Source organism: Neolamprologus brichardi, chromosome 7 (assembly GCF_056152115.1).
Source record: "Neolamprologus brichardi isolate AB-2024 chromosome 7, ASM5615211v1, whole genome shotgun sequence".
NCBI lineage: Eukaryota > Metazoa > Chordata > Actinopteri > Cichliformes > Cichlidae > Neolamprologus > Neolamprologus brichardi.
The window spans coordinates 16,471,252-16,615,430 of record NC_142110.1 but is presented as its reverse complement, the minus strand read 5'-3'; the positions used below and the strand labels follow the sequence as shown (position 1 = coordinate 16,615,430).

General features: G+C 40.3%; 2 protein-coding genes across 13 annotated transcripts; both read right to left on the bottom strand.

The window, feature by feature from the left end:
• Positions 1-30,172: 30,172 nt before the first annotated feature.
• Positions 30,173-53,130, bottom strand: LOC102791186 (zinc finger protein aebp2-like). Of its 2 annotated transcripts, XM_006782597.2 has the most exons (9): positions 52,490-53,130; positions 51,708-51,918; positions 50,363-50,470; positions 50,050-50,236; positions 48,566-48,690; positions 41,620-41,687; positions 34,057-34,170; positions 32,702-32,731; positions 30,173-31,656 (listed from the first exon to the last, which is right to left on the bottom strand). In XM_006782597.2, exons 1-9 carry the CDS (start codon positions 53,044-53,046, stop codon positions 31,650-31,652), a joined length of 1,407 nt encoding a protein of 468 aa, XP_006782660.1. In that variant the 5' UTR covers positions 53,047-53,130; the 3' UTR covers positions 30,173-31,649. The 2 variants fall into 2 exon arrangements, with proteins under 2 accessions (XP_006782660.1, XP_035770609.1); XM_035914716.2 differs by lacking the exon at positions 32,702-32,731.
• A 1,211-nt stretch (positions 53,131-54,341) lies between these two features.
• On the bottom strand, positions 54,342-141,475 carry plekha5 (pleckstrin homology domain containing A5). Of its 11 annotated transcripts, none has more exons than XM_006782598.3 (29): positions 141,351-141,475; positions 141,153-141,229; positions 138,682-138,739; positions 91,187-91,270; positions 82,217-82,337; positions 81,970-82,074; positions 80,064-80,136; positions 78,156-78,256; positions 76,769-76,884; positions 74,405-74,899; positions 72,702-73,182; positions 71,570-71,653; positions 70,763-70,882; positions 69,717-69,770; positions 68,796-68,876; positions 66,405-66,467; positions 66,237-66,317; positions 65,486-65,635; positions 65,258-65,359; positions 63,111-63,269; positions 61,850-62,005; positions 60,921-61,041; positions 60,156-60,271; positions 57,629-57,844; positions 57,352-57,513; positions 56,654-56,787; positions 56,130-56,272; positions 55,729-55,831; positions 54,342-55,488 (listed from the first exon to the last, which is right to left on the bottom strand). In XM_006782598.3, exons 1-28 carry the CDS (start codon positions 141,440-141,442, stop codon positions 55,737-55,739), a joined length of 3,840 nt encoding a protein of 1,279 aa, XP_006782661.1. In that variant the 5' UTR covers positions 141,443-141,475; the 3' UTR covers positions 54,342-55,488; positions 55,729-55,736. The 11 variants fall into 11 exon arrangements, with proteins under 11 accessions (XP_006782661.1, XP_087699348.1, XP_006782662.1 ...); XM_087843222.1 differs by having other exon boundaries at positions 55,747-55,831; XM_006782599.3 differs by lacking the exon at positions 55,729-55,831.
• Positions 141,476-144,179: the final 2,704 nt, after the last annotated feature.

Below are 144,179 nucleotides of genomic sequence, written 5' to 3'. Positions count from 1 at the left end.
GAGGTTCAGATACACTTCGGATTATCTATCTGTCATCATGAAGTGAACTGGGAAACAACTTTTACTGAATGGATATGTTTTAGCAATCAGCGAGAGATAAAATTGCAGCGTGAATTATGCGAATGTTCATAAGTTTAATACACCGAGTCAGGAAGGAGATCAGCTTTCACTGAAGTGAGACTGATGAAACCTGCTGGGCCTTTGGGGCTATTTTTTTCTATAGTTCATTGACCTGTTTGATTGCTCTGGTGCTGGCTCCAAAGGATCTTTCCAAAGCAAACCAAGGACATCATTATCTGCCTTGCATTTTAAGCTCCTCACTAATCTCTTTCCTGTCCCCTTTAGAGTTGTTAATGTTGCACACAGTGCATTCTTTTGATGTGGAGCAAATGAAGAGATTGTTTCCCGGTTCTGGCACTTGCCTATGCCTGCCTTTGCCAGGTTAACAGATTTCAGATTTCAAATTTATGATGACCATAAAGGAAAACAACAGAAAAAACTCACCCAGAACAAACAAACAACAAAAAAAAAGAAAGCTGGCACATTTGAGCACAGGGACTGTGGTCACTGCTTCTGACCTTGCTCTCTCCTTAGTTTGACTTACAGTCAGATGAACTGTGAATCACACTATCATGCCTGCAAGAGTGAAATCCCCAAAAGAGAGGAATGCCATCTTCGCACACTGCCAACTGTTTATGTGTATGCCAAGAACTGATTGTGCTGCCTGATGATGTGAGGATTCGGGAAAAGTAAGCCTAGAAAAGTTCAGTTCAGTTCAGTTCAGTTCATTTTTATTTCAAACATTTCAAACATGAGCCTTCACAATCATTACAATATATTATTCCATTATTTGTTTGAAAAGGAGTAGGTAGAAGTATTTACTTATTTGTCCCTACCCCCTCAAGTTTTACCTCTCATTCATAAATTTTCTTAAATTAAAACAAACAACATATGAAACAAAAGTAAAGCAAAACAAAACAAAACATACATAAATCAAAAACAAGAAATTAGCAATCCCCACCAGGGTATAGTTTCTTTCATATGAAAAAAAACAGAAGGTTTATATTTGCAGATGCACAAATTATGGAAAAACAAACAACCAAAACAAAACAAAACAAAAAAAAAACCCAAAAAAGAACCACAACACCATTACCAGCAACATTACCGTCCTGGGTTAACCCCGTTTTCTTCATTGTTATACTTATTTAAAATCAGGTTTTTATATTTTACTTTAAACTGTTTTATGTTTTTACTTTCTTTTATTTCTTCTGTTAGACTGTTCCATAATTTAACTCCTGCAATTGAGATAGACATCGTTCTTAAAGTTGTTCTAGCACTTTGTATTTTTAAATTCCATTTCCCTCTTAAGTTATACCCACCTTCTCTTTCTATGAACAATTTACAGATTTCTTTTGGAAGCAATTTATTTCTTACTTTATACATTATTTGCGCTGTTTTAAGCTTCACCAAGTCTTGGAATTTAATAGCTTGCATTTTGACAAAGAGTGCATTTGTATGGTCCCTGTACCCCACATTATTTATTAATCTAATGGCCCTTTTCTGTATTACAGTTATTGTTTGTGTGTTACTTTTGTATGTATTTCCCCAGACCTCTACACAGTAGCTCATATATGGCAGTAGTAAAGCACAGTATAAAATGTGCAGTGCTTTCTGATCCAGCATATGCTTTGCTTTCCCCAGGACGGCAATGCCCCGTGCCAGTTTCCCCCGAACATAAGTAATATGTGGCTTCCAACAGAGCTTGTGGTCAATGATCACCCCAAGAAATTTTATTTCATTTACTCTTTCTAAATATACATTGTCAACACATATTTCTACTTTGATGTTTCTCTTTTGGTTTCCAAACAACATAAATTTGGTTTTATCTAGATTCAATGATAATTTATTTATATCAAACCACTTCTTTAATATAGTTAATTCCTGTGTGATCATCTCCAAAACCTGTGGCAATTCCACACCTGAACACAGTATATTGGTGTCATCTGCAAATATTACAAACTTTAAAATCTCCGATACTCTGCAGATATCATTTAAGTACATAATAAACATTTTTGGACCCAGTACTGAACCTTGAGGTACTCCACAAGCTATATCCATCAAATTAGATTTATATTCATTTATTTGTACATATTGTTGCCTATTCCCAACATAGCTTTTTAACCATTCCAAAACCACTCCCCTAAACCCGTACTTTTCCAGTTTTTTTAATAGAATTTCATGATTAACCGTATCAAATGCCTTCTTTAGGTCTAAGAAAATGCCGAGCGCATACCTCTTATTATCCATACATTCCGTTATCTTTTCCATTAAATCTATTAATGCCAAAGCTGTTGATCTGTTGCTTCTGAACCCATACTGACTCTCTGTCATTAATTCATATTTTTCCACAAAACTGTCAAATCTTTTTATGAAAAGTTTTTCCAGTATCTTAGAGAACTGGGAGAGTATTGACACTGGTCTATAGTTTGTAAAATGATGCCTTTCACCGGTTTTGTAAATGGGAATAACTTTAGCAACTTTCATTTTTTGTGGAAAAACCCCTTTTTGAAACGACAAGTTGAATATATATTTTAATGGTTTTACAATACCATCAATAACTGTCTTTACTGTTACCATATCAATATCATTCCAGTCTGCACTGGTTTTGTTCTTAAGTCCTCTAACTATGTCATAAATCTCTTTCTCTTCCACTGCTCTTAAAAACATTGAGCTACTATTCCTTTCAATATTTTCACCAGTGTCCCTTTCTATTCCATCAACCTTTATTTCTTCTGCCAGTTTTGGCCCTATGTTTACAAAGAATTCATTAAAGCCATTTACTATCTAAAAGATAGTAAAAAGAACACTTGTGTGTCCTGGAAGCTAGTTCTAGCACTACACACAGTGGTGTGAAAAAGTCTCTGCCCCCTTCCTGGTTTTCTAGTTTTTGCATATCAGGTACACTCAAACCAATTTAAACAATTTTATTATTAGACAAACATAACCCAAGAAATACAAAATTCAGTTTTTAAATTATGATTTCATTGATCAAGGGAAAAATGTTATCCAAATCTACCTGGTCTTTTGTAAAAAAGCAATTGCCCCTCTTGTTAAATCATGAATTAACTGTGATTTTTTTTTTTTTTTTGAAAAGTTCAGTTTCACTAAACACACTCAGACTTGATTACTGATAGACATGAATCAAGAAATCAATTAAGTAGAAGCTGTCTGACAAAGTGAAGTAAGCTAAAAGATCTCAAAAAGCAACACCTCAGGCCACGACCTAAAGAAACAGCTGAGAAACAAAGTCATGGCATCTATAAGTCTGGAAAGGTTTACAAAGGCATTTCTCAACCACAGTGAGAGCCGTTATACACAAATGGAAAAATCTTGGAACACCGGTGAAGCTTCCCAGGAGTGGAACAGGACCGGCTGACCAAAATTACTCAAAGAGCACATCGACAACTCATCCAGGAGGTCACAAAAGAACCCAGAACAACATTAAAGAACTGCAGGCTTCATGTGTTTCAGTTAAGGTCAGAGTTCTTGATTCGACAATATAAAGAGACTATGGTAGCATCGATTTGCGAGTTCAAAGAGAAAAAAACAGCTGGCCAAAACGAGAGCAAAGCCTCATCTCACATTTTCCAAAAATATTTTTTGCAGACTGACGAGACAAAAGCTCAAAAGCTCAAGCTGATGCATTGGGGTTCTGCAGCAGGACAATGATCCAGAACACACCAGCAAATCCACGTCAGAATGGCTTAAAAAAACACAATGGAGACTTTGGAGTGGCCTAGTCAAAGACTTGTTGCCAGTTATCGTAAATGCTTGATTGCAGTTATTGCTGCTAAAGGTGGTTCAACCAATTATTAGGTTTGGTGGGGCAATCACCTTTTAACACAGGGTTTGAATAAAAAAAATATACAGTCAAAAAATAGTACAGCCAGACAATTATGCATACTGCATATTTGATGAGAACTGGACCACAGGTGTAAAGAGCTGTTTTACTCATCCAAGAAATTTGCTTCAGATGAGCTGACCTGACTGCAGCAGTGGACCATTGGTTTGGATGTGTTAGTCAGATACACCACATGGATAGCTGTGCAGATCATTTTAAAATAGCAATTAAGCCTTTAAGATAAGTTTTAAGTTTTCAGTATTATTATTCATATTACATAATACATTTTACACTATTAATAAAATGAGATGACACTTTCAACATCTGTTTGTTGGTCAGAAGACTGAATATATTAAACTAAGGTTAAACAATGCACTAGAACCTATCAGTCAATAGGGTGGGTGAACTTGAAGTGCTGTCTGGTTTTTATTTGGCTGATGTTCCCTTCAAAGTCGCTCCTTGTGCACTTCAGTTTGGCTATGATTTTTAGATTACTCATGGAAATCGCAGTCTGACCACTTGCATGTGTACACTCTCATGCCCACTGGATCGCCTCTATTGTGTCAAACCAGAAACTTGGTTTGCATGTCATTTTAGGAGGGAGGAGAAAATTGTAGGAAGCAAGTTCTCTTGCTCATGGTGAGCTACAGTTGTGTTGGTGTGCCCAAAAATACCCCCACATTTCTAATGTGCTGCAAGACAAAAAAAGGACATTAGTGCAGAACTATGCAATGAAAACATGGTGGACAAATTCATGGGGTACAATATTTGAGAACATCAAAAAAAAAAAAAAACATCCTCATGCTTATATTCCCTACCTACTGCGCCATTATTGAGCTGGGTCATAGGGCTGGGCCATATCATACCGTTCACGGTAATACCGGTATAATGTTGGGCAACGATAAGAAAATGAAATATCGCGATAGAATATGGGTAAAACGCACATGAGCAGTGCCTTTGTTTTCATACACACATGACGGAAAAAGCATGGCGGCGATGGAGAATGAGAAGGGCGAAAGCGGATCGTTGAATAAAGCAGATGAACCAGAATTGGTTTGTAAAAATGCTGCAACTTCAGTGGTGTGGAACTGGTTTGGCTTCCGTCTGTCAGATACACAACAAAGCACTATTTTTGGTAGAGCATGCTAGCGGGCCGTTGTTATTACCGTGTTTTTTGGAAAATACGTCACACTTAAAATCAATCCTTTGATTTTTCTGAAAATCGACAGTGCCCCTTATAATCCCGTGTGCCTTATGTATGAATTCTGGTTGTGTTTACTGACCTCAAAACGATTTTATGTACACGGCGCTGGAAAATCTGTCAAATGTTTTAGTACGACTTTGCTAAGCTACAAACCCGCACCGCTTGATGGATTGTCGGAGCATTACGGCTATCGTAGGCAGGAGCCTCGTGGAGTGATACATACTGTGCTTCAACATAATATTACGGTATTGTGTGTGTATAACCTCTTTTAAGTTTTTTGGATATTATACATGGTTATGCTGAGGATATGTCAGCCAGTTTCCACTGGAAATGCCTTTTGGTTAAACTGTCAGCAAGGAATTTGCACTGTTAAATTTTTATATAACTTTAATGCACATAAAAAAACAGCTGCTTGTTTAAGTGAAAATACATTGATGGGGTTTTTTTTGCACTAATAAAGTTGTGGAGTTGTAAAGTATTTTGTCTAGTGTCAATTATATTGTCAGTTATATAGTTATCGCAAATTTTCAAATGTATATCGTGATAAATATTTTTGGTCATATCGCCCTGCTCTACCGGGTCATTGCAGATTCTTCAACTGAACTCTTGATTCAGTATCTGCGTCATAGCCAGAAACCCAGCTCCTGATAACTGCACCGAGATAAATGTAATAAGTTGATACATGTTCTTTGTATCATTTCAAGTTCATTGTGACATGGTGCAGAGCCAGGAGTGGATATGGTCAAATTGCACTGAGAGACATTCAGGGGTGCACAAAGAGATGATATTGAAGGGGACATAAATATCACCTCTAAATTTGAATCGGGAGTGTTTTGTTTTTGTTTTGTTTTTTATGTGTCAGTGACGGGAAAGTTGCATCTCTTATATGTTGTTAATTTCACCTTGTCCAACTGTTGATGATGTGGGTGTTAGCTCGTGCAAACTGCAAATGCGCTGCAGTTGTCACATTTGTATTTTAATCTAATATTTATAACTTCACAAACATGACTGTGACGCCTCACAGCTTAAATAGGATGTAAGTGAACAGAAGCAGACTTTGAGACCACTGTGATCACACTTTGCACCCTTACGTTGAAAGAATCCAAACAAATTCTCCTGACATGCTGTAAATGTCAGATCACTGTCACATAGAGTTCATGTTCAAAGTGGTATTCTGCAGCAGTACAGTGTCTACTGTGACCCTCTTCTCCTCAGCCACGTTGCATCACGGCTGGCTGATGTAAGCCGGTGAACACAAAGCAAAGCACAGTGGCGGCATCCATCCCAGTCCTCTCCTCTTGTACCCAGCATCATTAGCTAGGAGAAGTGTGTCCTGCTGCTTTTGTTGTCCTCTAACATTTTTCATGGACACAACCAGACACCACTCCAAACATCTGCCTGCATCTGGCTGCCCCATTTCTGGTAAGATCGGGGCTCCATGCAGCCAAGTGGCGGACAGGATGTTGATGACAGCCTAGAGAGAAACTCAATGCAATATGAGAAAAGTATTAAAACTTTCGTTCATTACTCTAAAAAGAAAACAATAACAAATGTGGTGAAAAAGAAGAATCCATACATGATTGTAAAGAACAAGATCAAAATTTGGGTGGTTGAGTCTCCCAGTTCTACCGGAGGTCGACGCTATTCAACACAGCTGCCTCTGCATAAAGTTGCGACTGCCAAATTCTGCGACACATCTAAGAGTTGGCATCACGTCCTCATCTGAGTTCAATGTAGTGGAAAAAAGTGGGCCGTCCAATTTTATTCATATGAATCCCACCCAAACCCACTGAACTTCACCATTGCCTGATTTTCTACTTCAAAGGAATATTGAAAGACTGGCCCTTTTTTGTGCTTGGCCGTAAAGGTTCCAATCAGTTTGGGGCTTGGACAAGGTTTACTCTAAGACTGACTGTGAATGTGAAATCAGGCATTGAAAATTTCTATTAGAAAAAATGCTCTCTGTTCCAGTGCAGCTCTCTGTGGATGTGGTGTACTCTTGACAGTACCTCAGGGATAAATGCTGTCATAAAAACCAAAAACCAGAAAAAGCTCAACTTTGTATTAGAAGTAATGCATATTAGGAAAGTTTCAAACTGACCTGTTGACTTATTTGACCTATTTTAAAAGCCTCTACAACTAGTATAATTATACATAATATTTCAAAATCAAAAAAAGAACCAGCAAACAAGACGCAAAAACAAAAAAGCAACAGAAAACGTTTCAGCTAGCTTTGAGGGAGGGATCTATCTATCTATCTATCTGCTTTGCAAATGTCGTCACAAAAACTACATTGGTGTATATTGTGTGTAGAGCACTCTTATCTTCATGTAAACAGGATTTTATTTTACCTGTGATAGACTGACAACCTGTCAAATGTGTGTGTTCCCCTATGCTGGCTGGGATAATCACCCCCATCCCGCGATCTTGAACTGGATAAGGCGACAGAAAATGGAGAGAGTGATGGGTGGATGTTTTTCGTTAAATACTGGTCACTTAAATTACCATTAGGAGGTGGTATGACTATAAATGCAGTTCTGATGGACGAGTAACTCTCATGCATTTGATTTTGGTCCTAAAAGTGATAAAAGCATTCTGAGCTTGTAGGCTCACTAATATGCAGTATAAATATAACCACCATCACAAGTTATAAGAGTCTTGATCAAACAGCTGTCCGGGGGTTGGTACCTCCATATTCATCCATCATCCACACTCTGGGTCTACTGCCCACCTGTGAAAACATGCCACAGCCAAGCTCGCCTCTCCCTTCATTACTGGAGGAGGTGGTGCAGCAATGGAGCTCACTGGTTCCAAATTAACCTCACTAATGGTTTGACAGCAGGGATATTTTCCCATTATCAGTACTTAAATTTTTTTTTTTAACTAATGGCACAACTGCATCACAGACTGGTGAGTTTCAGTTTCATTTATTGCTCTCATTTGATTTTATTCTTATTCTGCATGCAAAAGTAGAACTTTCTAATTTTACTTACAAAATTGTTACATTTATTTTAATTCTAATTAGCACATTTGAAAAAAAGTTGTGAAATTGTTTGCATGACAATGTGAATTGAAATGGCTGCAATAAAAGTAGGAACAATTTAAAACCGGACAAAAATACCAAACATATGCTGGTACTCATGAATAAAATGTTGTGTAATTTCCTCCCACTAATTATTAAATATTGTTATTTTTGGATTTTTGGAAATTAGTTGCACTGAACAAGACAGGTGACCGCGTCAAACGGGGTTCTGGATAACCGATGGGCATTTGGCACAATTTTCAAAACTACTATGAGTTACTGATTGAAATGACTGTAATATATATAAAATATTAAAGGCTGGAAAGAAAAGCAGCAATGTGTCGCAATGTGTATCCTCAGCTCATGTTGCACATCCCTACTCAAATATTCTGCTTTAAGATCTCATTAATTGATATTTTGTAGTATAAAGTAGGACACACTCATTTGTGCACATGCAGCAAGTCTGATCCGAGCGTAGGAGAAGAGAAGAGTAGATGTATTAATGAGTGGTTGCTTTTTACAAGTAAAAAGAAAAGGGAGCACGTAAATAACCGATGTAGTGTAGCGTTTAGTGCGGCACTAAGGCATGTGCCCTGATAACTGATGTGCAGTTTTTGGAGGTGTGAAACATGAGAGCATTGCAGAGGCGCTGTAATCTCGACAGCTGTGCTTCTGCAACAGCTAAACACTACACATGCAAGTTCATGTCTGTGTATTTGAAGCCGGTCTGAGTACCGCATGAGAACAGCTTGGAATAACCTGGTGACGTCACAGGAACAGCCAGGTCTGCTATCTCGCCCCAGCAGCAGCACCGTGCGTCATTCTTTACACGTCCAGCCAGCGAGGGAGAGCTGGAAGGAGAGAGGCAGGATGGGGAGGAGTCGAAACCCCCACGAGGATGCCTTGGATCATTTGGTAGAGCAAAGTGGGACCTGGGCCAGAGCAACACTAAAGTGGAAGAGTTTTTAATAAGAAAAAGGAGGGACAGAGGGAGGAGAGGGGATGGAGGGGGATTATGGAAAGGACTCTGATACAGTAAGTGGTAATCAGCAAGAGTGAGTGAGCGGGAGGACACAGAAAGAGCAGGGTAAACCTCTTTAGCAGAATAGAAATGCATTAAAAGAAGAGAAATAAAAGAAAATAATGAGAGATGGGTGCAGGAAGAGGTACTTACACAGCTCCTCGTAACGAGTATTGTTGCAACACATAGGAGTATGATTTGAAGAGTCTGGAGTAAGTTGTCTTTGTGCTAAAGTGCACCAACGTGTAGTCTTCTAATTAAAGGCACTGTTGTGCAATAATTAGCTTAGATTTGTGCTTATGTTTATGTTTGCAGAGGAAAATCTCTCCCTATAGGTTGCTTTCATCACATTGCTGCTTCTCATTTATGCTTTTGGAGATTATAGGGTTACATAAAATGAGATGATGAAAGAAAGTGGTGTGAAATGGGAATTAGAATGAAAGAGTGCAAGGTTGATATAGAGTTTCAGGCAGTTACTTGGGTGCATTTAATAGTTGCTTGTATGATCATTTCTGGGCTTTTAACCATTAATGCATATCTACCTCCATTAGATGCAAAACGGCAGACTGTGGGGTTCATTTGGTCAACGTTACAGAAATGTGTGTGCTGGGGAAGCAGCTCCTGCCCTCAGTTCCCTCTCCATATCAATGAGCTTGCAGTGGGTTGTGCGTCATCAAAATAGATCACGCTGTTTACAGTCAACTTCACTGTCTGTCAGTGCAAGCTCATGTGAAACCTGCATCTAGCTGTTGCAACAATCCATCCGTGGCTGTTAAGAAAATGATATCAACAGTAAACACTATGGGCTTAAAAATTGTAATTGACTCTAGCTGACTAATTTTTTTTTAAGCTAATTATATCCAGAATGTGTGCAAACAGAGCAATATGACAAATAAGCTCCCTAAGTTTCTACCTTACCTCTCTGAAAAGAATACAAAGGTTTTCAAAGAGCACTCCCACATTCAGTAAAATTACTATTTCCCCATATGAATAAAGATACCTGATACCAAAACTGAACCTTTGGAGTCATTATCCACCATTATGGCATTTTAAACCTCACTATTTAACTAGTAATATCAAAGGAGCATTTAACTAGCAATCTGCTCAGCATTATTAGCTTTTGCCAGTTGTTAGCATTAGGTGTTACTAGCATAACACTCCTCTGCAGCACTTACCTGGTGCAAGTGATGCCTGGGCATGTTACATGCTAGGCCATGTCATGCCCTCCTAGCTGCTATTTTTAGAATAGGTTACATAGCAATTTGAAATAAACTCTTAAAAACTCTGATTTCTCCATTTTATGCTGTCAGGCTGTAACACTGCTTAACTAATACGTCACTGCTAAGCTAGGTTTGAATAGTTAACATGTCTGAGCCCTTTGTCATTCACTGTGCAAATAAGACTACTAGCATTACTGGTTCAGTGCAGACAGAAGTAGTGGACACATCTGGGTGTGATGTGGGTTACTATGGCACTTACAACTCAGTTACACCATTGGGTAATGTCATGTGGACCAGATATTGCCCACATCTGACACAGGGCATGTAACATTGAAGGCCTTATGTAGCCCCATAAAAACTGCAGATGTGTGCCACATTTGATGCTATCTGATGCCGTTTCTGACATCACTAATAAGGTCAGAGAAATGAGAAGAGAAAGACTGCTCAGCAGAAATTTACGAAAGAGTTCTGCACCGACCAAAGATGGCGGTAATCTCACGATTACCCCCAAAGGGGGTTCATGACAGGTTCAGCTGCAGCGAAATGTGCATTATTGTCATAAATATATAGGTAATATTTATACGTAGAATACTATGACCAAGTGCACGACATGGTATTTGTTCAGTGCGCTGGTGAGGTTAGATAAAAGAATGTATAAAAAACAAACAGAAGATTAGTTTGCACTCTTTTTGTGGTGAACTAAGTTGAACTGTTGTGTGACAGTATAATAAGCTTTGCGTTTTACAAAAAGCTTAACAAATTTCACTGGTGATTATTTACATAAATTTTTTATACACAGTGACAAGTTGCAGCTTTTGCTAATTTTTTACATAAGGTTTTTATAATAACTGCCTAGAGGCAAAGCTAAAAAAGGGCTGTGATTGTCAAGAGTTTGCAGAAGTCCAAGTAGTTACTGAAAAAGTGCAATCCGATGTCTAAATGTGCTGATGAAGACCAAACTAGTGGTGGAAACTTTTGATATCAACAATATGGATAAAATGTTTTTCTTACACTGTTTTTTTTTTTTTTTTAGATTCCTTGTGAAAAACCATGAATCTTTGCTAGGCCTGGAGTGCATTACAATCACAGAGTTTTCACATGTGCAATGCATTTGATGGTGAAGGCGGTTGGATCTGTGGTCAAACACAGCAAAAACATGAGAAGGTCAGGTACATTGTTGGAGAAACAGTACGCCGTTGCCCTCAATCAGACCAGACGATGAGTGATGAAAGATGAGAGGGAGGGGAAGAAGCAAACGAAGGAAAAGCAGGGGTGGGGAAAAGAAGAGACAGAATAAGAGAACAAGTGTGGAGAAGGAGCGTTTATTTGGCGAAGGGCGATTACGATCAGACAAGGTGAAGCAAGCACTTTTGTCAAGGGTGCGACTCCTGAAGACAGGAAAACACTGAAAGGAAGAAGCCAGGAGAATACGTGAGAGGAGGGATAGGGAGACAGGGGGTATGAAGAGAACAAATACAGAGAGAGTGTCTGCTTTAAAAACATCTGGGAACCATCAGCGAGTGGAGAGAAAAACGCTGGACTCAGCTGAAACACTTCGCTCCCCTTGCTACGCTGCTTGCCGGCTCGTCTGCTTCATATCCAACTAACACCTTCCCCCAAAAGACACAAAGTAGAGGGAGGGTGAGTGCAGTCTGTCAGGGAGCCGAGAGAGTTCAGAGCTCTGCAAGCTCTCACTCCCGTCAGATTACAGGGACTGCTGTAAAAGTAGATCATGTATTGTTAACAAATGGGATTCATCTGAACAAAACACATTGCAAAATGTTAGCGGTAAATGACATTCAGACACGTAACTTGCCATGTCTGCGAATAAACTAAGCCTGTAGCGAGAAGCACTGAAAACCTTCCACATGTGCAGCCATGTGATGTCCCAGCGTACAATGTGCTTGCCTCCGTGTTGACCCCTGCACTCATTGATCATTTGAATAATTCAGCATTTGAGATTTAAGGACTCAGCGTAGTTCCATAGAAGGCTTCAGAAACTTTACTTCCAAAGGCTCTCGTTTGAAAACAGAGCGAGACATGGAGTTTCCTGTGTGGTCAGGGTGGTGTGGGCACAGGGTGGCATCTGTCCATGTCTTCATTGAAATGGCATGGCTCATATGATGACATTACCAGAAATGTCAGTCACCTAGTCTCAGAGGTTGTGTAAAGGGCAGACGTTCTTTCGCCATGCCACTAATGATGCCTTTCACTGAACCATCAGATTCCCTAACCTTTCCTCTATTTCATATTTAAAGGATGAACCGGATATCAATGATTTATGCATCTACATGATTATTGAGCAAAAGTAAATAAATAAATAAGAATATTGCCGAGCCTTCGACTGTCTGTGGCGTCAGTAGATTCAAGAGAAAGAAAATGTAAACACAATAGTTTCTTAAAGAAGTGATACAGCAATCAGGAGGGGTACCCTGGCAAGGCATTTTAGAAAAAAATCTCACCCAGGAACAACCGCGAGTATCTATAATTTAAAAAAAACTAGACAACCATTTCAGCAGATTGAAAAGTTTGCCCAGCCACCTGTTCTCCAGAGGTTAGAGAGAAAATTTTCAGAAGAATTTTTCTGCTTCTCCCAATCTTGAACTAACTCTATTACTTTGTCCACTCTAGCCTTCTTATTCACTTGATTGGAGAGATATTTAGGGGATTTTCTTGTGATAAATTATTACATAATTCAAAATTATAGCAGCCACTCGGCCACTATATTAAGTCTAAAAACGTCATACCAGTGACTGACCTGAAAATCAGAATTGAATCTGTCACGGCCCGTGGCTCGGCATCCAGGGAGCCGTGGGAGGCTGCGGTGGCCACACCCTCGGGCTAGGCCGCCTCCAAACCACCTGCGTCTCATCTGAGGCAATCACCGGAGGACTACTTCAGCCAGCTCTGACGGCTTCTCCTCGCCAATCTGTAAGTCTCCTCCCAGTGTGACCAGCATTTGGCGTGGAAGCCTGTCCTCCTGCCTGACTGCCTCCCTCCCTAGGATTCCCTTCACGGGCACCTCTCCCCTCCAAGCTCCACAGTCCTGCTCTACCTGTAAGCCTCGGCAACTTATGAAGTCTAGCTGTTCATTTCTTGACAATCTGCGTGCTGTTAACTGTGTCTCCCCTTTCTGTTGCAGTTTCCCCACGGTCCCGATTACGGTGCTCCTGGGCTCCACGCGCCTCGTTTCCCCCCGTGGCATGAGCCTTAGTTTTTCGTTTCCTTAACGTTGTTAAAAGATTCTTCAGTTCAATAAAAACTTGTACATAGTTCTGAGCTGTGGTGTGCTGAGTCTGCTTTGGGGTCCTGTTACCTGAACACTCCGTGTTCTGTGACAGAATCGGTAATAACGGCTTTTACATTCACTGGTTACCCTGGAGTCCATTGTTAAGGAGTGAGAGAATTAGTCTTTTAGTGAGCGTGAGTGTTTTTAATGTTGCTCTTAATGATCTCACTTGTTTGTATGGAATATTGTATTTGTTTTTTACTTCCTGTGTTTTTATATGTGTAGTATGGCCAGGCCCCTCTCTTGGAAATGTCAATCTCAATGAGACTCATTATTTATCTTTATAAATAAAAGAGAAAAGTCAGATTAATGTGCAGTTCTTGAGTTGTCTTGATAGACTATAATCCATGTCTGCTTACAGACCATCATTATTATTATTTCAACTTTGAGAACGACTGACTGCAGAGACGGCTGGCTGTAAAATGTTAACATAATCAGTTTAAAAATGTAAAACTTTTTTCAAAGAAATATGACGACTTTTGTTCCGAAAGAAAAAAAAAAGCAAACCATCCAAATACCGATGAGTGTAGTTTTAGAGCCGATGCCAGATGGTGTTTTTACCCCACAACTGACACATGCCATGTTACAAGGCTGAATTGCAGATTATGTTTTAATTTACAAACAAATTGTAGTCATCATGTAAGCTTTATTATCTGTACATTTAGAGCAATTTTCCCTTCTCTCACAATGCTCCATCTGGCGCTGAAAAGAGGCTTTAATGTGTAGATGTGTATTTCATTTAACGATTAAACAAGTATATACACATAAGCTCACAAGCACACATCCTCATTTTCCAACATTACCTTCATTCATTAACTGCGGCGGGGGATTAACATTCACCTCTCAAAGCTCGGTCAATCCTTGACAGTTTTGTCCTAGAAAGTTTAAACATGACCAAGTTATCTCCCGGCACTATTATGGTAGCTTAACATCAGCATTCAGGAAGCTTTCCTTTATAAGCCATTTGTAGAACGCTTTTTTCCCCCCATCAAATCTGTAACAAGTCCAATTTCTGCTGGTAATCCCTCTCAGAAGGATCACATTGATATGTAAATTGTTGTCTCAGAATGGCAGAGTAGTTATTAAAAAGAGGAGACAGACTGAAAATGACTCAGGGGCAAACTCAGTAATTCATTCATACACTGCTGTCCTAACGTTCCTGATGTTACACATGCAATCGCAGGCCCTTTGATCGCAATCGTGACAATATTCTGCTTGATACAGTTTCACTAGAGCGGCGTTATAACTGTTTAAATGTGTCAGGGCCCTCGGTTAAACATCCTTCGATCACAGACTCTGCGGCAGCGCCTGAGACTGAAAATAGATACTCAGTAAACTGTGAAAGGTGTTTCCTGCTCAGTTTTCTAATCGCAGCTCCTCCATCTCGTCACCTCACACTGCGTCCTATGTGACCTGGGCATATATTGACTTTTTTTTTCTCCTCCCGCCTCTAACCTGTGAGCATTCACATCAATCTCAGTCACTAGACGGGATCAGCAGGAGGAGCAGTAAAGGTCGTAACCCCAGTGGTGTACTGGGACAACAATGACAGATACGTGAAGTGAGAATCTTCCCATGTAATAACTATCCAATCAAACTGTGGGCTTCAAAGGCTTATGTTAAACCAAATCCTGGTGACTCTGGCTGACCTTACCATGATGGAAGAATTCCTGAGGGAAGATGTACCTTTAAACATCCCGTATGGCCAAGGTGCTTTTATTTCCTGAGAGTGAAATGTGAGAAGAATAAGGATGGCAAGATTATCCATGAGAATCTTTTCTGCCTGCTGAGTATATAAGCTACGATTGCCAAAGATTTAGTCGACCAGAATGCACATGTAATTTCCAGCTTCTTATATGTATGATTTAAAACTTTCCTTCTGCAATGATCGATTTGTTCTCAAACCAAATCCCGGTCTCATTTGCATTTCATCATTTCTTTTGAACAAATTTCTCCACTTCCAAGCTGTTTCTCTCTTACTTCATCTCCCCCCCCCCCCCCCCCCCCCCCCCCCGCATGCCATCCAGAAAAGGTAGTAGTGAGCATGACGATAATGGTGATGCACAGTCCAAACACAGACCACGAAGGAGTCATGGAAGAAGCAGGAGCATCATCATCACCATCATTGTCATCATCAGCCAGATGAGGAGAGCCAAACTTGAGCTCTGTCTGTCCCCATCAGGGTGGCTGACAGTCACAAACTCATCCCTTATTCACTCCACTCATCAATTATACACAGGCCAAAGGAGCCCTGTGAGGCAGGAGGCTGTAAAGGCCCCTCTTCACGTGTCTTCATCCCGAGAACTGCAGTGCAAATACATCGTTCAGCTCTCATCGTCAATGACCTTCTTTGTTCTCTCTGAAAGCAGGAGACAGCTTGTCATCATGCCTTCAATAACTGCTGCTACATGTGGATGTTATGTATCTCATTGTGAGGTTCGTTTTAAATCACGTGACTAAGGCTGGCGTGATGATGGCACAGTATGATTTTTTTGATTAATATTTCCTTTTGTTTTCAAGCTGAGATTTGCTGATGCACCCAGTCATCATTCAAAATTTTTTTCTTTTTAAAGTACGATATTTATGTCAGCTTACGTTCTTATAATTTGGAATCAGAGGCTCCAGGATATGTGTCAGTGATTAGAACCTTTTTAAGAGACAGGTGGAACCTGATTTATTTAAATCTGACATCTGGTGTTCACTTTGCCACTGAAATGTGTGGTCTCATCATTCCAAGATCTAAAGAGCTCCTTCAGATCTTCAGGGGGGAAAAACCCCAAAACATTTATGCCTAAGAGTCTGGCAAAAGATTTAAAAAGATCTCCAAATGATAGCAAATAAATCACTCCACTGCAGGGAACATCATCTGGCGTTAATTTCAAATGGCTGAAAGTTAAAGACTGACATCCCCAGCAAATTCACCATTAAGATCAGTTTATGTGATAAAAAATTAAAAAAAAAAAAAAAAGCTCATCTTAAAAAAAAAACAAATTTCATTACAGCATGCAGGTAAGTTTTTGCAATTTTCGATGTCATAGTGCATCTACAGCCAGAAAGAGACTGGATAGATCTGTGTTACACTGGAGAAGTGCCAGGAAAAAGTTACTGCTGTCCAAAAAAGAACTGTCTTCCTTGTAAAAGTTTACTTTTCCTCTAAAGGCCAGCACTTTAGTCGAGATAGTCAGATGAAAGATAGGCAGAAACAGTAGACATGTTTCTCACAGGCCAAAAGCAGCTTTTGAGGAGAAAAACCTCGTAATAACTGCAAACCACAGTGGTGGAAATGTTATTGTTTGGGGTTGCCTCGCTCCCTCGGGGACTTGGAAGTTAGCAGTAATTGAATCAGCCATGAATTCTGCATCATATCAAGGAGCACTTGAAGGTATTGTGAAGGTGTCTGTTCAAAGATTTACACTGAACCAGAAACAGATCTTTTAGCAGCAAAATGAACCAAAGCACACATGCAAATCCACCAGGACACAGATCAAAAATAACAAATGAAGTGTTATTTAATGGGCAGGTAAACGAATGCCACTGAAATGCTTTCGACTGAAGATCTGAAGCAGGTAGTACATGTAAATGCATGCACAGGGGATCAAAACCCCTCAAACACCTTGAAACGACATTAATTTTTAAATGGAAGGGTTCAGTAGGCTTATATGGTAGACTGACGACAGTTATCCATAAGTTATTTCTCCTAAATCGGACAGACTACTCTCCCTATGAGGCCAAAGGTGAACTTACCCTTAAGAGGTTGATGCCTGTTTATATTCTTGTTGATCGAGTTTAAGTGTTTAATGTTTGATTGTTCCAGCATACCAGAAAAGGAAACAATTTCCACACGTGATGTCTCTCAAATATAATCAGCAATCTGCTGTAATGTGCAAAAGTCTTGAGCCGACCCTCATTTCTTTATATTTCACTTGGAAAATGGGAAACGTGTAAACAGACATGGAAATACAGTCGAGAAGGCAAAAACTAAGAAGAAAAAACGTTTGTACAATTTTAATAAGCTTAAAATGAATGTGAATATTTTGTCAAGGCCGCCTTTATTAATCAAAACAACACAAACTCTCTTAAACAAGCTTTCCTATGCCTGCCTTTTGTTCCGTTCTCACACTGCTTCCATAATGTGGAGGTCCGGGCTCTGGGGAGGCCAATCCATGACTCACAGTGTTCAGTTGTTTCGTTTTCTCTCCAAGTTTACATTTACTTTCACACAGGCTTCACTTCTTGTAGATATTTTTCAGGCTTTTAACTTGTTTCTTTTGTCCTCTACTTGTTCAGCTTCCTCAAATAATTTAATTGCGCACCATTCTGTGTCACATTTTCACCTAAAAGGATTTAAGGAATCACGTTGTTGGTGCAAAAATATAATTTTATGCCTGTCACCTTTGGCATTTTTCATACATTTAACCAACCAAATATTAAGACATTCTATGTTTTTGTGACTGGTTGCTAGTAACAGTGCTAAGTGCTCAAAGATACAATTTAAAATTTGTTCCTTGCTAAGTTGCCTGTTATGTGTAGACCTGACACTGGTTCATCTCTTGAGTTTGGGGCCTTTTGTATGGTTGAATGATTCTTGGGTCGGTGTTAAGTGGTTTAATAAACAAACAAACAGACAGACTTTCCTCTCAAATGGACTGGACTTGAAATGAGTGAAAAAGCAGCCAAAGTCCAAAGAAAACCTTTGAAAGACCTTCAGAAAACCTAGAGAACTTTTGCTTAAGACCACAATAAAGTCTGGCTTCTTGGAAGGAAAATATAAAGAAATGAGGGGTGACTCAGGACTTTTACACAGTACTGTAATTGTTCTTTGGATTTAAATCGACTGACAAAACAAAACAGCTGGAATAGCCAAAATTAACCCTGCTCAGGAATTTGTATGAGGCTTATTTTCTCTGTCCACATGCTAAAATATTATTTCCTCAGCTTTGATTTACCACACTAGTGGGGCCAATAACAACTAGAACACATGAAATATCGTCCTGGAAAATAGGTTTCGAAAAGAAAAGGAACTTTTAATATTTGAGGCAGTCCATCAGAATCTGTATGTTGAGGTTATATGAGCAACGCCTTGTCTTAAAGGGGGTTCAGATAGTTTTTCTTCATGGTGTTCAAGGGAAGAGCTTAAATATAAGAATAGCTAAGCCGCCTGATGTCATCTGGGCTTTCAGTTGGTCACTCCTAGCAGTAAAGATCAGAGGCTAATGGTCAGGCTAGCAATTACCTGTGAGCAAACACTGCTAATTCAGACACAAACCTACTACTTGGCAACATATCAGCTCTCACATTGTCTAGGGCTTGATGATCTTATTTCTAAAAATAGTTTAACAATAGTTTGTTGGTGTAAAAAAACGTGTGAGCTCATACGCACAAACGCTTGTGTTACAGTCACAAGTTATTTCCATATCAGGCAATGCAGCTGGCCTCAGGGAGTTTATTCAAAGAAGTGGGCTGGCGCTTAGACGAAAGGGTAGCATCCATGCCAGAGTTTGCGTGACATGCCCATTTCTTCTGTGTGTGTGTGTGTCTGTGTGTCTGGGAGAGAGATTGGTCACCACTCTATTAAGTAGTGTGTCCTGATCAGACAGCTAAACGTTAACCTTGTACGTCAGTCACATCTAACCAGCAAAGTGGGATTGACAGAACTTTTTGTCCGCCTTGACTTCTTTTTGCTGTTTTTGACTTGTGATTTAGTGGATTGAGTGTTTTTCACACTATTTTGTTAGAGAGGCTTTTACTATTCTCTAATGGTCAAACAATACCAGAGAATACTTAAACCTGTTTACTTTAGCACATTCATTTTCAGTTATGCGGTTGGTAACCACCTCATTAGTAAATGCATTTGTATTTTACATTTATTTGGCAACTTTATTAGGTACATCTTTCTAGTACCTTCAGAACTGCCTTAGTCTTCATGGTATAGACTGAACATGGAGTAATTCATCAGAGGTTTTCACCCATGAATGACAGCACACTGTAGTTCCTGTAGTTCTGTCATCTATGCTGCTCCACCATGTCCCAAAGGTGAATCGAGATCTGGTGACTGTGGAGGTCATTTGAGTACAATGAACTCATTGTCATGTTCAAAAAGGTGGTTTAAGCTTCGTGATGCAACGTATCGCCCTGCTGGAAGCAGCCATCAAAAAGTGGTCATGGTCATTTTATGCAGTAATGGACATGGTCAGCAACAGTACTCAGGGAGGCTGTGGTGTTCAATCTATGCTCAAGTGCTACTTAGAGACACAAAACGCCAAGAAAATATCCCCTGCAACGTTTTACCAGCCTGAACTGCTGATACGATGCAGGATGGATCCATGCTTTGAGACTCATCACATCAGGCCATGTTGTCTGATTTTGGTGAGCCCGTCCAAAAGTTTCCTGCTCTTAGTTGACAGGCACCACACCTGATGTGACGTGTTGTTTCTTTGTTGTTTGCTTTTTTGTTCTGCATACCTTGGCTCTAACCAGTGTTGGGGTCATTACTCAGAAAAAGTAACGTATTACACATTATTTGATCATTTTATTAAAAATAATTCAATGCATTACTTGCTGGAGAAAGTGTTGTTGTTACCCCACCAGGCAGGTGGGTGACGTGGACACCCAAGTTCTTGAATGTGATAACCGACGAACAAGAAGACGTATGATTTTCAAATTGATACCACTGGTGCATCAACTAAAAATCTCAGAAAAAGTGTCACCTTTGCACAAAAATGTAGACAAGGCCCAATTTTATCACATGTAATGTTGTATTATAGATCAGAGTTCACAGATATTCTGACCTAAGCTGTGTTACTTATGCACAATCAGCAATCCATTCATCAACTACCAAATCTTAAATATACACAAGCATATTTTAGGGGGGGTTCAATGCATATCCATCCATCCATCCATTCGCATCTGCTTATCCTTTTCAGGGTCGTGGGGGGCGCTGCAGCCTATCCCAGCTGTCATAGGGCAAGAGGCGGGGTACACCCTGGACAGGTCGCCAGTCTGTCGCAGGGCCAACACACAGAGACAGATAACCATTTGCACTCACATTCACACCTATGGGCAATTTGGATTAACCAATTAACCTATCCCCACTAAGTGCATGTCTTTGGACAGTGGGAGGAAGCCGGAGGACCCGGAGAGAACCCACGCAAACACGGGGAGAACATACAAACTCCACACAGAAAGACCCCGGCCTGATGGTGGAATTGAACTCAGGACCTTTTTGCTGTGCGACAACAGTGCTAACCATGCATAAAATGGCAAAAACATGCTGTACAGCAAAAGATTAAGTCACACACTTAAATCATACTCCATTTACTGTTGGCAGATCTGCTAAAGCCATATGGGACTGATGGGCTTTCATCTTATTCTAAGATATTGCTTAATGTTAGGAGGAAATAGAGTTGTAGTTGTCAGAGCGTAATACTTGATATCACGAGGAGATAATGAAGGGAGGAGAGAGGAGAAAGACATGAAAAAAAAAGACCACATAGAAAACTGGGCACAGACTCTGACAAATCACTGAAGCCTGGAAAATGGGAGGCCGCAAGAGAAGAGGTAGCAGGCCAATCATAGTTCAATGACAAATGTATTAAATCATCAGAGAAAAAAGGGAGGCGAATGGGGGGGATCCAGCTGGGAAAAAAGGGAAAGTTCAACACAACCATAAAGCCTCATATGCTTAACTGATGGTAATCATGAAGATGGGAGAGATGTAAATGTCGTGATGATTATTGTATAACTTGATGTCCTGTGAGTAATTTCTTTTGACATTATCTTGCGTTATCATTGTCAGTGTTTTTTGTTCTGTCCTGGCTAAGGATGATCTAAAGCAATCTGACGAGGGGGAACTGGTTGAGAACTGATATGGCAACCTCAGTCATTCACACTCCCGTTCCAGGAGAGACCTACCGCACGTATGGGAAATATGGCACAGCACCCTAAGGACTGTAAAAGACTTATTTCACATGCGGTCTAAGAAAAGCTGATGCTCGGCATGGTTAATGTACCTGTACTAATTGGTTTCCCCCTAGGCCTCAGTTCAGAATACAGAAAACATCCCAAAAGCTCTGCTTCTGCCTCTGTCTCCACTATATCATCCAGTCTGTTGACCTTGACCATCACGGATCAGCTCGTCAACCTGTCTGATGTGCTGATGCCAGTTAGTCACACTGGGTCCCAAATAATTTCACGCTCTAATTTCTTCCTGTGTTTTTGCTGTAAATGTCTCATTTGCTGGCAAAATTCACAAATACATATCAGAAATATAAATCACAAGCCGGGGTCAGAAGCATAATTCAATGCCAGTCTAAAAGCAGCAAATTATTGCTCAGAGTTTATATTGGTGATTATTTGTCACATGATGATGACCAGCTGGAGGTCATTCAGTTTTATGTCTGTGCAATCTAGTCCCAGCAGATCCTGCCAAATTCCCACAAGAAGCAGAAAATAAACATGAAAGGAGAAACTGTATGATAAATGAACACATTCTTACAAACGAATCCAAAGACAGAGCATAACTCTGGGCTGAAAACAGGAACATCCTCAATCATATACGCTGCGACTCTTCCACTCCCCGTTGTTGCTGCTTTTTTCCTCCCAGTGCCTATGACATGCCGTGGAACTGATGAAATGTTATCAACTATAAATAAAAGCCGTTACTATTGTCTCGCTACGCAGTCTGCTGGGAAAGTGGAGCGTGAGGGCGGGTAAATGGCCAAAGGGCTACTGCGGTCGAGGATGAATGTTGAAAGAGCAGTGACTGAGTCTCGGGCAAGCACAAAGGCAGGGCTTGATATTAACTCATTAATGCAGGCCTTCCCAGCGCTTCCAGGTCATCTGTAATGATGACTTATGTAATCTCTACATTCTGACTTTCCCCACTTTGGAGGGCTGTGATTGGACGTTTCCAAGTCAGCAGAGTCGAGCGGGTTGGTTTAAGGAACAGTCATGTAGCTCTTTGGGAAACTTCACATTGGTCACATTTGCTCTATAATTAAGGCAGAAAGATCAAAACCTCTCAAATACGAGCCACTTTATTAGGTACACTTTGCAAGTACCGCGTTAGACTCCATTTATCTTCTGAATTAACTCTTCATGGCATCGATTCAACAAGGTGCTGGAAACATTCCTCAGATATTTTGGTTTATGTTGATGTGACAAATCTCCCGTCCCACCACATCGCAAGGGTGCTCTGTTGGATTGCGATCTGATGACTGTGGAGGCCATCTGAGTACAATGAACACAAACCAGTGTGAGGTGATTTGAGCTTTGTGACTAAAGATGGGTGCACCATGGGCATGAAGGGATGGACATGGTTAGCAACAATACCAATGTAGGCTGCGTATTTTAACAAATTTTCATTGAGAGGTCCAAAGTGTGCCATGAAAATACCCCCCACACCAATACACCAGCAGCAGCCTGAACCAGTGTTACACGGCAGGATGGATCCAATTCTGATACCAAATCCAGACCCTACCATCCAAATGGCACAGCAGAAATGGAGACGCATTAGACCAGGCAATGTTTTTTGCTGTGTGGTCTTTTCATGCTGTAGCCCATCTGCCTCATGGTTCAACATGTTGTGGATTCAGAGATGCTCTTTTGCATACTTTGGTTGTAATGAGTGGTTACTTGAATTACTCTTGCTTTGCTATCAGCCCAAAGCAGTCTGCCCATTCTCCTCTGACTTGTGGGAGCATTTTGGCCCAGAGAACTGCCACTCACTGGATTTTTTTGTCTTTTTCAGACCATTCTACGTAAACCCCAAGAGATGCCTGTGTTTGGAAAATCCCCAGTGATCAGCAATTTCTGAAATACTCGGCTCATCTGGCACAAACAACCATGCAGTGTTCGAAGTCATTTAAATCACCTTTCTTCCCTGCTAGGTTGCTCAGTTTGAACTTCAGTAGCTCATCTTGACCATGTCTACCTGCCTAAATGCACTGGTGTTACTGCCATGTGATTGGTAGATTAGATAAAAGTGGAAAGTGGCTTCTGAGTGTTAGCATTTGGGTATTAAACTGCAGTCAGGATATGATCGGTTCTGGTTAGTACAGGTAGAAATCAATAATCTGCCTACAACACAGGTCAAGCTCACAGATTACCATTGTTCATGCCAGACAAAATGCAATATGAAAAACAGCAACAACAATTTTGGTTTTCATAAGTAGCTAATTTCAGAAAAACAACTACATAGCATTATAAGGACACGGAAAAGCCTTAAAGACATACAGGTATTCACCTTCTTTGGAAATGTGATTCTTTTTCTTTGCAATAGTGATAAAAGTTTGTAGAGTTTGCAAGAAAAAAAAGTTTCTTCTTCTGTTTTTAGAAGAAGCAGAGCTATGAAAACCTGAAGAAAGGGAAATTAGTAAGATGGAAAACTCCAACACAAGAAGCACAATTTATACCCACAATACAATAAATGTGGAGGCTGTATTTGAGTAAAGATGGATGTTACATGATTGGAAACCATTTCTACATCACTGTTATGAAATATTTCAACATTACATTATTATTATTGTTTCAAATGTTCAGAGTGATGGTAAAAGCTATAAGACGCTCACCCTGCCAGCTAATTGGTAGAACTTAAAGTGGATATTGATCTCTTTTTATGTTTGACAGAAAAATAGCCAAACAAAATCATGTTAAAGGTGCTTGTTGTAGTTCTTATGCAAAATGTAACTAAACCCTTCAACAGGTTGAAAGTGTTGTTCCCTTAAAACTCTGGGTTTTCTTATCCACATAGAAAGCTAATTTAAACCATGAGTTAGTTACCTCGGTAACAGACTTTTGAGTAAGACAGAGTCCTGTCAGTGGGGGGTCAGAATTCAGGGTCATCACGTGGATCATGTAGCCTTAGTGCTTAGCAGACAGCTGGAATGTGTGTTGATCACAGACAGACTTGCTTTTTAACTTCTTACCTTTTAAAATGCATCTCAAACATCTGTGCTGCTATATCTCTATGGCATAGCTAGCGTATGTTGCTAACTTTTGGAACTATTGCAAGGCACCATGATCCAAAAAATGGTCCACTGGAGTGAACCGCGATGGCACGACTCACAGAGCACAGAAATATTTACGAACATTATGATTCCATTTACATTTTTTAAATTTAACATGAGTGTCAGGCAGTATAAAACTCGAACTTGACACAGTAATTACTTTTTTAAATAGCCTAATCTGTATGGAGCTTTATGCAGATAAAACAATAATCAGTGAATAATCATTTATCATGCTATAAATGCCCCACAGTTTTTTAATCCAGGCTTCTGAGACATTTTTTTCAACCACAGATGACCAAAATCAGTCGTGCTGACCAAAAGTCTACATATCTACAGTCTTATTTGCAGTAGCTACCATCTGTATTGTGTCCCTGTCAAATTACAGCTGATGAGACTTTAAGAAATTTAACGTATTCGGCGTGATTCCAGCTCGACCCATTGAGTAAAAGTAACACAAACATGAGGGTCCAGATTGAAAGACATTCATATTCCTCCATTCATCGGATTAAAAAAGAGATTCTGCTCTTTAGTTACCTGTTGCCATGGTGAATCATCGGCATCAGAGCTCTTCTGATGAGTGCTTTCTTTCACTAGTCAACAACCTGTTTAACTCAGAGTTGACACTGAGGAGCTGGGATCAACTAAAAACTCTGAGTTTCCATGTCTGCATTAATCAATTCGAAGTTTATTTGTAGACTCAGAGTTTGTTCAACCAGCTTCCTGAAACGGGGCCCAGATGTGCGCCGATGTTTACGATGACATCTACAAGAGGTTTTGCTTTTTTCCATTGTCAATAAGACTGTGATCTTACCGACTTGCCTGGTCATTTAGTGCTTCCGCTCACTACACCATCTTGTGGTACAAACTGGTACTGCACAAGAGTACTGCCGGGCCTTAGTTCAACTTAAACTGATATTACAACACGCAGATGTGTTAGACGTGAAGTCACTGCAGCAGTTACTTCACAGATGTTGCATTTAACTCACTGTAGATATATTATCAGTGTTAATACACAACATCTGAAACTGATGGGAGGGATACCCTGCACTATAACACTGAGTATTCACTTGTTTCCCTAGCTGGAGGATGCTAAGACAGGATCAGGTCGTTGTGTTAACAGGAGGGGTCAACAGTCAGGGCCACTTGAGGACAGCCTATTGAGTGCTTCTCTGGTACGCTTTCTGCGCTAATGGAAAGGTCGAGAGCTGTCAAAATATATTTGTGCACAAAGCCTAAACAAATGCACAATCCCTCAGAATGAATAATACAAGGACAGGAAGCTTTGGACAGACAGCCGTGTCACAACACTGACTTGCAACATCTCCGACAGAGTCAAACAAAAAAAGACAGATGAGGAGCTCGCTCAATAAAAAGACCATTAGGGCTTCTTGACGCGGCGTAAGAATGACAAACATGATTGAAAACCGCTGAAAACGATATCCACAAAACAAAGAGTTATCAAAACATTTTCCCCAACGGTCGCTCACGCTTTAGAGGCCGTATGTGAAAATGTCATGTTTGTGTAAAGGTTTTCTGGATTCTGTCGTTTACAATCGCTGTCTTCAAAGCTGAGATGTTGTTTATGAGGCTCCGGGGCTTGTGAAAAAGAACGCGCTGGCCAACGAGCTTATATGACTAACATATTTTGCCACAAATTGAAATGCTGTTTTATGAAGTGACCAATATCCAAAAGAGCTGTTCACAAGACTGTGATAATTGCTCACAGTTTTAGGTTGAACGTAATGAAACTGTTCATTCATATATTTTCTGCAAAGGCCTTTTTTAATTTAATGTTTTTGATTACAGTTCACAGCTCATAAAATCAAGTCTGTTAATCTATTACAGTATTTCTATTATTTTCTTTACATACACTTGTGTTTTCTTGTGAAAGGTTTGTTCATGTATGCACCCAAATCTTACCTGGGGCTCCTTTTCCATGGAGGCAATCATACCTGCAGCATTGCCAAGGTATTACTGTAGCCCAGGTTGCTTTTGATAACGACCTTCAGCTCATCTTTATTTTTGGGTCAGGTGTTTCTTACCCTCCACAGATTCTCTGTGGGGTTCAAGTGAGTTTGCTAATCAATCAAGAAGCAATAACATGGGCAGCAATTGATTTGATAGTCGTCTTTTGGCTCTGTGGACTAGTGCTAAGTCCTGCTGGAAAAAGAAATCAGCATCTCCATAAAGCTTGTCAGCAGGTGGAAGCATGAACTACTCTGTAGTCTCCTGGTAGATGGCTGCACTGACTTTGGATGTGATTAAACACAGCTGAGCAACTGCCACCAACAGACAGCAGAAACTTCACACTGGACTTCAAACACCCGGGATTCTGCGCCTCTCCATTTTTCCTCCAGACTTGAGGATGAAGTGCAGAATTCAAACTCACCAACCACTTGATTACACTGCACAGCAATTACACATGCAGACGTGGTCACAGACCTGCTGAAGTTCAAACGGAAGATCAGAGTGAGGAAGAAAGGGAACTGTCATGACTTTTATCTGAAAAGAGGACCACAGAGCAGCGCTCCTGTTCTTCTCCTTAGAGATGTTTCTGACATCGTCTCTGGTTCAGGAGTGGCTTGATAATAGAAATACGAGAGCTGCAGCTCCTTTCTGAAGATGGCTGTGCATGGTGGCTCAATACTGTAACACCAGCCTCAGCTCAGTCCACTCCTTTTGAAGCTCTCCCAAGTTCTTGAGTCAACTTTATTTGACAGTCCTCTTAGGCTTTGGTTGTCCCTGTTTCCCTTCCAGTCAAATTTTATATCAATGCAGCCCTCTTATCACAGCCCACCTTTTCGTCAATGCCATTCTGTGGTTTATTCCCCTTGTGGAGGGTGTCGATGATCATCATCTGGTCAACTGTCAAGTCAGCAGACTTCCCTATGAGCCTGAAAAAGTGTTTACAGTGTTTATACTGTATTAATTTTAATTACAAATTAAATATTCTAATAATTTGAGATTCTTGAATTTCTGATTTTGCTGAGCTGTAAGCCACAACTTAAAAAACAACTTTAAATAATTAAAGCCTTGAAATTTTTCACGAATAGAGAATTTAAGAAAGAAGAATTTTTTTCACAACATTCTCTTTTTTTTCTTTTTCCTCTTTTTAAATATAGAAACTTTCTTAGTGTTACTTGTGAACTAGTCAGACTTTGTTCCTACTATTTCTCTCTTTGAAAAACATTAAAGACTGAGGAAAAACAATTCCAGGCTGGGATTTAGAGAAGGGCCTCACTGTTTTTGTTTTTGATGAAATGCCTCCATTCCTCACTGAGACAACAGCGCATGTAGCCAATGCAAAGGGAAGATTTTGTGCACAAAGAGAAACTCAGATGGCTGATTCAGGACCAAAGCAGACACACAGACGATGGAAAGTGTCCAGATTTGAAGAAATACAGACCTAATAGGCAACACTTACAGATACAATGTGACACAAGACTAAAACTCGTAGACTGATATTAGAGAATGAAAAACATAACTGTTAACTAACTGCTTATCTGGGCTTATCCAGTGGAGACGGAGTCAAAGGGATTGGCATCACACAGGGTATTTAGAGGAAGAGAAGGAAGGAGGGAGAATCGTCTTGTGGGTTGAGTGGGCAGACGTCACATCAGGGAAAAAAGCCAGCGTTTCCTTCACAGGCAGGCTGAGGCGGGATTAGGATCTGCAGGCGGAGCTCCTGTCCGTTTTCTAAACACGCCTGCTGGTCGTGTCGGTCTGTTTGTCACTTCTGGAGTCGTGATTTGAACAAACCTTAATAATGTTTGGGTGCTTCATTCAAAACACACTGCAAATAATCAGTGCTGGAAATATAATGCGTCAGAGAAATGGAGACATTAAGAAAACATGGTACCCACTCCAGGGAAAGAATTATTAGGCCAAGAAGCATTCCCAAAGTTATATGTTGTTGGTTTGAATGTTATTAAGTAATTTATATTAATATTAAATTTGAGGATTCCGGGTCAGCTATATCGCATGTTTATAAAAGCGATTAATCTACGAAATAGTTCAATAATGATCTGCATTTTCAAGCGGAAAACTCATCACAGGGTGATAAATGGACTCTGCAGTAATGACCAACAGTGAATTGAAAAGAATGTCACTGACTTCCACAAAAAACAACTTACTGAGAGTTACTGTAAATGATGCACTGACCGAACTCACATTACACGATTTCTTAATGACAAATTCCTGCTTATTAATAGATTTAAATTTGCTGCAGTTTTGTTCATGATTTTTTTTTGGACAAAGACAGTTTCTGTGGTTTTGCTTCTGTACACCAACACAATGGATTTTAAACCAAGCAATCAAGATGCGATTGGAGTGCAGATTTTCAGCTTTAATTCGAGGGTTTTTACACAAGTATCCCATTAACTGTTTAGGTTACATCCTTTTTTTATTTACAGTCCCTCATTTTCACAGACTCAAAATTCATTGGAGACCCTGACATGATTTTAACTATAAGGATTCTTTTTTGTACTTGCATGAAAAACCTTTGTAGTCACTGACTGCCTGAAGTCTAGAACACAGGGACATCATCAAATGCTGATATGCTCTTCTAGGCCTAGACTGCCTTCACATTCAGTTACTGCTTGTATACGTGTTTCTACATTCAGTTTTGTGTTTAGTAACTCAAAAGCATGCTCTGTTGGTTTTAAATCAGGTGACTGATCTGGCCATTGAAGAACATATCATTTCTTTACCTTGAGGTTGCTTCTGTCTGATCAGTTTAACAGCATTCGGCTGAATATGATCAGAGAGTATCATCATCAGTTAACTCCAATGATCTGGTTCCACCATCAGCCATACACAACCATGCCATAACACTGCCTCCACCACGTTTGACAGATGGTGTGGTGTCTCTCTCCTTCTCCATACTTTTTCCTTCTCCCATCATCCTGGTACAAGTGTACCTTTGTTTCATCTGTCCAAAGATTTTATTTTCAGAACTGTGCAGACTCTTTTAGATGGTTTCTGGCAAAGTCTAATCTGGCCTCATTGTTCTTAACATAATTTGTAGTTTTCGCCTGGTTGTAATCCCGTCATTGACATTGAGTGTTTTCTTGACTTGGTTAGATGTTGTGATGCTATTATTCCCAACCATCAAAATAATTCTGTCCTTATGGTTTTTGACGCGTTTTTGTAAGCTGAGTTGGACACTGGATTCATTCAGGAACCAGATTATTGATTTTTCTCTGATAGGTTTTATTTGGAAAAGAGACTTCACCTGGACATGAAGCTGCCCATTAGGTAAACTGTCCAGTTACATTCAAATCTCTGAAAAAGGGGGACTGTGTATATATATATAAAAAAAATCATACAAATTAAAGGCAAAAGAAATAACTTGACATATTGTTTGATCTGCACAGAGGCAAAACCACAAAAATACTGACTCTAAGAACACACAGAAAAACTGTTTTTTTAAACACTCAAATAGCTAAAAATGACCAGAATATTTGAGTGAACAAAATTAAAAATTTGATCCAAGGACCCACAAAGAAAGAAAACAGAAACATTTATTTATTTCCGTATCAAAAGGTTCACATATTAGTACCAAAAATGTAAACTGGTCCAGCAGTGGGACTATGAAGATTTCGTGCTGACACCGAGTTGCCTACATTATTAGAACATTACATTATTATCAATTTGCCATAAACATTTCTATAAGCTTCAACAGACCATTGCAGATATTAGAAATGCTCACAAAAGCAAACCTTCAGCCACACTGTTTCAGGCACTGGAGTCCAAGAAGAATTTTGTATGTGTGACCAGTGCATGAAATATTGACGAGCAGGACAGCCACACTGTAGCAGACCTCTCCCTGAACTCTGTTTTCTCTGCAGGCATGTTCACCAACATTTGAGGCTGGCAGTGGCCCTGCTCTGCCAGCCCAGTCATTAGCTTCTCCACAGCATGCTCCCAAAGCTGTTCTGCTAATGGATGCCAAGTAAAGCCAATGCCTCCAGCACACCCTTAAAGAACTTACACTCCACTACAGCCACGCAACAGTGGATTGCGCCATTGCCAATGTGGCCGTTTGGATCATTACAGATACAAGTTGAATTCATTAACATCATTTCCCCAATTTTATTACAAACACAATAGTTAATTTCAAACATTACGTAGAAAACACTTACCAATATTTCTTGAGTGCTTAAATAGCGGTAATGTTAATCAATGAACATTTAACAACTATGATACATACAGTTTGTGTTACTTGTGGAAGAGGAGGCCGCGTTAGTTGCTGCAATTTAAACATTTTACATGCCTGCCTTTTATTTTATGGCACGCTGTCTACAGATTGGGTGAGATTAAGAGCTACACTGTAGTGTCCTTATTGCTCCAGACACCATTTGAACTGTCTGACGACCGGCACAGCCTCACTCTTCACCGTCGCACACATAGTTAACAGTACTGCATTCAGTAACTATAAATAGGATAATTTGTTAAGACTTACGTCACGTACAACGTAATTACAACTAGAAAATCTCCAAGTATCCCTACAGGTGACAGCTTACATATATTATCACAGTAAATACGGTTCTATTCAAAACCTTCACAGAAATCCACAGTACACCAGTATTTTCAAGGTATAAAAATAAGTTACAAATCTGGATAAATATTTTACACAAAACAGCTATAAAATGATGCTGTGTTATCTGACAAGCTTACACAAAAACAGGTTTTTTGTTGCCGTTTTTTTACACTACTGGGAGTTAATATGTTTGGTGCTTGTTTAAAAAAAACAACATTCATTTCATTTTCTGTTAAACACAAAGGTTTTAAAAATTTTCAGTCCCATTTGACATCACACTTGGCTACAACAATCATTTTATATACAAAGCTGGAGAGGGAAAAGGAGAACTGCAGAAAAGCCTGTTTCCTTTTATCGCCATGTCATTCCCCCCATTCAGCAGAGACGGATGAAGAGCGTCCCATACAGGAACTTCAACTTAAGTATCAAGTCCAAAGATGACTCCTTACAGGCTGAGCACAAAGACAGGAGAGAAACAGAGATGGAGACTCGAGTTTTTAATCTGCCAGCAAAGAGATTTCAGTAAGAAAAAACTGGATCTATCAGTGTTCAGACACTGAGCTGACTTCTTTACATGAAGAGCTTTTAGGGCATTTTTTTCTTTTTTGGATGTACTTCACTACTGCGGTCAATTAATGGAATAATAAACAAAGTCCAAATAAGAGCTAATGTTTGAATGAGGCTAATAATTGCCAAAGGCTGTGGCTTCAAAATGGCCTGTTTCTCAGTTAACTGGCTTCATGCTACACAGGAACTGCCGAGCTGTGGGCGATAAGTAATCCTCTGTAATGATATTTCACTACAGGGAAGTCACAGCCATGGGTAGCAACACTGCAGATGCACGAACATTATTGTCAGTGCATCATTTGATCTACGTCACAGCGGGAAGAAAAAAGACATTTCAACTGCATATGTGTATTTAACAGCCGAGGTGGCGAGCAAGAATGAGGCAGCAGTTCTGTCTTATCTGCATACACGCACCAACACCACGGTGAACTTCAAAAACCATGCACTCATCTTCACACAAGAGTCTGATGTGACTTTAATGATTCGCGCATCTATGTTTTAAGCGTGTCTTGAGACTTTTTGCACGTCACTGAAAACATTGTTGCTGCTGCAAACGTCCACAAACTCCCACTTTAAATACTTCACTAAAATAATTTGCATACACACAGTGTGTGTGTGTGTGTGTGTGTGTGTGTGTGTGTGTGTGTGTGTGTATTAATGATGCTGTAGTAAGATGTAGTAAACTACATAAAATGTATTGTTATCCAGTTGCTACTTTAAGTCCTGTACCGTTCGTTTGTAGCTCAGGTTCACATTAATAGCCTATTCAAATTACTTGTGTACCTGCTGTAATTGATTAACATGACTACTAGTTTGCTTTGAACCAACATACATGCCTTTGTATATAGTAGAGAGTGTCTAGAATCCATTTTTTAAAATGATTTTATTTATACTTCACAAATACCTCGATGTTGAACATGTTCAGCTTACCTGCGCTTCAGACGCTTTTGAGGAAGTGCTCTGAAAAGAAAGAAACATTTTTTAGGACATCCCACAGAGTTGAGTGTGTTCATCTGCACGTAGCGTTTTTAGTGGGAGAAACGTTGTAGATAGAAAACACTACGTCCAGATGAACACACTCAACTTTTTGGGGTATCCTTACCTGGACGATTTAGCATGCATCAAGACACTTTTTCAAGAGAATTTTTTTTTTTTTTTTGCTATTCGTGTGCTTGAGCTGATTTCAGGCGGATACATTTCATCACGGAAGCACTGCCACTATGACAGTCTTTTATTCCATCTCATGTACATGAACAGGAGTCCAAACACATAATATCTGCTGCCATAAGCAGCAGCTACCACATTTGTTTTGGGATTTCATGCACGAGGACAACCTTGACATAAATTGGCTAGGTGCTGACGGTTATATTCAACTATGAAACCAGAGTCCAGCAGCAGCCTCTGCAGTTACTGAGCCTTCACCTCTAATTAAAATCAGCCAGCCTGTGTGCTGATTAGCACACTTGTGTGCCATATATCTCTGGTAAGATGACCACTTTGTTATTTTAGGCACATTGTTCCTCTTTCAGGATTCATTTTCAGACTTTTATGGGGTGCCATAAAGTTACCCTTGTTTTCTCATGTCAGTGACGAGTGCAAGTCTAGAAGAGCTGTGCAGGATTCAAATAATATCATAGCTAATGTTTAGTGGTGTGTGGTGCACTTGAAGACAGAAAATCTGGTCCACTGAGTTGCATTTGCACAACAGCAGGAAATTACTTTTTCCTGTATTAAAACTGTATTGTGACAAGTTCCATTTAAAAATAAATAAATAAATACATTTTAAAAAATGGGGTCACGTGGAGAGCAACACTAACAACTTATTATTCATTTTATGAATTTATCAGTTGCTCAGTAAAATGCAATCTACATATATGGAAGTAACAGAAAAATGCATCTGTACTTTAACCAAAAGCTGACCTCTCTGACCAGCCTGCACAACAGATAATGTTTTTCGCCTTACAAGGAACACAAAACGTGTTTTCTCTGTATCAGGTTGTTGAATCCAATCTGCTAAAATCATGAGTTGGTGCCACCTGCTGGAAGAATGGTAAAGCACATGGACACAAACAACCTGACAGACCTACTTGCAGAAATTCTCACATACACATAGCTGTGCAGGCAAAAACCTTAAACACACAAGTGTCATTTTAATTAGGTAATATTTACCCATGGGTAACATGTATTTGACTGCAGTAAAACACCGATCTGCAGCACTGTGCCATTGTGCATTCAGACATGCATGCATGCAAACAAAAAGGCCACTGGCATTGTCACACACTCACCGATAGATGTTGGGATCTAATAGCATGGCTGTGTCCTGTGGCAACTGGGATAAGTGCACCACTTTAGTCTTCAGCTGAGATCGCTCGGTTTCATTCACCCACACGTCGGGCAGTCTGCGAGACAGCACACACATGCAGAAAGAGGACATGTGGTCAGGTTTCAAGGTTACAAGACAAAGATGAGGATACCGAGGACGGAGTGGGAGTAGGGTCGAACGGAGTAGGGTGGGAAAGATGTAGCCTCAGTGAGTCAAATGAACACGTTAACACCTATCTCTGAAGACTAGGTATGTGTCTATAAGTAACCAAACCACAGAAACAGACATACGTGCACAAGTGACCAGACTAGCACACACGATGGGTGGAAAAAGTGTACCTTCCTCTCATTTGCATGATCAGATCGTATATGTGTCAGTGATTTCTTTTGCAAATTCTACTACAAAATGGAAAAACTGGCTTAGAAGTACAACGAGAACAGACTGATTATATTCCCCCTTAAAATTCAATTAGAGAGTGTGTTATATTAAATGCTGAACTGAGCAGTAGCACCTTACTGCACCCACAGTATGGGAGTGTGCCGAGTAATGGCGTGGCAAGTTGAGGTGCAAAAGAAAGAAACAAAGAGCTTAGCAAGTCTGCTGCGCTTCCCCTCCTTCCTACAGCCCCCACCTCCCCGTCTCCAACCCCAGCGTTCCCCCGTCACTATGTGCGTCATCACAGGAGCCCCCAGAGACACGCGCGCACACACACACGAACACACACACGCGAACACACACACACACACACACACACACACACACACACACACACACACACACACACACACACACACACACACACACACACACACACACACACACACACACACAGCAGGCGGCTGCTAGGCAAGCATGCAGTCACCAAGCCAAATCAGTCATTCACATGCCTAGTCAGCCCATTCAGCATTATGGTGTGCAGGTATCGCTTCAGATGTTGCAGAGTTGAAGGTAGAGGTGAAGAACTAAAGAGAGAAAATATAATGCAAAACTGACAAATGAAGGACAGGAAACTATGGAAGGAGGGAAAGCAAAGTGAAGTGGCAGTGGAGGCGGGGATGGCACACATTAAAGTAAAATTATTCACTTCAGTGGTTGCAAAAATCCTTTTATGGTATGTTTAAGTGCCTGGAAGGTGCTGCTAGCTGCATAATGTATATATATGCTTTTGCTCAAGTGTGTGGTTGCAAAGGACTACAAAATACCCCAAATCATGCAAAAACATAGCTTGCTCATGCAAATGTTGTTCCAATAATTGTAAGATAAGGACATATGCTGACTGTTTGGTTGTTGTTGTTTTTTAAAGTTTGAAAAAAATAAAGAAGTGTGATGCTAAGTTGTTTTCCTTTTTGATTCTGCAGTGCACAAAGTCCCTCTATCCCCTTTAATGGTGGGGAGAGAAGAAAGAGGAAGCTGAGAAGAGGCAGAGACACGACAAGAAACAGCCCCCTTCAAAGCAGCTTTACAGTTTGGATTACTCTTGAGTTAGTGTCGTTCTCCAAAGCAAACCTCAAATGACAGAGGTGGACCTGCGGAGTGTTAAAAATGCAGTAAACACCCGTGTGTGTGTGCTCATACTTACACATGTAAACATCTCACAGTAAGTGTGCTGTGGTACTGATGACTTATTATATCCTTGTGTCTGGGAAATGCATAAGAAGGCTGCACTGGGGGGAGTGGGGGCAGCATGTTGCACGTGTCAAAAATACACACAGACAAACACTCCCAAAGTGCTCATATCATTCACAAACACACATGCACATTTTCAAAGCCCTAAAAGGTCAAAAAACCCCATTCAGTCACATAAACCAAATAAAGACGAATGGATTTGTTTTATTTTCCGGAGGAGAATTGGGAAGGTTATTTGCCTCGCTTCTTTATGAGCCAGAAATGTATATTGTGCGGGAGGCCCTCTGTTGAGAAAGCTACTGGGGAACGCCTGCCAGAGTGAAGCTCGTCTTCAACCCTGAATTGATGGCTGGCTCCAGGCCTTGAAGCTCCCAGTGGTGACAGAAGCAAAAGGTTTATCATAAACCACTAAAGAGTATAATCAGATTGGTAAAATATTAAATGGCTTTATATGAAGTGTCCTGATAAACTACAAAGGACAGGAGGCTCAGAAAGCCGGTTCATTGACTATAAAACTCACTGCAGCCTAAAGAGAGGCTACACCTCATCGGCACCCCAACTTCCTATTACGATTTTACACCACAATACTTTAGGAATGGTTCTAACATATTTAAAATACAATATACTTTTATATTTTCTTAAAAACAAATTTAAACTTCTGAAATTCTTGCTTAGTCAGGTTTACACCACAGATTCAAACCCAAGACCTAGTTGGTAAAAATAACAACAGTGCTAACCAAAATCAGGCTACGTCCACACGTACACGGGTATTTTTGAAAGTGGAGATTTTCCGTTTTCGTTTTAAAAAATAATCCCGTCCACACGTAAAGGCAGAAATGAAGGAAAACGCTGCTAGGAACATGCCAAAGCAACAGGTGGCGATATATTCCTAACCGTGCAGAAATGTTGGCCAATCAGAAGTCTAGAAGCCTCGGTGGGAAAAAGTAAACAAAGCTGGGGCATAGAAGCAGAACCGAGTCGTATGTGTGGAGGGACAGTAACTGTGTGTGTATATGTAAGCATTTAAACACTGCAGAGAGTACAATTAATAGTAACAGTATTGTAGAAATTCATTTCACCGAAACAATAACGTGGCGCACAGTGTGACGTCAAAAAAGGCGCACACCTTTGACGCTGCATTTTCTGCGTTTTTCTCGTCCACATGTAAATGCAAAAACGGAGTTTTCAAAAATATCCACCCTGGCCGGAGTTTTTAAAAATCTCCGTTTTCAGTGACCAAAAACGCTGTTTGCGTGTGGACGAAAGGTGCAAACGCATAGAAAATCTGCGTTTTCAAAAATACCTGGGTACGTGTGGACGTAGTCTCCGTTTAACAATTTTAAAAAAAAGTAATCAACATGATAAATGCTCAAAGAAAAACCTCCTCCTTCACTCTATTATGCTTACTGCCAAAGAGTCAAGTCACACCTACTCTACTCTCAGCCAGGAAAAACCCATTCATAGTAAATAGAACATAGGTTACATCAAATGGACATTCACACAAATTTTTCCTAAAATAAAAATAATTTTCTTCTCTTTTTTTTGAGAGGAGAGGAGAGGGCTTACATACATGTTTACTACAGACAGAACGCGTGGAAGGAAGTGGATGTTCTTGACACGGTCTTTTTCTTCCTATCAGATCAAATTAGCAAGCAAACTTAGAAATAGCAGTGATGCAGGTTTATGCATTTATTCTTTTGCCTCGTGTCAAAATTTATGGTGCAGAAGTAACTGGTCAGAGACCCACCAGACAATCCCCCCGGTGTGCTTTTGAAATGTAGTCAAACATCATAGATCAAAGCTACATTGATCTTTAGTACATTTAGAGACAATTCTGCATGCTTACTCTTGCAAACTTGTGACAAAGTTCCCCAGGGCAGACTGAAAACAGAGCAGGGAAAAAAAAGGAAAATCTAATTTTACACTTTTTTTCTTTTCTACACAGTGAATACCTTGAATACCCCCCCCCCCCCCCCCTTTTATTTTCTTTTTATAAAACTGTTTCTGCTTAAGTGACTAGAATAAATATTAAAGGTGCTTCTTTTGGAAACTGTTGCTTTTTTGTTAGATCTCCACTAGCTTGTATGGCAGCTGCCTAAAAGTAAGCAAAGCAATAAAAAAATTATAATTTGGGGAAAAAACATAACAAACATTTAAGAGATAAATCCATGTTGGGAAATATAAGCTCCGTCTAGTTTTTTCATAACTATGTGCAGGACAGATTCGGTGGCTGGAGGTGTTCATTGTCAGTGACTGTGTATTCTAGTGTTAGTTATTCAAAAGCAATCAACAGCGTGCAGGGGAATCCACTCACCCATCCATCAAAGATTAGACTCCAATTATGGTTCTCTCGCTCTCTCTCCCAGCCCTCCCATCCCCCTTTTCCTCCTCAGTGAACTGCTGGTAAATCTCAGTTCATAATGGCTCATGTTAATCAGTTACTCATTAATCCAAATGGAGTTAATGAGTGTCAGTCACACAGTGAATGGTTAGCTCGAGCATTAATAAACATGACTTCCCACATTCACACAGCTAATCATTGACTCAGTGGCTGAGAAACATATGTGCACACATGCACATTGCAGCCTATATGCTTACATTCTTCCTTATCCTTAGGGTATTATACCAAATTACACATTTAGAGCCGCCTCAGATGTGTGTAGGACAAATGATGATGTAGTGACTTTCAACACTTTGTCTGCTTTATCATCATTTACAGTTCCCCACAAACTAGGCAGTGTGTGCTGTGACTTTTTTAAAACATATTCTACATATGATTTTCATCCTATAAGTGATGTCATCACTTACAGTCTAATTCCTTGCACTATCCCACAGATGTGATAACATGTTTTTCACTCATTGTTGAGTGTTTCTCATTTCGGGCTGATCTGCTGCACTTTTCTCTCTACCAGGTTTCTTTTTCTTTTGGTCTATTAGTCTGTATTTCATATTACCTTGGTGTCAAAACTCCCCCCGAGACCCACAATGAGCCTGTCAGTGGAAAAGATATCAGGCACCTCCGTCACTTCACTTTGTTTTAACCTCACTGTCACTCCCATGGAAACACTTTGCGCCTTTTCTGACTTCCAACTTGTCTTCTCTCCTAGTTTTTAGCTGGGAGAAAGCATACTTCGTTCTTACAACATCCTCACCACTTTCTCCACTTCTCCTCAAGGTAAATATGCTTTCTTAAAAAGATAAATAAGGCCAGACTCCAAGCAATGAGCACAACCCTGCTGATTTAAAATTATTCTGAACTCACAAACATACGTGTGGCGGTAAGACTACAGTGGTCAGTGTGCAAGTCTAATAAATCCAATGGTAGTTTTTCATGAGCATTCATTTCTTGTGCAGGGTAAGAACATTTCTATGCATGTATTAGTGAACGAGGCCGAATGAGATCAAGTGTTCTTTTCTTACTTCTCTTGCTAGTTAACGAGACCTGGCACAGGTTCTTGACTATGGATGAAAAGCTTCTTGTCTGAAATCATAGATTTATTGTTTTACAAACCGGTAAATGTGCCGCGAAAATCAATGTAAACTAAAAAATGTGCCCCTGTAAGAAGAAAGCCTGACAGACTAAAGAACTTTATCCAACAAGAGGTGGAACTTGGCAAAATAGTCACCTCTAAACTTAATAGAAAAGACAGCCTAGCAAATGTCGTACAAGCAAACTTAGTTCAGTCCCCTGGTCAACTTTTATCTGTTTAGAGGTACTCAAGCCACCCTCACAACCACACGGCTTAAGACATTACTGTAACCCCCCTCCGTAATGGGATAATTATCCATATTAATGACCCAAGCACTCCTCTGGCCCAAGGCAAATGTATGACTCAGTACTACCACTGCCTGCTCCTGCATGAACCAAGGCGTCTCATTCTTACCTTCCATCTTTCTGTTAAATCCCCTCCCTATCATTCATTCCCTCTGATTTCATTCTGCCTCTTCCTCACATTTCTCACTCCCACAGCCATTTTGCTCCCACTCCTATTTCTCACTTTCCTCCTATCTCTGTCCCTCCTATTCTTTTCCTCATCTATTCTGCCTGCATCTGTCTTTGGGGTCTCAGCATCAATCTCAATCTTTGTCTCTCTGTTTGGAATTAATTTGAGAAATGTTTCCTAATCACCAAACTTCATCTCTCTCTTCCTTTCCCCACTCCCTTATTATTTCTCCCCACATTAGATTAAACTCCCACATGCATGGAAAGCAGAAGGCTGTAGAGGTGGATCGGAGATGGGAAAAGGAAAGAAGAGGAGGATGGACTGCAGAAACCTCAGAGAATAAAGATTTTTCTACAGTCTGTTCACTGGAAGCTTTTAGCAGACAGCTGAATTTGCAAACTCGTGCCAGTACTCCCGTCTTTGCCAGGTCCCTTTGTTTTCAAACTATTTCTTTGCCACCACTGACCTTGTTCTCGCTCCCCTTCCTTCTCTGTTTCTAGTTCTTTCCCGCGTATCTCTCGTCATCCTTGTTCTCTTTCTCAGTCGGCTCTCTGATCATTTTCAGATGCCTTTCAGTCAGAACCTTTAATGGGAGTGTGGGAGAGTTGGGAGTTTGGTTGGATCTACCCATGAGCAAAAGCCCTACTGATAATCACAGAGTTCTGTGAAACTCTCTCTCTTTTTGCTTCCAATGTTCACCTCCAGTGGACTGAGCCCAGGAAGGCTAAGCTGGCAAAAGGCATTTAAACGGGTGATGACTGTGCAGAACGGTCCAAGTCTCAGTGGGCTTAGTACAAGTTTATCCATTCATTCAGCCAAGTAAGGAAGATTTATAACAAGCCCCGACATGAAGGAAGCCCAGATCGCTGCATGACACATACTCGTACGAACTGCTACAGCTCAAAGAGGTAAATTTTGTACAAGTGGTTCAGTCTTTGGGTTGTTACAGATGTGGAGGTTTGTACAAGAGGTGTTGAGCTGCCTTGTTGTACACTGGTTACATTTACATATTATGGCTTACAAATATTAGTATAAATTTATATTATTGTGTGGCCATGGCTGAGGTGGTAAAGTATGCTGCAAACCTGCCCTTGGACAAGACACCAAATCAGATGGTAGGTGAACACCTTGCATGGCTGCTCTGCCACTATTAGTGTGCAAGTGTGCGAATGAGAAACAAGGATAAATGGGACTATATCAGTGCAAACCATTACCCCGAAGCACCTTGTAACTTGAGTTTTGCAAGGTCCTATAGAAATAAAGTATATTACTTTTTAACATTCCACATTAATTATTAACAAATGTCAGAGTGCACATCTTCTCCTTCTCAGTGGAGTTAAACTAGTGAGTTCATCTCGTAGTCAGACCCAGAAGTATTTGCACGACAAGGTTACTACAACAACTTAAAGACTCTTCCAGTTTACAAGGCAGACATGTAAGTGTCAGGTTCAGTTTCAGTTCAAAACCCAATATGGTTCATACAGACGCCCCTGAAGCATGAATAGTCTCACAATTTAGAAGTCAGAGGAGGCCTGCAAAACATCTTTAAAACATGCTGGCACTTATTTTTTGGCTTATACACAGTCTATCAAAAACAAGCATCCCATTTCAAAAGGATATATTTTTGAAAGTAATGGACATAGAAGCCTGCAGTAAATTTTAAAATACATATCTAAATATAAAGCTTACAAAATGTGTCTCCCTCCGCACTCGTGGCATATATCCATACGATAGTCAAACCCATCCCTGGAGACACTGCAGTCGTTATACTACATACTGGCAACCACATGAAATCCACAAATCCCTCCTTTCTAACAGTATGTGTTTCGATCATTGCCAGTGAACAGCTAAGGAACTAAAGCACTATGAAATCGAAAGCTTACACCCTATATATTATTTAATATAAGGCAAATGCTCATGCAGATCTAATAAAATGTAGGAAAAGTTTTACTCACATGTCCTCAGGTGTCCAATGCAGAAGAACCTTGACCTTGCCAGACCCCTCTTTCCTTTTGGCTAGCACCTACACAGACAATCATGGGAGGAAAAAAACAAAACAAAACATTAAGCTGGCTTCAGCAAGGAAGATTCAGAACAAAGTATTTACACAGGCATATAACTTAACCCAAATGGCTGTTAACCTTTACATTTCAAGCCCCTTTTGTTGCTTTACATGTGCACAGACGTATCAGGTTTAGTCTGTATTGCAGCATTCTCTCGCATCTGTGGAGAAAAGGCTTCAAAGACATGCCTTATTTCTGGCCTCACCTCTCTAATGAATAATACGGTTACATGCTTCAAACATCCTACCAAGTGATTCAGTGCTCATTTTGCTTGTTAGTGTAATCATCAGCCAGTCTTAATAATGCATGTGAGAGCTCAGTGAGATTTCTATTTTCAGGGTGATCTATGCCCCGCAACACACTGCAAGACCAAGAAACTAATTCAGACAGAAGATAAAGCACATGAGACATTACCATCGTCACAAAGTCACTGCTCCTGTTGCGGTTTATGTCACAACCGAAAGCTTCAACACATTAGGCAGGAATGCGTTTAGCGGAGACCAACTCCTACAGAGGAATGTTTGCGTCACAAACCTGTGTTCATTTTTGCTTTGGTTTCTGGTTTCAATACAAACCTTTTGCACAGCCACTGCAGCTACAAACTTCAAGGCTTTTCTTCTTTGAAAATACAGTTGAGACTATACAAGACTTCCTGCCTATCTAGCCCTTTTCATGCATAGCATTTCATCTTTCATGCTGTGTTGGTTTATAGTAAAACTGGTGTGGAATTCACAAATATTGTCAGTAGGGAAAAGAAAAGCAAGAAAAATAACCAGGAGAGGCAAAAATAGCCACAGATATAACCTCTTGCGTCAATTGCCCTTTTTTTTTTTTTGAGGGGGTCTGTTTTTAGGATCGTGAATGAGCTCACATGTGAAGAACTTCTCTTACGCACATGAATTTTTGAGATTATTTTTGTGACTCCAGGGACTAGCTCTGGCATTGATGGAAACTGGTTTGAGGACAGGAAGGAGCAGGCTCCACTGAGACAAGACACAGAGACAGAGGCAAGACTCGCTCTCCTCCTCTTACAACGGCTCCTGCATTTCACAAAACGCATAATGATTTTTGTGTTTTAAGTAGCTTCAATCTGTTTTATTTATCTGAGATCCCACTAACCTCAATGATAAACAGATACAGCTAATTGATGGATAATCTGACAAATTATGTATTTTCATCTTCCTCCACCTTTGTGGTGTTTGGCAAACGTTTTGAGGAAAGCAAGGAGGAAACAAACATCACCTGTAATAAACTGATTAACTTTAAAATAAGCAAAACAAAAAAATGAAACAGAAAAACAAAACAAGGACTATTTAGGCTAGGTTAGGTGAGATTAATTTTGTTGTTTCTGGACTTGTGCCTTAACATTTGTCTGCTAGACGCTTTGCAAACAGCAGCCAAGTTGGCAGATCAACCATGTTCCCTTTGTCTGCAATACAGTGTGCAGACACACAAGTCTTGACAAACACAAGGAGGCATATCAAAGCACCTAAAACAGGATGATTGATTAATAGCTTGGGGAATTAAAAGAGTTACTTACCATCTGATCGTATCTCGATACACTGCCCGTGATAACAGGCAGTTCTAAATGGTATCACAGTGATACAGTGTGATACACTGAAATGTGACATACAGTGATATAAATCAGGAAGTCTGCAAATGTCACAGCTGCAAACAGCCGTGAGATAACTGCCAGTTTAAGTCACTTTCAAATATTCATTATTATTCACAAAGCACTGGTTTTGGAGTTCGCTAATCTTCCCTGTACCAGCGGGGGTCCCTCCTCCCAAAAACTTGCATGAAAGGTTAAGTCCCGATCTAAAATTAACCGCAGGTGTGGCTGTGAGAGCATGTGGTTATCTGTCGCTCTGCATTTTGTCTCTGTTGGACTGCTGACCGGTTCAGAATGTGACAGCTGGGATAGGCTCCAGCCACCCCAATGACCCCACGTAGTTAGCAGTTTCTGACAATTCAAATTAGAGGAAAAAATCTGGAGCACCGGTTTATATATTATAGGAGAAAGTGATACAGTACATTTCCCTACCGATATTATATCTCACTCAAGCAAAACCAAACAATCAAAACAGACTTGCACCTCTTTGCTAACTGGATTCTACTTAAAATGCTCTCAGATGTGCCTCTTCCAACTTTCTAACTTAGTCCTCAGAAGATGTAAAAACTCCTTTCCAACTTTTCAGACTATTAGTCACATCTCATAAATAAGCACTGTATCTCATTTGTTCTTGCTTATCTCCCTCTTCCTTTATCTGCTAGCTCTCCGGCTTCATAAGTTCACATGGAGAATAACAGTTTCTCAGAGACAACAGCAGGGCATGTATACGAGAGTCAAACTCCTGTGCTAGCTGGAGTGAGCCCTACTTGAGTGTCTTAAGCCCCGCGGGTAAGACTCAGTGCACTAACCAGCTGCTTTACTGCTTTTTTTATTTAAAAATGCATAGCTGCTAACCTATGTCCTCAGGCACCTTGTAGCACCAGGTTAATAATCACAAGCCAAGCCTACACTTGAAAGGGCCATGAACATGTATGTAAAGAAGTGGGCTTGTGTTTAAGCAGCATGAAGGGATTTGTGAGCTGAGTGGTCTGATGATGATGGTCTGTGCTTTAAGGGACAGATCCTAATCCTCTATAAACCCAGGGGAGGACCGTAAGAGAGGGGGGAAGTAAAAGAATGGGAGGGAGAGAGAGCAGGAGGACTTAGGGAGTGAACAGCAGATATTAATGTGGCTCCAAAACAAAGCAGTGAAAACTGCAGGAATCCAGCTGGGGGAGGACAGGCCTGCTAAAACTGGGTGCCTGTCTAGTGTCATGGGGTCAAGCTGTGGATGACGCAGATTGGTGCAATAACAAAAATATCCCATCATAAACATGACTGAGTTGCTCCAACAGGTCAGCAGACCCACTGGCCAAGCTCCACAGAACCCCCCACGGCTTTGCTCCATCTCCCCAGGCCTGGGAGGGTCCACTGGGGCCAGGGGTCTAACTCAGCATCGCAGCCCGTCACCACAATCCTTCAGAGATTACAGAGAAAGAAAATCTATGCCCAACTGGCAAGATCTCCTTCTGATTCCATGACCCTAACCTTCACTTAACCCCTGTTCCCTGTCCTCACTCTCCAAGTCTGTTTCTCTCCATTTGTTACTCTCCCTCCCTTGACTGGTTCTTCCTCCTTCTGACTCTGTGTCCAAATAGTTACCTCTCTTAACCTCTTCCCAAGCTTTATCTTCAATTTTTCCCTCCCTGTCTTTAAATTCTTGGCTACTGCAGCAGACCGGTTGAGGTTTATAGAGGCAATGCAAAGGCGAAAAGAGCTGAACAGGAGTCCTGTAAAAATACTCCTCAGCTGCACCCACTTTATGCATCAATTATTTACTTAACTTATTTTACTTAAAAACAGAAAAACAGAAAAACAAACAAACAGAAAAATCTAACAAATAATGAAGGGCTGGGTGTTGCTATAGCTGACATCCAAGCATTAAAGAGGTACAGTGAATACAAAAAGTGTAAACACCCCTGTCAGTAATCAAAATGTACATCAAGAAAGTATTAGTTTAGGGGTGTACACACTAATGTGCACCCAACTGGCCAGATTTGTTTGTTTTTCCTTTGAATTGTACCGCTTACATATTTGTGATTTATTGTGCGCTCATTTACTAACATCACAAAAATTTGCATTACACTGGATGAATCATTGTTGTCATCACTGAGACAACTGCAAATGTGTTGTACAAAATACCCTTTTTAATACCGAAACAAACATTTTTACAAAACCGGGCTCTGTTTTTAAACGACCCTTTTACTCCTGTGTGTTCTTCATGGTGGTTAAAACCCTTTTTATAAAGGCTGGTTGTATTTTGAGGCTAAAGGGGAGACGTTTTGTTTCCCGTTTCTGATCAGCCAGTGGTGATGCTCTACAACAACGCTTTATGAATTGTTATATCTTTTTGGGAAAATGTCAAAGGGAAATATTTCATAGCTAGAGTGGTACAGTCAGGTAAAATAGAATAGATTTCTGCCTGGAGATAACAAGTGTAAACAGAATTACTGACACTGGCAGGAAAACTGCTTTACAAATGTAAAGAGAGACTGCGCCGAGAAAGGACTGGGACTGTGTGCGTTTCATGTACACCATATGAACAAAAGAGGATTAGGCAGCAGATGATCTTTACTCCCCCCCAAATCTTTTTGAAGTACACCACATCACTCAGTCTGAACTGGAGTCAGAGTGCTCCCTTGTGGAAATGCATTAGAATAGCAGCTACAGTTAAGTTTTCTTAACAGAAAATCCATTTATCTAAGGAATTTTTGTCAGAAAAAAAATATTTTTCTTCCTATGAGAGCTCACATGTGGCTCCAGTTTAAGGTGAAAAAGGCACTTCACCACACATTAATAATGTATTCTGCACAAGGCTCAAAATGGGGAAAGCTGCACACATAAAACACACCAATTGTCTTTCCTGTGAAGCTCGATTTAGAGAAAAACAACATCAGGCTTTGGGCTGTTGCTACAGGTTCAATTCAAGTGCAAAGAGGAAAAAATCTGCAATCCTTGGAGGATTTCAATTGATGACTCTTTCATGTCCCGTCTTATTTATATAGATTTTTTTAATTATATATATAAAAATGTGGGATGTACAAAAAGTAACATTACAGTGACATAAATTTACAAACGAGCAGCTTTATTGGTGTCCCTGAAGGGAAGACGAAAGATTTAGATGACGCTGAAGACAAAGTCAGCTTCAAATTTTATTGCTCATTATGATGATGAAGGTCTAAACCATCTTTGAAAATGTCATTAATTTCTTATGTGTTCTTTCGGATAAATGACTTTGGGAAAGTTCAGCTGTGTTTCCTGAAAATATTCTTTATCTTATTTGATCTTGGTGCTCTGACACAAGCTTTCCAACCTTGTTTTCTTATTTACTGAATTATAGAGTAAAAGATTTTTTGGTTTAACAAATTATTAGAAATGGCAGCAAAAAGCTCAAATTTCTATAAAATTATGTAACCAACTCAATGCCTTAACTGTACATTGATCAGCTGTAGATTTGCACTCATTCACAAAGGGCCTATTTTGAGCCACAAGAAATCAAGTCCTGTTCCAATTATATAAGAAATAGACTTTTAACATACACAATTAGCGAGAACCCGGAGACCAACTGGTAAGGGTGTATAACTTGTAACGCGTTACTGTAATCCCATTACTTTTTTCAAGTAACGAGTAAAGTAAAGGAAAACTTCTTTTTACAGCGAAAAAACCCCTAAACTTCCAAGCAAGCACCGAGTGCGCTACCACGTAATGGGAAATTCACAGAGAAGCTCACGGATTCTTCAACTGACCGCTGCGGCACACCTGCACCAGGGCAAACCTCCGCCTACGCCACTCCTGCTTTATATGTGAAAATAGAGCAACAGGACTGCTAGTCTTTGATGTTATTTATTTTCTGCTGTGTTTTACTTGCATCTATTTAAAAGACTGAGTGTAAACACAAAAAAAAATATTTTATGTGCTGGAATGTGCAGAAAATAGGTTTAAATGTTAAACAAATTTCTTCCAGTCAGAGAAGGGTGCATATAACTAAATTTTTGCTTGATGCATAAAGTTAAAAGATTAAAACTAATAAAACAAGATTTTAAAAAAACCTTTCCATTTGATTACATTTTGTATGATGGATTATACAGAAAAAGTAGAATTGGGCTGGAAGATCTATCGCTTTATCACCTATTCAGGTTGTAAATCGTGTTTTTAAAAAGTAACTAAGTAATTAAGTAGTATATACTTTTGAAAATAAGTAATCAGTAAAGTAACGGGATTACTTTTTTGGGGGAAGTAAACAGTAATTAGTTACTGATTACTTTTTTTCCAAGTAACTTGACCAACACTGATCTAAAGTAGCAACTTCCAAGACACAAAAAATGAACTCTGAAAGGCCAAAAACTGCAGTACCTCTAACGGCTAAATGCAAGTCAATCCCCAAAGCAAAACTATGTGCAAACACACAGCTAAAAAACGTGAAAAAGCACATTTACTGTTTGTTCTCCATGTTTCGTTTCTCCCTTCACAACAACTGAGTGACTTTTATTTTATTTTTAATGTATCATCTGAGAGTTATACTGATAGGACTGAAAATGAAGTCCGTCTCTGCTTTGACTGCCAGGCGTATGGACAAAGGCCTTAATTCTGCCAATTCAAGGCTGTGAACTGGACCTCTAAACCATCTTTTTTATTCTCATACAAATAGCTGATGAGCAAATGTCAGACATACAAAATTGCATCTGAAATCAAAAAAGCTATTCTTATTGCCTTTGTTTGCCATTACCATTTTTGTGCTGTTAGTGATTTTTAAACCATTTTTAATGGCTTTATTTTCCAAATAATGCGGCCTGCAGTGTGCCCAAAAAGTGTGTTTCAATCTGGTGAATGAATTCCTAGTGGTTAATAGTCTTAGCACTAACATTTTTAAGACATCAGGATATTTTGAGGAAATCAGTTTAACTGTAAATTATTTTTTATTTTACATAAGTAAACAGTGTTTTAGATATGCCCAAAGGGAGCCAAAATTGTTTCTGGTCTAACTTTAAAACAAACTTAATATTTTACATGTATTTCCCTTTCTGCGTGTTTGATTTAATCTCTCTACTCTTCCAGTCTTTAACAAACACAGCAAGAGGCCAATTAAAGCTGGACATGAAGAAGAGGAAAGCATAAAAAGGAGAAAGCCTGCTCTCTCTGAACCGCCCCCCTCCCCCGTTGTGTGTAAACCCATTAAAATGGAAAAAGACACTAGAAAAACTACAAGACATTCAGTAAAGCACATACCGTACTGTGAAAGACAACACTGTGGCCATTGCCCACACTTTCAATGTGGGTGGCGAGGTTGAGGCAGATGGCTCTGTGCCGAATGGCATCCATGGTCTGGGCATCAAAGAAGTCATGGGGTCTCGCTGGAGGGTGGGGGGTGGGGGTGGGGAGGCAGAAAACAGGAGTAAAGTCAAAGTCCCATACATGTACACACACGTTTATATAAAACCATTTGTCCAATTTTGGGCCCCCCAATCATCTCACAGCTGAAAAATACTAATCTTTTGTAACAACAGCTCCCATACAAGTTAAACAAATGACAGCTCTCAATTGAAAGCTGTATGAAACTGGAAGAATTTGCATTTCCTGCGAAAATGCAGTGCGAACACTTTACAGCACTCACACAATAAATGACTGTTTTAGTTTCTCTGAATAACTGTGACACAATTCAGTAGAAAGAAAACTCTGACCTCTTAACATCTGAAGTTGTCATCATCGTGTTTTCTAAAATACTTACACAGCGCTCTGCAGTCTTTGAAAGGAAAAACATTATTATGAAAAAAATCACCAGAAGTATACATTTAGGAGAAAGGAAATTTTCATACCTTTACTTGATTTGAAGACCAAACAAGGAAAATATGGCAATTATTAACTATTACACAACTTTGGATTTTTTTTCCCCTCAGCTAAACCATGAATGCTTAGAAACCACTGCCACGTACGACTCACGACCAGCGAACGTATGCGTAGGTGACTATCAGCAGAAAGTGTGAACGGCAGAATATTACCTTCGATTGCATTAGAATACAGGTCAAATGTCTCAGTTCAGATTTGGATTTTCTTAATTCGTATTATTGCAATCTAGTTGCCATGTAAGAAAAGTATGTTTTATATATTAATAGTTGGTAATAATGGCAAGTATACACAATTTACAAATTGACTGGAATATGCAAAACTCCTGACAAAAGACTCTTAAATCACCTAAAGACTCAATATTTCTTGGTGGATGGGTGGTTTACTACTGCACAAATCCCATCTGTATCCAAGGTTACAAAACTGAAAATGTTGTACATGTGTTGTTAAACTACCTCTTGTTTAGAGAATTAAGACAAACAGAGTTGTAGAAATTAAAAATAATACCTGCATAATGCATAAACAGGCCATTTAAGGCAAAACCTGCAACGAGGTAGTGATCTGCACCTGTCCAAGCATTGAGAAACTACACTTTTACATGAAACACTTCCTACAGAAATGCAGCACTTTGCCATGTGGAAAGTGTGTCTGTCTAGCTGGCAGCAGTTCCTGTTTGTGTTGGTGTTTGTGTGTGTGGTCCAGCTCTCACTTTTCCAACAAAGACATGTGGGAGTTTAGAAGCAAAACAAGCACAGCGCGACCTCAAAAATGTGCTCAGGTTGTAATCCTCTTCAACACAGAAAGGAGAGAAAAGCACAATGAGAAGCATTTTGGAATAAGATCGGTGCGTGCGCCTGTAAGGTACGTACGTAAGGAGCACCTGCGTTTGTTCCTGAGCTTCTTCCTTTTGTTGAGTCCAGCCTTAGAAGGGGAGTCCTCCTTGAGTTTGGCCTGACCAGACATTCTCGAGGAGTTCTGCTGACTGAAGTGACTGGGTACGTGACGAGCCAGTCCACCTTGAGAAGCAAAACTGGCATTGCAGCCACCAACTACACACTGCAGCAGAGAAGCAGAAACAAGAAAAACACATGGTCCTGTCAGGATATTACCCATACTATGAAGGATAATGAAACGATGAACAGAAGAGCGGGACATTAAGTCTTAGTTTATTTATGGTTTTACCTTGAAGGGCTTATCCCCACTGTGGGTCAGCATGTGTCTCTGAAGCCAGCTCTGACTGGTGGATGGCGTGTTATACACCTTGCAACCCTTCCACAGACACACAAACACCTGAGGAACACAGACAGGCAAGCATCACAAAATAGAAAGAGATTACAGAGAGAAAAAATAGTTCATAACAGAATATTGAACAGAGGATAAAGACTCCTGAAGAAAGGCCTTTTTAAGATCATGTGTGAATTGATCTAAACCTAACTTTCCCTGTTATCTAAAGACCAACAATATTTTAGTTAACTAAAACTAAACGAAAATTAGATGTAAGAAACATTTTAGTTCAACGAGAGAAAAAATAACATCAGCCTTTTAAGGCTGGGGTTTAAAACTACACTTTCAAATTAAAACAAACACACGACTGGGAACTTGGAAAATGACCTAAAAGTAATATGAAAACATAGAGAAAATATCATTAGTATTTGTTAGTTTGATAAAAAAGGTTATTACAACTTGCCTGACGAGGGACTGATGGACCTGTTTATTGAGACTCTGGATATCTGCAGTGTGAGTCAACTGCTTTAAAATAAGTTAGATTTTTCTATTGCAACACCTTTGTTGATTTTCCTAAATCTTGCCTCTGACATATGCCCTCCATACATATAAAACAATTACAAAGACTAAAACTAACATCGAAACTAATAAAAACTAAAGATTTTCAAACAGTAAAAGCTAAACTGAAACAAGAAAATCCACTCTGGAAAGTAACTGACACTAAGCTAAACTAAAGTCAAAATGAAATAAAAGTAAAAACTAATTACAAAATATAAAACTTTCAGTAACCTTTTCTCAAATGCCGCCAACAGATGGAAGATGTCAGCATGACTTGTGAAACTGCTTGAATTGAAACTGCATGAACGTTACATTAATTGATTTATGGGATATAGAAAAAAAGTAATTTTGTTACAAAAGTGGCAACAAAAAATTAATTTACTTTGCTTACAAAAAAAGGATCCAGTGTTTGGTGAAAAAGCAGTTTAACATTCACTTTAATCAGATTATAGGCACATAAGGTGCTTTATGAGTGTGCAGTGCCATACTGGATGTCACTAGAAATTAGTAAGAAAATGAATTATGCAGTTCACTTTAACAAAAGAAGGATTCAGATGACCTTTATTTTAGATTTGCTAGGGTGTTGAAGCGATGAAGTAAAAATGGCTAACTATAAATTTAAATTAAAGTTGTCCAATTACAGAAAATTGCTCTACTGTGATTTGGCTCTCTTCACAGTCAGTGTTGAGCTAGAGCAAAAAGGGGCACTAGTGTACTAGGCTACAAAACTTTTAAGTCTACTGACCCCTCCTCTCTGCCCATCCACATGAATCCCCCTGATGTGCTCTGCCAGATCAGGACTAGAGTTGAAGCACTCTGGACAGAGGTCCCAGCAACACTGGTAAGCCATCGACTTGTTTCCAGAGCGGCTGGCACTACCCTGTCCATTCATCATGGCAGGGGTGGAGCGCCCGCTGGATACTAGGCTCTCCATCTCCATCAAGGTACTGCTGATACTGAGCAAGAGGAGAGGGCAAGGAGGAATTCAGTGTCACAGTTATAAAACAAAGATGGCTTTGCACAGCCATAAAGAACAGGTGCTGATATTACATACTTGCTATGCTTGAAAGCCTTTGGGCTGAAAGAGATTTTCCATGCATGCCACAAACACTCATGCCAAATCAACTTTATGAGTGCGGTACACACAGCTTCTTAGCATAGTATTGCAAATTTGCTGTGCTTCCATCAAAGGGCTCACAGTCAGCAGTGTTATCGCAAAACAAATAAGGTTTAAAATTTCAAGTGGCTACAATTTGATTAGTTCAGCATTAACAACCTTTTATTAGATACATCCCCACACTTCACACTGATCTGAAAAGCCACTGAAAAGCTGTTTTTCCCATCCAGCTGCTGGAGGTTAAAGGCCCTCTGTGCTTACCTTTAAATGTGAGATTTAAACTTTAACACTAAAACAGACAACTTTAAAAAAAACAAAGACTGGATTGCCATCCTGCACTCGTTCAGTCACTACTTGGGTGGGTGGGTACTACAACAGCACCTACTACAAGAGTTATTCCGCAGACCAACCTGTCCTCTGAGTCCATACGGCTCAAGGGTTCACCATCCGAGGATGATATCTCCACACTCGCCCGCCTCTTGTCACCCATCTCCCCACCACCAGCGCTGGCTTTATCTCCATCTTCGCTGACAGTTTTGCTTTTCTCGCTGTCTGTCCCCGAACTCCGGCTATCCTCTCCCGTCTCCTCCTTAGCATCTTTTATCGTGCTATCGCCGGTAGGTTCGCTGTGACCGTCTCCCGGGCTCTGCTGTGACTCCGTTACTGGCTCTGGCTCTCCGGGAGCGTTTGTCACCTCCTTGTCGCCCAAAGAAACACCGTCGTCTGACACCACCTGGCTCGCGGCCTTGTCTGAATCTGCAGCGGGCTTCTCCTCACCGACCTCCGCCTCCACCGCTTCCATTTTCGGCTCTACGCTACCGTCTGGCTGTTCCGTTTCCGGTTCGGTAGGGCCATTTTCCTTCTCCTCGCCATTACCGTTGTTTGTGGCCGCCGTCGGTACGTCTTTCTCGTCGCTTAGCGCGGGTGCTTCTTCTGAAGCCGCAGAAGCCATTTCGGCGGCGGACATAGCCGGGAATACTTTCGGTATTAAAATTTACTCATGCCACCGTCAAAAGCTTCTCTGCAGAAGGAGGGCTGGCTAAATTCAGTCCGCTCCCTGATTGGACGGAGACGGCACGAGGTGGCGAAAATATGACGTAGTATTTAAAGTTTCCTCGTGTTTCCGAAAGCACATGGTTTTCCTTTTTAATAAAAACTGGAGTATTAGTATTACAGCTTATAAGTAGCTTTGAAATATTAAGTTTAATGACTGAATAAATAAATAAATGAATAAATGTACTCATAGTTGGATAGTTAGTTATCGCGCTACAAATGATTTTATAACCGATTCATGAAAATAACTTTGGGGTTTCCAGGTCTTCCTCAAATATATCGATTTAGCAGTTTGTCAGCATAACGTTACATCTTTTTAGACATGGTGTAGATAATAGTTTTTAGACCAGGGATGTCAAACTCATTTTACATCATCGGGCACATACAGCACATGCACTTTGATCTTTAGTGGGCTGCACCAGTGAGACTCCCGCTTCTATCAGTGTGAAGACGTTTAACTACACATTAAATCCTTGAGATAGCCTAATATAATATATATTAAATATATATATATTTGCATATATTGGCCTCAAATTGTGTGTACATTGTTTACTGAGTTCTTATTAGCCAGGCATTCACATGTAAACGGCTTTGATTTACAACATTTCCATCATGCACCAAAGAGCTTTCATTTTTTTGCTAGAATGCCAAACAGGAAGGTAAGCACGGGTATTTCTACAACATGGCCACCCAAAAGTGGCCTATTAATAATTTATGAATGCTATGATTAATGTTGGAAACCTGTTGTGAATGCAAAAATATGGTCCATGTTGCTACAGCTAGATGACCACCAGAGGGAGCCACAGCCCCTCATTTAAACTGTCATTCATGCTTGCTAAATCAAATGAAATCACATCTTATATTTGATTGTTTATGATTACTATTTGAACCAGAGGCATGCAATTTTGCATGAGGGACTCAACAATTCAAAAAATCCCGAAGTGAACTCATAGTGAAAGTGTAACCGTCATGGGGGAAACGCTTTTTAAATCTATATTTTGGAGTCAATTTAAGACTTTACATGCATGCGATTTTTATGTTTTGCGGTCTATTTAAGCTGGAGTTCATTTAAATATGTAAAATTCTTTCAGTCAACAGTTGATGAGAATGTAATCTTTGATTATGTTGCAGGCTTGAGTCAAACTCCCTTTTGGTCAGCATCTCTACTGCATGTAGCTACAGGGGAGATAAAGAGCATAACACAACCACTCATTAGGAACAGAAACATTTATTTAACATGATATAAAACAGATGGGATATGAACATTTGCAAATTAAATCTAGTATGTAACTTTATGTTGAACATATCCTCCCATCCAGATATACCATGTACATTATATACACAGTAAATCTCTGATAATTACACTTTGTACACACAAAAAATTATCTCAGATTCAGAAAGGGGTTATTTCTATTGCTTTTTACACATCTGTATCCTGTTTTCTTTTAGTTCCAGGGCTCCAAACCAACATGTCATAAATGTTCTCGATTTTTTGTCATAAAATATAATCAAGATCTCTTTTTCCATCTCTCAGTTTAAATATATCTCTCAGTAATTAAAAAAAAGGACAGTATAGATTGACTCAAGTCAGAACATTCACATATGCATTGGCAACAAAGTGCCAGGGACTTCAGATCCCATCTTTAAATAATTAGAATTCAGAAGTATGAGAAATTACAAATACTCTTAGTCTGCAGCAATAAAATGGTTCCTCCTTATATAATAATGGAGGGATCTATATCTTTTATCTACTCATCTTTAGCATAGACACGTTCTTTACAATAAATGGATAAATATGCCTGGTTAGTTGATGCCGAATGTGTGGGGGGGAAAATTAAGTGAATTATTAAAGGCTTAATTAAATGCAGAGAAAATGTGAAACTTGCTTCTGAAACTTTTTCGAACAGGTGATGAAACATGAATGAAAATGTATAACAGACCAACATACTCTGCCACAGGCTATCAGGCTCAGAACAGAGTTCAGTCTATTAGCCTCCTGTATATACAGATAGACTTTGGCCCAGATTCGAACACAAAACCTAATAAAACCATATAAATAATAAAAATGATTATAAAAGCCTTGTAAAAACTGAAACTGCAGCAGTAAAACGGTATGAATCCATGTGCTGTCTTGCCAGGTTAAGGAGAGTGTTGCCCCCCGAAGAGGGAGGAGCTTAAGACGTCACAGTGAGCAATACAGAAGTCAGAGGTTGAGACCCATGAGTATGAAGTAGGCAGTTTCACTCTGTAGCCAAAGGCCTTGTGCTGAACTCTTTAGGAAAGTCCTCAGGAGCCGCTTCAGGCCTCCCCAGCTGTTTCCTTCATGTGTAGGTTTTCACTGAGGCCAGAGCCTGGGCTGAAGCAGAACAAAAGGACAGAAGTGAAATTATAGGGAGATTCCCTCATAGTTCTGCTATACAACAGTGTATTAGTGCTACCGCAACACATACAGAACAAACTCCCCGCATTGTTACGTGAAATGAACCCAACTAATTATCCTGAAATGCTTTTTTAAAACCCCAGAAATCAAATTTAACAATAAAAACACTTCAGCATTATGAGTATGAGTGAAAAAAGGGTGGATGAAGGCCCTTACTGGTGCTACTACACACACATGAAGTGAGAACCGTCAGTGAGCTGGGGGGGTGCGGTGGTGGGAGACTGCGGATGGGGTGGGGAAGAGGACGACAGGCTTTTCACTGCAACGAAACGACAACATGGTGAGCACAGGCGCACGCATGAAATGACAAAACAACAAATTAGATCAGTTGATAATGAGTGAATGGCTAAATAAAACAGAAATAATCACTAAAGTGAGTGAAATTACTGAAAAAGCTACTGAGTAAACAACCACAAGTAAATTACCTAACACATACACAATGAAAGCAGCCACAGTTTGTTTCTAAGAACAGGCTCCCACCAGCTTTTGTTTTATTGCATGCGTTTTCTTTGATCCAACCACCCCACCTCCACCCTCTCGCCTCTCTAGAGACGTACCTGCTACCAGCTTGCTGCGTTTGGAGGCCTCGGCTGCCAGCTCATAGGAGATATTAATCATCTTCTCCTTTTCCTGTACAGTAACCTCCTCTTCAGTCTCCTCCTCAGGGCTTAGAGCCAGACTAGGCAGCACATTCTGCATGCTAGGAGCAAACACAAAACAGCAAGGTTTTCTCTACAGCATGCGACAGACAACTTCTAATTACCAACAAACAGGCCAGTTTTTAAAAATCAATATGAGGGCACTGACATTCAGAATAAAATGTCACAGTGGCTCAGAGATGAGCAAATAGACCTTTTCTGCACATTTGAGGCATGGATCTGCATGCCAAGCACATGAGACATTTATGCTATGACCATAAACTTACCTCTAACTTTTAGAAAGAATTTCATGCATGACATCTGCTCACCTGCAAAGCTGGCCCTTTCACCGAAATATCCTTATCTAATATTCAAGACTTGAGCAGACCTGTCCATGCTAATAACCGATTACTGATTTAGATGGATCATGACAGTGTGCTTACCTGTTTTTGGCTATGAGCGCTTTGATGCGGTCGACTTTTCTCTGCTTATCAGCCTCCTGCTCAGGACTCAGAGCCTCCTCGGGGTCCGATTCAATGTAACGCTCAGGAATGAGCACTTTGTCAGGCACAGAAAGCTGAGGAACAGCCACCAGACAAGAAACACTTATTTAGCACATTTGGTACAAATGAATGGTTTTCTAAACTGACACAGAAAATTCCACTTCTGTGCAAACAACATTATTACCCTGATCAGCATCTATTGTGCAGGAAGACTATTTCACATTTTGGGTGTTTAGAGGTAAATGGAGTGTCACTGTCAATTACTCTGAGGCATTCTGTACTACGCAGAGATCAACTGTAAGGAGTTCACCGATGTAATCTAAAGCAAGGCCGTGAACTCTTCTCAAGGCAGCAAGTCATGCAAATCATGTTGGTAGCTTATGAGCAGCCCATGAAAAGATTTTGGCACAGAGGCCTTTGTGTAATGTTCAGTTAGCCTGAACAACGCTTATACAGTTATATAAGAGTTGTTAACTTCTCCATTCCAGTTGAAACTTTTTTTTCCCTGCAGTATTAACAATTGGTAAACGGCACCTTCATAATAATTTGCCCACGACAGTATTAGCCCTCTGAGTAATGGCTTGTAAAAAAAAAAAACAGCAGGCTGATGGGAACGACGGCTAGCTGCTGTGCCGTACCTCTCGGTCGACATTAAAGTGATCAGCCTGGGAGGATTCTTTGAGACGAGCTATCTCCTCAGCGGGCGTCTCCTGCTCCCCCACCACCTCCTGCTGCCTGAGAGAGGCCTCCAGCTCCTGAATGTCACTGCTTATCACCTCATCTCTGCGCCTCACTTGAAACTAAAAGAAATAAATAATGAAACATAAAAGAAGCAGAGACATTATATCATATGAACATCTTCTGACTTCAGAGCTACCCTAATGTCAAATAGGGTCTGAGTCACTCAGCCAGTACCTGCGTGTTGCGGTAATGGTTTTCTTTAGTAAATGAGTGGCTGCGAGAGGGTGTGTTCTCCTGGCTGCTACCCCTGATGCTGAGGCTTTTTTTCTTCTCCCTGAGGGTACCCTGCTGGTGGCGACGGATCCTCTCCAGCTGCTCCTCCACGCTCATCCTGGGTCGGCTGCTCTCCACAGCACACAGCTGCTGCTCCACTGCACTGCGTGGACGCTCCTGTTGGCCAGAGACGACAACAGAATATAATTTAATAATGATATAGCATTACTGTGAAGACATTCAGCACTATGAGGTTGCTGCCATGGTAACTTTTTTACTGTGATCCCCAATTGTGTGCATGGTAGAGGTCTGAAGTTACATGGTGTCATTGCCTGCTTGGGTTGTTTCACATGATGCAGCATTTGCAGCGTGATGAACTAGGCACGGTTAAAAAAAGGTCTAAACTTTAAAAAGAAGAATAATCTCTACCCTTAATGTATGTACTGGAAAACATTTTACTTTTTTAAACAAAAGTAACAAACAGGACAGACACTTTGGACTTAATATAATGACTGAGAAATTGTTAAATATTTGCTCTCTTTGAGCTACACTTGGCAAAAGGCCAAACAACCTGGCTGTTGTGCGCTTGCACGCTCCCGCTGGAACACATGGGTGCACTCAGAGCGGCTGGGGGCTTGTTAATGCCTGAGCAGGAGAGGCTGATGTGAAGTGAACTGAGGAGAAGTTGTTCATTCTCAGATCTGTGCCACACTGGAGGGTAGGCAGATGTGAACTCAGTCCAGAGGTCAAGGACATAGTCCCCACTGTCCACACTGTCCAAGATATCCTGGGACCTGAACTCTATAGGCCCCGTGCATACTCTTTTAATACCATAAGCTGAAGTACATAAGCCTAGAGGGAGTTTGTGCAATCACCTATTTTCATTACACATCGATCCATGTTCATACTCACACTGACACACTAAAGCAGGACACACCCTGCAGTGTGTACAACAACCTCAGTTTTATCCAAATTCAGAAGCAGGAAATTAGAGCTCATCCAGGTCTTTATGTCTTTAAGACGTTCCTGCAGTTTAACCAATTTGTGTGCGTCATGAAACTTTAATGACAGATGAAGCTGGGTGTCACCTGCATCGCAATGAAAATTTATGTTATTGCTGTTCATTAGATATATATCCACTCCAGCGCATTACCTTTAATAATTATGGCATGCACTATACATCTCTGTAATAAAATATTATGGTCAACAGTACTGAATGCCGCACTGAGGTCTAACAGGACAAGCACAGAGATGAGTCCACTGAAACTCATTTGTCATTTCTCCCAGGATCTAAGTTGAACTCTTACGCCTTAGGCATGCTCTCTTAGCACCAAGTGCTAAAGCACATAAGCCTAGAGGAATATTGTGCGTTTATCTATTTTCATTTGTACTACATGTCCATTAACGGTCAAACAAAGTCACACAGGCGCAGCAAAAGCAGGACACACCCTGCAGTGTGGTGCACTAATGATATGGTTAGTATGTTTAAGTTGATAGGATTCGTGGCTGGAAACTGTTTAAATACAGTTTGGCATCTACTCTATGGCAGCATGAGTCACACCCTCACCATGTGACAGCTGGCCTTTACTGCACATGTGAGTTTTCAACCAGCAGCTTACAAGCAAAACAACCAATTAGGAGAGGAGTAATCACAATTCAAAATTAACTGTGGTTAGTTCACTGCTGCCCATAATCATTATTAATTGAGAAAGCGTTAATTCAGGCAGACCACAAAGCCAAAAAATGATCAAGGCAAGCCAAACACAGTACCGGGCTACATCAACTAAGGGCTCAGCTGATACTCCTCTACACAACTGGCAATCTGCAGATAGCACAAGCAATTAAGCTACTTTAGCCTGGCCATAGTTGCTGCACACCTGCAAGCTGCCTTACAACCCACTTCTAGCTCAGCTCCAACTTTCTTGCTGTATCTCAGCGGTCCCCAACTTTTTTTGCGCCACGGACCGGTTTATGTCCGACAAGATTTTCATGGACCGGCCTTTAAGGTGTTGTGGATAAATACAACAAAAACCAGTAGTGTTACAAAAAAGGAAGATTTATTCATAACACACGGGAAAAGAAAGAAGTTAACAATAAAAAAACATAAAAAAAATAATGATAAAAACCGATAAAAACCCTGAAAACCATAAATTTCACACACAAGCCTCAACTATCGTGGCCCGGTACCAAACGACTCATGGATTGGTACCGGTCTGTGACCCGGGGATTGGGGACCGCTGCTGTATCTGACTTAATTCCTGCTCGTTTCCCCTTTGCTGGGGCCTTCCTCCAAGTATGTACATAGGAACGCAGGAAGGTCAGAAAGCCATACTACCAAATCTAAATAACTGCAGATATATATGCCAGTCTTTTTATGACTATAGTCCTGATCGTGACTGTATTTCGTTTGCTTTTCTATTGTCCGGTAGATCCAAATCTACAAATGCTAAGAACATTTTATAGTTATTATTAAAGCCCAAGGTCTCACCGTTCTAGGGTCAGGCTTCCTGCTCTTTCTTAATGTAACATATGAAGCTATGGAGGAGGAATCAGGCACTGGAGATTTGGTCCTTGGTGGGACGATACCAACTGGATAGGACATACCTACCCACAGAAAAGGAGACAAGAGATTAATAAAAGGTCAAACTGAAATCACATTATAGTAAAAAATTAGACACGGTCAATTACAGGTGGTATTTTAATTAATACTTTCCATCCAACAAAAAAAAGACCTGCAAGCTCTTCAATAAATGTAGATCAATTTCCCTTTTGTGGTAAATTCAGCTCATCTATTCACAGCACATGTTTAGTGGCAGAAAGTTTAAATACAGTAAAACAAATATTATAGCTCACATGTTTTGGCCAAATTTAAAAAGATGTATGCAGGTGCAAATCTCACTGTATCCATGGTAACCAGCAAAATTATGGTTGCCATGAGAGTTACTTTGTGATACACTGACCTAGATCCAAATAATCCAAATGCCAACTCAAATTGTGTTAGAGACAATGTTTGTGTCAGAAATCACTCCATATTTACAGCATAGTGCACTCCATATGCTGTTCACCTTCTGAGCGTGTAAATGTTTCCACTAGAGAGCCCTCAAATACTCTAAAAGGGAACGATCACAATGTGTAGACTTTGTTAGTCCCATGATAAAAAGCTCCAGTTTTATACAGACTAAAATGACCACTCTATTGTATTTTTATACACTAGGCTTCACTGCGAAACTGCACCAGTATCTCTCCAAAGTACCTTTGTTTCCAACATGTTCTCTATCAGATGGATATTCAGATCTGTCTTCTCCATTATTCTCATCCACTTCGGCCACTGTGGTGAGTTCTGGCTCACTTTTGTACAGTCTGTAGTCAGGACCCTGGAGACGAGAAATTGGGGGGTAAAAAAAGAGGTCAACACAAATGAGAAAAACTCTGAAATGTAGTCAGTTTGTAAACAACCTCTGTATAACTCAGAGTGTCATTATCTCTTACAGAATGACTTAAGATGAAAAAATAAAATAAAATTCTTCATTGACCAGGGTTTTTTCTGCTTTGAGACGTTTTGGTGCCCCCTACAGAGGAAAATAACAAGCACTGTAAAAGAAATATTTTTCTTTTAATCGTATTTGTTAATTGTAGTTTCATTTACTCATACATAATAAACTTATAGTTTATCAACGCCTCAGAAATAACATGAAAACAAATAGATTTAAGCAATAAAAACGGTTTGCCTGTCCTGCACATGAGGCGACTGCACTAATTCATCTCCAAAATCCCTGTTTGGAAAACAGGAAAAACCCTGTAGACTGAACCACCTTAAATTTAAATGTGTGAAATTTGTTGAAATAATCAGACAAAAGGTAGGCAGACACATTCAAACTTTGATATGGCGAAACAAACAGACCCAAAAAAATATTACATTTCAACATAAAGGATGAGACAGAAAAGGGGGATGTGGTAATTTAGTCAAAAACAAAATTTAAAAAAACAAAACAAAAATAAAAACACAAGCTGGACTTCAACCAAATAACTGAAAAGTAAATTATGCTGTGCAATGACGGGAACAAATGGGGAAAAAAAATGCAACAGACACGAGATATTTATGGAAATCAAAGTGAACTCATCATCATGGACATGGGATGATACAGCTGAGGGCAGGGTCAACCAAGAGGTCAACAGGCTTACGCTGTGCGTGCTATTCCTGTGATTGGCCTTCCTGTCCTCTGGCTTGTGGAGTGATGAAGGGCGCACGCCGGGATGAGACGGCATAGGGGGCACGGTGGGGGGGTTGGGCTCGTAGGACTGGGGTAGGGGTGGCCGTGGGGGTACAGAGTCCTCCTCCTGGGGATTATATTGGGTATGACAGCACAGGAAGCAAGGTGACACATGGCGCCACCACACAGGCTCAGGGCTACAGCCATCTGGTATAGAGTAGCTCTGGGCCACAGGATGGGCTAAACAGTTGATTAGCCAGAGAGAGCGCTCCAGATGCTGTTATGGCTTGAGTGACACATTCCTCCAGACACCACTACTCACACCATCCATGAGTGGGGTGGGCATTTAGAGCCCTCAGCTTACGTCGATTATCATCTTCAAAACTGCTGGTGATGTGGGTTTATTTTTTTATGATCAATTTTCCCCATTATTTAATTCCAATAAAAGGTGAAAAAATTACCGTTAAGCTCACATCTTTAATTTGCTTGTAATGACAACCACCTGTCCAAAGCCTTACACAGGCCTAGAGACTAGTCAGCAACTCCTAAACAACCGCTGATTGCCGACTGTGGTCACGTGAAAACGATTACAAAGAGAATACTACACAAAAAACCTTGCGACTGCTTTAGTAGCATACAGATTGTAGTGGCATTTTGCAGGAAAGATGCCAACTGGTTTGCAAACGCTAGATATTTTCAACAGAGGTGAAACTTGAAAAAGTGCTGCACAACATGCATGCATTTCAAATGGCGGAACTTTTACTTTAAAGGGAAATGGTCTTCGTTTCTGGTTTGTTTCAGTACTGCTTGGCATGTAGTTTGTTTTTGCAGCCAAGTCGGCATCTTCCTTACAAACTACAGGCAACCTACTAACAACCAAACTATATATCTCTTTGACATCAACTTCACACTGGTGACTGCCAGTAAGGTCACTGGCTAGTCTCCAGGTCTGTTTGACTGGGACTTTAGCAATTAATTTCACACCAATTGCCTCCAATTACTCATGACCGGTCAGGTAATACACTTTTTTTGCCTCACAACCGGTAATTGCCAGATGGTTGCTAATCAGTTTCTAGGCCTGTGTGACTGAAGCCTTAGGCAGAAAAAAAGGAAAAACTCTTTCTCACATTTGAAAAGCTAGGAACAGTAAATGATGATTTAAAATGCCTTATTGTTTCAGCATCCTGTCAGACCAGGTGTTCTGTTTTCTTTTTCTACAAGTGGTGCCTCACCTCATTTTTGTGCTTACTGAAGTTGGCTTTGGGCCCATAGAAACCCATCCCATCAAGAGCATTTCTCTGGGCTTTGTGTTTATTCAGGGCCTCCATCACATCTTGAATCCTCCACAGCTCCTTCTGGATGCGGACATGCTGCTGGCTGGGTGGTTCTGTCTGGGTGTGCACAGAAAACAGACGCACGTCAACAAACGACAACAACAACAAAAAAAAACAAAAAAAAACAACAACAAACACCTGCAGACTGAGATCTAAGGTGGAGGTCTATAGCAAATAAAACTAACACACAGAAGGCAGACAGAAAGCTGCAGTGAAAAAAATTAGCATGATGGCATCGTAAAAGAACAGTAAAAGGGTAATGTCTGTATCTGCTAAGGTGTGCAGTCAATGGAGACACAGATCTGATCAGGCTCCAACTGTCTGCGAGAGATACTAGCCTCACAACACGATAATCAGAGGAGAGATTAGGATTGGAAAAGGGGAAGAAAAAAAGACAGGTAATTAACTCCCCCTCGCTGTTGGCAGGTTGGTCTTTGTGAGATGGACTTAAGAAGAGGATGTCCAGACTCCCTGCTGGCCCTCTGACTTCTCTATTCTAAATTATCATTACTCAGTACAAGCCAGGAATAACTGCTAGAACAATTTCTTTTTGTCTCTGCACCTCTTCCTTGATGAAAGAGAAGATAAAAGACAAACTTAATTAAGACCTGCTCCATCCTTGCAACGGTCATCAATCACCCCCCTGTGTTGCTTTGATCTCCATTTACTTCTCTCCATATTTTTCTCCCAAAGTCCAGAAAACGTGTCTGCAAAAAGGTTGAGTAGGTTTACAGATTTCTCTGCAGCTCTGCAGTGTATGAATCTGCAAGTATGCCAAGCAGGTCAGCCGCAGTATCAGATTTTCACTACACCATTACTTTAGCCAAAAGGAATTCACAAGAATGATGATATCATGATAGCTACTGAGAGCGCGCTTCCTTAAAAAAAAACCCTATCAGGCAAAAAAAAATCATGACGCTAAACCAGAGAACCAAAACTACAGTGACTCAACCAGAACAAGAGCACTTCTGTAAACACACCTTTGGGTCAAGATGAAAGGCACAGCTGCTACTGCTAGCCTAGAGCACTGTGGGACGTCTTCTTTTGCCAAATTGGTAATTAAATTAAGAATCAAGTCCCCAGCAGTTCATCCATCTGCACCCATCATTCAATCACATAGCAACAGCCGAACTCTTCCTGCGTGAGTGACTCGGTCTAACCTAACGGGTTCAGCGTGGGAAGCGAGCTGTATAGTGAGTATATAGTACTTACTGAAATGCTTAGCCATGGCAAACTAAACATCAAATGTGTCAGTGCTGGATTGTTTACAAAATTATCAGCATATTTCTACACATTTAATGTCGAGTTAGAGTTCAGGGTCTTTTCACATGGACGCGAAAAATTTGTGTTAAAAATATTTTCCAGTCTCATCGATGCTTAACGCAGCCATTCACACTGACTGTATAATCTCACAGGATGAAGTTGTTGCCTTTGTTTTTTTAAAATAGATTTTTCAGAGTTTTTACCTGCAAATAAACCGATCTGACCAATCTGACCACTGCATTTGGCAACAAAGTAGCTCAATACGCACACCAGTACTGAAGATACGATGCTTCTGAAATAGTAAAATGATACCATTTAACTTCAGACACACAGCTAGTCATTGCTATTGGCTCTCTGAAATAGTTGCTCTGCCTCTTCAGATGTGGTGCCGACTCTGCCAACAAGAGTTCAAACTGCCCCGCTGACATCCTGAAATATGTACGAAAGCAGCCGCGATGCAGCTTCAAGTCCTGGATCAAACCATGAAACTCTCCCTGCTGCTGCCTTCTCTTGAGAATTGGCTGAATCCAGAATTTCAGTTTCTTCCTTTTCTTGTTTAAAAACACCAGAACCTTGCTTCATTTTTCCCCCCACAGTGCGATTCTTGAGGACAGATTGGTCAGTGTGTGTGTGTGTGTGTATATATATATATATATACATATATATATATATATATATTACACATTACAAGATCATTTCCGAACTATGCCAAATTTTGTGCCGAGTTTAATGGCCTTTAGAGAGAAGAAGTTGAGCAGACTCATTGTCAAAAATGTTCCTACCTGAGGGCTTCCCAGTGCTTCTAGCTGCTCCAGCAGGTTGTTCTTAGCCATAGTCACATCTCCTTCCATCCTGTCATATTCCCTCCATAACCGCTCCACCTCCTGGGGAGGATAGAAACAACAATTATGCAACAAACAAAGACAAACTACCATATTATTAATACTCCTGAAAAACAAAACCCCAAGAGGCCTTCATTGTCTGGAGTGTGAATGCACTGTATTACTTACGGCAGTAACTCTGGACACCTCTCTGCAAGTGCTGAGGAGGCCGCTCTGCAGCAAGTCTCTCTGCTGCACGACACTCTGCATGGCAGCCGGGTTGTCGGAGCCCAACTCTATCTCCTGGCTAGCTGACAGAAGTGCTGTCTCCAGAGTGTGCTGAAGCAACACGCATCATGTCAAATACACAGAGCACAACAGTCATCATTAAAACTTCAGTAAGACTATTTCAGAATAGTAGATTCTTTTTAAATATTTCCTGTACATCACTGTTGTGTCACTAAACAAGAGGTTATCCCATCTTTAAAATGTCAAAATAATCACAAATGCCCATCAGCCCCTCTCAGAGCCTAAAGTAAGCATTTCAAACTACTTATTTGTCTTATCCAAAGTTCAAAGGGCACAGCTGTGACTCAAAATTGACTAGAAATGATTTTATATTTTTCTATATACCTACAATCGCTGCACATCAACTAGTAACATAAAACAGTCAGTGAGATTTGCTGAATATGACAAAGCAATGCAAACCAGACAAGTCTTTCCAGCTGATGATGGTAGTTATACTTACAGGCTATAGTTAGTTATAGTTACAGACTTTGTCTCCTAACTTGCTCTGTTTCATGCTTAGAAACTTTACTCTTAGCAACTGCAAACTGTGCATTCCTTCAAATTTACGTTTTTTGCACATGATACCAAATCTTTGTAAGCATGTTTAGACAATGTTTTGCGTGAACATGACGACAAATGCAGTATTAGTCACCTTCTCTCTGTACAGCTGCTGCAGTTTTTCCTCCTGTATCCTGACCATTTTGTCCTGCTCACACAGCATGCTAAGTTTAGTCTGAAGAGAAACCAATAACCAGTCATGACCTGCTGTGTACAGCTAAAAGGAACATTATGTCATGCGAGTCTGCAGCACTGAACTTACATCAGTGTCCACTTCTTCTGGCATGCATGTATAGGCTTGTTCCCTGTAGTTCTCTGGACTCATCTGTTGAGAGAGACAGCATTAGACAGGGGCACTAAATCTGTGCATACACATTAGAATCTGGAGATCTAATGCAGTGTCAAGACCAAGCTCTCTCACTGAGCCGCAGGATTTATCCTTCAGAAGGAACTCATATTTCACTAAATCAGACGATCTGCGTTACCAAACCAGCAGTGGGACCTCGGCCAGTCTAAACAGAGTCTCTGCTGTTGATTCTTGCGCCTCGTGTTTCATCATGCACAGTCATTGTCTCCATCGGCACAATGGTTTTATGGAAAAACATACAAAACAATCTGGCTTACTTCACTCTGAAGTTAGCGCATAAGCTTTGTCCACCAATCATGTATTCTACAGCATAATCTGGGGTTAACTAATGAGAGACTGTGTGTGTATGTGTGCATGCCAAAGCGCCCTGTTACTTTTGTTCAGTGCCCAAGTGTACAGTTATGGTTTCTACATTAATTTTACAACGTCAGTGTTTAGTCAGAAAACTCCAAAAGTCATCCATGTTTCCACTTGATATCATTCAGCTACTTCTCAAACAAAGAAAATCATTGCAGCTGCATTGGATCCCATGTTTCCAGAAAAATCAACAGATCACATAGTCATTCATCCACTCTGCTAAACCTATAATATTATAAGTACACACCACAGACATCAGGACAGTGACATATTTCTGTGTTATTTTGTGTTTTTAGTCACATTTGATATGAAATGACTCAATGACTATAGGCTCAAAGTGCCAAGTGTAAGATTTAATTCGCTTCCTGGAAAGTGTACAACCTACAGACACAGCACATCCTCTGTATATTCACTTGAGACACTCTGCCAGAACTCGACTGGAGCCATTTCCTTATTGCTGGTTTTAAGCTTTCAGTCTGGTTTTCAGCAAACAAATATATCACATATCAGATAAAATACCTGTCAGGCCCTTATATAAAAAAAAATCCTCGGTTGATATAACTGAAAAGGTTTAGATTCACCACCTAGCACTTTAACCTCAAAGACATGATTGAATTTCAAATCAAATGTGCCCAAAAATAGCAAAACAGCAACAAAAAAAGTGACTTACTGTCCAAATACTTTCTGAATCAACATCCACGCCTGCACTTTCTCACAAACACCTTTTTTTTTTTCGCAGCTGAACATAGTAAAGCTAAAAGCAGGTGAGGCTTAAGAACCACATGGCATTCCACACAGAGCATGCAGACTCTCCCACAGCTTGAAGAGCTTCACTGTGGGTTTTGTGTGGCGTGGACTAATATACAAGAGACGTAGGGGGGAGGAGGGGGAGGAAGACAGATTTTTGTCACCTGAACAGGTGGGAATGCAGCTGTTGAGGAGGCGGTATGCTAGTGAATGGGTGATGGGGTGAGTCTCAGCAACACTTTTACACCTCGAGGGGCGTCACAAAAGTGGCAATGTGATGTCATAGCCATCGGCACACACAAGCCGGCCCCTTTATCCTTTCCATCAGCAGAATGACCAGTGGGGGTAAAGGGGAAGTAATGAAGACAGAGTGCTAATCTAAATTAAAAAAATATGAGGATTCATCTTCGTCAGTATCGCCACCTCAGACTTTAGATATAGAGTCGATTCAGTGATTGAGGCTGTGGTGCTTAAGGTTATTAAGCTAATCCCTACGTCTGAAAAATGTCTGGCTAACTTGCACAGGCGGAAACAAAAAGAAAAAAAATTAAGAAAAGGCAGGCTGAACATAAATTCTAAATGGGATGCTGAGATAGCGTGCATACTTTTCTCTTTAACTATAGCAGAATATTCATGCGTCATAAATGATAAACATGAACATCTATTTATGCCATTTCACTCTAATGATCGCTCTTCTGCTGGCCCTTAATTGGGGCCGTTTTCCACAAAAACATGAATTATTTGGTAATAAACTAGACTGACAAGCAATAAGACTAGCAACACATAATTAAGTCAAATTAATTAGAGTCATCTTGTTAAGTTCAGGTGGCTCGGGTAATGAGAGGGAACACATTCTGCGCAGGATTATTGAAAAATAAATAAATAAATAAATAAATAAATTCAAACACCACAGTGAGGAAGAGATTTAACCCAACAGTGGAGCATTCATACATTCTCCAAGTCTTAAAAGTCATGCCTGCATCAGCATGACTTCTCAATAATAAGAGGGAACAGTCATAAGCAATGGATGAAGAGGTGCTAGCAATACAAACGATACAGGGAGACCAGTCTCAAGATGCCGTGAGGACTTGGACATCGAAGGAGGAGCATTGCAAAACAGACCAAAAAGAACAACAGCGACTGGTGAGGATGAGGTGGAGCAAAGCCTTAGGCTGGCCTTACTTGCTGGTAAAGTTGAGGCCTTGGGGCAGAGTTCTCAATCAAAGTGTGAGTCATGACGATTAAAGGCTCATTTTCCTTCATCTAGTCCAGTGTGGAGAGGAGCGATATAGCAAGTGTCAGAAAGTTTACAGCAGCTTTTCATTTCTGAGACAACACCCACAGTGTGATTACACCTCACTCGCTCTCGCTTTCTCGCTCTCGGATGAGGTAGACTCACACAGAAACGTGCATCCATAGACGACAGGGATGGTTAACAGCAACAGAGAGAAGACGCTCGGGAGCAGGAGCAGGAAGACACGGAAGTACAAAGCTCTAAGGTTCATTTTTATTAGCAGTGAAAAGTTCCCATTAAACGCTGATGTGTAGGAATGTAAAAAGAACTGCGTTTACAAGAGGTGCAAGAAATCACAAATGCTAAGGCTCATCAGTCCAAGTCAAGGAAATGAAAATTACTTATTTCTCAGTGGTTACACAAATCTAAAGCTTCCTTTTGCTATAATTATTAGAAAGGTTTTACTGGACCTTTGTGTGCTATATACAAAGCAATTAAAACTCACAAAGCACTTAAGATCGTTAAAAAAAAGCAGACAATGAAGGTTTAATATTCCTTTGCAAACACTTAGACGTTAAATATGATACCTTCGTCTCTACGTGTTCTTTATATGGCAGAAATAACGACTGTCCACACTCATGATCAGTTATTTGGATAATGTGTGAGTAAATGAACTAGCGTGAGCTAAAAATGCTGCGATCTGAACTTTTAGCCATTTAAAATAACAATAAAAGATAACAAGTTAGCCTGGCATTGGGACTGCAAATCACTAAAACAGCCGCAGAGCAGGGATTAATACAATAAAAGCAGAGGCATTAAATGAGGTCATGACAGAAGAAGACAGGGCATGCATTCATGCATTACCCCACCTGATTGTCCAAATACATGAGGTTCCTTTGGAGGTGGTGAGAAAGAATGTCGTTCTATCAGCAGCAGCAAAAAGAGAGTAAAGAAAAGGCAAAAGGACAGTGAGACAAAAGAAAGGGCAAGTCACATTCTTTCACTGATGCTCTCTCTGTCACACTCTCTCTTACATCCACAATCACACAAGCATGTCATGTACCCAAAGATAACCCAAGAGAAAGGAAAGCAGGACCAATCAAGGTGAAGAAAACAGGTCAGGTACCAGGTGTACTTTCAAAGGTAACAGAATGAGTACACTGCAGGACTAGTCTTGACCGAGTGCATGCAAAAAAACAAAGACAATGGCAAGTCAAAGTACCACACAACGTGGTGTGTGTCCGCTGACGCAAACATAAACTAATGAAGCAGGGCAACCGCCTTTGGTCATATAGCTACAGGGAAACTCGCATTAAATGCACAGTAGTAGATTAAGAAAAACAACAACAAAAACACCGTAAAATGGAAAAATCTTCAACAGTCCTGGTTGACCTACATCATTAATGGTAAAATCTGCAGTCTGGCATTAAGTCTGGAGACTTAAAGTCCCAAAATCCTGAATTAACTTTTACATATGCCAGTGGCCTTAGCCTCATTAGTCGGTCACTCTTTAAGCTCGCCAATGGCTTTAAGTTTCATCTACGGATAACATCTGTCTATATTCTTTAGGGGGATAAATGACTCAATCAGCTGCTTGCCCTGCTAAAATGGCCCAAATCTAATTATCTGATGCACTGATTTAAGTCAGATGCTGGTCGCAAAATTATTTTGAAACTGGAAGAAGAGTGTTTTATTTCCACACATTTTGGGAAAAATTGATGAGAAGGTAGCTGGTCCACAAAAAACATGAAGCCATTAAGCATAGTCATGTTTGAAGAAAATTCCTTCTTAAATCAGCCATGTGTGAAGACCAAACAAATCCTCCGGATCGAGATGGATAATGGAAGTGGATAAAGATGGCATACACACCACACGCTAACATACACGCCTGCAGAGATGTCCCTGGGGGCCTGACCTTTGGGTTGTCGCCATCCATGTTTAGTTGCATAAGCTGTGCTACAGTGTGCTCCCGGATACTGTTTAGCTCTGCCTGCTGCCGACGCAGCTTTATCAGCAGCAAAGTCAGTTCCTCAGGCTGCAAGGAGGAGGGAGGAAGAGGAGGAGGCGGGAGGGATGCATCGCCACAGTGAAACAGGGACACACCGCAGGGGTGAGGCAGGGATTGGGGGTGAGAAGAAAGGAGAGAGAGCACACCAGGATAGGAGATTTAGAGGTACCAGGATCCCAGTAGGTGAACAGTTGCTGCATTCTAGTCTTGCGTTTTCATGCAATTTAGTACCATGTTAGCTAGCAGCATGCACATTCTTTTATGTCCACTCAAAACAGCAGAACAGTTGGCACTTATTACAGAATTGACTTCACACTTTACAAGCTCAATGAGTACAGAGAACTGTGTGCAGCTCTGACATAAATTCTTGATCCTGGCTTAGAGAGTTTGAGTGACAGGGTTTTTAAGTCTCCACTGAACTGACGAGAGTCTAAGGAGCTCCTGAAGTGAACCCATTCTACCACTTGGAACACAGATCTGCCTAAACCTGCCTCGAAAGAGTTCTGTCACAATGTCTTGGAGGGATATGAAGGACAGAAAGAGGGAGAAGGGTAGAGTAGGTGGCATCATCAGAAAACAGCATTGTCCTTGAAAGATATCCAGTTAAACCCAGACTGTATAGTTGTACAGAAACCAAGCATGAAGTATCTCAGCTGAACAGCACAGTGATATAAATCTAGGTAGCCAGAAGACATGACATAGACCAAGACTTACTGTTTTGCCTTGTAAAGACTGGGCAGTGATGGTCTGGATTGGGATCCCTGCTGGCATAGACCTCCTATCAGGCAGGTAAGCATACTGCAGAACACAAAGATTTGATATGAAAAAAGGCCTGTCATGTGCAACATTAAATATCTTTGATATAATAGTCAGCCATAGCCACGGGGTTCATCCAAGTACAAAGAAACATTTGCTACCCTTGATGCATATTTTTGTATATATCTGTCTCATATTTCTGTCACTATAAATATGCTCAAAGCTGAATGTAATTTTGTTTGCGCTGCTTAAAAACAAATGAAACACATGACCTCATTTTCGAACTTTGGGAACTAAAGTAGGCACAAACAGGGTTTTCACAATTCTGGTCAGTTTGAAGATCAGTATTTGGTATGACCTCATTTATTCTTCAGCGCAGCCTGAACTCTCTTAGTCAAGCTTTCTTGTAATTTCTGTATGTTGTCTTCAGGAATAGCTCTCCAGGCTTCTTGAAGGACATTCAAAGCTCTTCTTTGGCTGTTGTCCACAGTGGATCTCCTCCATACTAATGATCATCACTCCATAAGACCTGCTGCTAATGATTTTCAGTCCAGCTCTATTGTCATTTAAAATACCTGAAACTTTTCTCCTTATTGCTCTTCGTTAAGAATGGCTTCTTACAGCCACTCTTCCATTGAGATAATTTCTGATGAGGCTTCAGATTGTGTTCCTTTGCTGTAGATCTTACTTTTAGGCCTCCCATTTCTTTTTTTTGCAACAAGGTGTTAACGATACCTTTAAAAAAGACTTTTTGCCAAGTTGTCTGCTATCTGTAGACACAACATTGGTCACTGGTTCTGGTATTAGGTGCCTTTTTCAGTGTTAAATGGCTTGATGAACAAAAAAAACCCCACTCCTTTGAAAATGGTCAAGTATAAGGACTGGACTGAAAATGATTGGAAAAAAAAACAAACAGTCAGTGTCCAAAGCAAAAATGTGATAGACCTTCAGAAAGCCTGGAGAACTATTCTGGATACTTGGAAGCAAAATATAAAGAAATAAGGGGTGACTGAAGACTATTGCATAGTAGGCGATTTTGTTATTATGAGGGTGAACTGAACATTTCCTGTTTATGCATCTCTTAGCAGACCTTGTTGACTGGTGGCCTCTGCCGTCTCTCAACAGTCATGTCTCTTCGGAAGATGGGAGAGGAAATTTCAGAGCGAGTGTTGCCCATGTTGTAAGATCTCATTGGAGAGTAGCCGCCGTACATCGACAGGGAGCCATGGGAGGGCGAGGGGGGGATGGAGTGGCTCGGTGCAGCATGCTCTGACAAGTTGATCATGGTTTTGGGACTGGCCATATTGCTGTACAGCCCTGGCTGCCTGCTGTAGGCCTGCCTTTGCTGCCACTCGTACAACTGCCACATGGTGTCATCGCGCATGGAGCGGCGTTTCTCAGTCATTGAAGGACCCATGGCCTGGTCATATACCGATGGGGACATGCTGCAGATGCTGTCCCGCTGTGCCATGCTATTCCTGGGCATACTGCAATATCCATCTCCATAATGAGGCATGTAGGGTACCCGATGGCTTGGCAAATTTCTAGGCAGCGTCTGGTACGATGTGATGCTGGGGTAAAGGAAAAAACAGATAATTAATCATGTATGATATAGTAGATGACCTGCATGGTGTTATACCAACACAGACCTAAAATGATCTGTGTTGGTATAACAATTTGATAATTCTTCATATATTCCATACACAACACCAGATAAACGTGGTTTTAGGCTCTGTCAGGTTCAAAGGACGCAACAAGTTGTTTATAGTTGAAAGAAATCTCATTGGATTTCTTTCATTTTGATTATAACCAGTCAAAAACATCAGTTATCAAAGCAATGCCATGTTATGAATCTTTTCATTTGTTGGTTTGGTTTAAACTTTGTAGTTAAAAAGCACTTCACGCTGAGTATCATTCTAATTAAGTATCAAACAAGGATGATTCTTATTTTATCTGTTTACATGTGTGTCTTTAGGGAATCTCGCAAAGCAATTCCCTACTCAGAAACAAATTAGACCTTACTATTGACAGCAAGGCTTTAAGAAGTTCCACTTCCTCAGTGAGTTCAAAGTCAGTACGGAGAGCTTAATAATAAGAAGACCTGACAGATCCGGGCTAAAACACTCACTGGTCTTTAAATCACAGTATAGCAGTGTTATAATAAAGGCTTGTGACTGCTACACATCCGTCTAGAGAACATGCATGTCATGACAAAAGGAGCTGAAAGAGATTAATGGAGAGAGAATTAAATGTTTACCTCAGAGGGCCAACACAAAAATATTTACTGAGGCCTTATTAGTTTTGCCCATGGTAAAACTCGCTCTAAAGCGAGTGTGTATGTCTATTTGTTAAAAAAAACAAATAATAACCACAAAATGAGGCAAAGCTGTGTCAAATATGAACACAAGCCTGATGACAAACGTATCTCTTGACTAAAACATGTATTTTTTAACAAAAATGTGAACACCAGGGATGGGAATCAAGAACCAGCTTATTAAATCCTCTCATCAAAACCTCATCAATATACTTAACTACTTAGAACTAAGAGGAGACCAATGTCATACTTTCCACCCAATAAAGCCAAATTTGACTTCATGTTGTGGAAACAGTCTAAGATTTGACTCTTGTGGAATAATCTGAAAATAACTGGTGCTACTGTACAGACTACAGCGCCATCTGAATAGCATCATTTCTCTTCTTGCAGTGTACGCATGTTATAATCAAACAATTACATTTAAAGCTTATACAATATCATGTCAAGATGGGTTTTTTTGGGCATAGCACTAAACCAACCTTCTGGTATCGTCGTCCTGGCCACGTCCTCTCTGTGTGCGAACCCACTGCTCCAGCTGCTGCATCGAGCTGGTCCGACTCAGGCTGCGATCCGGCTCATGTGGGGAACTTTGCAGAGGAGGGACTCCAGTCCCATTAGCTGGACGCTGTTCTCCAGATCCATTAACTTGGGGGCTGTGTTGTGATCCGTCAACCTCGGTCTGAGGCTGCGGCGAGGTCATATTAGCCTTGATGGCTGCCGCCTGCGCTGGCTGCAGTTTGATACTGTTTATTTTGGTGAGTGGACGTTCACGGTCGGCCCCATCCTTCTGGAAGCCGTAGCGCTCTGCATCTCGCTGCTTTCTCTCCTCTTCTTCTGTGGTGGGGGAGACGGCTGCGTGCTCACGGTCAACCTCACGGTTACGCTCATTCTTCTGGATTTCGGTTTCTGTTCTATGGTTGGCCACATGGTTGATCTCTTGAGGTCCACACTGCTCCACTTTTAGTTTGTCCAACCTAAAAGAGACAAGAAGGTTCAGGCTTGAAAAATCACAAAACACTGGAACTCTTTCAATAGACATTTTGGATTATCCAGACTTAAGATACGCTTGTCTTCAAGTGAAATCTGAGAGTGGCGTGTTGTTTTATCTTCCCGCCTTTCTAATCTGTTTACAACCCCACTGAAAGCACTGTTAACTTAATCCTACAGCCTGTATTACTACATGAACTGTTAACTTGAGTCTTGTTGATATGAATATGAAACCAATGAGGCCTAAAGTAGCTGCTGATGCTGAAAAGTGCCCTTTTAGTTTCCTGAATGGATCCATAAACGGTTTCCACATTTGTATTGTATTCCACACAGTATTTGGCTTGGTCTTCTGTTGTGTTTGTATTTTTTCCAATTTAGCCACGTTTGAGCTGAGAAGCATTGCTGTTCGTCTTGCTTGGATGATGTCATACAAGCACATGTGGAAGTTTGCACCTAAGTATTCAGGCATCGTTCCTTCCATTTGTTGTTCATGTAAAAACTATGTTTTTAACCTCAGACAATAGGCTAAAATGTCTTTAATGTCATTAACTCTTACGTAAATCTGGGTGAGATGATTCATGTCCAACTAATTATTTGGTAGGAAACGTGTTTGATTCACATTTTTAGGTTTATACTACAATATACTACACAACTAATGTTGTGAATTCAGTTCAAACTAAAGCAAAGTGCACAATGCCTCTTCCAGCTGCCAGAGAAGGGGAGGCGTGTAAAAGGAAATCAGATATCTCCAGTAAAACATTACCTCAGCTGAGACACTTCAGAAAAGTGATGCTCAGATCCCAGTAATCCATTTGCTTCTCTCTTTTGCCTCCTGTCTAGAAGACCTGCATACCACTCTGTGCTCCCTAGGGAGTTATCTAGAGGTAATAGATGCCACTATGCCTCGACCTTAGACAGACATAAGGTCGCAACTTCAAAGTTTGGCAAATTCCTCTCAGCAGCATGGCTCACCGGGTTAGCAATAAGAGAGCTGCAGAAAAGGCATTCCTTCAGAGTTTCCACTTGTATACTTTCAAATAGCAGCACTAGTCACTTAATGACTTCTCCATCTTTCTGTGCCTCCAACCAAGCAGAGCACACATTTAGCCCTGTAAGCATTCAAGTTACACAACTGCAAAACAAACGATGAAGTAAATAAAAAAAAGAAGAAGATGAAATTACAGAACCTTTTTGTTTTGATCAATGTGTAGTTATATAAGATAATCTTATAGCAGCATCACAAGGTCCCATTTAGCAGAGACTTTCAGAGGATTTCAGGCACTACTGCTCTGTGTAATTACACTGCTCGTTACCATTACGTTTCTGCTCGCCCATGTAAAAGCAGGGCATTAGACAGGCAGCCTGCCAAATGGCAGATATTTAACATAGCTTAAAAAAGAAGAAGGAAGAAAAACCCTGTCCTGATGAGTCAGTGATCCTGATCAGCCAGCGCATCTGTGCACATCATCCCTTAAACCACCTGCATCATGCCTTCACAGTGCACCCACAGTCTTATGTATGTTACTCCATAATAAACTTTAGCGCTTGAAACAGTTACATAACATGAAAGAACATCGTAGCTTCTTCAACAAACCCAGAGACCAGAGATGTCAAAAGTGGGTGTTGAAGTGTTGCTGAAGAACTTAACAGGGAATTTAAATGTACTCTCTTCCAGTACAAACACAGAAAAACAGAAATCAGAGTCTAGAAATGAACCACGTGATGCACAGCTGTTAGTACTAGTTTGAAGAACTGTCTTCAAATGGCTTTTTCAAACACCCCACCCATGCGCTCGCAATTCAAAAATGACATGCCCACTCAGCAAACATGACTTTATTGCCAAAGCTCTTACAAACCTTTTGACTGGCTCTGACTGCACGAGTGCAGCATCTGTCATCACTTTCATCCAAGATTCCATCTCTTTGGCTGTGTCTGTGCAAAAGTAGTACGTCCTCATGTTGGGATGTGTCGCCTGTTTTGACAGTACACGGGATCAAGGACAGGAAGAGTTATCCACACAGTTACCTGAAAGAGAGAAGACAAAAACTGGTTGACTAGGATTTTTAAAGTTTCCTCACAATAACAGGAGGGTAGAATATTGCATTTATATACACACACACACACACACACACACACACATATATTTTTTTTTAGCAACTAATGGCAATCGGTGCTGACTTGTGAGATATTCTCTGCAGTTAATGATAATAAATCAAATCCTTAAGTCATGCTAGATTAGGGAAGTAAATCTGCCACAATACTTACCATTCAGTGCATTGTATGGCAGACACATGGTCGGTTGTCTCTTGGTTCCCTCGTGGTGAACAAACCAATATATTGTTAAAACAAACACAGGAAGAGACATAATGCTTCGTGAACAACCTCAATGTGCAGTTTTCCAATGTTTAAAAAAGACAAGACTATAATTTTTCTAATTGCTTCCCAATAATTTTTAGAAATAACACACTTACTAATATGACCTTTGGCCACAACAAGAGACAGGAAAAGTTGAGAATAAAAAATATACAGTCAGAAGGTCATCCCATTTCTGAGTGAATCACTGAACTGAAGAGCTTGTGTCCTGCTTTCATGCTTTTCTCTTTTCTCAGTCTTGTTTTGGGGGGGGGGGTTTTCAGCCTGAATCTAAGTTGGAAAAGGAGTGGGCTGTGTGGTTGGAGAGACCTTGAGCAGACTCCTGGGCGTCTGTGTTTGGCTGTGCTTGGCAGGACAACTTTGTTGTCTCTTTGGGTTTATGAAGAACCCACAGTCAAATCCTTTACACACCACTGTGATCTCATATTATAAGTCCGTTGCCCTGCAACTTGAATCCTGCGAGTCAAACATCATAGTACTGCAGTCCTACCTCACTGCTGTCAGTAGTCAGTGTAGTTAATATGAGACATACTTTAGTTGTTAGCGTTAGCGACTAAACATCTCACTTTGTCAATCAACCAAAACTTCTGAAGTAACAACCAACGTGTTAAATAGGAAATAAAACCTCGAAACTGCCCAACATGTCTAAAAATACACATACATATATTGTGAGATCACTATAAGAACAAGTGCAGCACCAGTTTTCAAATGTACCTTCTGTGAGACTTGCACATTTATTTTTATGGCCTTATCTACAAGTTTTTTCCATTTTCTCTAGAAAACTAATTCCTGTCTTTTCTTCTTTAAGTATAATAAACCACAAAATATGCAGCCTAACAAAGTCTGACAGGAATGAAAACATGCACTGACCTTGAAGGCATATTTTCTGGTAATGTGATCGTCCACAGACAACATGGATATACGAAAGCTTGGCAGGAGGATACTGCCAAGAATCCCCTCCTCTTTTTCATCTACAGAGGAAAAACAAAACACAGTATATATATATATATATATATATATATATATATATATATATATATATATATATATATATATATATATATATATATATATATATATATATATATATATATATATATATATATATATATATATATACACACACACATACTACATTGTCAACTCTTATCTTAAAGCGTTATTTGTAAACAGGACGCAAGTCAAGTGGACTGTGAAAGGAAAAACTGTGCAGTGTTTTGGTCAGATAAATATAGGATACCAAGTCAAAACACTGAAAAAGATGAGCACTGATTCAATGCTGTATGCAGCTAGGCTGCTCTAATCCTCATTAAGTTAACAGACAGGGTTCCACATTGACAATTGTGCACACTCCACATGGGGGGGGGGGGATTAGATTGGGTCCCAAGTTTAAGCAGAGTAGCTTACTCTCCAAATTCCATAAAAGCAACCCGTACTGCTTACCCAAAACAGTGCAGGAAAACAAAACAGTGACTGCTGCAATCCCATATAGGCATGGACTTTGTCTGGTTTATATGCAAGTTTGCATGTGTGTTACTCAAAACCATTATGTTAGAGTCAAAGTCTTTTAACACATATTGGTGATGATGGAATGAATAAGGCTGATCATGAATAAGGTTCAACATTGTGAGTAATATTTTGGGAAATATATGGTAACATCAATCTGGACATTCCCAAACATATCAGAAGTCGAGCTGTTTGCTCAGAAGTTATGTTAGAGACCTGCCTCCCTTAACTGATTTTCAAAAGAGGGGCGGATGGATTTTTGACAGCGTCACCTGTCATCAACCAACCGGGCTCTTTGCCACTGCCTCTTTCAAAAAACACTACAGGCGGAGGCTTCAGCAGAGCAGTCTCATCATGGGATATCCTGATGCGCAGAAAGAGTGATAACTACAACAGCAGATAACGGATGTGTTCAGATGAAGCAGCAGAGTTCACGACCTCTCTGCCCACTCTCTGCTGATGGATACAGTTTCTCAACATATCCATCTGGATAAAGCCTTTGGGTCTGCGGCTTTTGTCAGTCAGTGGGTGGAAAGAAGGCGACGGGAATGGCAGACACCAGAAATAACACAGACTGGATGTCATCCTGATCAGCAGAAATGACGACTACATCTGCATAAAGCGGCGGCACTGGGAAGTGCAGCCTTGTACAAAGGTAAGGCTTGTATTTTCTCACAGTTTCAAACAGCACACCTAGTTTACACTTGGTCTACACTTTAAACATTCTCCAAACAGAGATGTGTCAAAATTAGATGTGAAGATTGGTCCAACATGAGAGAACAGCCGTTAAAAATCACATTTTAATCAATAATAGATTATATAAAATCGATAAATCGCATCGAAATGTCCACACATTTTACAAAAATGGAAACTACAGTAACTGAGTGTAACTACTACTAACACTACTTTCAGACTCCTATCATGTAAAAGCATGAATGATGACATGACTTGCATAAAAAGGAATCATTCAATAAACTTGTTTCATCTTGTTTCATCATGACTTAACATTAGTGTGGAATCCTATTTGTCAGTATGCTTTAACGTTTAACTCTGCATCCAAGTCTTGCGTAAGGACCTGGCTATGCTTGATGGAAAAAAAGGTGATGTTGCAAGCTTTTTCACCTGATAAGTCTCCTCAGTTGGTCCTGACATGTTCTTTATCACAGGGACTCAGACATAACAATGATGAGAAAAGGCATCGCTTGTTGTTGAAGATCACAAAAGCACTTGAACTATTAATCGAAAACCGCTAGATGACAGGACTGAACTCACCTCTGTAGTAGAAGAGGCAGAGGTCAGAAAGGACAAACCACCTCTTCTTCCATAGCTTCATCCCTGTACTGTCCTGAAAAGACACCAGAGCAATAGAGGACATTAACTCCACAAATGTTTGGGGCTTTGATTTTTTTTTTAATATCTTTGTCTTTTTTATCCTATTCAGCACATGCTGTAGTCCTATGACACAATCCTTTCCATGTGATCAATTGTTTGCTACATCATCTCTAAGGATTAACAGCCAATCACTTTTTTGTTGTATTACATAATTGTGTACGACTTTCTATGTTTCCAGCTGAGACAGGTCACCATTTTGCATTTGTGATCCAAAATGCCTCTCTGAACTTTGGAAATTATGAAATAACCCCTTGCTTAAATGAAGACGGGTTATGGAAGTCATCCGATCAGCACTGCAAAATTTCAGACTCTCAAATTTAGCTATTTTTGGCCTGAGATGGGAAAACTTAATTTGTGGCATGAAACAAAGACAATGCAACACACACACACACACACATAAACTTCCTCTGCTTAAGTTGTTCTTCAGTATCAGCTCAAAGCCTTTAACGCTGCTGCCTGAAAAGGATGAAGGGTGAAGTAAAGGGTATTAACTCTCTGGTTTACTTTAATGGAAAACTTGAGCAAAGTCCTTAATCGTAGCCTCCACCAGAAGACAAAAGCAGGAGGGGGGATCTTAACAACTCTGTCATTATGGTCAAACGGCATGTGGGCTGCAGTTTACTTGAAATGGAAATTCACTTCCACAAACCAGAATGGTTAAAACATTAGTATCAAGAGAGATTCAAAATACCAGATGCTGCGCCGTATGTTCATAAAAGAGGTAGATGTGAAATGTAACAAGTTTTAAAGATCTTGTGTCCACCACCTTTCCTCAATTAAATCCAGGTCTTAACCCCCCCCACCCCCCTTTTTTCTTTTGAATGTCAGTAGCAGAAGAATAAATAAACTTTATCAAAAGTTCTGTCGAATCTTGCTCTCTGGAGGCTTTCGCTATCACATCAATCACTGCGGCACTTTGTTCTAGCAGCGGACCAACCGAAGGACTGCCGCTTCCCCTCAGCCAAGGACTTCAATGGCTTCCAGTTTTCAATGAGGCAGGGAAATAAAAGTGCAAATCCAGCTTTTATTCAGGCTAGCAGATTTGTGAGTCTTTTGCTTGATCTACGTCACCCTGATTGATGTTTCCAAAGAAAAAAGCAGCTGGCAGCTGCACCAAAGGAGCCCATCGTGTGCTCACAAAACTGCACAGGGCGCCTGCAATCACCGCTAAATGAAACTCCCAGTTAGGATGCACAAGGGTGTCCGGTCTGGCCCCTTTTTACTCTTCTTTAAGTAACCGGGGAGGTTTGCATTCATACAGTGGCCCTGCTGGATGAGCAAAAACAGAGATGCACAAAGAAATGCTCAGATTGTGCTCATCTTAAGACTACTGCTGCTGCTGCATAACCACTTGCAGTTAAAAATGGAAACAGACCCAACACTGTTTTATATTATCGCCTTTGTATAGCCAAGCTTTTCCTTGCCTCTGACTCCAAAGATAATACTATCCAGCAGAAATCAGAGGTGCTCCTGACGTGAGCTTGCTCGGACTAATAATGCTAACATGCTGTTTAACATATTTTTTCCATGTTTATCAACTTTTTTGATATTTTGCACTTTCACACAATTGTTAACAGGGTGGTGTAAGACAAAAAGTCAGGGTACAACCAAAAAAGTTTCTGCAAAAATCCATCCGCACGTTGATACATTTCAGTTGTAACCACAGTGGTTTAAAAATATTGATACACACATGCGTCGAAGAAAACAAATTGGATGATCCGTCCTTTAAATTTCTGATTGCATTTTCTGGAGTAAAAATGACCTGGAGCCGTGCACTTCTACTCACCTGTTTATACAACCAGTTTCTCTTGATAACCGGGGCACCGGGATTCCTCCTGATGGAGTTGGATCGTTTCCCAAAGTTGTGAATTTTTTTAGAAGGTCTTGAGGGCTACAAGTTAAATCAAATTAAGCTCAACACACACACGGAAAAGAAACATCTAGACGTTTTAAGCCATTAAAATGTGATCCCCTTGTTTTCCCATTATTTTCTAACGTAACAGGCATGAATCGTAAGCCCCCCTGTCACTCACCCTTCCTCCGGGGCTACTGGGGTTTGCAGCTTGCTCCGAGCCGCCTGTGTAGTTAGAGGCCTCACTCATGGTGCTTACTGGTCGTTCCTTCTTCTCATTCGCCGGCACTTTGGAAGCAGATCTAAACAAAACACACAACATGCCAAGAGCAGACAAGCAAGTCATTAATCAGAAATAGACACTGTGTTATATCCAACATATTTATCTCCAGTGACCTTCAGAGGAGCAGGAAAATGAGCAGGCAGCCCTTATCATATGTTTCCCTGTCTTTCCTCTGAAGTTCAAGCTCTGTTATAATGAGATCTCAACATGGGCTTATGAATCAAACCAATTACTCCCACCCTGTCACTGCTGATACATTTTAAGTTCTCTAAGAGCTTAAAGTGAACGTCCTGCAAAGTCCGCCTGACATATCCAGAAGCAGCAGCTGCAGCAGTGAACAGGGTCAGGATGTTTCTTAAAAGACAAAATCTGTCTTATTTTTAAAGGAAAAGCATAGCAGGATCAGTAATTGTGGCATATGACAGAACACCACGTGAATAAGCAGTACACGACCCACGGAGATGTCCTACATTCACTAAGATAGGAACAATGCTGTGGTCCAGTGGGAACAAGGCATGAAAACCAAAGCTGATCAAAAATACTGCAGCAGTGATATCTCCACAGATCTAGTGATTCTGCTGCACGTAAGGGCTGAAACTGCTGACTCTGCATTAAAAACACTCCCCGATCTAACCGAGCCATGTGATCAACAACATAACATTCGTACGGTCCAGATCATGTTTTATCACCAAGTTCAGTGCAACCGTTAGAAATGCAATAAGAAAACGTAAGCATTCAATTAGAAACAGCTCAAACCATGCGGTCATACCCAAGGTGCACAAACACAATAAGGGGATCACTATGGACGACCATACGTGACACACACAGGATGTTCATTCCCGTGCAGCAAAGGGACAGATCTGATGTCACCTGGAAACCCCTCGAAACAATGACTATTACAGACCGACCTGGTCTTACCGGCATTTAGAAGGAAAGCTACGTACAGTAGTTAGTTAGACGGGAAAGCTTAGTTAGAAAAAGCAGCAGTACGTTATTAATGTCTTCTGATAATTTCAGATATGAAAGTATGTGACTAGATATATGGATACACATACATAAGTGACAAATTCATTTATCTAAAGAAAAGGCGCTTTTACAGATGGGTGAGTAGCTACTGAGATTTGCCTTCTTCTCAGTCCAATAAATTTGCTTCTGAAAATGAGGTCTAAACGTTTTGAGCACTTCCACTGACTCATGAAATCCTTATTAAAGCATAATCAATGGTGAGTCAAACTGTCACCTAATAAAGGTCGGGAAGGCTGGAATGTGTGAAATGACTGCACTGTAAGAGATATAGTGCTTTATTTGATGCTCTATTTGGCATCACGACACGTCTAGGCTCTCGGCTACAGATAATTAGCTTGGAAGTGATAATCATTCCGCATGCAATCAAACCGAGAAGATACAAATGTGTCAATTTGACAGCTTTAATGTAAGAGCTGGCCTTCGACTATAGGCACATTAAAAACAAATTGAGAAATTACTTTGCATTACAGCCCTGACAACCTAAAACACCCACACTACAATACATATTCTATTTGGACATTTCAGTGCTTATTGGAAAAGCAAACAGAATACAACATAAAAATCGAATCTAATATGAAAAATAAGGAACACGTAATCATTACAGATCTTTTTACAAGTGACTGAACACGCGCACACACACAAAAAAAGATATTTCTAATCACACTAGAAACATGTACGGAAGATGTGCAGAATACCAAACCAACACCAGTCATTTGCAATTTACCAACATGAAGAAAAAAAAAAAATCTATAATCAATAGTGTTCTTCTCTGATCAACATCCTAAAAATTAAGGATGCATCACTATGAAACGTTTCACTGAAACCAGTATTTAAGAGAAAGAACTCAACAATAAGGTTCGGGAGTAAAATTCCATTTCATACTCTATCACAAAGAGTTATAAGCCATAAAGCTCATATGGTGTGACACTTATATAGCCCCTTTCTACTCAATCCTTTGCAGTGAAAGCACTTTCTACTACAAGCTTCATTCATCCAGTCATACGGTGATTTATCTGCACAAAAAAGCACTTATCGAACATTCACAAAGAGACACACGCCGATAGACGCATCAGGGACAACTTGGGTTTCAGCATCTTCCCCAAGGCTAGTTTGACACATAGACTGAAGGAGCAACCCACTGACCTTCCGATCTGCTGGACAATCTATTCAACCACCTGAGCTGCATCCGCCCCTTTCAGCTCTTTACCACACTTTGAACATTTAGCCTGTGCAAAATTGATGTGACACAGCAGATAAATATCATCCACCGCTATCAGTAAATGCCATCTTATTTGCAAATACACTGGCATCAGCCTTCAAAGTGTTACACACAGGATGTTCAGCTAATATCAGCTGATATCAATACTCGGCCAATGAATTGAGCAGTGTTCCCAGGGCCACACCAGTAACTATTTCACAGTTATTTAGAGTCGAAACATCACAAACGCATACATGTGCACACACAATGCAAACCAACACATTGCTATATTTTGGGATAAAGTTTAACTTTCGTTTATTTCGTGTAAAATTATACAATAAAACCCACATGGCTTATGCCACTATTCATACTCTTATCATGCTGTTTTGAATGCCTGTCTGTTTTCAATTCCTGTTGTCTGGTTTAGGATGGGGCTTGCCTCCTGACAGCACTGCCCACAGTGGAAATGACTGTAATGTGAAATACCACGGGCAACACTCGCCGCTGTGTTCACCAGAGCTCAATGTCAACAACAAAGTCAATGAACCCAAAAGTGAAGCTGAAAAGGCCATGTGACGTTCTGTTTTCAGCAATGTCGAGCTGCTCTGTTACCTACGGGAAGGAAGGTCTGTACAGCGTGCCAGTCTGTCTTAAGATCAATGTCGCGGCAACGGTTTTTCCATTTTAGTTTTCGCCAGTGTCATTATAGTTTTCAACACTAAACAAAATGAGACGAGAACTGAACATCAGATCTTAAGGCTGAACTCTCAAATATTCCGCAGAGAGTAAAAGTTGAAATTAGGCGAACTGTGTGTAATCAACCTTTTGTCTAATAGAGCCATTATTGTAGACAAACAAAATAGATGTTGCTGCATCAATTCAACAAACTTATATGTGTTAAAAGTGACAGATACAGGCTGCCCCTTGCATGGATTTTCTGTGTCTGTGTAAATGTGGGGGTCTGTGTGTGCAGAAAGAGCAGGGATTAGACTGTCACTGAAGCCTAGCACTCTAAGCACACTGGGGGGAAAAAAACAAAAACACTGAACCGAGAGGCTGAGGGCGCATTTTAAAATGACCACACAGCATTTCTAAAGAGACAAGGCGGCTCTAAAACACCTTTGTGTGCTGCTGAACTGCGCCTTTATCTTTTTAATGAACAAAAGATTGGAACACAAGGGAAGCATAATCAGATCTGTAACAGTGTAACTAGGTCCACTGGAGTAGAGCAGAACAGAGCTGGATCATGCACCAAAGATTTACAGATACTAAAAGTTCTAAACCGAGATCAACTAAACCCCTTTTTGCTGTGGGTCCACATTACCCACATTATTATTACCCTACTTACAGAACTAATAACATATGAAACCGTGGAGCCTTAACCGGTAACAACATTCATAAAACAAGAGCGCTCACTCTCTGGGCATTATTTACTTACTGCTCTGGGAACAGTATGTTGCATACTCTTATTCTTTGTTCTTTTTAAGAACTTTATAGGGCAGTGCAGCGGCCTTTTGTAATTTGCCCTTTTCAAACCCATTTTAATATGCTTAACATTAAAGTATGTATTTGTACCTTTTTTTTTAATCCATCTTTTTTATCTAATTTTTAGTTAGGCAGCTAGAGTAGAGTCTGTGGTGTTCAAAACAGGTGTGTTGTCAGCAGGGAAGCTGCAAAGTGCCACTCATAACATGGCTGAAGGGTTTTTCTCCCATTTCTTCATTAACGTTTTCATTTTCGTTAATCGGCTGTAATAAATGCTAATACAGATGGATTGGCAAAAGGCTAATATTGGCCAATTATATTGGTCCACAGACTTAAAAAAACAGTACGCTTTCAACAGAGAAGAATCAGTGGTACAAAAGATGATTTGTCTGACAGCTCGGCTTTTATAAAGGATGTGCAGCTTGACTTTAGCTCAGGAAATGTTAGTAATGATCTCCCTGGGGTCTGTTCATAAAGTTTAGATGAACAAAACAAATGTTTCAGACAGTTAGATACACATCATGGAATTTTGTAGTACAAGTATATTGCAGAGTCTATTGTTAGTGCGCAACAACGACAAATATTAAGAGACAAACACATTTAAGTTGTTTTACATTAAAAGAAACGGTGCAGTCATCCATCTGCGCTTGAGAGACACATTTCCACATTTTACACCACAAAACAGAGGGAAAACAAATTTGTTGAGATTGGGTTTTGAGGACTACTGTAATCAGGTAACACTTGCTCAAATACTACTCGGTCAGGAAAAGTTTATCTCATCTCATTTTGCATCATGTCATTATGTATCAAGATAGTGACAATTAGGCCTGCCACAAACGATTATTTTGATAGTCGACTAGTCACCGATTATTTTTGCGATTAGTCGACTAATCAGATTATGCATCCATTGGACGTAAAACGTACAGCTTTTTGCACCAGCAGCATCTGCTCTTATATAACTATCATTAGCTTACAGCTTTAAGTGTTTAAGGTATGTGCTAACTAAAAATAAAGACAAGATGATAGTTTATTAAATTTTAATGAAATCTGCAGATTGTTTTGGTTAAGTTTAATAAACTCAGCCGTCTGCTCCTTGCTATCTAAAATATAACAGGACACCGGAGTATATTCTCGAGCATCTCACACTTCTGATAATCAGTTGTCTGCTTGACGTTTATTCAGCTGTGTAAAAACTATAACTTTAATCTCAGCCAAACCGATTTACTCAGGAACAAATAAAATACTGAAAAAAGCCAAACAATAACATTTGTAAGTTATCCAAGTGACTTATATATCATGTTTAACCTGAGTAGCGAAAGATGGCGGTGGGTTTGAAAACGATTTGCCGGGAGTCCGGTGTTCTCAGCGGCTCTAGTGAGCCTTGCCCCCGGCTAGCTGTCGAGCTGATGGGTAACAGACGTCTCCGAAAACGTCAGAGCGCTTTTGAAAATATGTGGTGTCTTGATAAACTGAGCAGATATTTGAAGTTTACACAGCTACATTCTCGCCTGAAAACATGTTAAACGTTTATTTTGTGACCCAGAAAGAATAATAAGAGTAATGTTAAAACTAACTAGCTGCGGCCATTGTTGCAAACTGAGCAGGGCCGCGCTATGAATTGTGGGACACGGCTTCTTCTTCTTCGGTGTTTAACGGCAGCTGGCATCCTCGTACATGCAGTGCTGCCATCTCCTGTTTCAGTCCGTTATTATACTCTTAAATCCTACTACTTATTCCTGTGTCTTTTGGGATCTTAGAAAGCTTCAAACTAAGCGTCGACTATTAAATTACTCGTCAACGATTTTGATAGTCAAGGTAATCGTGACTAGTCGACTAATCGTGGCAGCCCTAGTGACAAGTAAGCTGAAAATTATTAAAGTAGCAAATTTAGCTAAAGGACAACCTGTAATAAGAAAAATCAACCCAACACTACAGTAAAACAGCCCTGTTTTTAACATTGTCCCTAACACTCTAATGGACACATACATTTTAAATGAACAGCTAGTGCAGTATGCAGTAAACTGCACTGTGAAACAGCTGACACGCTGAACACGTGGTGAGACTGCGTTTTGGTCAACATTTTTACATGTGAGTTGCTGTAAACAAATACCTCCTGTTAGCCTGCACATGATCATGCAGAACACTAAAAACAGGAAAACATTTACACAGTATAACAGAATGGTGAAGCTGATAATGGCAGATATGGGTAAAGTCACATGGCACATACAGCACTTTAGTGGTAACTTCGCACATTGCACCACAGCTGTATGTATGACACATGAGTGATACAGCCTCTTAATGAATATTATAGCAGCTTGAGAACACTAATGTGCAAATAATAGCTTTAATTATACCCTGCGTAGCAATGTAGCAGTGACAGTGTCATGTGTTCCTGTCACACATTTATGTAACTGAAGACTACAAACTGAACCTTGAAGTGAAACTCACAATAACTAAAGAAATAGAGAAATAAAGAAAGGGAAACTGGTTACTGTTCTTGGCTATGTTAACATAAAGAGCAGCTTTGTTTTGTTAATACTTTTCAGAATGTGAAAGACCACTCAGTCTCTTGATAATTGACAGCTTTCCAGAACAAAGTGGTATAATTACAGTACAGTATTATTAGAATTTCCTGTTAAAAGTATAGCAATTGACCAGCCAGAGACTGGAAATGGTTGATTTTCAGTGTGCACAGCCTGAACTGGTGACCAGCCGGTCAGCCTCTCATGTCTGATTGCCAGCTGATCTATTTTATTCATGTGCAGATCCTGTACACACTCACAGCCACATGCTAACATGTCGTTATCGTGGGAGCTCTACACTGTGACTGAAGACCCAGAGTTCAGAAAAGTAAACCACAGGGAGACCGCCGGAAAAACAATTCTAACGACAAACCTAATGAGACATTTAAATCACCCTAACCCGGCTCAACGTGAACATTTTAAAGACACTAACACAGAAAAAACAGCTAAAGCTATCCAGCGCTCAGGGCCATCCACAAGCCAGCAGCCTCAATATGAGCCTCAGAATGAGCCTCAGTATGAACGGTCAATGGATCAAGCGATTATGAGGGAAATTACAAGGGACAAGGGAAAAAGAGAGAAAGTTAAAAGGTAACAGGTAGGGGCAGGTTGGAGTGGAGCTAAACCCGGGCCTCTGCAGTAGCCTTTCAGCACATGGATCAGTTGCTCAACTAGCACCCCATTATCTGGCAAAATTACAAAAATAATTGAAAATGATGTAACTAACTGACATTTGTTTTGTTACATAAATCTGCAGTTTATTATTTGTACCTCTTTCCAGCAGCAGAGCTGTTAAAGGGAAAGAAGATCCTGTAACTTACTGCAGTTTAAGTGTTCATAATAAAGCTTCACATATCATTGCTATATCTACCCTAATGGAACACAAATAGGAACTCAAAGTAAACATGGCCGCTTGTCTTCTCCAATCCATTAACTCAAATCTAATCTAGGCTTCCTTCACCTGAATTACTCACTTTTTATTCCATCTTAAGGTGGGCTGAGGCAGGCTTTATGTTATACTAGACTGATTATAATGCCAAACTGAGGCAAAGATTTGTGTTTTGAGTGCATTTAAAGTGCAGAGCAGATTAAGCGGAGATTTTCAGCAAGGCCTCTTTATCCCTGTGGCAGCTTAAATCCGTCTTTGCCTTTTATTACTCGTCCACGGTGCAGATTTTGGCCTTGTACTATTTTTACTAAAAAAAGAGCCAACTGTTGGATGAAATGCTCTGTAATAAACTTCGAATTGTGAGTCATGTAGGTTTACCGCTTTTCCGTGTTGCCTTCGCTAACTGGACCCGATGTATGTTCTTTTTTCTCCTTTTTTTTGCAGATTCTGTAAATGATAAAACTCAAATTGCTAAATTAGATATCATCTAGCACTGACATGTTGTGCTTCTTAGCGTGAAAAGCGGCAGAAATGTGTGAGCAACACAGTGGAGAGAGGAATGTGTCAAGAGAGTGCAGTGTCACAGTTCTGGTACAACAAGCTTCTTCACAAACTTTTTTTTCCTGATTATTCAATCTATACTGAAGAAAAGTGCTGCTCAGAAGATTTTAGAGAAACAAATAGGTCACTACAGCATGCTCTGGAAAAAAAAAAAACCTTTCTAACCCACATATTGGAAAAAGCTGAAACTGGTACTCATAAAGAACGACTGCGGGATTTCTTCTTTACTGCCGAACCACTTGAGAGTGAAATTATACGTCTTGGAGCAGAACGTGTTTCAATCAGTATTCGGTGCTAAAATAAGTGACACCAGTTGTGATGGCATGATTTTAGTGGAACAATCTAGTGGAGGAGATCTACAATGAATGGGGTTTAAAATCTAACTTAGAAGCTGAGCAGAGCTGAAACATGCTCCGCAGCATTAAGCTATGATGGCTAGGGTAAACCATGAAAGCGCTGTGAGCTGTGATGTAAGCTGTGTATATTTAGCAATGTTACAGACTGAAGTAAATCAGAATGGGAACTAGTTAAGGAGGGTAGTGGAGCAGACAGATATTCGTCCTCACTTTCGACATGCTGCGGACTTAAACAGTCAATCAGGAAGGTTATGAAGTTAGAGGATGGTAATGAAAATACTGGACTGAGTCATAGTGTTGATCTCCTGTAAGTAAAAGCTTGAGATGACTGACATCTGATTCAGTCATGTGGGCAAAATTTTGATGACTGAAAGCAGTGTAGATGATCACATGGACGTCACACAGTTGACCCTGCACTGTATATGAAAAGGACATGAACTTCTCTCCAGGTCAAAACAAGGGCCAAAATGTGATAAATCACGTTTTCCACTATTTGATGCATGTATGAAATAATAATGGTTTTTACTCTGGGGCCTTAGCACCAGCACTAAAATTTAAGTCTTTGAAATATGAAAAGTTACCTATAAATGTTTTTTTCTTAACAGAACTTTCCTTCTTACTGCTGAGAAATTTCTTTATGAAACCACATAACTGAGGATGCATTGAATAGAGGCTTTGAATTCAAAGGGCAGAACTGCAAATAGACGATGGCACGGCAACAACTTATGCAATGTTGCCTACACATGAGGAGTTTCAACAGCATACTGTAGTGCTAAAAATGCTGCACAGTGGCATTCTGAGAGAAAGAAAAGAAAAAAACAAGAGACTTACTGTTCGTTGATGACAAAGATGCAGTTGTCTTGCGAGGGTAAGCCTGACACAGGATGCTTGCAGGTCACCTTCCGTTCATTGTGGCTAACGAGGAGGAGGACAGGGAAGAAAAAAAATACTGAGCATTGTTTTGGTCAAAAAAAGAAGTCTGTCAATAATAGATCTCTCCATTTATACCTACTTTTAAAAATATCTAATAGACATGCTGCTTAACAGCTTAGACACAGAAGAATTTCAGAAAAATTAAAAATTTTGCTTGTATTTGAAACTTTTACTAGCAAAACATAAAAGAATCAAACAATTGATATTGTATATGGTAAAGAAAACTGCATACACAGTGCGGAAGTGGCAGTAAGCCACACCAATTAAGAAACTGACCACACTTGAAATGAGAGAGTTTAAGCCAGAAAATTTGTAGGTGTTGGGACTGATAACACATTGCCATGGAAACAACAAAACTACTGTATTAAAGGAAAAATTCGATAGCAATTCTATATAAAACTAAGCATATATCAAACTTTAGAGCCTTATGTGTAATTTCTTGTCAACTTATACCTCCTTAAATTATCTACTGTCTTTAATTGTTGAGTTGAATCTCTAAAACTATAGTCTTATTACACCCCTCCCTCAAAAAAAAAAAAAAAAAAAAAAAAAAAAAGCCATTCCTATTACTGCTAGTAATTCTCAGCACACTAATAATAGACCTTTTCTCAAGCCCCGCATCATGACACATCAGTCCCATCTTGACACAAAATCACTGACAATGTGCTGACCAACAGCCAACCCAATCAATTGAGTTGTAAATAGCAGTAGTCCACTGGTTGCTAGCAGGAGAGCTAACATTGCATGGAAAGCTTGCAAGCTAACAGCAAAGCGGCAGCAGCTTGGAGGCATTTCTATCGAACTAGTTTCGAGGATTAAAGACTTCTTCTTTAATGAGAAGAATGTAGACCTGACATTTGTGAGCACTGCTTCTGAGCCTGCTCAGTAGACCGTTAACTTCATACATATTATAATTCCATAAAAATCAACTAGAAGAGATAGTGGAAACTGACCTAACTTGATATACATTGTGTCAGTTCACCAGAATGGGCACTCTAGGTACTATGGCTGCTCAATAGGGGCAAAAATTCTTATGGCATGTCTACTTGGGATGGGCTTGGGAGAGAAGAGGCGTTTAAATAAAAAGTATGGCAGTAGTTCTCTTAAATAAAAACAAACAAAAAAAATTATATATTTAATTTTAAACAGGCCAGTTTTTCCTCTTATAACTTATATATATATTTGGTACATCCAAAATCATTTGAAAGCCCATTTGAAGAAATCATGAAAATGATCATTAAAAAGGGTTCCAGCAGGCTGTTGTGCTAACATACACTCAAAATCTAATAACAGAGGAACAAATGATGCCACTATCCTGTTGGCCAATTACAGCGGCCTGCAGTCACTTCCACCCTGACATAATTAGAACACCAGGACAGCGACCTCACAGTCCTTGAAGAACAGCAGCGTACTGGTAAAGGAGCCAGCGGTCAGTGTGAATGGCCTCGGGGTGAGGAAGCCCACTAAACTCACTGATGGGCTTTAGTGTCACTCATGTTAATCATTTGTTGCTTTAACAGTGTCAGTGGAATACTGCCAAAACTGTAAATTTAACATCAACATACAATTTAGCTTCCTGCAAACATAACCTGCGATTTAGAAATAGAAACTGATAGTTATTTAGTGACTGATACAGAGATGGGGTGCAACTGAGTATTTTATACATATATTAATCAACATAATAACAAAAATGGAGACTTAACAAAACATATGGGTAAAGAGAAGACTTGCAATGTCAACAAAGGCATCAAAGCTACTCCTGCCTTTATGTTCTGGATAGTTATTCTATACTTTAACTCAGTCAGGCTGTACTATAAATACAAGAGACTCAAGCTACAGCCCAAAAATAACACAGCGTTTAAACACTGAAGAAACGACCAAATACCAAGTATAAAATACGGGGTTTAGTTTCATTTTAGCCTGAAGAGCAACAGTATCCACAGCCCTGGTCTATAATTACTGGAGGCTCTGTTGGCAGCAGAGCACTCTGTGCGGTCTTCGGGCAAGCCAGCGGCACCATATTTCTTTGGCATCACTCACACATGCCTATGCTGGTCTGCATAGGTTGGCTACAAATACCCGAGAGAGAAAAAGTATAGATACACAAAATAGTGGAACACAAAAAAGAACATTCCTTTGCACAACAGTCCCAATAATGATGTCTACTATAGGATCAGCTCCAATCAATCACATTTTTCCACATTTCTAAGTTTGCATACTGACTATGACCGCTGTCAGTTCAGATGCCCTGTCATCTCCAAAAAAACCTATCAATGGCAGAGAGAAAACTCTCCACGCTTGCTCTACCAAACTCCAATAAACCGAAAACATCCCATCCTGGTCATACTGTCAGTCTAGGCCAGTACATTTCTGGAGAGCAATCATCCAGGACGGCATGGGTCAAGCCAGACTCACCACATAAAGAGCAGACAATGGGCATAGCTAGGCACAGCACTCAATTGTCAAATGGTGGTAGAATTAGGCCAGAGGTTCTGCTCCCAGCTAAAAATCACCCAAACCAAATTCAGCTACATTCACCTGCGGTTGGCCTTCGTTCATCAAGGATCAGAGCTGTATCATTATCAACTCTAATCTGGGAGATGAGAGCATTAAGGAAGGGTCACCGTCAATTTGCCAAAAACTTCTTCAGAGCTCCTGACGAAGTGACTTCCTTACAGTGGCCCATTTATACAACTGCAATTTCTGCATGCGCTATGCTGCATTAGGCAAGCAACAGTACACAACAAAAACAGTAATGCATTTACACTAAAGCAGTCTTTCTTTATTCACTTTAAACTATGTAAAATTCCCATCAAAGTTAAGCCATTCAAATGCTGGCAGGCCACCATTCAAGGACAAAGGTTATTAATAACAATAATATACAATTGCAACATTTTAAAGCCCCAATCACCACGTAGTGCTTTCTTACTGCTAAGTTGCTCTATTTGTGGTGCAGGTACAGCTGCGAATTTCTCCAAAAGTGCTGCTTGTGCTGGCTTGTACAGCAAAGGCACAGTAAGCTAAACAAAATGCATACATGTGGTCAATCTGTAGTGGGGCTCTAGGGCAACGACAACATCCATTACCTCCCACATCTGAGGAAGTTTGTAATAAACTCAAACACACATACATAGCAGCAGGAAACTCTTTAAATGCTGCATGCAGACTAACTTGCTGTTTCAGTGCAATTAAATACATTTTATATAAGAACAATTCACAAGAATAACAATGTCAAAGCCATTCATATTTTAAGGTAAAGATCTTAGAGCATTATTTTACCTTGTTAGTACACATTAACCTACACTTTTTGGGTGAATGCATCATAAAGAACTTTGTATGTGTCAAGATACACTTCTTTGAGTGCAATAATTTTGCAGTAAAACAAAAACGCACTGAATGAAAACACAAAAAGACTGTTTAGTGTTAAAAGATTGCTCAGACTGCCAATCCCACTCCCAAACCAGCGCCCTATTTACAACTTTTCAGCTTCTTTCAGCTCATTGTTTTGGTTTGGCAGTCTGGGTGGTAAAATCCCAGAGGTTCTGAAAGATGGTACAGTAAAGTAGGGGCTTGCTCGACACACAGCTCAAAGAAGTCAATTATACATTAGTTGCGCAATGAAACTGGCAAAAAAAAATGGACAAACAAAAAGGAGTCAAACACCTGCTGTAGCAGCCAAAAGACACCAGACATTTCCCAGTAGTCTGGAGACCAAACCAAGGATGTGAGGCAACTCTACATAGAGAGGACCCCTACACAGTCTTTGCTAAAATAATCAAGCTCCAGTGACTCCCATCACAATCTCTTTCTGTGTATAGTAAGAAATGTTAAACAGGTACATGAGGAAATATAATAAAATTAGAAACTTAACACTGAAACATGGATTAAATTATTTACGGGAAATGCACTTAATCCAAAAAGACAGATGAACTTAATTTACTTAGGGCAGTGTATTTACATGTCTGTAATTAATCCACCTGAATCTGAAAAAGAAATATATTACCTCTATTAAAAGAAATATTAAACTATTGAAGTATTCTTGAGAGATGACAAGCGACAAGGCTGTTAGAGCGGCACAAGTGCTGACCCTTAAACACATACCACACCATCCTGACATCCACCAGGTTACCACTGAAATGTCAAGGACAAGGGTGTCCAACTCCAGGCCTCAAAGGCTGGTGTCCTGCAGGTTTTAGATCTCACCCTGGGTCAACACACCTAAATCAAATGTTTAGTTCATTACCAGGCCTCTGGAGAACTTCAAGACATGTTGAGGAGGTAATTTAGCCGTTTAAATCAGCTGTAGACAACCTGCAGGACACTGGCCCTTGAGGCCTGGAGTTGGACACCCCTGGTAGGGTGTTAAGGCTGTCGTACAATAACAAACAAACAAAAAAACCTAAGAGATGGTGCCTTTCAAATGAAGCCCCATACATTCATGTTGATATTAGATTTTTGTGGTTTAAAGCTTTTCTATCTGTTTTTTCCCTTATGGGTGAAAATTCTGAAAAAAAGTGGTGGATGTTGATTAACCCTAACCCCAACCCTTAATATTCTGAAACATACTGATATAAATTAAAGTTTCAAAGATAGCTGAAGTACCACGCTCAAAATGAACCTGACTAGGACTCTTTCATTTAAGGATACAAACTATGTACCCTTACATGAAAGGGTTGCTCTCACAGAGGTTTATAGAGATGGGCAAGCTGACACAAGTCAGAGGTCAGTGTCTGTATAGCACACCTTTTGGGACAGAAGTAATTTGAGAAGATCCTAAACATTCCCATCACAACCATCTGTGCCTGTATGCAGGCCAAAAAAGGTATGATGATACAATATACTTTTTCTGACCTTTTAAAAAAGGACCTTCCTTTTTTAAATCAGAATCAGAATCAGAAAGGGTTTTATTGCCAAATGTTGAGCAGGTTTACAACATTAGGAAATTGCTGCGGTACTTAGTGCAAACATACTGTCATATAACGCTTATATAGACATAAAAATAAAAATGAGAATTAAAAGTTAAAAATTAAAAGCAACCTACAAAGGAGCTACCCTTTCATCTATTCAAGCTATACAAGAGAAACATTCACAACATGATTGACAGCCTTGACAATAGTGAGAAAAATTTCCTCAAAATCAATTTTGCTGTATCCACATGGCACTGGGAGCTAAATTCAACCATGACAGGAACACGCTACAGAACAATTACTGGCAAGAAATGTGGCTCGATTTCCTTGTTGTAAACAACATGAAGGTCTTCCAAAAAATATCACTAAACCTTAGTCCTTAATGAACGTTGCTGGCAGTCATTGTTTTAGCAAAAAAAAAGAAAAGAAAAAAAATCCACTTTTACTGTGACCTCCTAACTGTGAGTAAATATGTTTTCCACCTCATCCAGCTAATCTTAGTTTGCAACAACATTTAAAATAGTCACACATGTTCTGCAGGATGTGGTCTGTGGTCAATACGGTCCAGATTAAATTAGCTTAAAATCACAGTGTTTTACTGTAAGACGGGCATGTGGTAGTAGAGCAGAGACGCATTGTTTCCTCTACATTTTAGTGTAAGATCTCTCCCTTTGTTTGTTCATGGGGCGGGTATGGGTGAAGTGCACCCACAGGATCTTCTGCAGATGTACAAAAGGTGCGGGACTCGGAGTGGGAGTAATGACCGACCACCCTGCAGTGAGGAGGGTTGGGGAGTTTTCTGTCTCCTGAACTGTCCTGTCCAAAATAATTAGCAGTGAGCTGCAGTAATGAAGAGCTTAAGGTCTGGGAGGGGGGGGGTCACTCCAGCACTCCACAGGCTAAGCCTTTTATTGCTCCGGGTGGGACTTTGATCCCATGCTCTCGTTCCACTGCAGTTTAACCACAAATAACTAAGAGGCTGCAAGAAAGATCCATACCATTATAGAGAGAGGGATAGGGCTCCATGAGTTTTGACAACATATAATTGGATTTTAACACCAGAACTTAGGAACCCTGTTGAAATCTCATAAAATATCTTTGATGTTTATTCAACAATCTTGAGCTTAAAAAAAAGACTTAATACAGTGGTCCTAAGTTTGGTTAATTTAAAAATAAAAAACTTAATAATTAAGATTATTAAATCCTTGGCTTCTACCAATAAAAATATTAAGAAAAAACCCACTATAAACAGCGGTGGTTGTCATATATTTTGCTGTCAGTAAAAAAGGAGGGGAAAAGCCACTGAAGGGGATTTCCTCGTTCTGTGTTCTGTTGAAAAACTGGAAGAAATTCCCCCCAAGTCATGGTGCAGAGTTTTAAAAAACCACTGTGGCAAATTTAGATTTTGAAAAAGGGCTTTTCAAACAAACTCTGCAACACAAAGGTAACCTTGCAAGGGTAAAAGATGAAGCACTGTCCCAGGACGACTTGAACTGATGATTGAGTGACTTTACGACACAAAATCACATCAATTAAACAACTTGAAATGGTAAAATGTTCCACTTCTCCAGACAGAAAATTCAAATTCTGCATTTTCTGTAACTGCTTTCTAATTCTGGGAAAGCTCAAGCAAGGAAACCCATGCCGCTTTCTCTCTCCTCACAACTTCTATAAATACATACTGCCTGACCACAGCAAATGCATCCTATTTTTAATTGAATGCCTTTATAACTGCCTCAAGGTCTCTACAGACTGGGCATTCAAGTGTGCAGGCAGGTCAGAGGAGTCAAGCTATCTAGCCTGCATTCTTAAAGACATGAACCAATTATAATGATGCTTTAATCACAGGATAAGTTAGAGAATTTGGTTCTTGATTTTTTGTTTATAAAAAAAAATAAAAAAAATCATACACAGCCTAGTAAGATGATCCTACAAGTGCTAGAGTAATAACATATCATACTACTCAAAGTAGATCAGATGGTAGACAATCATCAAGAGTTACCATCATAAATACATTATATATCTGCAGCACATTTAACTGCGTTTATATGTTATCTGGCAACCTTCACCCCTAGTAAAGCCCCACCGATATACATATGGGCACAGCCTGATATTAGCTGTTTGTCAGTGTATCAGTATTAACAGTTGATCAGAGTAGACCCAGATGGAGCGTAAACGAGTGATGCACAACTCGTGAGAATAAAACAAGTTTATTTTTAAGTGTAGTTATTTTCTCTCATATCTCATAAATAATGACACATAAGACATGTCAGGGAAAAAGTCATCAGCCTGATTTATAAATCACCAAATACGGTATTGGTATCAGGCTAAACCCAACTTCATATCTGTAATACTAGAGGATCACACTTTTTTCTTTCTTTTTTTTTCTTTTTTTTTTTTTTTAATTGACAGGATATTAAAGGAAATGAATTTAAAAATTTTGCTTTGTCTCTTAAACAAATGAAATATCAGCTCATCAAACAGACCCTCATAATGATAATTCTTTTGGCAATGGTCAAAAATCTAATCCCATTACACGAGAAGGAAGTTGAACATCGGACAAAGCCCACGAGTGCCAATTGGGGTTTTCGTGCCATCAGGTAAGTACTCCTAGCAAGCATGAAAAGAGTTAGGGCTGGTATGGTACTCTCCAATACCACATGGATGCTGACCAGAGGTATGAATAGCCCTCCTCACAATAGCTGAGCTGAATAGGCAGAATAGGCAGTTTATGAGAGGGCGTGTGTGGGGCAGTGGGAGAAAAGACAATAAAGGACAAAATAGCAGCTCTGCAGTCCACACAAGTCACAGGACAGACAGTGTTCCAAAATGTAGTGATGTGGTGTAACATGATGAAAACACACTGTGCTGAAGCACAAATACTGCAGAAAATAGAAACCATAGCTTAATCTGGAGGCCTGATTAGCTTAGACCTTCACCTTAGACCTTTAAACGTATTCACAGAAAACAGCTGCTCATTCGGGCAATAAATCTGATTTTTTTCCACAAATAATTAAATTAGCAGCTCAACTGAGGCAGCTGTGACTGCGAGCAAAGTGTGTCAAGGTGACACAGCTGAACGGGCAATTCAAGCAGATTTCAGAGTCATGGAAACAAGCTGCCTTATTGTGGAAAGAAAAAACAGACACAAAGGCTGAAAGAAGTGAAACCAAGCATTTATGGGGAAAATTTAGGAAGTATGCTGGAGGTAAACACCTATGTTTGTAGACTAAGCTACACTGTGACCTTCTGCCAGAGGCCAGTCCCAGCTGTTCCTCATTAAACAAAAGGAATGGTTCCTTAAAGGTCTGCTGATGAACCAAATACTATCTTCCCACCCATACACTTGCCACACATCTAAAGTTTCCACCTTCACTTTCAGTGTTGTGAAACTTCCCTTATTAACTACTCCATGTTCAATTTCAAGCTTCATTAAAGACAACACTAGGCTTGCATACAAAATGGCTGTATCAGAAAAACACTGTATTTATATTTGTGCATATAGAAATTATGCGTATATACCATCACTATTATCATTTGTAGAGCTACCACAGCTATTTAGGTCTGTTGCAGGACAAAGAGCATAAGTGTGGCACCCCAAAATAACACAAACTCTAATCAAGGTCAGCTCCTTAAAGAAATAGTGAGACAGGCTGTGGTGGTGGTGGTGGTGGAGTAGTCAATCAAATGCAAAATTAAGAACTGGACTATTGACTACTATTTTTTTTATATGTTCAAATTTCTAAACATTAAAAGGTTAAGCTTAAAGTGAGAAGTAAGAAGAGCTTTTATGTGTTCATTCCCCTGTTTTTGCTACATACTGGAGTAAAGAGCCAAATTTTAAATCATGCAGAACTGAAAAGGTTTCCTCACCACAGGCTGCCTGCACATGAGCCCGAGCCTTTCCTCTGGTGTTTTTTCCCCCCTACTTACAAAATGCATGAACACATTTTTGCTTCTGCTGCCATCACACCAACTACATGTGAATCTAAAAGACAGAGTTTGAAAAGGAAATGCTTTGAAACCTTTCACCCATTGTTTTCTATCCATATATCTCTGCAAAAATGTAAACAGTACACAATAACAATTGGTTTGTACACAACTGCATTTCAACGGGCTGACATCAATCTCAAGTTTTTGCCATTTTGCTGGTTTATCTCTCATGAGTCGATGATTGAAAACAAATGGGGCCCCGCCCTTGCCTGTCCTTGATGTCTTCTGCTCAGTGACTGCTGGGGCTGGATCAGCAGAGATCATCAGGGCATCTGTTTATCTCCATTATTCTGGGCCTGCCCTGTGCCTCCCATTCATAACATTTATTTGGATAGCCTATCTAAAGCTACCTACCCATCCAAAATTTTCAAATCAACTCTTTATACCTTTAAAATTCCAGCTGAAATGTCTAAAAGTCCAATTTATATTAAATCACACCGATTGGTTAAAGAGACATTAGCTTGTGAATGCTGTTAATGTTTTGCAGAGGACTCAAGTTTAGGTTGATGGAGTGCTCCAGCCCAGAGTAGATCCCATTCATAAAACAACAGTGGGTATATGGACTGAATACACTCACAAGCAAAGTGAATGAATACTAACAACAGAATGGCTATTCTTCTCCTTTTCGATTTGACAAGTGTCTCATCCTTACTGTGATACGCCACTATGTTCCACCTCTGTATGCCAACATCCAATTAATGCTCTCCACTCTAACTTTATCCCATAATCACTTAAACCCCACTGAGTCCTCACCACACTAGTCCCCCCACAGATATACCATTTATATGTTGTTCAATTGTAAGGGACAAATACAGAGAAACTCCATCTCCAGTCTAAATGCAATCAAATCCAAAAACTACCTTTACAGATGATGCTTGAGTATGATCCGCAGCTCATACATGAATGTAGAAATAAGGAAAACAGCGAACAGCATGAATAAAAACACATCTGATAAGGATAGGAGGAAAAGGCTCAACTACTTAATTGTTTGGTTATTCCAAGAAATTCTGGCATAAACCACAAAATCCAAATTAAAAAATAAAATCCAGTCTGTCGCAACGTAGAGCTTAGCAGTTTATTAAAAGAGTGGATGGTCTTGGTCACTGCTGGAAAGACTGTAATTGTGGCTCTACTGACTGTGATGGACAGATAAAAGGTTTTAAAGATCACAGAACCACTGCGCAGATCAGTACTGTAAGGAATTAAAAACAAAAAAACGAATACAACAAAACGGAGCCATGAGGGTGAGAACTGCCAGGCTTGAGGACTGCTTGCAGTTAAGTGATGGAAAAAAATCTGAAAAAGTGAGATGGAAATGCTTCTTCAATAGCTGCAAAGAGTGGTTTAAAACTTGCACCATGAAACCATGATAATACACTCGGAAAAGCATGAAACTCGATTTGCATCAACAGCATTCAAAAACTAAAACGCAGAATGAGAAAGTCTCAGATTTTATTCAAGTATTTCCCCTGATGTGGCTTACTTAAACTGCTGTCTCCAGCAAAACTCCTGTTATCACATAAAAAAGAATAACATATTTGAATTCAACTGCTTTGATCCAAAGTAGAGTAGGAAAGAAGCGTTTCTCACACCAAGCTTGAACCATTGCACTTAACCATAAGGATGATCTATTACATGTCTTTAACAAAAACACGCGAAATAGATCAAAGATACCACATAAGGGGTCATAAGCACCACAGCATGTGTGCAATTACACAAACAAGAACCCCAACTAAGATAAAATGCGGTATTATGGAGAACGGTAGTGTCCAGCATAAAGCCATGTAAAGAACAAAACGCTGACTGGGAGCCTGCGCGGAGCTGATTAGAGCTGCAATACAGTACAAGGCAATCACTGGGGCTGCATCTCAATAGCCTTTTGCTAGCATCAGCCATCAGCGTCAATACATTTCACATCCCGAATATCCCAAATCACTACCGCCTTACTTCACAGTAAATCCCGTTCAGTGCAAGTGGCACGCAGTACTGCCTGAGGTCTGCTTGTCTTTTTTACTTACAAAGAAACGCTTCCATGAATGTCCAGGCGGCTTCAAATCGCAGTGAAGTCAAGCAGGCGAGAAAACGAGCAGGTAAAACAAAAAAATAAAAACAACATCAACAAACACCGTCTAATCCAGATGTGAACGTTGCAAAAAACGACGTGAACAGTTTGTCAGTGAAGAACAAGCGTGCGTCGTGGAGTGCGCTTTCCCCGTCCGCGGCTGCTCTGCTCTCACACACGGCTCAGTGTGGACTGCTGACTGCCGCGTGCGCCCTGTAGTAGGGACACAGTGAAACACGAGAGGCGATGATGTCACGGTCCGGGTTTGAAGAAAGGAAGGTAGCCGGTGGCGTTCTCTCTTTTTTTTTTTTAATATATAGAAAAGCACAGCGGTACAAACCCGCCAATACCACGCTGGCACAGTCTGACTCACGCAGGCTGAAAGACTTGAAGGGCTCCCGTGTGGTGAAGGCGAAATTAAAAAAACAAACGGAAGACTGATGGACTTTTCTCCACAGTAGCCACGCAAGATTTATTCTTGAAACGCAGTTTGCAAATTTCCCAAACTCCTCGCTCATATGGGATGGGATGGGGTGGGGGGTAATATAACTGCATGGAAAAATACGGGGAGCCCAGTAACAGCTGGACACATTTATAACTGAACCACATCTGAGATGGAAACATACACCATCCCTCCGATGTTTATTTAGGAATGTATCCAGGCAGGTCAATAATGTGAATATCAATGAGTCTGAGAGCTGTAGCTCCTGGGTGAGCCGAGCTGTGTTATTTCTGGCATTTACTGCCTTAAATATGAATGTGGGTAGGTGCGCCTCCTTCAGCTCATTCTTCAACAAGTCCTGACAAAGGGCCGTGTTGAAAGTGAACTCAGCCTCATCCTGAAAATATTCTTTGGATCATAGCGATAAAAGTTGCTGTGAACATGTGGAAAAACATTGAAGCCATTGTGTAAGCACGCTTAAAATATTTAACTAGTTTTTCTTAGCTCTGGTTTTTGATTCCTTTGCATCCCAGTTACTGGAACTGTACTATCTCTGGTTGAGGCTTGTTAGTTTCAATAGGACAGAGCAAGAGAAAGAAGTGAATATCAAGTAGATTCAGCAGGGAGCCCGCAGCTATTGAGGACATGAAAGCACGGACAATGACCCCAGCCTCTACCAAGAAGCCAAACAGCTCTTCCACTCATCAACCTGCTGGGTGCAGTGAATGGTGCAGGAAGACACCCAGGGACAGTCAATGCACTCTTAGCGGCTGCTTTTCTCTCCCTTTTGCCTCTGTTTAATAATACTTCAACACTCCTTAAGGAGTATACTGTATCTCTCAAAGAGACAGATTTTTTAAAAAAAAAAATGCCTTCAAATACTGAATGTATTTTTTATAGGCAGAAAATGCAGTAAAGCGGCATTACACATTATAACGCCATCTGTAATACGTGAACTACCTTGACCAGCTACATAAATAATGCATCGAGCTTCCATTACAAAGAGAGCAGTAAAGGGGGGTGTATTCACTCCTTCAGCCATCCTTGGTCCTCCAGGGAGAGCCTCCATGTTGGCGCTCAGAGCTAGGGGATATGGCCACCACCTGGGGCACAGAACAGACACCATACCCCAAGAGAAAGCAGAGGGAGATGGGAATAATGAGTATTTGGCAGATATATGATAAGATATTTAGTGACCCAATCCCAGGAAGATGAATCCATGGCGAATGAAGATCTTGTGCTCCAACGCCCACAAAAAAAAAGTGTCAGAGGGGAAAGTCAAAGCAAGCTGTTCAGCCATCTGCGTATGTGCTGTGTGGTGAACATGGTGGTTTTATCCAGGATGACTACATCAGTGTTTGCTTTCAGTGCCCAAATCAAACAGCAAACAGCAGTCTATTAATCTACACAAAAGTCTGTCCACTGCCAAGGTCTTCACTTTGTTACATAAAAGTGTGACAGGGTGGTTACAGACAACAGCGCATCCACACATTTGATTCTCACAAGAACCAAGCTCTGTTTAACAAGTTTTATCAAAGTACTCCCTTGGAAAAAAAAAATGTTTCTATCTGCTCACTCGTTGTAAAGCTTGATTTATAGTCTTGTGTTGAATCCTATGCTGTAGTGGGAGAGAGAAACTGAGATAATCATGTTGCACTCTGAGCCAAAACACTGAACAAAAGTTACTCTTACTGTAGGAAACAGAGAAGACTTCAAAATCAATTTAGTCTATAGTCTATCTAGAGCTATGAAAACAAATAAAAACAACTTATGTGCTTGGAATAATACTAGCTATTGCATTAGCTGTGCACCAGTCTGCTTTGCTGAAATGTGTACTGTGAGCTCTATGAATCATGCTTAATTCCATTTAAGGGCATCTATGAGAATAAAAAGAAAATGTAGCCCTTGCAACCACCAGGTCTGTCTCAGTTACCCCAAGGCACAGATCTGCAGGATGTTTTCAAAATCATACATGTCACAACTTCAGTAGCTCAGATTTGTGTGCCTGGCGGCTTTAAAAAAAATGAAACCAGTCCCGATCAACCCAGCCACTGATCTTTTGTTACAATTGCAACTGCATGCTATTTGTTGTAATTTCCATTTTTTATAAATTAGGAAGCATGCCAAAGTTAAACCTCACAGCAGAAAAACCCCAGAGTAGTTTCAGTGGGAGTGAGAGTCCTAAAAACTGTTCCAAGAATTAGTTTAAGTGGGGGTATAGCCAAACCAAGGTCATACAGAGTCTGTTTCATCCCAAACCAAAACTCAGCTACACTTAATTTTATGGCAGTGCACCATTAAGCTTTATGAGCGAAAGGCTAACACAGTGGGGCAAGCTCAGATCTGTTGATGTTATCACAGCAGAATTATTTAACTTCACCCCTCCTGTCTGGCTGTCCAAGCTGAAAGCCTTCAAAGAAACAATACACCTTCTGTGGAAGCAGATACAGAGGCTGTGAACAATAGCAACATCTGTGCAACATAATGCAACTTGAACAACAAACCTGTAATACACCAACTTTAAAAAGGATCCTTTGGAATTGCACCTTATCAGGCAGGTGATGAGTTATGTGTTAATGGTTTTCTGTTTTTGACTTATAATGAAGAGAGAACCCCTCTGGACCTTTATTATTTAAAAAAGTTAAAGATTTCATCGTGTGCATGACATGCTATGTTAAGAGTATAGTAAGTATTTTTTGAGGTTGCTTAACTTGGATTGGATAATAGAAAAATTCCATTTTATTTATGTAGTGCCAAATCATAACAACAGTTGCCTCGTGGAAGTTTATATTGTAAGGTCAAGACGCTACAGAGAAAAAGGCCCAAAAATCAACCCACCACTTTGAGCAAGCATTTGGCAACAACAGGGAGTAAAAACCCCTTCTTAACAGGAAGAAACATCCAGCAGAACCAGGCTTGGTCAGGTGTCACAGCTTGATTGCATTGTCACGTCATATGAGAGTTTACGGTCCAACAATTTTAAATCCACTTCAAAGAAGTTTCAGTAACCCTGGCTAACAGAAGCTAACACACACTAACAGCAGCAAAAAATGTAACTTCTTAAAAACAGAAAAGTCTCATTGACGTGTATCTCACTCCTTTCATAAAGGTTTAGAGTCTCCCCCAGAGTAGTAGATGTTAACATTTGGCATATTGACAGCTGAGGTAAACAGTGGACTGACTGCCCACACTCACCACAGATGAACAGTGGCCAGAGTTGTTTGTCCTACAGCAGCCATTCTAGCTAGGATTATGCACTTGAATTGGAAGGGTTAAGAAAACAGAATTCATTTGACAGCAATCTGCAATGTACTGACATCTAGTGGTGAGATTTTACACAGTGTAAATTTAAAGTAAATTTTGGGTACCATTGGAAGCTGACTGTGCTTTATTCTGTTCTATAAGCATAATAATACTACTTAGTCTAATAACATGTGGTTAATGTGCATTACAGGACCTTTGGAGCCACATAGTAACCTAACAAAGAAGCTAAAAAGTAAAAAGAAATTTAAAAAACTTCTATACATTGGACTGATTATAAGTGGGCAACAGAGTGCTTCTCTTCAGGTGTAGCTGGAACTATAAGTTTCATCTCGTTCTCGGCTGACAGATCTCAGGGAGAAGCTTTCAGACTCATTAACTGCCCACTCAGAGTCAGTGAGAGACAGGAAGGGAGAGGAAATCGCTAAGTGTTCACACTGTTTATCCACTCTCAAAGGAGCCTCTGCTACCTGCCCACTCGCTCTCGTCTTTGGCTCTTTCCTCTTCCACCTACACTCCCAAGCTCTCTCCTTTGTCGCCAAGGTGCAGATTATTACCTGCCAGTGTTCTGAAATGCTGCACGTACAATGGCTGCAACTAGCAGTAGCCTGAGGTTCTACTGTGAAGAAGCCACACAGAATCAGAGCAGCACGTTTTCCAGCACTCTGCAGGGGCCTCTGTTCCTACTGTGTGACAGCGAATAAAATACTGCATGCATAAACAGTTCAATTCCCAGCTTGTCCCCAGGGAGCCGGTGAGAAGACGGGCTGATATGGCCACCCTCTTGGTGTGCCAGTGTGTGAGAATGGGGGTGTCTCCCGCTCCAGTAATTAGCTGAGTGTGTCAGATGGAGCTGAAAAACATTTCACTCCTGTGGGCCTGAGTGAGCGCATCCAGACACACAAGACCAAGATAAAGTTACTCTAATAACATCAGTGAATTACTTTTTTTTTTTTTATTCAATAAAGGAATCGGTGAACACTGAACTTGACTGATTAGCACTGATTAAACCAAGGGATCCGAGTCAAAGGATATGAATTTGGGAAGTGTAATCTGGAATGAAAAACTATGCCTCTTTCAGTGCATTCAAAGGACTTCTTGCTAATTTGCGATAAGGCATGGTATGCTGCCCGAGGAGATACCAGCCACCACTGATGCTATCCAATACAATACCAGAAGAGCAGCAAAAGAGAGAGAGACTACCAGAGCTGTTTCTATCTTTGTGTAGGAGACATGGTTGACAGGAACTGAGAAATCCCTCAACAACATAGGGTCTTATCATCCGCCTGGGTTACAACAACGAAAGCATTTACATCTGATGCAAACAAGAAAGCATTTCTGAGGAACCAAACTGACTGCAGTCATTATGTTTTCACTGAATGAAAACAGTCAACTTGTACGATGTTTTTACATAATTTGTTTTTGGTGTATTGAACTTGTGTAAAGATCTTGCACTTAGCATTTTGAACCACAATGGTTTTGTTTGTTAGCGGATACAATGAAATAAAGATTAGTTTAAATCAACACACACACACACAAAAACAACAAAAAGAACATGGCTAATTTTACAGAGGCAAACAAGTAACTCAGTCAATAACAAGTCAAACTCACAGTCTGGCAGGAAGTCTGGGAGAAGTAAATGGCAGTGTAGAATCCTACTGACTGTAAAAGCTGGCTAGAAATCCCTGTCCCAATGACATGTTCAATCTGCAGCACATATTGTAATCGGAGGAACAGGTTATGTTAATGTTCATGTTCATAGACCAAGATGCTAAAGTCACAAAAACCAAGGGATGGAATGAAATTTATCTCAGCAGGGCAGTGAACATGCAGTATTTCTTAACCACAATGTGGGCGTAGTGAGTGACATCACAGGTAAGCATGTGAACAGAGGGGGTTGGACTGACTCACTTCAATGCTCAGGCTTATTGTGAGCATTAGCAGTACTGACAGTCACACATTCCAAAGTTTACTAGTCAAAATACCAACAGTGATGCACTCTTGCAAAGAGGCCTCACTCAGCCCTTGTTGCAATCGCGTCTACATGCTGACCAGGCTCGACTTTCTTTTTTTCTTTTTTTTTCCCCCACTAAATGTAGAGTACCAGCAAAAAGTGCAGGTGCCGCCAATGTCTATCGTTAAAGAAATATGTACTGATGCTTTACATCCATCATCAAACAACTGTCAGCATCAGCCTGTCGACTTTTGTTTACACCAGCGAGGCAACCAAACACAGAGGTAATTATTTGGACATGAATAATTTATAGTTCAACGCTCAAAGTAAACTTTAAAACCTTTAGGTAAGCAGAGCATCAATCCACTGGGCTTCAGTTGTGCAGAATGATGAGCCAAGTGTATTATACTGTATGTACCCCTAGAAAATAAGTTGCTTAGATTTAGCAATATACAGTCAATATTTTTTCCAGAAAGAATATACTTACTGGTTCTGCATAATTAATACAAAGAGGACGTTTGTGCCTTTATTAAAAAGTAATACATAGCACTACCTCTTATTTGGCACTTAGATCTTTAAATCCTACTTTATATTACTTTGCCTGAGATCACACAGAAATGTCCCAGTTTCGTGTAATTTGAAGGTAATCTGAAAGTTTGGGACTTGTAAAGATGTTTAAGAAGAAGAAAGTGAAGAAATGGTGCGAACTATTTCACGTAAAAGATGAAAGTTTGCATCCTGGAACTTTATCCATCCAACTGAAGCGCACTCAGGTAGACTGAATCGCCTCAGCAGAGGCTTGTTTATGTAATAAATTATGGGTGTACAACCAAGTCTACACACAATATTGCCTACAGGCTGCAATTGTGATAGTGGTTAAAATAACATCAGTTTAAGAGTCACAAATCAAACCACAGCGGTTGAAAACACAATGGTTGTGTTTCCCCATTCACAGTTCTTAAATGGTTTAATAATGGAGTTTCAGAGCATAACAAAAATAGAGGATTTCGATTACATAAATTACATAAATATCAAGTAATCAGCTGAAAAAGTTGTCAAATTGCCTACCAGACACAAGAGCACAAACAGCCTATGCATAATAAGAAATAGTGGGCACACTTTCTGTGAGCAAATGCTGGTATTACAGTATAATATTAAGCATCAGAAGTCAGGTCTTAATCTTGCTGAGTTTCCTAAATCGACACACAAGTTGCACACAGTTCATCACTGCGAGCCTAATGAACACATTAACTCTTGTCTTTGAGCATAATAAGCCTGTCAGGAGAAGATAATGCAAGCTGAGAAACTGATTTGTTAGAGCCAGTAACGACAACCTCTTCCACATGCACAAGGAGCCTCTGTAACCAACCACAAAACTGATGATTATACAACAATGGAGAGCCACAGTGCAGCATGAAAAATACTGTGGCTCACTCTATCAGCTTATTTCCTTCCTGAGATTATTATTTTAGTTACAGATTGATCACAGAGAACGGATGCCGGATCAGCTTTGCCACACGAATGCCCACCAAACAGTACAGCAAGTGAGCCGAGTCAAATTTTACGCTGTGAATGCAATCAGCTCTGCTGCATCAAGCTTGAGGCAATATATGTCTGCATGTACTATGTTGTCAGTTTTATTTAAGACTTATATGTGTATAAAAAACATGAATGTGATCTCCTTTTCAAACATCCATTGCTTTATTTTCTCTGATTTCTACACAACGTTCATTCATTGCAGCCTGAGGGACAATCTACTGACTCCAAAGGCCAATTTTTCTCTCATAAGTGCTTCTCCATTGTTCACAACAAAAGATCTGAATGAAACACCACAGTTCAGGGACTACAACACCAGCTGAAATACTCCCCAATAAAACTTGTATGACACTCAACTGAAGACTAAGCTAACTGTCTGAAGCTATATAAACAGGAACAAAAGACTGAGATGGTAAAATGTGTCTTTTGACTTGTTTAGAGAAAACCTTAGAATAGCTTCTGATAGACTTCGTGTTATCTGCATGGGTCGCTCAGGCTCTTTGAGATGTTATTCTGCTTTGGTTTCACTGAATACAACCTATCCAACTACGTCTTTAATTCTGCCTTATCTATAAATAAAAGAGAGCTACAACTACTAGATAATTAAAGACTATAGATATTTAATTCATTAAGCATTTCAAAGCCCAAATATTACATCATGTCAGCATCCCTAATATGATCATTTGCTGACTACTTTGCCTTTTGAGTTAGTAATAGAGTATCTTCACATTTGAAACTGAAGAATTAATAACTAATTTAAAGACTTCAAGGCCAAAAAGACTCAAAACACTCAGTAGAAATGCCAGTGACAGTAAAGCTTACCATAGCCAAAACCCTCGAATAAAGCATTGGCATATCATTTTTAATTCATGTGTTGCCTCCTTCTTTGTCTGAATCAACAAGCCTGTGCTGTGACAGACAGAAAGAGAGGGAAATGTCTAAAACAAGGTTTCGATCCACTACGTCGCCCTCAGCAGTGCTGAGCATGCTCAGTAAGGCTGCCAGGGGGGCAGGCTCCTGCTTTGGCCTACTTCTGATAAAACCAATAATGTCATGGAAAGTTTCTTTGCACTGTGTGTGTGTGTGCGTGTGTCTGACAGACAATGAGTGACAGAGAGGAGAGTGTGTGGCCTCAATAAATGGGTAAAAATCCAATTTAATCAGCCAAAGCAACAAACAAAAAAAAATACCACCCCTGACGGGGATTATTGGTCTGTCCATCATCCAGAATTTTAACAGGCAAAGACTGCAGTTAAAGGACAAAGCACAACTTAAATTGCAGCTGAAGGAAAACAACTTTCATTCTAGAGCAACAGAAAGATTTAAAGAACGGCAGCCTTGAACCGACAATGTAATGAAACGCCATACAGGATCTGTTCAGCTCTACTTCCTCTGGTCCCCAAGCAAGGATAGCAGCTAGCGTGAGCAGAGACATGGCGCGGCAGTGCCGCTCTCACTTTGGTGCAGCTGATTATAGAAAAGCTGACCAATGCAAGTGGGTCAGCCGCAAGAGTGACATACCAAGATACCCAAGAGACAGCAAGAAAGAAAGAGAGATGGCAGAAGTTCATGTGAGGTTAAAACTTCAGAAGCTTTCCATGTTGAAAATTAGAAGGAGGCAGACTTGAGGAGTAAACAGTGTTTGTTTACACCTAAAAGAGTCAGTAATCATGGACAATATTTACTAAAATATGAGTGGCACCTTAAAATTACATGTATATTTGTTTATTAGAATCACGTTTTCTAAGCTCTTTTTTCCTTTTTTTAAACAAGATGAGCTCTCTGGCAACAAAAATAAGAACATTCATCGTATGCTGTGGACTGTCAAATATTATCAGCTTCAGGGTGAAGCAATGCAAACAGCAGATGACTAAACAAACATTGTGGAAAGCACATACTCGGTCTCTTGCCTGCAGTTTCAGTGCCTAAAAAAAACCCCAGCATATAAAATTACTGAATCTGCTGTACAGACTGATTTTTGAAGGCCTGTTGTTTCCTCTGTCGTGCATTTACTGAATTATGTATAACATGTATTAGATAAAGCAAGTAGACTGCCAAAGCAAAAGAACCCCCCCCCCCCCCCAAAAAAAAACAAACAAAAAAAACAAAAAAAAAAAAACAAAAACAAAAAAACAGAAAACTTAATATAAGACAGGAGCTGTGAACAGACATAAACCCCAATAGATATACAGACTTCAGTGCAGCACCAAACAATTCAGTCATGGACGCTCGATCCAAGGAGAAATGGATTGGTCACAGCTTCAAAACTTCAACCTGACTGCTGTCTCTTCAGCAGGCCTAATCTGAGCCAGCAGATAAACAGAGTACACAGAGAGGCAGCGGTGAACTTGAAAAACAAGCTGACCCAGAACATCACCGCTTCGCAGTCAGAGGTCATCATATGTACTTAGTTTTTAAGTCAACACAGCCCGCTGTGTTATTAATATGCGTAGAGGCATTTTGACGCGGTTTCTATTATGGTATCTGAGATATTCAGTATATCTGTGGAAGCACCAAAATAGACCAGAAACACAAAAAAAGCTCAAGTAATATTTATTTTAATGTAACATGAAAATGTTAAAATAAATCCGAAATGTTTGGACTTGTAATCTTATTTTAAGTTTTTGTTTTCAGTGCATTAGCTTGTTTGTTTTTATAGTGTAAAAATGGTCAGCTTCAGTCTAGTTTTCATTAGCTTCACTGTTAGTTTCAGTCTTTTTAAAGATCACAATAAAGAGGGTGTTTATCAAGGGCAGGACTTATGAAGTTCAGATTAGATATTACAACACAAGCATATAAGATTTTGAAGACAGCTGACTCACAGTGATGTAGACATACCACATCTCAGTAAACAGGCTAGTTGTGTTGACATATTTGACCACACTGACAAAGTCTAAAACTAAGGATATTACTCTATTGTTTTCATTTATTTTAGTTGGTTTTGTAAGAACAAAAAGCTTTCATTTATTTTATTTTTTTCAGTTAAGGACATTGCTCAACAACTACAATGTTAACTACATTAACAAAAAGTCAGTCAAGCTCCAGGAAAGGCCCTACAATAATACAAATTTCAACAATCAAATGACCCCTGATGAGCAAGCACTTGGCAATAGTGGGAAGGAAAAACTCCCTTTAAACAGGAAGAAACCTCCAGTAGTACTGGGTTCAGGAAGTGGCAGACATCTGCCACGACCAGTTGGGGTTGAGGGGAGGTTTATATACTGTAGAATAGAGTGAGAGATTAATAATATCTAATGGCTGGATGCATAGTGGTGTAGAAACACACAGTAAGTGAAAAAGGTGAAGGTGAAGAAGAAACACTCAAGGGATCATGGAAAACCCAAGCAGCCTAGGCCTATTGCAGTGTAACTAAGAGAGGATGCAGGATCACCAGATCCAGCCCTAACTATATGCTTTGTCAAAAAGGAAAGTTTTAAGCCTAATCTTAAAAGTACAGCTGGTGTCTGTCTCCCAAATCCAAACTGGTTCCACAGAAGAGGGACCTGGAAGCTGAAGGCACTGCCTCCCATTCTACTTTTAAATGCCTTAGGAACCACAAGTAAGGCAGCAGTCTGAGAGTGAAGTCTCTATTGTAGTGGTATGGTATTATGAGGTCTTAAAGATAAGATAGAGCCTGATTATTCAAGACCTTGTATGTAAGGAGAAGGATTTTAAATTACATCCTTGATTTAACGGGGAGAGAAACCAATATGGGAGAGATATGGGTTCTCTTTTTTTAGTCCCCATCAGTATTCTTGCAGCAGCATTTTGGATGAACTGAAAGTGACAACAAGTGCACTTGAAAGGCACCAAGACAACCCCCAAAAGGGAATGTTTTTACAGGTGGTGGTCACAGACCATTGCTCTTTCCTTATCCCACCTGACTGATTTTTCTCTAGTTTTGCTTTTTTGCTAGTGCCACTACAGTACCACCAGCACATTCAGGTTTCTTAGGTAGTCTAGCTTCCTCAAGGATGACATATCCTTGCATACTGCCACAACTAATTTTGCTGTCTTGTTCAGCAGACTCTGAAGAGAATGGAGGAGATACCATGAGATGGCTCATTAGACAGGAAGAGTGGGACAGGACAGTAGAAGGTCATCAGCCCAGCAGCAGGACCATTATCTGCTCTTTTGTACCAGGAGAAACAGGAAGAGCAGGAGGAGCACTGCCAGAGCCATGCAGAATCACAAGCAGGCTACTCACAGCCATGTTTCTGACCAAAATGTGAGACACAGACTTTATGAAAATGGCTGGCGTCTTTTAGTGGAAACTGTGTTCACAGCCCAGCAGAGAACACTGGCATTTAACAGGAGCAGATACCAGTCCTGCTGCTGGTCTGACGCCCTTTGACTGCCCTGTCCAGCACTCCCTCTGCAATGTTGTGCCAAAGCAGGTAAAACGCATTCAGAATTGTTCCTGCTTCCTCACTGGACAGATTGAACTCACTTTGTGTTATACTATGATCAAAAAGTGGCAGTGGAATGTTCTTCACACTTAGCTTTAGTTTTAAGATTAGTTCAGGTCAGCACAATAACCTTAAATTAATAACTCCAAGTAACACTAAGTGTAATTTATGTATATATGACTTTTTTAGTGGAATGCATAAATAAATTCCCAAAGATGGCAGTAGCTCAGTATGTTACATAATTTAAGGGTTATAGTGTAAAAAGGGTAAATAATCATCATAAGAAAAAAATGGCCATTATGAGAAAATCAACAAGCCAAATTCCTCACTTCCATGACCAGCCGAATCACATCAGCTGTGCTAACACAATCAGTTAGAGACTTAATATGATAAGCTTGCATTAGGTAACATGACATGCCATTAGAGCAAGAGCGATGGTTGTTAAAAGTAGGCTTTTATATGCTTACAGAAATTAACAGGTATTTATAGCCTTATGATCAACTTACACTGCATTAGATGAAAACAAATGTTCCCTTTTTAAAACGTTTTCAAGGTAAACCCAAGCTTTAGAATACGTCTTGTAAGATCTATAGGTCTTATGATTTAGTCATGAAAGCTGCATCTTTGTGGTTTTCTCGTGCAACCTATTTATAAGGATTAGATATAAATTATGAATATTAAAGTAAACAGAAAGCATAAAACTTTACTTCTTTTACTTCATGAATGAATCATGAGGTTTGTGAGAGTACAGCACAGACATGCACGGTTGGCAGGAAGGGGAAAAATCTTTCCATTTATTTTCCATGCAGGAAATAAGCATTGCAACAACAACAACAAAAAAAAGGTGAAATAAAAATGCGGGGACATAAGAGCAAGCCAAACAAACGGCATACTCGCTGAGGCTTCTTACGTCCTGATTTGACCCTCTATTATAGCATCCTGTTAATCCATATTTGAAATGGGGCCAATCAATGCCACTCTAAAACAAGGGCTGGGAGTGTGCAGAGGAAGGCACAGCTGACAAATTGAGGACAGCTCTCTGTGCTGAGCAGTCAACTGAGTTAGTGACTCAGTCTAATGGCACTTCATGCATCTTTCGCCCTGTCACCTTCCCTCATAGTCTTCATTCATATCAACACAGTATGTCTGCACAGCGTGAAAGACATTTGTAAAGCTTTAAATCTGGAGGATATCATCAATATGGCTGTCTTAAGTATTTTCCATATTTTTCAGCTCTTTTATAAACAAGCCCTTAAAGCCAAGGAGCCAAATCTCAGTCTGTTTTACAAGGTGTGTCTCCTCTTAGGTCCCCTGGTGCTATTTCTGTAGGTGCAGCTGCATTTCTCAAATGCGCTTCTGAGAAAAAGGACAACAAGCTATTCTTGTTGACTTTCAAATCTTGTTTCTTTGCAGCTTTGCACGCCTACAAGCAAGCGGTCAGATCCAGCGTATTTATGATAACTGTGAAAGGACAATATTGTTTCATTATCAACACGCTCCGCGAGAGCCTGTTTTAAATTTAACGGGCCGCACCTCCCTCCTGGTTGTAGCCCTCCCACCGACAGCTGCATATGTCAGGTGTAGAGTTGTAAGGGGTCACAAGGCAATTCATCAACGTCCCGACAGCCACATAGATTACGGGAAGGGAGGGAACGACTCGGAGAGGCGGGAGCGGATGGGGAGTGAGATGGAGTAAATCGGGTGAATGGTTCAGTGTAGCTGGCTGAACTAGAAAAACATTGTAAGAAATAAAGTGTAAATGTCACCCAATTCCCTGTTAAGGAGGTGAAACTACAAAGACCTACAAAAAAGGATTCAAGACAAAGTGTTTCTGCAGCAGGATGGGCCACATCCATAGGGCGGCTCTTCTAAAAACTGAGTTAGCAGCTGTGTGAGAGGCAGACAGCAGTTAAAACAGCAGGGAGGAATGTTCCCTGTTAGACACCACACTCAACTGTAAGCACCTCAAGGTAAAACACACAGTCATCCTCCTACTCTCAGCAGAGCAGAGCTTTTTAGTTTTTAAGTGAAACATCTTCCTAAGTGCCACTTACATGGATTGATGATGCAAGAAGCGCACAAAAAGACAACCAAGGTGGGAGAGAAAATAAAAGCAAAGAACAACAACAACAAAAAAAATCTGTTGCAAACCAACAGTAGGAAGTGCTGTGAGTCATCCTACACATACACACACACAACACAAGCATGCATAAAAAACTTAATTAATCTGCACACACATTCTAACAGAGGCATGTTTTTATATATATAATGAAGAAAAGTTTAATGCAATAATAACAACTACATTGAAGCAGTGACCACAGGGCTGCTAGATGTTAAGATCCAACACTGCCTCCCAATGGCAAAAACAAAATGTTACACATCATTTCTAAAAAAAAATAAACAAACAAAACAAAAACAAAACCAGACCCAGGCAATTTGAATCAAGTCAGAATAAATACATCAAAAAGCTGAAGCAACCTGCTTCAAGAACCTTTAAGGCATAAATTATTAATGCCTACCAAAGCTGTGCAATTACATCACCAAATAAAAGTAAGCTACCTGCAGGGCGCCAATATTCACAATGGGTCTTCTCAGCAGGTAGCTCCACATGTTTGATTTAGCTTTTTTCTTTTTGTTTTTCTTCCCCCTGGCGTAACCACCAAGGTCTGTGTCTCCTCCAGAGATCGAACAGGGGATCTTACACTTGTCAGGTGAATGATGAGACATAAACTACAATACAGGCCTCTTATGTTATGAACCTGTTCTCTACATTTCTGCTAGATCTCCATCCCTCTCCTCCCTTCAGGTTGTATAGGAGGGGTGTACATTGTACCAGAGGAGGCGGGGGCTCTGTGATTGATTCACTCAAAGAGACTGCAGCTTCTGGATTGCACCACTGGATGACAGCAGATCTCTTGTTTTTAAACCCCAGCTCACATCCACCTCACTTTGCAAGCAGTGCACTAAAAATATAAGCAAACCTACAAGCACGTAGCAGGAGTGAGAAGCCCTTTGTTGAATAGCTTCTTTCCCTTTTTTGGAGCTTAGGTTAGCAACTTGTCATTTGTTTAGAGCACTGCTCAGCCCTGAAGCTAACAAAGAGGCACTCTAAACATTGATTCGCACTGTTCAATAAGCCTTTCTTTTCGAGTGGAAATGTGGGGGATTCACACAGCATGTTATGTCTAGGTTTCCCCTAGAGCATGGATGTAACACGAAGATTAAAGAATTAAAAAAAACTCTGAGATAAAACACCTAATTTTAAACGCAACTGGAACTAAAGTCTATTTTAATTCAAACTGACAATCTGACTAAGATCTCTCACTTTCTCTGCAGTTGCAGTTCCGGCCTTATTTCAGCTACTATGATGCCCTCTGCTGGATAAAATATCCAATTACACCATTAGTGAGCACAATTATAACATGCAGGCTGACATCTGGTCCTAATCTCAATGCTAATTTGTCACTTTCAGCAGCACAGCGCGCTACCCCTGCAGCTGGAATGGGATTCACAATAAAATCAGTCTCTGAAGAAGCGCAAAGGGATGCATGCGGGCATAAACAATAAACGGCACATGGTAGGAGGCCAGGATGATCCCAGTAAATCTATTCAAATTCATCAAAGAGATCACAATGAAGGCGATTTATGAGCGCAGCTGCTTGACTGTTAAGACTCATCCGTGTTTGGAGGAGAAGCCTTACAAATAGATGGAGACAAATCCGAAGCACAAACGAACCTTTTTTTCCTCTCCTTTTTGTAAACCACCTCTTCCCTGCAGTAAAACCCAACACTGCTGTATTTCAGTGTACTTTTAGTAACAAGATTCAATGCTATCACAAATCCAGAAAAATGCTGAGTTCATCCAGTATTTCATGGTTATTTTTGGCAAAGACAAAAAATATATATGACAGCAGGACAAAACATACTGACCTAATGAGAAACGACATTATACTGTGCAGAAATGCAACGCTAATGTCACAAAACGTACTATAAAAATGCCACTGTTTATTCAAACAAAAGCAAAGTGTATATAGACAAAATCCACCAGGGATTCTGAGTTTTACTTTCAAAAGTTTCATTTTGCTTTTTTTTAAAAAAAAAAAATCAAACTTTTATGGATTTTCTATTCCCACAGAGGCACAGATATTATTTAGATCAAAGAATAGACAAATGTTTAAACTCAATCAGACAATGTCAGAAACTAAACCTTGATCAAAGGAAGAGCCCCCATTTAATTTTTTAAAATAACTTCAGTCAAATAATGAAACCTCAAAATAATTTAGATCAAAGAGCCTTTCATCTCTCTACCCCCCACACGTGTAGATGTGCAGCTCGTTCTGCTAATGGCTGTGCTGGAGGAAAATAAAACAAGCACATGTTACTGAGACAATCAGGAGCGCACGCTCTTGAAGCCCCTGAGTAGTCAAAAAACTGCTTTCATGAGCTCCGCCCTATCAGGATCATCAATTAATGCTCTTATTTATCTCCATTGCATTCCAGAAAATAAACAGCAGATTTTTTCCAAGCTGCTTGTAGGGGATCCCTGGGTGCCAGCAGGCCAGTTTTAACATTACACCCTCTCCACTGAGTCATAAGTCATCTATCAGTCATCTGTTAACAACTGAAAGTAAACCTGGAGGCATTATCCTTTCCACATGCCTAAATCACTTCAAATTGCTCAATACAGAGTGAATCAGCTGTGCTGCTCCAGGGTCCAGCGGGGGGGTCACTGAACTCCACCTGTCATCATGACAAATGATGCAAGCTTCTATTTTTTGACTGTTTGCCTCTCTGGCATTATGTCTGACCAGAGGTGAAGGTTAGTACAAATGCTTTGTTTTAAATCAACCACACTGAACTGCTGCCCTCTCTCTCTCATCCACAATAAAACAGTAAGTCGCATACAAACTACAGACCGGTTAAACCACCATAGAAAGTGACCACACCTCAGCAGCAGGAATAAAACATGTTGGCCTCAGGTGGGGCTTAACATGTGGCATCAGAAACAGAGACAGTGAACATGTGACCAGGCTGAAACCGTGTAAAGACCACATGGCTTGAAGCTCCTAGGGTTTCTCCTTTTCTAAATCCCTGACAATCTACCAGGTCTTGTACCATTTCTTTCATTTCAATAAAATATTTCCAGCAGAGATAATACGTTGGATATTTCTCATTGAGGCAATCATACATTCACAAATAGGTAGTTCAATCCATTTGGGAATAGTGGTGATTTTCCAATATATTTGCTGAGCCTTGTTGCCAATTACCGGCATGATAGCAATACAATGGCATTAATCAATGTCAGTTGCAGATGCTATCTGTTGTGTCACATTGATTTTCTGCTCGTTCAGTGTTCGGTGACAGTGTAATAAAGAACTGAATGACTTCTACACAACTATTTTTAATATAGAAAATTTAATATAGGAAAAAGCAACAAAAAAAAGAAAGAAGAAAAAAAAACATCAATATCAGCAATCAGGGTATCAGGAAAATTGTTGTTTTAAACACTGCAAGACTATTTTTAAACCGCATTTTCATATTTTCTTAGTAGGGACTACATATAACAAATGGTGAAATCTGTTGATGTTCTGTGTATCTGAAAGGGAAAAAAATGTCAGCTGATATATTAGATTTTTAAAAACGATCAAATATCAGTTTCCATCTTAAAAATTCTATGTCAGGGTTAAAAAGCAAACAAACAAACAAAACCCCACACACACACAAAAGTATACTTAAACCTGTCATATTACTGACTTAAAGTCATATCAACATAGTTGATAGGACTACTAATAGGAATGAAAACACTACACACCTAGATCTAGACAACCACGAATAAAAAATGCACCTAACAGTAAGACAAGCTAACATCTGTCTGAGAAGTGTCCATTAGTTTACAGTGTGTAAGCCTCACCGTGACGAGACTGTGACGGAGAGGTGATAAGTTCTCCAGACAGAACCTAAAATTGTTTCCAATAGACCATGATTCATTTCCCCAGGAGAGTAATAAACAAGCCTAACTATAAACCAAGGTGGTAATCAAGATCTGATTCAAGGGAAGAGGAATTCACATATGCTCACAGACATCAGAAAACCATTACGCAGTCAAGTACCAAATCTACAGTCTAAGGCACCTTGAAACACTTTCTATGTAAAACAAAACAGAACAAGTCCTACACAAAAGCCTTCATTGACTCAGCTGCAGTGAAACATTATGCAGTACCTGTTAGGTTCTGTTAAAAGAACAATAAAAACTAGAGAAATACGGACTAATGGGTATACCATGAGCACGACATGACTAATCAGTCGATCAGCAAAGCACTCACAGTACTAAAATGTTTGAATTAGCACATCCATGTGATTTCATATCTCCCACACAGTTACCTCCCATATCGCAAGAGTACATTGCACTTTTGATATAGGTGAGAACTATTAAAGAATATATGAAAACCATCGAATTATTGTTTCTGCTGACTAGTCTTTTTAGCTGCTACTATTCATGGTTTTTCTATCCATTAACAATCCATCAAAGAGCATAAACACGAACGATTGTGTAAAGTAAAATATCCCTTTTGGGTGCTATTCTTTTTTTTTCATGTGAAGTTAACTAAGGTTCACATGTACAGGCTCTTTCATTGATGCCAATTCCCAAAAGCTAAATGCACCAAGGTTTCTTCTGTCAGTTTTTAAAATTGTCTGCTGTGTTGCAATGATGCGTGGGAGTATAAGAGAGAAAAGCTGGCCTAATTCACACATACCTCTCTTATCCTTCCTTGCAGAAGGCTCTATCGATATCTCATTAGCTGAATGCCTCTGCTAGCATCGCCGACAGCATAGCCAACAAGGTTATGGATCGTTATTGGTCCCTGGCTTTTACATAAAGATCAGTTGATGCTTCAAAAATGAAGACAGAGCGTGCAGGAGTTAAAGTCCTGTGCTTTTAGGGTGATGGAAGCTTGAACCAATATGTGTGGACAGCACTAAAGTGCCTACAGCCAGGTTTGACATAAACAGGGACCACAAGAATCACGCTGAACCAAGAGACACAGATACCAGTTTCTGGGTCTCATCTAACCCAGAAACCCCAAATGAGGGCCCTTTCCCCTCAAATAAAAAAATGCTGAGAAAGTCAAATAGTGCCGGTAGCGTTATTATCTAAGCGTTATTTAACTGGGGAAAAAGACTAAAGTCTAAAACTTATTCTGCAAGATTGGCCACAAAACAGCATCAGCTAAATCACAGTGATTGCACACCAGTGAAGTGAAATGCATACAATAAGCACACATACACATAAAATGAAGCATGAAATACAGAGCCATCAGGATTATGACCATTAGGACTGAGTGGATATTTCACGTTTGGTCAGGCGAAAGTCACAAGCCAGTATAGGCCGCCTTGAAGTCATTTAAAATTGCGTAAATTAAATGAAACCAGCTTTCCAAGATTCAGTTCATTTACCAGCTGATTCAACCAGACAGATATTCAGATGTGTTCAGTCTTATTGCCACAGATGTATCAACTCAAGCACCTGGTTATGCAGTCTACACAGAATGGGTCGCTCTAAAGAGCTCACTGAATTCAATAATGCTACGGTAATATGATGCCCTTCCTGCAACAAGTCAGTTTGTGAAATTTCTTCCCTCCCATTCAACTGTAAGTGGTATTACTGCAAAGTGGAAGCATTTAGGAACCACAGCAACTCAGCCACAAAGCGGCAGACCGCATAAAGTTACAGAGCGGGGTCTCCAAGTGTTGATGCGTTTAGTGTGTAAAAGTCCCCAACGCTCAGCTGACTCAACATCTGCAGAGCTCCAAACCTCCTGTTGCATTAACATCAGCACAAAAACTGTGCGCTGAGCTTCATGGCATGGGTTTCCACAGCCAAGCAGGTGTAATGTGTAGGTGAACCACTACTTTTGTCCAGCTATTGCATCACACCAGCTGAGAGAAAGCACACCGTCCAATCAGATCATACAATGTGCAATTTACAAAAGCAGTTGTGGTAAACAGCTGTCTCCATGAAAAACATAAATCACCCTCTCATTCAGAGCCACTTTGGGTATCACTGAAGCTCATAACTGTGAGCAACACAAACAGTATTTCAGTTGTATGACTCTTTGTAGTTTACTAAAATGCTGCTTTGGAGTCACAGCAGACTGTTTCTCTGTTATTATGGAAAGACGCTTTGACATTCAGTCAAAGACATTTTAAAACACTGTTGTACTAACAATCCAAATGTGGAAGTTTCAAACCCAACAAGGCACCAGGAGTGCTCAAAAGAAAGCCCATTCTCATCCCTGGGGGGGGGCAGTGAGTAGTGCCTTGTCAAAGCCGCTAGCTAATTTAGGCACAAAGTGTCCACTGTTGTAAACAGGTATGTTTTAACCCACACCAAATAGGTTTTAGTGCCTAAACTAGCTAACAAGTGGAAAGTGTAAAAAGAAAGAAAAAGGCCCAGCATGAAGCTAAACCAGGGTCTCCTGGCTGTTAACCCCGGGAATTATTCTACCAGCAGCTCTCCAACCTCCTAATGAAGCCTCTCTGTTAAATGTGCCCATTGGCTGTCAGAGGCCAATATAACCATTTCCAGAGCTTTAGAGCACAAAGAATCCCACCCAGCTACATAACAGAGAGATGCAGGAGGCACCTGATCAGGCAACATTACTATCATACTAGTCTTTAACTAGTAAACTGTGAAAATGATATGACTTAGGTAAATACATTATTGAGTTGGATGAATGTAACCACAATCAAGTCTTAGCCAGCACAATGCTTCTGCTTCAAAGAAATGTCTTTGAAGCATTGTGCTGGCTAAGTTTCTAAATCTGAATAAACATGAATTTTTTGAACATTGCCATTTTGAGTGTGGGTAGGGGTGAAGCCAATTTTAAGCTTGGCAGTGAGCCATCTTCAACTGTGCTTTAGTTCTTGGCAAAGAGCTAACTTCTTGTGTACACATTTGCGCCGTCACACCGAATGACTAATGAGCCTCCCTCCTCCATAAATAAACAATGAAAACAAACGGGACGAGTGGCAACTCTAACAGCTTACAGTCCACTTACAGCTAGTTCTAAATCATTACACGAAAACCTGCTATAGATGTGGAGGGAGGATTTTTCAGACATATTACAGGCCAGGGCCCACATTTATCAAACACTTCACCGCTCAGAACTCATTAAGTCTGACTTGGACCAAAAATACAAAGTTGCTCGAGAGTTAGACACGAAGCTTAAGGCACAGACTGTCGATAAGGAAACATGATGTCTCATTTTTTATTCTGACTGTTAAGACTGGTAGGATGGAAAACAGCAAACTGAGATTCATTGCTGGTGTATCATGTCGAATCAAATTTTAACTAGCAGGCAAAATATAGTTTGTTTTGTTTTTTTTACACCATGAAAGCATTTACTCAACCAGCAACTAACCTGAAAAACCAGTTTGCATGCAAATCTGTATGCCGTCTATCAGGGCTCTGAATTCCTATCAATGATCAAAGGAAAGTAATCTGCACATATACTCTTATAATAACAAGCTCACTCACTCATACTGTATATGCTCACTGTACTCTAAGGTAAAACTAACTCACACAGCTGAGAAACGGTCAAATTTGTAACTGTTAATCACTTGAAAATATGTTAATTTTTCACCAATCAGCTAACCCTAGCAGCTCTAATCGTCACACTCTGCACTCTCAGCATGCGTCAACATGTGCACAGTGCACATTATGTGAGGTGACAAAATCTACCTTGTGGTGGCACTAACTGTATAATCAGAATGATATCATAGCCCATCTATTCACCATTCTGACATTTACGCAGGTTAAATTTCCCATCCTTTTCGAACACACAGTTGAATACACGCAGTAAGGACCCTCAGACTAGTGGCAGGCAGTAATAAAGCCATCACACGGGGAGACATTTTGAAGCATTCTCTAAAAGAGTCATTTGAAGTGGTGGCTAAATCCAGCCACCTTACATGAGAAGCAGGGGTGCATTTATCTGCACCACCAGCAGGGGTCTTACAGTAGAAAACAGTGGGTTTCCTCTCATTCAGAGGAGGAGGAGGAATGCCTGCACACATCACTTTGTGAATTGCAGCACAAATGTGAGAAGGCTGCATTTATCCTTGAGCAAGTACCGTTGATATTTAAAGCAGACTCTCGACTTCTGGAAGCGCTCGTCACTGAATGCTGCAGAAACATACTGCAGAGTGCTGACAGCTGATTAGACTGATGGATCAATATGAGGTGCAGCCATTACTACAGTTATGAAGCCCCTGTCAGCTCACACCACTCTGGCCTCATCTCTTACACACAGCCTCCCAACAAAACTGAAAGCAGGCTGTGTGGAGCTGATACGCCGTATGAAAAGGTGGAAAAGATTGATTTCATTGAAGCTAGTCTCTAAAGATAACATATGGAGCTTTTTCAACTGCTACTGGCAATGCAATCCCGAGTACGTGGGCACATTTCGGCAAAGTGCATTTTGTTGAAGTTTCCTTTCTAGTATGAGGGCTAGTCAAATGTTGTACATGTGTCACTGTTAGTATGCATCTTAAACCCTAATGTGCCATGAAACATTTGCAAACCTCCCTTTTACATTAGGTTTACTGTTGTCTTTCAGCCTTTATAATACAGCACCAGCTCCAGCCATTTACTGCCTTCCGACATGCTATTAAAAAAAACAAAAAAATCCACCTTGAATTCAAAAGAACATCCAAAGTGAGAGTTTTGGGTTAAGGTTATGTCCAGTACCCAGGCATCCATCTCTTTCTAGCTAACTGTGAATCACCTGATCTCAAACAGGCGGCTCAAACTCCAGGATGCAGAAACCCAGTAAGCTTCCATGGCACAGATTTAGATCAAGGGATACACATTTAGCAGTTTGTCCTCCCCTGGGTTTTGTGTGTTTGTTTTTTTTATATGTCGTTTCACTGTGGCAAATTCCTCCCGTGTGGTAACTCAGGTGATGCCATTCAGCATGTGATACAAACAAATCAATCACAGCAGCACAGATTATTCAAAGACAGACCTGGCACACAGTTCAAATATTTGTTTAGGCAGGGACAGCTGAGGACAGAGTGTGGGAGGAGCGACTCGCCCACAGAGGAGCAACAAAAGGCACTGTATGCAATCACTGCTACTGTCAGTGCTCATCTCTCTGTCCCACATAAAGTGAACCAAATCCCCTGAAAGTAACTGGCTGTGCATACTATATAGATGCTGATTTATTTTCAACAAGTTTTTACATATCTCTACTCTCTGAAGAAGTCGTGACAAACTGCTACTATTTATATCTGTGAGTGCCCCATCTAGTAGCAGTGCACTCAAGTCACGATGGGCCTCGCGCTAAAATGCATGCACACTGGCACACGGTGGGGGGGACTGATGCGCTTGTCAAAAAAAATAAATACATTTTAAAAAATGAAGTGAGGCAGATGGTCAAAAATAGCTATGGAAACCCTTCGCACAGGTACGTTTTATATATAGATGAAGGGCTTTTACAAATGCCAGCAACGCAGATGGGCTAAAGGCTAAGCATCAAGCTCTCTCTACTAGAAGTGAACAAACAATTACTAGAGATTAGGTAAGGGTTATCACTGTACAAATGAGGCAGTGATATCAAAGGTTCACACCTAGGGAGACTAAGGCATCTGTGCTGTGGCTGAGCTTAAGAAACACAGATGAGAGCCGTGAAAGGATTAAAAACTTAAGGGGAGAGCCACAAAGAGAAACAATGTCCTGCTAATAGCATGCAAGATGCTGAGCCTGAATAATGCGTACCTATGAAAGCCCACTGTGGGACTGTAGGGGTTGCAGAGGGACAGCGTTGGAAACACTGTTGCCAGGAGAGACAGACAGACAAAAAAGCAAAGCCACAGTATCAATAGGACCAAGTGGGTATTAACAGCAGTGTTGAAGGGATATCATTTCTACCACTTTTCCTTTTATTTTAACTCTCTGGAAATGTGTGAAACGACAATATGGCCCAATAGTTTAGTGGACCCTTTTCACACGAAGGCTTCACTGTGAAAACAGAGATTTGGTTCCGCTTTATAAATAAAGCGGAAGAAAAAAGATAATTTAAAAAAAAAAAGAAAAGAAAGAGGCAACCCCCTGCTTGCTTGGATTTGTTAAAGACAAATTCAGAAGTTTAATTTATCTGTATTAGTGGTCCGGAGTCCTCTGTGGACATTTTAACACGGTGCTCCAAGAGCTCACAGCTGTAGAGCATTTGAGCAGAATGATGGCTTCCAAAAGCTCCCTAATCATCACAGACCATCTGGAAAACAACTGGGCCGTGCACTGTCCACTGGACCGAGGTAGACAGACAAGAGAGGCAGCGAGAGAAAGATAAAGCTGGGGAAAGAAAGTAAAAGATTTTTCAGGGTATGATATGGAAGCGGTAACATGTTAAGAGCGTAAGAGATATCCACCACTAATAGATCAGAGAACCGATAACATGGGCAAAAAGTAAAGTATTCCAGTTGCAAATAAAAGTCGCTATCCCCTCACCGATCAGCTTGCTTTATTTCCACAGATTTCTCTACCATTGGCACCCTGGAAAACAGCTATGAGTAGAAGCTTTATAGATCTCCTTGGGCCTTTCAGAAGCAGCCTGTACGGATTTGAAATGTTCTAAATTGTCCTTGTGACTTAAGACTTCATAGCCCTCTGTAACGTACAAATATACACATTGCAATCAAGGAAAACTGACTATAGTGAAGCGAATGCAGAATGAGACTTAAGCATATCCCTCGAAAATCAGAATCTGAAAAACTACAACACAGCCAGCATACCAAGTTTCCATACGTAATCCAAAGCATTTGTGGGGTAATAGCAGACTAGAGCATGACCTCCATGGAGGCAGCTGTCCCTGGATTCAACCTGACACAACATCAGCAAAGGATGGCTCATTGCAGATTAATACAGGGATTAATCAGGTTCAACAGCTCTCTCAGCATTAAATTAAAGACGCCGCATAACTAAGAGGCTTTAGGACCAAAGAATTACTGTCATCTATATGCTCCCTTACTTAACCCAAAGGTGTGGGCCTACATTTGCTTTATATATTCTGTAAGATTTAACCAGAAAGGGCTAAATTACAGAAATAACTATAAAACAATCACAACATCTGATCACCAGCAAGGCTTGTGTGGACTACAGCAAAGTCATATGTGCAAACACATACATATCCAACCTAAAACACCATAGAAGGTGAGTTATGATTATGTTAAAACCCCGTCCATATTTCTTGTCCTCCATTTTTTCTCATGGGATGAAAGGAGAAGCAATCGCTGTGCACACAATTTGTAAACAACATGCACATTACAAAAAGGCTAACTTGGTCTGATGTGGCTTTACACTGAGAAACTGTCTTAATCAGCACCTGGGGCAGCCACCAACATCAGAGCATCTCTTACACATATGTTCACAAGCAGAGCATCTAAACAGATACACACTTTACTCCCCCCCTCCCCTCCCTCCCAATAGAAGCCAGATGGTGAGGACCCCACCGAGATTTAAAGGCATGAGAGCAGTGCGAGCAGCTCAAAGCTCGCCTTGCTGACTGTCTGTCTCCCAGTCAGCACCCAGCCACACAACAGAGAGTTATAGATGTGGAGATCAGGATGATGTACAGCAGTCTGGTCTCCCTCTTAAATCACATTACACACACAAGTGCTCTGCAAGAGTACTGAGCACAGACAGTGTTAGTGAGTCAGCAGTCACACACATCAGAGCCTCCCCCTGCCAAGAGGATGAGTAAATATTCTCTCAGCACTTTGCAGTTTGAATAAGACATTGTCCCGTGTGCCTTTTCTTAAAGTTAGTCACATGTAATGGCCAACTTACAAACAATAACCCAATAGGCTTTGATGTTATGACTGAAAACTAAAATCTGGTTTTCATTTGACTCAAAGTTTGTAATTGTGTCAAATCCAAAATAAGGACAAAATTTCATAATGTGCTAAAGAAGGTCAGAGCAGTGACACAGCATTTCATTCACCTCTGTGTAATCTGCAACCGTGAGCTGTATGTTCTGTCCTGCTGCTCCTCTCTGTTGCTCATAGATCTCTTCCTGAAAGGAGCGGGCAGTTCCACCTAATGCTGCTGATACTGGAACACCCTCAAAACCAAGGGTGTGATTTTCTTGTGGTGAGACTTGAAAAATGCACATGTGACTAACATCAGTTAGTCTTAACGTGATAAACAGAGGGTACTTCAAGGCTTTTTTTTATTCAGGCCACTCCACATGGAAAGCAGTTTTGACATCCGTCATTCACCACAGACTTGCATTCAATCTAAGCTATCAATCAACGCTGGCTTTTAGACACGCAGGACTCTTAACCTGTGCACTGCGTATAAATAAATAAAACAAATAAACCCCATACACACAGACGTTGATCTCTTCCTGCTGCGTCCACATGCAGAACATTTTCATACATTTCTGATGTCAGCCTGGTGAAGAGAGTTTGCCCAGAAGTAGCTCATTGTTTTAACATATGACACGAGGAGCGAGCGCTGGATCATAGGCTGCAGTGAATTTCTGTGGATGCAGGCTATTGAGCTTTGAGCTTCCCAGTCAAACTCAGCTTTGAAGCACATGTTAAAAGCACTTTTACTCTTGTATTTTTCATAAAAAGATTCCATACCCAAAATATTAACTCTAGAAACAAAAACGAAAAAAAAACCCCAATCAGAGGCCATTTTGCAGAGTTCAAACGACAACAAACAACAAACAACATTAAACACTGTTTGTAAACGTGTCCTGGAGTTTATGCAGGTGTAGATGTTGCTACTGCTGTAAGTAAGCCTAACAGCTTCCAGATCATTTATTCTGGCAATATGGCAAGAAGGTCATCACTACTTCAAGCACTGTCTATATGATCTGGTCAGAGAGCAAGGACATCAAGCAGTCCTCTGCCCTTGAAGAAAAGACATCTGCCCAAGATGAAGAAACTTCCTCTCCAGAAGATGAGGGGACAATCTCCAAAGAGGCTGACTGTATCACCACTGATGATGAGTACTAGCCAGTGCCTGAATCCTCTTCTTTGGGGGAGGATTGGGGTTGGGGGGAATGGAAGTGGAGGCCAAGCAGCTGATGGAAAAAAACATAGGAGCATTTTCTGAGACCGAGGAGCCGGTGACTGAGTGGATCCCTCATGAAAGGAAAACCATTTGGCTCCCACTACTGAAGAGAGACTGCTCTACAATCCAGTACCCACTGGTATCAAACCAGGGGTCACCCTGTATGCAGTTTCCTGCATTAGCAGCCTGAGATCTACTTTTGACTTTTTTTATAACAAAGGAGATCTTTTAGCTGCTGTGCACCCTTACAAACCTGCACGGGAGGCGAAGATGTGAGGATTGGAGGATTATAGATGAAATGAAGAATAAAGCAATACATAGCATGTTGGATGACAACACTGGAAGTTCTCACGAAGTAAAAAAAGGCAAGGGGTTCAGATTCCAACTGACGGAGGAGCTCCGAGGACAACCTCTTTGCTTCGGTCACCTTGGCAGAGGAACTCCTCAGGTGAAAACTGGCACAGGGGAAACAACCCAGAGCTTCCTCCCCAGCTCCTCCAGTTGCAACAGAGGAAGATTTTTTTTTGTCTGTCTTTGGCTTCACCAAAACTACCACGGCGATATCCCACATGCCAAAGCAACGGAGGAATGTGCTTCTTTTGACAGCACAAGGAACCAGCAGTCAGTGATGTGGAATAAAGGATGCGTGAAAGCAAGAAGCAATCCTGGACTACAATAGGCACAAATATTGCTTGGATAACTTAGAGGGTGTTGGCACCTCGAGTTGTAGAAGGAAAACTAACTGATGGCTGATGGCTCTTTTCTCCAATCTCCTGGATGTCTTGGGATACGATGCCTTTGTCCCACCGGAAACAACTTCACTGAAGTGGGGGTGTCCTCTACAACCTACAAATGAAGAGTGATCCTGGGAGAGCTGGGGCACATGCTGGTGACCTCAACAACTGCAAGACACCCTTGTCCCTGATTCTCAGCCACTTCTGCCATTGATCTCAAGATACAGTAGTCTGAACCAGAGTGTGACCCACACCCCACCAACAAAATGAGAAGAAGGTGCAAATGGCGCACCTCCAGGATTGGAACAGCAGCCCCTTGCACCAGGTGTACCTACAAAAACCACTCTAATGTGGTTAGTACATCTTGCTGCTAATGAGGATGCACACAGAAGCACACACACTGGAATATAAAGTTCAATCATTCTATTGGTCATTTCAGTGGTTATTTGGTCATTAAACTGCCTTTCTGGCCACTTGTGATTTTCTTTTTGGCCATTCATTCCCCCCCCTTCTCCCCCGCCAAAAGAAAAAAAGAAAAAAAGAAAGTAAAAATAAATCATTGTTACTGTTACTGTTACTGACCTGCAATAATGATTTAAAAAAGTATTAGGTTTCATTATTCATATGCTAAAAAATGTGAACTTTGTTACTGTTACTATACTTTCTTACTATTTTTACTATAATAGTACATAATCTGACTGGTATTCAAAGGGTATAATATCTGAATTTGAATTATATTTTGGTTTTCATGACTAGGAGCGGTGCTAATTTAAAAAAATTAAGTCAATGAAAGTAGAAAAATGTTTTTAAAATATATTAATTTTATAGTATTTTGTAAACGTAAACAGGGGGTGGCCATTTTTGGCCACAAACAAGCTGAGAGGGAGTTTTTTTTTTTGTTTTTCTGTCACTGCAAAAAACCCCAAAGATGCATAAAACTCATTGATACTTTTCATTATTGCTACGCATCTAACCTCCACCATGGTTAGAAAATAAATCAGTTTGCATGTATTATTTAGAAAAAAATGGGGATTTTATGCTTTTATCCCTATGTAAATCATTAAAATTATGTGATTTAACTGGTATTTAAAGGGTTAAAATTCTGGATTTGATTGAAATTTTGGTCTTGATGAACAGCACTGATGCTAATCTAAAAAATCAAGTCAAAAAAAGTGGAAATCTTTCTTAATATATATGAATTTTATAGCATTTTGTAAATGTAAACGGGGTGGCCATTTTTGGCCACGAACAAGCTGAGAGGGCGTTTTTATGTTTTTGCTCTCCCTGCACAAAAATAACAATGCATTATAATCAATGTTGATGTGAATCAATTACATGCCCCAGACTCTACTATTAATAATACAAGAAATTTCAGTAGCAATGCAATTATATAAAATTGCGAGATTTGAGGTTGTCTTTCAGCTAGTGCAGTGTACAAACAAACTGGTGTTTAAAGTGTTAAAAATTTAAAAAGTAATAATTATTTTATATTTATGAAAAGAACTGAAGTTACTTAAAAGCTTTATGCAGAATAAATGGCAAAAAAAAAAACCATAAAAATAATAAAAATTACAGACCTAATCTGTTGGTGGCCACTTTTGGCCACGAAAAAGCTGAAAGGGTAGTGATTTTGAACAAACTCAGAGGGTTAACATGACCTGAAACCAGTAAAGGCACAAATTCATGTGGAAAATGTTTACAGTGGTCACAGAGTGAGGGAGTTGAGAGGCGCTTTCACAGTCGCAGACATCTAAATAACCACAGGAGTTGCTCTCGCCCGGCCCCTTACGAAGAATGCAGGTTTTTCCATGGGTTCACTTTTCAGACCCAGAAGGTTCATACATCTTTTATACTGCCTGTGATGAGGGACTACAACTCAAAGGACAGCATGCAAGCATATCGCTACATCATCCAGTTGTGTGCATGCAGCATCCCTGTTTACCACTAGCATCTGTGGTGTGATGAGGTCGATCTAACCTTACAAATATCATAAAACTTGAATGTTTTTTCTTGTAAATTTGTGGCTTTATTTCATAAATTTGCATCTTTAATCTCAGAAACTCAGGAGTTTGTTTCTGAATATTAACTCCCTTCTTCTGGCTTTCTAATTAATTTTCCTGTGCACTGTCACAATTCTTTATCACTGAGTAGTTTCTCGTGTGGACTCCCAGCTGAAAGGTTTGTGTGTCACCTCAATTTTTAACAAGTGCTCAAATTTCCTACAATGTACAAGGAGGAAGTTAGTAGAATCAGAAATGAATTACCTTGTACATGTGATTGTGGTCATTTGTCTTTGTGAGACAGACTGGCAGGCTTTCCTATGCGCACCCTGCTTCTCATACAATGTCTTGTGGAACAAGCTACAGCTCTTGCAATACAAATGAAAGGAACTGGCTTTACTTGTTCCCTCTATAATAAATCTCTTGATATACTACGAGCCAGGGCACATATGGTAAAAAAGCCTTCTCTGCATGACTGATCACAGCTTTGCTTTCACAAGTCAGGGTTTAAATAACCTGTAGGTGTTATCAGACAATTTAATATACAACCTTAACTTGCATCTATTTATTTTCAAGTCCAAGCGCTTGATTCTGCGCCTTCCTCTCCACTTCCATGACTGGATTCTCAGGGTTACATAATCAGGGCTGATATAAGGCTTTGCTCACAGCTATGGTTTATTTCCTGGAGAGAAGGGAGTGTCTTTAAATGTCTGCCATAACTGTCATTCTCACAGTTAAGGAGGGTTCATAGGGACTCCCATCGTTCTTACACAGAAGGATTAGGAACTCAACTCTGAGTTCTTGAAAAGCTACTGACAATGATGCAGCAAACCCAGGTAGACAGAAATGAGAAATAGAGTGAAGTCATTCTTCAATTTAAAAAAAAATCATTTTCACTCTGGTCAATAACAACAAACTCCCCCACCCCCTACCCCATCTTCAAGGGCTGTGACTTTTTAATCTCCATCTTACGATCGCTGATAAGACGCCTGGGTTTACTGAAACTCCAGATGTCATTGTCTGAAAATGAGACTTTAAAAGAGACAAGGCAAGCCAAAAACACTGGTAAAGGTGAATGCATCGAATGCAATAAAATGTTTGTGAACCCATTCGAATTACCAGGACTTCTGCATTGATTATTTGCAATTAGTGCTCTGACTTTCATCCACTGTATGTTTCAGCTTAGGCAAAGGACTGCTGAACACCTTGGAGTCACTGAAAGAGCAATACCATAAAATTGTATCAGTAAGCTTTTCAGGATACTGTCAGGGCAGCAGTCCATGACCTACAGCTTAAGAGAGGTTGGGAGATGCAGTAAGATCACAATCCCAAAGCACACAGTCAAATCAGTGACACGAATGGTTAAAAATGAAGAAAAATCCTGTTTTAGTATTGCAAAACTGACCTTAGCCCAATTGGGATGCTGTGGCATGACCTGAAGAAGGCTGTTGAATGAAGACATCCCAGAAATACTGATGAACTGAGGCAGTTTTGTAGGAAGAAAAAAATCCAAAATTTCTCCTCATCATTGTGCAAGTCTCATAAGCAGCTACAGGAAATGTCTGAGAAAGGTTGCTGCTGCTGGAGTAGCTCAACTTTAAATCTAAAAGTTTACTTACGTTTTTTTTACCCTGCAAGGACACGAAAACTGTTTGGGTGTTATTACTTTAGTCAGACATGTCTATAACTGTTACTTAGATGACACTGACATTCAGCCAGCTTGCCAACTTTAAAGGTTGTAATATTTCTGTTGTGTTCACAGCTTGTTTCTACTGTCACTGCAACTATGCAGAGGTAAATAAAAATTAAGATATAAAAATACTAATAGCTCATCAACTGGGGATGAACCCCTACGGTCACTCCTGCAAGTGGTGCACCCAAAGGAGGGTGGACCATGTAGGCCTCCAGACAGACGGATTGGTGCAGCATCCTCCTGTGACGCTATACTGGTCTGTTGTGATAAAGAGTAAGACAACAAATCTACATTTCTATCCTCATCTATGGTCATGAACTCTCGGTAGTGACTGAAAGAATGAGATCAAGGATGCAAACGATTGAAATGAGCTTCCTCCAAAGGGTGGCTGTACTCTCCCTTAGAAACAGGGTGAAGAGCTCAATAATTTGGGAGGGGCTCAGAGTGGAGCCTCTACTCCTCCACATGGAAAGGAGCCAGCTGATGTGGTTCAGGCATCTAACTGGGATGCCTCCTAGAAAGCGTTTTTTCAGGCATGTGCTACCAGCAGGAGGCCCCAGGATAGAACATAATGGAGAGACTTTGTCTCTTGTTTGGGAATGTGTCAGTGACCTCTGGGATGAGCTGGAGGAGGTGGTCAGTGAGGGAGGCCTGGACATCTCTGCTGAGACTGCTGCCCCAGTGACCTGAACCCGGATAACCAGCCGAGACGGAGGGAGGGAGGATAGTTGGATGTATACTAACATAATTTCAAATAGAACATCATCTTTAGGTTCAAAGTGTATGTCTTTTGAACAAGAGATTTAATGTGAGTCAGTATGAAAAATATTGACTTATTATAGGCCAGTATCAACGATGCTAACTGATATCAACATATTAGCATATAACATAACATTTATAGATGTCAGCAGCTGTACCACACAAGATTTGCCCCATACAAATGTCAAAGAGCTAAAAGCTTTTTTTTAAATAATGCAGATCCCTCCCTTGCACAAAAGATGGAACAGATAATTAACATAGCAAATAAGCAGAACAAAAAAAACCCACTCTGCATCAGCAATCAGTCAGATTGTTATTTAAAACACCGATGTTGCTGCATCCCAACAGGAAACCTATTATAAGCAGAATCTAGGTTATCAATTTAAAAAAAAACACAGTCATTAAAAAGATTATTATATGAACTTTATCATTTAGTTTTGATGGACCTTAACCACCAATGAATATTGGTCTGGGAGTAACCTGACACGTGAGTACACGGGCTTTTAAAGCAGAGAAAGCCAACAGCTAAACACAGATCCACTGAGTAGATTTTTGTCATAATTGACAACATTTTAATTGACATGCTTTCTGAGTGATGAATTATGCAGCAGCAGAAGTGAATAGCCTAATGAAAATGGTAGTTGGAGAGCAGACTAGCACGATATGTATATTTTATGTTGCATTTCACACTGATAAGCTATTGGAAACAGTAAGTTGTCCTCAAAGCTCACTTGCAAAAAGTCATCAAATGAAGCATTACTAACTGGACAGCCATCAAGCAAAACTGTAGGGTCACTTGCAGACTGCTCATTACTCACTCATTAGGCTTCAAAACAAGATAACAGCAGTCTCTTTGCCAAACCTAGCGCAATTATCCCTGAGTTCAGCAGTTTGCTTTTTTTTTTTTCTCCATTCCCAGACAGAATTAATGAGACAAGAATAGCAAACAAAGACCGGGAACTGACTTCTGCACCTGTCTTTCATAAACATAATTACACTTACAGCATCTACGAGGCAGCAAACTTACAATTAGGGTCACTGCTTTCCTACTATATATTAATGCTATGACACCTTTGCTTCACTCAAAGTCACTTCGCCTAAGTTGCCCTGACACACACTTCTGAGAGGTTTTCACAGGTCTGGAATGCTCATTAGCAAAATGTGACAAAACACAGCAAAAAGTGCCTAAATCACAGGCCCACTTCTTGTTCAAAATGAGGCTTGAGTTAGAATCTGGGATTATGTGCTATGGAGATAAAATTAAAAAACAAATCTGCCAGATGGACCAGTCTCATAAAATACTGTTTCATCACAAATAATAACAAGCTGAACAGATTTGGGTGGCTGCTGGATTTACTCATAGACACGAGGGAGAGAAAATGTCTTAAAATAAAAGTAGAAATGCTTGACTTTGCCTGCAGTAGTCTGCACAGAGCAATGCATATAGTTTTTGTGTTTGTATATACTTCTGTAAAAGATGTATCTTCAGCGACCAGGAGTGCATAGAGGTTAAGTTAATGAGAGATAGGACCCAACTTCTAAGGTGTCTACTATTCTTATAAGTGGATTATCATCTCAGAGTATAAAAGCAGGAGAATAGCTGAAGTGTTCTCTGATTTATTACCAAGTTCAACAGCTGTGAAGGTGGCCAAAACTCCTGACTTAAGAATTTGGATGTAGTCGTACTTAGGTACATCTGGCATTTTTACTGAAGCATCTTAGCAAAAAAGACCGGCACACTTTCAGTGCCTGGAGTCCTGTCAGACATGGAAGCAAAGCACTTGCACTGCACTGACTGTTTTGACTGCCTGTGAATGAAATTAACAAGTTAACAGCTTGCTGATTTATACCTCACCAGGATCTCTGTTACTTGGGTAGCGAGCACCCACCACCTGCCAGTTGGAACACACCACAAAGTTAAAAAAAAGAAAAAAAAATCCTATTTTTGCATCAGGCAACCCAGAAACCAATCCAGAAAAGTGGTGCGAGTCTGAGGAGAGCAGTAAGCTATGATTGATTCAATTAACATCTCCAGTGACCTTCACTCATTCAGAACTCACGGCGCCACAAACTAATCAAATCTTGGGATGGAGCATGCCTCTAGTCCACACTATCACACCAACAACCTGCAATTCATCCTTCCCAGCACATCTCATCAGAGGACAGCCTGCGTCAGCACAATCTGCTCCTTGATGCTCACACTGTGTAACCCGACGGTAACAGCCAAGCCACACAGCCAGCATGTGAATAAGCCAGATCCTTTGGCACAAGGTTTTTTTTTTTAGGCTTTCTAGCAAAACAGCCACAGAAATTGATCAATAAACGTGTCTATAATTCACACAAGTGTGTGTTTAGAGCCACTGCTTGAATATAAAAAAAAAAGGTCTCCAAACTTGTGATATTTAATACAAAATTGATGACAAAGCAATAATAACCTACTGTAAAACATAAGAACAGCTGTCACTGGGCTAATTGTACTGGAGAGCTTTGAGAGGCTTTTACTGGCAACCTCACACAAAGCCTCAAAATGCCTCAAGGACCGTCCAAGACAGTTATCACATAAAGCTATCAACAAAGCTCTATGTCAAAACATGAGTCACAATGAAATTAACAGGCATGGTTTTACGCAGCCTCGTAACTTAAAGCCTAAAAACACCTTAAAGATGTCTCGATCGCTGATCTTGTGCCCTAAGTTGACCAAATATTTTTCCAGCATGTGCCACCATCTTTAAAACACTCGCAGTTCTGACGACATGACTCAAATTCTAAAAGTTCTTGCTAAGTTAAAACAACAAAAGAAGCAAAGTCGTTCCCAAGAAACAGGACGGGGAAAATGTTTACTTACTAAAAGAGGACACAGAAGGAAGATGGTGAAAGTGTCGGTCAAATGTTGGTCACATTGCTCTGGGTTACTAGATTTTCATTACTGTTTTAAAAAAGAGGGAATTGCTATTGAAGGTCAACAGAAGGGAGAATCAGTATGCTGAAGCCGTTTCTCTGTGTATTTTACTTGCTTCGCTTCAGTTTAGGACAAGCTCAGTTGAATCAGCCATCCGCGTATTTTTGTTTACTCTGACCCTGCCGCAGCGCCGGTATGCCAGTATATGAGATAAAAGGCAACGATATCATTTAAAATGCTTTTACTTTTCACAGTTTTGGCTAAAATTCAACCTACGGCTTAAACCAAATGTGTTTTTCCTCACAAAAATGCAGATGGCCTGCTTTGTGGGGGGGGCAGGATGATTAGTTTGCGAGTTGTTTTACAGGCAACATTACCATGTCATTGGACTGTGCCAAAATCACAGTGATCATCTAATGAATGTCTTCCTCAAGTCTGTTTTGCACCGAGAAGCTGAGCTAAAATACTGGAATATAAAATTACTGCCTTTCAGTCCGACTGCCTGGCAGCCTGCCACATGAAGCTCCTCAAATTCATGAGGAAGTCAAAGGAGAGAGGATTCGATGAGAATAATAGGGTATAATATCCTATTTTCATATGGCGCGTATGCTACATCCTCAGTCATTCAGAAGCCTTCTTGTACTTTGGCAGAGATGTTCACATACTACGCATCTATACGGGCCGTGCAACGTAATTGCAAGAGAACATGCAAAATAACAACATATTTCCCCCCTCATACCCTTGGATTTGTAGGACAGATGATGAATCAGACCCCAATGAATGACAGCACTTGTGATCTCTTTTGATTAGCCGCATACATCAGGCTACTGGGGGAAGAGAGCAAAATGTGAAATTTACTGTATTTCAAAGACTATGGCCGACTGCTCATGTAATTCATGCAGAACCTGGGCTTCACACGGAGAGGGTCACGAACTGAACAAAGTGTTTTAGTGGACACAGAGGATATATGACATTCTCCCCTGCCCACACAGCCACAAGAAATTAGCATACCTGAGATATGATGTAGGAATAAAAAAATGTCAAAAAAAATCACTGGAAGGAGACTTTGAATGAGAAGCCATTTACGTTTCCTATAGCGGAGTGGACTGGCATGTAGTATTTCGGAAATATTTTCCAGCATCTATTTAGGGACAAGTGTCATCCTGAAATGTGAGGAGCCGTATAAACCCAAACAGCGAGGATAACTGTCAGAAAAAGAGAACGCATTATACTTTGGCTCAACTCTTCAAGCAGACTCAGCTTTGAGCAGGGTAAGTCTGAATAAATACAAACAGCTTGCAAGAGGAAAGCAAGCACACTGTGTCCATGTCTGCCCGTTATTTGCACAATGTAGCTGTGTAATCATTAACTTTTGGGATAGGCCACACAAAAAGGGAGTAAAGGTTCCAAATTTACAACCTCTTTATATTGACACATCCACCACAAGGCGTGTTTTCAGGAGCTGCAGACTATTGAGAGGAGCGTTTCATTCCTCTGAGGTGACTTGAGTGGAAATAAATTAATTTATGCTTGTAATCGAAGTACCACGGTGGCGCGCAACGGGGAAGTGTTTTGAATTTAGATGACATGTTTGTATGCAGAGGTCCTAAGGTTGCGATGGGTGTGCGTGTCATGCGGTAAAATAGGCGGGAAACTCACTTGATATAGCACCGTGCTCCCTCAAACGTATATCCCTCCTCCCATCCGGTGGGTAAGTCTGTGAAAGAAGGAAAGGTAGACAAATATGTGAACAATCATGCAGCCATCAGCCACATTAAAAATCACTGAGAGGTGAAGCGTTACGATGCTATGTTCTGTTGGGGTTCTGTTGGGCCTCTTGGGTCCTGACATTCATAAAGATGCAGACCGAGCACACACCACCATGAAAAAGACAATTCCTGATGGGATGACTTATGCTGCCAGACTGCAAATACTTCTCGTGAATGGTCTTTAACCTCCTAAGACCCGAACTCTTCCAAAGCATGCATTTTTAATTTCTCTTTGATATTTGGGCATATTGGCACTCGATGAATGTAAAAAACAAAGAATTACCTTATTTTTGTTTCTAAGAAAAATGAGAGCCACATATGAGGATATTCGTTTAAAAGTTCGATAGAACAGTGGCAGTATAATGTCCGCCTAAGTGGATATCAGGCCCTTGCAGAGTAAAGTTGAGTATTTTGGTCTAAATAACCCAAAATGTGATGTCCACATATGTGGACGCCAGGTCCTAGGAGGTTAAAGCTCCATGAGTGAGCACCAGAACAAGTCTATTCCATGAAGCCCCGCTCAGCAATCCACCTGCAGCCAGTGTAGTAGCGGCTGATGCTACACAACACCTCCAGCATGCATGTATGTATGAGTGTTTGCCCAGAAAGTTAAAGGTGTTTTGGCCAGACATGAGAGACCCACTTACCCAAAACTAGGCAACCACCTTGAAAATTTAGAGTTTCTAGAATTTTCAAGCAAATTTCGAAAGTTCCAGTTTGTTAAAAAGGAGAAATTTTTAAAAATTTGAAAAAATATGTTTTGAAAAAAAGCAATAGGAGGCAAAGAATAAATAAATAAAACTGCCATGAAATTAGAATATGAAAATTGGCAGCTCTCCTCCTAACACCCTCCCATCAGACAAATGCAGGCATCTGCTCGTGCTTCACAAAAGCTAAAACTCACTCAAAGCTGAGCTTCACATGGGATTCAAAAACTGTTGTGCTTTGTAAAAGTCCTCTACTTAACCCATCGCACTACTGCATATTTTCTGCACAAACTTTACTTTTTGCCCAAGTACTTCATTACAAGCTAGATTTTCTAGTGCCCTGAACGAGAGCCCAGAAAAAGTGCGAGTTTACTCCCCTCTTCATCCACATGAATTAGTGAGTGACACCAAAAATATGCTGCCTCTGCCAACTTTACGCATCACCTTTAGGGTTGGAACTAATTATTCCGCCTGTGCTCAATTTGTCACTTAGTTTCTTGATAAATCAGTTCAGTCATCTGGTCAATAAACTGACTGAGGATACATTCAAATTTTGTGGTTTTGCCCTCGGAAACCACAAAAAAATATCTCATTTACTATTACACAACGCTAATAAAAGCATATCATTGCAAATGAAAAGAACAGAGCTATATCATGCTATTAGTAATTATTTTTTTAGAATAGCTGCCTGCCTTCTGGGCTTCAGCTCTGTGGTGAAATACTGATGGACATTTTTCAATTTTTGATACTAATAGAATACAATTTTTTAAAGAAAAGAAAATGTATGAACTCACATATTATTAAAAAAAAAACTCATTGGTTGCAGCCATATTCAGATGAAGCAGACACTCTTAACAGGAGAGGGGGGTGCTTGAAGTTAAAGAAGAGCTTGCTGCTGCTGTATATAGTTGCATCATAATCTCACCAGAAAAACGCACTAAGCAGCTAATTTTACCATGTCTTTAAGATAAGTCAAGCTATATATATATATATATATATATATATATATATATATATATATATATATATATATATATATATATATATATATATATATATATATATATATATATATATATAAGCTCACTGTAAAAAAAATTATAATGATATTCAGCGGATCTATACTTCAATCTGCTACAGTTTTCCTGCTTACCTGTCACACAGGAGCTTACTGTTAAGTAGGGTCCTGTGTCAAAACACTTAAATGCACTAATCTTACTCCCCTGCACGGCCAACATAATGCGTTGGGTTATTCAAAGCCAAAACAAAAACAAAAAAACTACTTCCTACATTTGTTTACGTGCTTTAATTGCTATTAGGCTAAAGGTCGCCTCTTCACTAGTTCTCGGGCGATATTGGCTAGTGTCCACTCTTCAACTCCACTGACTGACCAACCTGGGAAGAGGCAGCTGCGAAGGAAGTGGCACTAGCTGGGCAGAGGTGGGCACGAGAGGGCTCAATTTTCACAGCACGAGCGACAAAAACCCACTCGTGTGTTAAGAAACACGGCGTGGATATCACAGCCTCTCTCTCACACACACACACGCACAGCGTGGGAAGTGTTCGCTTTTGGGTAACACAACAACAACACACTGCCGGGGCGAACACGAAAGGCGTTCAAGATAAGAGAAAAACTTGACAGTGACATCTTTACCTGGAGTTTTCCTGTGCCCGGTTATAACTGCCTCACCACTTACTGGATGCAGCCAGGTTGTACTCTTGGCTTCTTCGCTGTTGAGAGGGAGAGACAGAGAGAAAGAGCGAGAAATGCGTTCAAATCCAGCGGTGACTTTGTTCGAAATAGAAACGAGCAGAATGACTTGAAGCGTTTGCCTTTGGAAGGAATATTTACTTAACGAAGAAGACACGTCCATCCCGAGTAACACCATAACTCCAGGAAGACGGGAGACAAGAAATCCACTCGGGTTGTAGCTCCGCCGCCATGTCTGGCAGTACTGTATGACAATCGCGCGGCTCCGCTCGCCCAGGCAGCGCGTACACGGAAACCTTGGCAACGGCGGGTGGCTGAGAGCAGGGTGTAGAGCAGACAGGTAAAGTCCATTCATTTGTATGGGAGAATAATGGCTGGACAGCCGAGGGTTTTTTTTAACCCAAATTTTATTTTATTTCTTGACTTACACAATAAAATAGTTATTTTACTTTTAGGTAAGTTTTTGCATCGCTGTGTACATGGCTTTAGTCAAAACATTCCTTTTGGATTTATGGTTCTTTATGGTTCTCTACGACTTAAATATACAGCCAGGATATTAAACCACATGTCCAATCAGCAAACTCACATGACAGCAACTCGGTGCATTTAGGCATGTAGACATAGTCAGGGCGACCTGCTGAAGTTGAAAACTGAACATCGGTTTCCCAGCAGCGACTTTTTAAGTGGCATGGTTGTTGGTGCCACATGGGCTGGTCTGGGTATTTCAGAAACTCCTGATCGTCTGTGGTTGAGTGAGATTTTCCCCGAACATCCATCTCTGGCGTTTACAGATAGTGTAAAAACATATACTCTGCGCACTGCTTTAAGATGCGCACCTGGGTTGTAACTAAATGTCTTGCTGTAATGGTGTAGGATTAGTTATTTTCTTAGTACACGTAGTCACGCTCAAATCAGATCAAACTGTTTTTTTATTTTTTATTTTTTATTTTTTTACATGAGTCAGCAGATCTCAGTCCAGTAGAGCAGCTTTGGGATGTGATGGAAGAGATCTGCATCATGGATGCACAGCCAACAAATCTGCAGCAACTGAGTAATGCTATCATATCGATATGGACCAAAATCTCTGAGCAGTGTTTCCAGCACCTTGTTGAATCTATGTCAAGAACACTTGACATAGATTCATAGACATAGAAGGCAAAAATGGAGTCCAACCCAGTACTAGCAAGGTGTACCTAACAAAGTGTTCAGTGAGTGTATAATTTTTGTTTTGCACCCTTACACTCTTCACATTCTTTATATGTTTTTTTTCTTCTATGTCTCATCTGTGGGATCTGGTTGCTACATCATAGTACAGATGTCAGTGGTGAATGCAGGCTCCCATCTCACACATTTGTTCCCACCAATAATAACATAACTTCCAGGCATGTTGAATTGGCACCTGATGACTGATTTTAAATTTTTTCTTCTATATGAAAAAAGACATTTCTATCATAAACGGGGGCAGAAAAGGTCTAAAATTCACCAGAAGGAAATTAAGTGTCTGACATTCAGTAATTCCTTGGGGAGGACCTCGAGACCTTCTGCTTAATCCACCCCCACCCTGACCCCCCAGTGCTCAAACAAAACCTGTGCCCATGGCTGTGGTTGTAGCTTTTCTACATACAAAGGCACATTAAGCATGGGGGGGGGGGGGATTAACCTGCCACTAGGGCCCCACGACAAAATTGATCTGCTGGACCTCCAAAAGCCTCTTTTCACTTTAGACATTTTTAATCACAACTCAAATCCTCTCTCCTCTTCATGTTCAAATAGTGGCCCCGAGTCACATCGGCTAATGGCAGGAACCACTTTGAGGTTCTTATAATGTTAGAAGGTATTGTGCTTTTGTGGTACATATTCCAAAACAAATGATCAATTAAATTAGCTCAAACCAGATGATGTACACACAGTCTGGAGTTTTCTGAGGAACATCCATTGTCATAGGAAAGTTCCCTACTTCATGTGCTTGGGGGGCACAGACTGATGGACATACAGAGAAAAGTATCCACAGTCTACTACCGCACCCACAGTTTCAACTCTACCATTCGGTTCTTGGCCTCCGCCTTTTGTCACTGTGCAGCAAAACTGCAGCATCAGCTTTTCACAGAATACAAAAACATGTTATCCAACACCACTTTGCCAGCCCTGTTGTTGCTTTGTGTTGCATTGTTTTTCTGCACACATGATAGGCCACTGTTTTTGAGCAAGCATGTGGTGGTGGTAATGGGTGGTGGACATATCTGCCAACTGCCAGGTCAACCACTTGGAGAGGAACTCTTAAAGGACAAGGAAGCAGTGAAACACTGAATCCTGGTCAGAAGTCACACACTGAGCTCTTTGTATTCTGTTTACCTGGGGCAGAGTAACACAGTTTTCTGGTAATGTGACGTACAAAGGAACTGCTTGTTTTTTCCCAAGTAAGGGGGCAGTGGTCCAAAAGAAGATGGGAAAATAACAATATTAAAATAAGCTGAGCTTTATTTGCCCTTTTCATGAACTTGATATTGATATGAGCTGTGTTTTAAAATACACAATCTAGAAAAATTCCTCCCCCAAACTCTGAAATATAGTTTAAAAATTCCAACTTTTCTTTCTGAAACAGTCAAAATATATATTTTTTAAGGAAACAGAAGAGACTGTCTTCCCCAGAAAACAACCAGGTACCGTCTGTCATTTTGGCAAGCTGTTATTATGACCTATGCTTACATTATAATGTTAGCCATCTTCTAGGGGGTCTGTGAGTAATACAGGTAATCAACAACTTTGACAGTGTATTTTTGTGCCTAAACCTAACCAAATTACAAGGAAAATCAAAGTAAGCACGCTGAGAGTCGATGCTTTCATTGGAAACAATCATGTTTCAAAGACTCTTTAATTAGTCTTTTTAGACAGAGAAGAGCAAACAACCAGCATAATGATTTAAGTGAAGGACTTGCTGGAAAATGCGGATCTCACCTGCCCTCTTTCAAT

Excerpts from the sequence above, each read along its gene's own strand:
- LOC102791186 (XM_006782597.2), bottom strand. The coding sequence starts at position 53,046 with ATGTCCGCCGCCGAAATGGCTTCTGCGGCTTCAGAAGAAGCACCCGCG. Across the intron at positions 50,471-51,707 it reads TGGATGGGCAGAGAGGAGGG|GTGTTTGTGTGTCTGTGGAA; the intron begins GTCAGTAGACTT and ends TGTGTTCCTCAG. Across the intron at positions 32,732-34,056 it reads TTAGATCCCAACATCTATCG|AGCACTTCCTCAAAAGCGTC; the intron begins GTGAGTGTGTGA and ends CTTTCTTTTCAG.
- plekha5 (XM_087843221.1), bottom strand. The coding sequence starts at position 141,387 with ATGGTGTTACTCGGGATGGACGTGTCTTCTTCGTTAAGTAAATATTCC. Across the intron at positions 66,468-68,795 it reads GGCCTCAACTTTACCAGCAA|ATGAGTCCAGAGAACTACAG; the intron begins GTAAGGCCAGCC and ends CTCTCTCAACAG. Across the intron at positions 61,042-61,849 it reads ACAGGAATAGCACGCACAGC|GGTCCTGACTACAGACTGTA; the intron begins GTAAGCCTGTTG and ends TCTCGTCTCCAG.